The sequence below is a fragment of the Pyrgilauda ruficollis genome, unplaced genomic scaffold (genome assembly GCF_017590135.1).
Source record: "Pyrgilauda ruficollis isolate IOZ18807 unplaced genomic scaffold, ASM1759013v1 scaffold8, whole genome shotgun sequence".
NCBI lineage: Eukaryota > Metazoa > Chordata > Aves > Passeriformes > Passeridae > Pyrgilauda > Pyrgilauda ruficollis.
In genome coordinates, this window is record NW_024529932.1 from 6,135,632 (window position 1) to 6,279,810 (window position 144,179).

Consider the following 144,179-nt stretch of genomic DNA (forward strand, 5'->3'; position numbering starts at 1 on the left):
AAACATTTCATGAAGATAGGAAGAGACTTCACCACTGTCACTGGCAAACAGGCTGAGCACAAACACTGAGAAGGAGCACTGGAAATTAGAGAAGATTGAATTCTTGCATTTCAAAGTGCAATAACCAAAGTCTAACTATTAAACCAAACTCATGCCAGGGCTCCAAAAACAAGCCATCTCAGTGGACTAGTTTTGCAAGTATTTATTAGGAAATTCTGAACACCTGACTAATATTTTTCATCTCCTCAAAGTGATTCCTACTACAGGAATTTAACAGGTCTCAATAACTTCAGATCAAACTTGTTCAGTTCATAAGCAAAATGGCAAGAAGTAGCTAACTTCTTCACCCATACTCAGCTGTGCAAAACTACCACTGTGTGGTCAGTGCCACAGTCTCCAACATAAGACTCAAAAGCTGCAATCTAATCAGCAATTCTGAACAAACTAGGCTGAAATCCTGACAACTCTAACCAGTCAAAATAAAAAACTAAAATAAGGACATTTTGCTGAAAGACTGCAAAATGGTCCTAGGTCATGTAAACGTAGGCTAAAATTAAGATACTTTCTTTGGTATCAGTGCAAAGTGATTTGCTGAATTGGGACCTTAAGGAAGACCAAGGTCATACTCAGCATTTTCAGGTCAGTTCACAGGACTGAAATAAATTCTGGCTCTGGATGAAGGATATAGGATTTTCAACCTTACAAGCATTGCTTTGAAGTATTCTGCATTGAAAGATGAAGTTTTAGAGGCTTTTCTGTTTAATATTATCATTGTATGTATCTCTGAAAGCAAAAGCTTTACACATTTGATACAGCTTGCAATGGGTTTGAGTACTTGTGTAGATTTTATGCATGAGTAAAATAACCTCACCATTATTTTTTTAATCAATCATAGAAAACACTGTAATTACAAATCCAAGTTTTTAACACAGGGTACCACATGTTCAAAGTATTTCACAAATAGTTTATAAAAATCCACTACAAAATCATTACGAATAAAAACTTTTTCAGCTAAAACTTTTAAAAGGATTATAAAAAGATGAGTGGCCCATATGCTATTCTGGAAGCAGATCCTCTCCTAGTTCTTCATCAGCAAAATCATCTTCCTCCATTCTTTTTCTTGCTGCTGTTTTTGGTCTTTCAGGTTGTGGGCCAAGTGGATCTGCGTAGGAGGCATCTAGGATTTAAATAAATACATGTGAAACGTACAAACTATTTTAGCTTTAACTTTAGCTGGTTTTAAACATACAAAATCAAATACAAGATTAGGATTCAGCACTACACGTCTGTGTCTTTGAAATGTAGACCAGAAAGAGCATATGAACACTGAAGGAGAACAAAGCATCGCATCCAGGAACTGAGGCAGGGCATAAGAGCAAAGTTCCAGAGTTCTACAGATGGAAGCCTCTTGGGTTTTTTATAAAATAAATTTCTCTTTTTATACTGCAGTGAGAAAAAGACTTTGGATACATGCAAGGAACAGCAAGACTGATGACTTGTTTGAGGAATGGCTTTTTAGGAAGTACCACATTCCACATGAATTTCGGTTTTTAAACCCTTTCAAAATTCAGTCTTATTGAAGAACCTATGACTGCAGAATGGCAAGAACTGACTTAAAGGATGCAGCAGACAGATATTGAAAGCAATATTAACATGGGCCACATTTCTTAATATTTACAATTACTTTATAGTGAGCTCTAAACAATGAAGCAAAAGCCTCATTTGCATGGGAAAATGTTTCCTCAGTTATCTAATTTTACATACTCTTGCAACAACTTAATATTTTTTCCTCTCTCCTTGTTTTTCCTCTCCCTGAGGACCATGAAATCAAAAAAGGTATAAGATGTCTACTTGCCTATTTCTTTACTGCTGCTACTTTCATAGGGTTCACTTGTTCCAGGCAGAGCTTTTAGTTTGGCACTCAGTCTTTCCCCTCTGGTACCACCACTATCTGGGGAACAGGAAAAAAAAAAAAAAGACAACATGCTGTTATGTTCTGTGAAACCACGATACAAGAATAACATCAATTCAGCTACTACTATCTGTCAAACTGGACTTGGATGAAACCATCTTTTCATGACAGACACAGTACTCATTTGTAGTAGTGGTCTTTAAAACACAGTGGACACTGTGTCCACACATGTGTGTGTTAACATTTTTTAAAAAATATATACAACCTTATGACTTTGGAGTAAACACATTAAAATATTTCTGCTTCGAATGCTGACATTTCAGTTGCTTATAAATTACAGTCACATTTTGGAGTTAAAACAAGCATGATAAAGATAAACAGTGTCACGACGTACACTGGACATTTCCTATGTTTGTGTTCTTACTAACACATCAGTGTGATCCACCTGCTCAGTATTGTCAAGGTTAAATGCAACACTTAAGTTTGCTTTTAATTAGAAGAGCACATTTGCCATGTGCTGTCTGCGTGGCAGGCAGGCTCAGTTCATGTGTACAGAGCACGCTGGCCCTGCAGCTCGCTGTAAACACTGCGCTGGCAGCTCAGTTTGCAGCAGGGCCCCAAGGAATGTGTCGGCTCCAAGGGCTGCCTCCTGCCCGGACAACATCAGATTAACATTCCCCTGCCACAGCAGTATTCCAGACACTTTAAATATTCTGTTCACCTCTGAATCTCTTTTTCACATTCATGGCAAGCTTTCAATCTCATCTGCTACAACAAATTTTTATGCAATATTTTTTCTCCTGGGAGAAAACATTTTGACTTTGACTTGGTATATTTACAAGGCAGGATGTGCAGCCAAATAGAGACATATTCATTTACAACACCAAACAATGTGGGTATTAAAAGTCTTCCATCATAAGGAGGAAAAATGAGTTTCACTCAGCAAACATTAATTGCAAAGCCTGGACTTGGCAACATATTTCCATTGTCTTATTTACTACAAATGTTATTTTAATAGATATTGTTATAATTGAAAGAAAAAGAAACCCAACTCCTCCCCAAACGTCTACAAAGATGACAAACATTTATCTTTCTATAAATACCATCACAGACTTCCGTTTGCTCAACCCTAAACTGGAAGATGTCTTTGCTCCAAGAAAGATCTAATATATGCAGTCACATGTCAAACAGTTAATAAGTTCACAAGACACATATTGCAGTTGAAATTTCAAAGCAAGGAATACATATTTTAATGTACATCCACTTCCCTTGGATGAATTCTCACTGACAGGTTTCATGAAAGAAGTAATATTCAAAGAATTTGAAGAAATGGGGGGAAAAAAATGGGTTTTCCTGGAGAGAAACTCAACTAAAGGGCTGTGAAATTACAGAAGGGCCTGCCTTTGATTTCAGTGGTCTCTGCACAGGCCTGTGCAACACAGAGGTGAGAGCTGGCCTTCAGAGATGGCGTGGATGAAAATGTTTTGAGGGAAATACAAATAATCAATGAGAAAAAAAGTAGGATAGAAGTAAGCACAGTCTTGCATAATGGAAAACAAGTAATTTTTAAAATGATAAATAAAGTTGTAGGGAGCAGTAAAGAGATGTAAAGACAGGAGCAATACAGCAGACTACACGAGGGGAAGACTGAACTGGTTGAAGAAACTCCATAGGTTTAATTGGTTGGTCCCAGAAAGGAAGACCTACATGTAATGAAAATAAAAGAGGAGGAAAATGGCATAACAAATGTTTTTGAAGGAGGAAAACACATGGGTGCTAGCGATGCTACCAGAAGAAGGTGAAAGACTTTATATTAAGTAAAAGAAGGAAGAAAAAGATGGTAGACAAACCAAACTGGGTGGGATTAGCAGAATACCCACTAGTTATCTGCACATCTTACTGCCCTAAAAAAATACAATTGAACACAGAGGCTCCTTTAGATGTTCTAGGATCCTTAAGTTTTACTAGGTACATTTAAAAGTAACCTAATGAAAACCTTTTCTCAGGTAGATCAGCAAAGTAACACTGATCACCTTCTGTATGAGCATTATATCTAGCAAGAGTGAAGGAAAACAACCCTTCTGGTTAGTTCTTCACATTTAGTTTAAATTAAGCTAATATGCAAAACCACATCAAGTCTCTGTGGACTGCAGTATGTTCTGAGCATACCTGAAAACGAGGAAGAGGAGCACCTTTCATTTTAAAGTGCACCCAGAAGAAAGTAAGAGGTGCTTGACACCATCTGCACTACATGGAGATGTCAGGCAGCAGCTCAGAAGTGAGACGTCTGGCTCAATGCTTTCTTTCACCTGAGGGAGTTCAAACCCACAGCTCCAGCTTTCACATGGAATATCCTAGCTGTTGAGCCATTTGGGGTAAGCTTTTCTTGACACTTGCCATGGGATACAGGATTTGGCTGCCAACATGGCAGCTATTAAAAATTCTGTTGACCATATAAAAAGATCTGCCAGAAGTCTAAATCACATTTCAAAAATTTTGTAGTTCTGTTTGCAGAATCATCTACATGTTTTTCTTCAGTATACATTCACACATAATTTGGCAATGTTAAGGAATATAAGCTTGCAATATAGACTTCAGGATTTTGGTATCCTACAGTGAAGAGAACTTCAGGGAAGGAGTTGTTTTTAAAGCATTTTTTCACAGACATGCATACTTTTGGGAGGCAAGTTTTACAATTTCTACTCATCATTCTCTGCTGCTCTCACCCCATCTAGAAAAAAGATTTTATATACATTTACACACATTTTGAATTATGGGAATGAAACCAACTTTCACTAAAGTAATACACAGAAGAAAACAAAGTTTACAGTGTGACTCTGGATGAAAAGCTTAATTTGTAGTTTTTCTCTACTAAGAACACAGCATTGAGTGTTAACATCTGTCTGATTGCACCTACAATAAGACGACTACAGGTAGATATTTCTGAAACTGCAAATTAATTCTCTCTCTATTACTGTATTAACTGTACAAACACCTGCACCTAATTCAAAGTAGCTTTTGACTAATAGAAGACCACTGCTGAACTAAATCACTTTCTGTATCTAAGGAAACTTCACTGCAATGATTACCCAGTCCTTATTTATTAACTTATTGGGCTTTTATTACATCCCCACTGTACTCATTTTGGGGTTACCATGTGGACACCTACACATGAGCTGACTGCAGGAACACAGCTCTAGTGTTCAGCTGAAAAAGCAATGGGAACCGATTAAGCAGAGCTAGTCAATATATTTTTTAAATCTGATTTATAAATACATTTAGTCTGTAAAATTATTATACTTGAGATTTGGATTATCACGCTGATATTACCTTCCCCTCCCAGTCTGTGTTAAACAGCCTTAACTGAGGACTATGAATACAAAGACATAAATAATACACTCTGCATGCTGATATCTTTTACAGTGCATTCCTTCCTCTCATCTGTTTAAAAGTCATGGCCATATTACTATATTTAGGATGTTTAAATTATTCTAGTGGAATTGTTTCATTCATTTAGATTTGTTCAGTGTTTTACAAAAATTGATTTGAACAAATCCCTTCACATAGAATTTGGATGGGAATAAAAAAGAATCAAAATGTAAAATCTAATTTTAAAAGATAACCAATTTTATATGGCAGAACAATGAATAATGCAACATACTGCAAAAATACTCCTATTTTGTAATTGTCATATTTCAAGTAGTGACACCCAGCAAAAAAGATTCTCAATCTTTTAATGTATCTGTACTTCCTGTGTCACATGATACCTGTGTGTACTTCAAACCAAAAAATCCATTGTGTTTATATTTATTTTTTAGAGGAATCTAACTAGTTGTAATTACAGTGATGACACTATTGCATTGGAAATTCCTCCAGTACCACAAAGGACAAAAATTAGAATTTTTAGTACTATCTTACTCATCAAGAAAAGACATCAAAGGGTAAGATTGTTTGGTAATCTACCTCCTCTGTAAAATGTTTATGTAACAAAGAGCACAGTGGGCTAACTCTCCACTAAGTCCAGAACATGTTTTAAGTGCAGCTCTGTGTATCCTTCATATTTGGGATGAAGGCACCATGCTTGGAGAAGAATGGGCATTGGTTTGACCAAAGAGAAGAGTAAGTTCAGTGCAGAATGGAGAAAAATATATTAAAACTGTGAAACAGCATGGGAAGTAGATGCAATTTATAACTTTGCTGCTGTTCATTTTGATTTGAAATTCTGTTGAATGAAAATTGTTTGTGGTGTGTCAGTTCAACTAACTCCTTAGGTGAGTTCAGAGCAGAAAACAGATTAATGTGTTCTTTTCATTTCAACAGATTTCCCCTTCTCCATTAATTAAGAAAATTTTCTTCTATTCTTCACACACAGCCAATGGAACCATCCCAAAATGACTTGTAATTAATGAGGCATCAGCAGGCACACAAAGCCTAGCAAATATAAATGATTGTCATGTCCTGGCTGCAGGGTAACAACAAAATCTCTTGTCTTTGTCACAGTCAGGATTATCTGGGATGCCTACAGCTCTAACATCTAAAACATACTTCCATAATATATAAGGAGATCCCTCTGGGATGATAAATGGTGTTTGAATACAGGAAATCTTTGGGGATGACAAACTGACACAGTCACCAGTGAAATGAAAAAGGGAAAAGACACCTAAATTATTCCCATGTGGTTTATTTTCCAAATCCATCCTGACAGGCCTAGGTAACAAGGAGAATGCAAAGTACTCAGCCTTTCATCTTCTGAATTCAACACTGCTTCTTTGGGCTCCTGTCCGAGACTGCATGGCTCCTCTCATCCAGCACAAAAGTCCCCATTCAGAGAGCTGGGCAAATGCAGAGAGCAAGTAAACACTGCCACAGGAATGGATTCCTTAATGTCATACTTTGCATTATCTACACTTATAAAGGCATTATGCTATCAAACAGGAAAAATCCCTTATGGTGGTAAAAACCACAGTGCACCAACTGCTAAGTTCTGGATATTACAATCATGTATCTGCAAAACACAAAAAAAGTGAGTATGCAAACAAGAAAATATTATTGGAAAGAAAATCGTCGAGCACTGTCTAAACTCAGATGTTACTGCTAGCTCCCTTCAAGTTTTCATGGTATTGTGGTTTTGGTTGGTTTTTTTTTTCTCCTCTTTAAAATTAAAAATAATAATTTTAACAGGACTGTATCAATGCAATTTTCTTCCAACATAATCCAAGTAAAATTGAAAACTTTAAATCTGATAATTGCGGGGAGAAGAAAATTTCCCTTTTTGTAGTGAGCGACAAATGTGTTCAATTTTGGATAGGGATTTTAGATTAAATGCTTATCTCTCTCTCTCTCAAGACAAGAGCAGACTTTAACTGACATTGATATAGATGTCAATTTTCTTGATCTCTCTGCTTCCATTCTGTCTATCATTCACGGGGACAAAATACTCGGGGGGAAAAAATCTAATAGGAACGCTAACAAATAGGAGGACAGTGAGCTGGTAAGAAGAAAGAAAGAAAACAGGCATCATACCTAAAATATTTGGAATGCGTAAGACTTCAGTTAGCTAGTAAGTTCTTCAATTTAGCTAGCAGGTACTAAACTAAGGAGGAGTCCATGCTTTGCGGGGTTCACTAATGACGGCAAATCCCTCACACAGTGTAGGAAAATTACTCCTTTTGGTCTTGGCAACACCACTGGAAAAGACTAACCTTAAAATGTATACAAATATTTCTTTTTTTCCCCCTCTCCTTTTGAAGTCATTAATTCATGAAAAGCATACTAATATTATGAAATAAAATAACCCATGTTTGTATTTCACATGTATCTTCACACAGGCCATGCACAGGAATTTATAAAACTGCAAATTACAGCTCATAACCCAGGTGAACAAAGCCAAGCTTTGGACAAAATAAAACGTTTGGGTGTTCAGGTTTCTATTAGTCATCCTCAGTACAATGTGGACAAAATACAACACAGTCCTTAACATCTGGTGCTGTGAGTGTCCAGGTTCTTCACTGATAAGGCTCCCCAGAGCCAACATTACCAGGTAAAATGTGCCCAGTGCCTTTGACTCATTCTAAAAATACATGTAAGCAGTACAGCTCACCACAACTTTTAATTAAGAATCCCAGCAGGAAGTTAACTCTAGGCTCAGTACAGGACCTTCTTTGTACCTTTGCTTGTTTGCCAAGTCATTTCCAGAAAGGCTGGATCTCTGGCACTGAATTTGTATAATGAAGACTTCTCAAACATGCTCTTACACAGACTTGTTCCCAAACTATGGGTTTTTTCCACTCTTTCATATATTTGACATACTATCTTAAACTCAACAATCTAAGAATTACTGATAGGGCAAATTCTAGGTCAACACTTATCCTTCTTAACCCCTCATCCTCTTTCTCATTGTTTTAAAATTGAAAAAAAAAAAAAAAAAGGAAAAAGGAAAAAAAGAAGAAGACAACTTTCCATAGATACTTCTAAAAATTTTAAAAGAAATACTGACAAACTGGTAGTTTGTGGGATTTATGTTGTCTTAGCATCCTTTCAGCATGAGCATTGGGTATACCTTCTTTTGCTAAATTACTGACTCTCTCCCTCCTGAAACATGCCCCTTTTTCGTTAATGAGAGTGGCAATAATTACAAAATAGAGCTGGAAGAAAAGAGATCCTTTGTGCCATTTCCCTACGCACCTGATGCAAAGTTTTGCACAGCTGTAAATACCCTTGCCTGCTACCAATGCTCTTCATTTCTACTTACTGTATGCTGAAATGGATTCCACTTTATGACAGAGAACAGGGACCAATCCTGTCTCACAGCGCTGTTTTGTTGGCACCTCCAGCTGGCAGCCTGATCACAGGGTTCATGTAACAAAGGAGAGCCCAGAAACTCTCCATCCTCTTCCAGCCCGCTCTGCTACTTAAATAAAGAATTACTTTGGCCTGAAGCCCAGAACAGGTAAAATTCAGTCCTAGGTGAATGGTTGTTTCTTCCACACATCAAGAAATTATTTAAAAGCTTCTGTAGGAAACTACTGAGTTGGAAAAGGAATAAGATCTCTCTCAAGCACCTAACACTCACTCTTAACCCTCAGAAAATCCAGGGAAGCAGTCTTCATAAATGTAACCAAGCATTCTAAGGTCATCTTCAGATTACATTAGTAATTGCCATGACTTTTCATGACCCTATAGAATTTGATAATTATAGTAAAATATCTGCTATGTAGGTGGAGAAATAAGATTACCAAATAAGGAAAAAATCATAAAATATTTCTCTGTAAAAGGAAGGGAAGAGAGGCAAGAATTTACTGGGGACATCTTCTAATGAAACCCACTGATATCAAGATAAACCAAAAGCAGGATACAAAGAAACCATTTCCTTTTAGGGTTAAAATATGGGGTTTTGTTTTTGTTTTCCAGGTGGCTGAAGTAGCCTGAAATTTTCTAGTTTCCTTAGAGCAGCAGTGGGGGACTGTTAGGTTTATATTACTAATTTCATGGATTTAATAATGGGAGGGAAAAATCATTAGCCCTGCAATCTACAGGCTACCTAGTGCAGAAAAGACAATACAGGGCAGTTTCCTGACTTACATTGCAGGAATTTTACATTTATGGAAATCAGGACTGCAAATTTATAGAAGCAGGGAGACTGAGTGGCCAGAGAGGAAGCTTTCTTCTAGGGAAGACTCCAGAACTTCAGTACTGCTATACAGAGATAAGGGGAAGGATGAGCTCAAAGATAGTAAAGGGTGTGTTATTCTTATTACAGAGTTGGCTGCACAGAACAATCTGCTGAACTTGTAACAAACACCTATCATAGCAGATTACACAGTGGCCACAAAATTCCCTTCCTTCATGTTAAATAAACAATGAATTCCTCTTTTCCATGGTTTATGTGTTCTGTTTTATTATAATAAATGATTCCTTTTAGTAAATATTCCAAAGTTAGAAATGTTCAAATATCAAGTTAATGGGATAAAAACATTCATGTCCACAGTACTGAAAACAATCAGAAATTTGCTTTAGGAATACAATAAGGTCTGTATATAAAAATCAAATGTGGGACCAAATCCATGCTACTGTACCAGTTGTGATTTTATACAGCAATGAGAAAATCAAAAAGTATTCTGAAGTACTTACATATTACTCAGTGCATATTTGTGCGCATTTCAGGATGAAAGGAGGCTTTACAAACACTTTCAGAAAATCTGTTTTCTCGGGATCCTGTCAAAACTGATATTTAAGCAGAGGCCTCAAGTACTCACCACCACTTCCGTCTTTGCGGCTCCGTGCACTGCCCTCTCTGCCAGATTTAATGCGCTGCACAACAGTGGAAAAGGTTTGAAAAGAACAGAACAAAAAAACCCATTTAGTAATATATGTTAGAGAAAATTATTGAAAATTAAACTCAGCTTGTTAATAAAACAGTAGAAGAATGTTAAACTAGACTTATTATACTGTAGCTACTAAAGCTTGTTTTTCAACACACGAAATTGTCCTTAAAATCAGGGTTAAAGCCAGTGTTTATATAAAACAAGAGTTCTGTGAAATTCAAATAGAATATCTCAATAAATTATTTTTCTCCAGATAAAATTTATACAAGGAATGTGCATAAAAATAGCTCAGATGTTCCTTTGTAAAGTACAGCTGAAAAAACAGGCAACACAGCCCTCCTTGCATGAGTTCAAAGTAGCCTCTGCCTATTAACATCTTGTAAATCCCACAAGCATTTTATTATTGTAAAGACTCAAAAGGTAGAAGTGGGGGAATCTATAAAAAGAACTATTCACCCTGTGGATCTTGGATTTTGAATTTTTGGCACAGAACTGTATTTCACAGCAAAATTTAATTTGCTGTTGAGTGTTAAATGCAAGATAAAGGTGAAGGTAAATACTTTAAAAGCTGTGTTTAAAAAGTCAGCTCTCTTGCATAGGGGAAGGTACCATAAACATCTCCCAGCTGTGTTTTTTGGAGTGTTATTTGAAAATTTTAACAGTTTATCAAAGCAATACCTTTGTATGACATGGCAGACTTAGATATTCTGGCAAAACACCAAATTTCTTATGCATACATCTTGTCAATTATAAGACAGGACACCTCAGCAAGGAACTTTTTGATAGGTAGGTACAAAAACTTGATGTTTAAAGCACTCAGCTATTAACAAAGTATCTCTGCATCTTACTTCAAAATATGAATTCAGGATCTGATTAAAACACACATCATGTCTTCAGGTCAATTACTATAAATTCTTCACTCATTTTTCACCAGAAAAATATCATGAAGTCTGGCAAAATTGGAATGATACCAAAGAAGTGAAAAACTTTCAATGTTCATGCCAACAGAAAAAGGAAGAACTCTTAAATCAAAACCCACAGGAGTCAGACAGGAAAGCATTGAACCTAGTGTGAAACTAGGACTGGTCTTGGAGCAATTCAGTCTGGGACCAGAATTTCTCACACTTTTTTATTTGCTTTGGGAAAGCCTCAAGCCTAAAATATGTTCTCTGAATTTTGGATTAAATGTCCTTTTCACAGCCCAGTGAAGTAGCATATATCAATCCTTCAGGAAGCCTGTCCAGACTCTCCCAACTGTTGAATGACTGACAGCAAGTCTGACAGCAGCTCAAGCTTCTGTATACCCAAGGGAAGCAGTCCCTGTGTGATAGTGCCCTCTTGGCATTTACATCCTAGGACCTTCTTCCCAAAATATAACATAAGAACTACAGCTAAAACATATGATTAACTTCTGTAAAATTCCAAGTGAGTAGTTTGTAAGTAATCCCACACTAAAAGCAGACATTCAAATTAGGTTTCCACCCTAAAATGCCTATTTCTCCCATGACTGCAAAAGACATTTAGAATGGCTAGCCCAGATGTGGATGCCTGAAGGCAAAGGCAGTAAGGTCCCTCCAGCATTTGCACCTCTCATCACTGCTTCTCACCACAGCCCATCAGCCCCGTTCTCAGTCATTAAGCTCACTTCACGGAAATAAACAGTAATGTGTGTACACGGCAGTGCCAAGGAGGCTCTGTGAACTTTTACACTATTACCTGTCTTTTTCAGAGTGAAATGAAAAAGGAAGACTAATGCAGTAAAAAACCCCAGTCAAACAAACAAAAACAAAAATTCCCAGCCCCCCTCCCACCCCCACCCCCACAAATGTTCCAACATATGAAGGTTGCAGTAAAAATTAAATGCTGTGAGAAGCAGAGAGAAAAATTTCTACAGGGAATGAACTCCACAGATGTTCCCAGACTCTTGGCTGGAAGTATTTAACAACTTGTCCATATTTGAGAACTGAGGGAAATAAGTGCTCCAGAATATTTATTTTGGTATAAACTCCATGTGGATATACTTATTCTAGAAAAACAATGCCAAAATAGAAAATTTTGATAAATTTCTACAGGAAGACAAACTCTGTATGCAGACTGTGAAATGGAGGTATACCACTCTAGCATTTTACCTCTTTTGTCTTTACTGGGTGCAATTGAGAATTCAAGGGTTAGTCTAAAATTGGGAGCAGGAATTGAACTGTATCTGGTACTGCTAACTGAAACCAGTATTCCTATTGGAAACTTAGGTGGTGAAATATTAAAAATTGGTAATATTAGAACTAGAAAGTATAGTTTATTACTGTATGGTCATGGATGACAGAAGGAACTTAGGAAAAAAACCCCAGTAATTTCCAAAGCCAGATGGCAGAGAGAAAACTAAAAATCACACACACAACCACCCCCAACCAAGAAACAAACAAAAGAACCTTCCCAAACCCAAAACTAGAGGATGGGAACCCAGATGTAACACCAATAGCAAAAGAAGGAACTGCAGGGCTATTGTTTTCAAGACAGCACTGATGCAGAGATTGTCACATAAAGATACTTCACTACTAATGCAGGACAGCTGCATACTGAATCACAGTGTGTCCCGAAACATCTTTCTTTGGGAGTCTTTGCTCCTTTACCAACTACAATAGTGTTCATTTTTAAGAAAACTGTGTCAGTGGGTTCCTTGGGAGCAGAAGAAGTTGTTCCTTTCCTTTGGGAGGAACTTGGAAAGTTTTCAGAGTGTGGTAGAGGAGAAAGGCAGAAGAAGGAGATGGGAGCATGTCCTGTCAAGACAAGGTGCAGCAAGAAGGAGCAGAAAGCAACTGATCAGACCTTCAGAGGTTCTGAAGAGAGTGTACTTGGAACCACAGGGGCAGAATTTTGCTCCCATTCAGAGCTTACTCAGGCCGGAAACACTGGCCTGTCTGCAGGAATGAAGCTGACAGAACTGACAAGAAACCTGCTTTATTTTTATTATTGGCTGTGGTTTTTAGGGGTCACAAAGGCAAGAGGCACGTTTGTCTGGGGTTTGTTTGGGCTTTTTAAACTTACTGCATTTCATTTTATCTGCTTAAATGAAAATTAGTTTAATTTAAATTACAGTACTATCAGGCTTATTCAAAAGGCTGAATTAATTTTTTTTCTTTTCTGGGTAACACATGAGAGGAAATATTTAAGCAGATCTACCTTAAAGATTTGACTACTTAAAAGTGCCATCATAGACACTTTATCAGTTCTAAACAGATCTGCTCTACTCTATTCTCCTGAGACCCCAGAATTGCGTGTCCAGTTCTGGGGCATCCAGGGTAAGGACATGGACCTGTTGGAGAGGGCCCAGAGGAGGGCCATGACTATGAAAAGAAAGCTGAAGCACTTCTCCAGTGAAGACAGGCTGAGAGGGTTGAATTTGTTCGCTACTCTATTCTCCTGAGACCCCAGAATTGCGTGTCCAGTTCTGGGGCATCCAGGGTAAGGACATGGACCTGTTGGAGAGGGCCCAGAGGAGGGCCATGACTATGAAAAGAAAGCTGAAGCACTTCTCCAGTGAAGACAGGCTGAGAGTGTTGAAGTTGTTCAGCCTGGAGAAGAGAAGACTCTGGGGAAATGTTGTTGTGGCCTTTCAATACTTTAAGGGGTCTTAAAAGAAACATGGGGACAGGCTTTTTACTAAGGCCTGTGGTGGCAGGACAAGGAATAATGGCTTTAAACTGAGAAAGGGTAGAGAAGGAGAAAAACATACATCGAGGATGTTGGGACACTGGAACAGGTTGCCCAGAGAAGCCGTAGATGACCATCCCTGGAAATGTTCAAAGTCAGATTTCATGGGGCTCTGAGCAACCTGATAGTTGGGGGTTGAAACTAGATTCTCTTTAAATGTTCCTTTCAATCCAAACCATTCTGTGATCCTACTTTGCAAGGTTAGTGTAACAGGATAGCATCGACACACTCTTAAACAGGAATACTGAAATGCAAGACACAGAGGGAGCTGCCCACATCATGGCTGAATTATGGTCACTGCTAAAGCCTGAACAGCCTAAACCAAGTGTGCAATAACTCGTGCAACCACGAGTCTGTGTTGGATCCCACTGACACTTCTGTCATTCAGGTATGACTTACTGAATTCCCTTAACACAAAGAAGTCAGGATGAAAAAAACCCCATAATTTAAACATAATTTTTATGTTACTAAAATCTTAAGTTATTTAGAGAATTTAAACTTTTAAATATTCTGTCAGTAGCTTTTTCCTCACCACAAAGTAATGTGTTTGGGAAAGCTCTTGTTTCCCATATGAAATAAACAGAAAGAGACATGACAATTTTTAGATTTTTTTTAAAATTGTGTTCAAATATTAACTTTCTTAAAGAAAAAAACGTGTTTCCTTTAAAGACCTTGACATTGCCCATCTACAATTAACACCTTTAGTGTAGAAAAAAGCCCAGAATTACATTCAAAGAAATTGCCTTTCCATCTCCAGGGACCTCTCTCTCTCTAATCAACTGTAAAATAAACCAGTTTAAACTGTTTTTGTTGGTGAGCTTTCTCAAGTAAAGCACTGAAGTACTGAAAGTTAGTGCAACAAACTATGTATATCACTGGCACTGAAGTGATCAGAAACCAAGCAAAGTGTTCAACACACTTCAGTGGATCTCTTAACTGTGAGTTCTGCAGATTAGGTACATTATACCTGGTCATCTGTTTTGCTTACTGATACAATTATGGGGAGACATGGAGGAATATTAATCCCACTACCTCTGTGGACTGCTTTCTTTTGTCCATGTTCCCAAGTGCTTTGAATTTTACAGTTACTGAAAAACCCAGTCAGTACACTTCAGCTAGCCCTCAAAGTGCGGCTGTAGCATGAAGCTGCAATCCTTCAGTCAGTGTTTCCCCTCATGAGTTTCATTTCTAAAGTGTCCTCATGTTCACATGCATACTCAGGCTCCCTGGAACTTAAGCACAAGTAGCCAAGAATGCATGTGCATATGATCTGTCATCAAAGGGATCAATAAGTGTTACTAAGAGCACAGTAAATTAGTTAAGACTTAATGTATACTAATGTGACTACGTAGATTTGAGGCAATTCTCTGGATAGGCAAACCAAGCTTGAATACTTTGCTGCTCAACAGCATGGACAATGCTTTTCAAACAAGCAGCTGCTTTTAATTTTAAAATCTTATTTTATCACCAGATTAGCAAAAAAACAATGCATGAGTGCACACAAACACAAATGTGAGCTCACTCTTCTGAACAGAACACAAGTTATGATCTCATAGCTTTCACAGCCTGTTACTTTTCCACGGAATTCTCTTTTTTTTGGTTTAAAAATTGGCACTCACATGAATAGTTTACTTCTACCTATATAATATGTCAATGCTGCAGTTTTGTATATAACAAAAAAGGAGTTCTTTTACATGGACAAATTCTTAGGCTTCCCATCTCTCCCTGTAGTTGCATTATTACTTGGCTCATAAATACACTGAAGTATTAAATAAAATCTGGCAAGTGAGTAGGAAAGACAACATTCCACAGACATTGAATTATGCGAGTGGCTCTGGCATTCCCTCATGTCCACATAGTCCATCTTTCACTGGTATTTAAAAATCACAGAAAATCTGGTGCTCAGAAACTATTCAGACAGATGTAAGACTGATCAGTAACTTAAAACCAAGGCTCCCAAGCCCCCAAAATATCAGCCTCTGTAAACCAGGAAGTTAACAATGCATTTTGTCTTGAAGTATCATAAACATTACTTTAGCTTCTTCTACATCTGTAGCAATACTGTATGATACACAGAGAAACAAACTTACCTGCTCTCTGATTTCTTTTAATTTTTCTGCTTTCTTGAGCTTTGTTATATATTCCTGGACTTCTTTCAGCCCCATGTCTGTGCAGAGACGAACTAAAAACCGGAGGCCTAATTGGAAAGCAAAGCATTTTAGAAATATACTTAAGCAGGTCAAATTACAAGTGCACCCTGACAGAACTGGACATGCAGAATGGCAAACAGTGCAAATACCTATAAACAAGGTGACTCCAGTACAGTATCACTATACAAATTGTGATATTTTGCAAGTAATTCAACATTTTCTCTGTGTCTGTATCCATTAACAGTACAAACAGCATTGGTATATGTGGAAGGCAAAAGGCATACTAACTATTTTGGCTCAGAACTCTTGACATTTGCAAAATCTTTTGGAAGCTGGAAAGCACAGAAATGATACTACGATATTACTAAGGAGCTGCTATCAAGAGAATTTTGCTGAAAACAATTTTGCAAATGCCAAGTGAATCAAAATGTTTTTTTCCTCTGTCTGTGGTTGATCGTTAAAGAGTAATATCTATAGAATTAAGAAACCCCAACAAAGCTGACATAAAAATCAAATGTAACGGTATGACTGAACTGAAAGAATCCTTAAAATACAACCTACAATCTCCTAAGACACTCCTACCAAACTCTGAAAACACTGTTGGTACTCCTATGTGTTTATCAACATTCATTTCAAAGAACAGAAGCAGAAACAAGCAGGACATGATCCATTCTCTCCAGACTGCTTTCACAAACATGTTATTTCATTTTGTGCTAAGTTAGTTTTCTGATGGTTTAGGAAGCCCATGATCAGGGACAGATGAGGGAAGAACCATTGTTACAGCAATAGAAAACTTAAATCAGTTAAATTTTCTTGCCTAACTCCTCCTTCCATTTGTGAAATTTGTAGAAACTACCTTCAGAAACATATTTGCATTCTAAAAGGTTTACTAAATGCCCCTCTGAAATATGTGTGAGCAACACAAACAGGATATTTTGCTTATAACTTGGAGGAGTTACAGTACTGAATTTCACTTGTACAACAGAACTGTGATTCCTCTTTTAAAAGCAATAAATTTGTTAAAGCAGAACGATACAATTTTAAAATAAAATACAATTAATGTTCTTCCCACATTGCATCTGAAAGCACAGACTTGTTGGCGACAACCTTGTAGTTTGGAATTTGTGAGGCACAGTGTGGGATGGAAGAGAATGTTTACACAACCACTGACAACCCTTATTTTCTACAGGGCTTTTTTATTTAGAGTACAGGTGTGACTGATTTTGCAAAGTGTCTTACTCTTCAAAGCTGTGTTTCCCATAGAGTAGTTTGAAATCCTCTATGGATTTTCCAGAGACTGGGTGACCAGCTATAGTTAAAAACCCAGCAACAAAATCTCACCCTCAATGTTTTTTCTGGAAACCCTAACTTTGATAAAACTTAGCAATAAGATTTTCTTGAATCTAGAAATTTACAGCAGGAATTTCAACTAGCAAGAACGAGAAGTACAAATATGTATATTTTTCATAAGAAAGATTAAATAAAATAGTTATAAAAGTTAAGACATATGTACGAGAAAGAACTCATCCAATGGAACTCAGATAAAGTTTATTTTCATTGCTCTTCTTCAGCATTACCCTCGTATTTCTTAAATCACCAGTCAGTGTTGTCACAAAAACCACGCAGCATTAGCATGAATAAAAGTATTAGATAATGAAGTCTTTTAATACGAAAAATACATCATATGATTATTAACACACCTATTCAATGTAACAAAGTTTCCTTTGATAGTTACACCACAGAATGAAACAACTTACACTCAACATTCTCTGGGAATTTTCTGTGAATGACTTTGTATTTCTCCAGAGCTTTCTGGTAGTTGCCTGCAAACAAAACAAACATCTCCTATCCACACATTCAAACATAAAAAGGAATATTTGATGAGAAATTGGAACACCTTAACATCAATTCATCTTTATAGTTAGAGTAAATTATTTAATATTGGAGGACCAAATTTGATAAGACCAAACTTAATATTCTTTATTAATGGATAGTAAAAATTAAGAGCATCTGAAAACAGTCCAAATTACTCTGTAAATAACAGAATTGATGAGGAGGAGGTTCCTGATTTTTGTGGGGTTTTTTTTTGACCTTTCTCTATGACACCACTGTTCCAGTGTCTCACCATGCTCATAATAAAGAATTTCTCCCTTATGCCCAGTGTAAGTCAACTCTTACTCAGTTTAAAACTGTTGCTCCATGACCTGGAACTGCAGACCCCAGTCTGCCTCCATCCTTCCTATGAAACCTTCTCATTATTCTCCCAGCTGAACAACCTCAATGAATTACAAAAAATGTTACAAACCTGAAGACAATAACAAAAAAGTTACAGAACTTACCACTTCTTCTGTAGCAACTGGCAACCATCAGCTGCCACTTCACTTGTGTTGGCCTGCATATAAATAAAACAAAATCATGTACACTGCCAAACAATGAATGAGCAAAATAATCTGCATAGCACTGGTAAAGATGACTATTTACCTACTAATCAATTTTTCACCTAGCATGTTGCCTTCCTAGAAAGAATGTATCCTGCTCAGCTCACACACCGCTGCATCACACACCTGTTTCCAGGACTCCATGTCACACATTTTCAGTCCCATGTTAGAGTTTTTCTCAGGTTCATGATTCTGTGCCCAGACACAATTAGTAGAGCTGACATGTGAACCACCAATCTTTGTCAGAGATACAGAACCATGCCATGGGGGAGGAACAAAATGCTAAATTGTATTCTGAGGAGGTCCCATCACTAGAGTCTCACACATGCCCAAGGGATTCCTGCCAGGAAACAGTCCCTACTCACAGCTTTGAACTCTGGCTCCTCCTCTGAGCTATCACCTTGATGTCCTAGCTGCTGCCTGTCCTTCTCTTTTTAGCACATAATGGTGACAGTACAGCCAGAGAAAATATTTGAGATGCTTGAGCATGTACAATAAAATTGTTGGACTCTTTCATCTTTTTACCAAGACAATGTGAAAATTAGGAAATTTTCATGTTAACAGTACAAGCACGTAACAGTTTTCATGTTAACAGTATAAGCCAAAGCACTTTGCTATGTGGCTTATAACTGAATAGTAGCATATCCAAAGGGTACTGTAAGTTAACATTTTCAGAATAATTTTGTACTTATCCTCTTCAGTTTTCCTCTCTAATCACAGCACAGGCCATTTTTAACTCTAAGCACTCTGTTCACCTGGTAGCTGCCAAGCAAGTTCATGAAATACAAATGTTGCACATTTTTAGATTCAGATGAATGTGTCTCCTGCAAACACAGGCAGCCAAACACACACCATATAGAATTTATTACTCAGTTCAGTATGAAAACTCTAGAGAGAATAAATTGTCAGCAGCAAGTACTAACTACACCAACTCCTTTTATTAAGGATAGACTTCAGCATGCTAGGAAAAATAAAATTCAGTCTTCATAAGTACTTTACAATCCACATACTTCATGCATGGAGTGAATGCGACATGAAGCACAAAATATTTAAATCTTTGCCAAAACAAGATTATGAAATAATTCCTGTCATTCTCAGCTTATTCTCAGTTTCTTTCCAAATTTTCTAAGAAGGCCATGAATACCAGCATATGAAATCTCATAGCTTTACTAAAATGATTTTTTAAGGTGGCCAGTATTCGTAGGGAAAAGAACACTGGCAAACATGTGAACTGTGATTTCTGTCAGCTCTCCTGTGTATTTCTGTCTAATCTACTTCTCTGTTTCTTTATAAATATACCACCATTTGAGTGAAGCCTATTTTTCTCTATTTTTTTTCATTTTTTAATCCTTAATTAAACCTTAGATTTTCTCATGTGTAATTAATGTCTACTCTAACCCAAGCATCTCAAAGTCAGAATTAGGATTTTTTACTGAACTTCTTACAACCTATATGCAGAATCATTTTTCCTTGAATTATACTGTACAAAGTTTTTTGTTCTCATGTTGTTTTGTACATACATGTCATTCAGATTCACAGAACAAAAAGAATGTAAAATTTTAGATCATCACAAGAGAAGCAATAACAGAGTTTTGCATAATTTTTCATAGTTTTCCTAAAACACAAAATAAATTTACACTTATTGGGAGTGAATTTTAGTTCATCTATTAACACAAAATTCTTCATGAACCTATAGACATATATTTGTTTCCACATAAAAAGACTGTGTGTGTGTATTTTTAGAATTCTCTTTGAACTCTGGATTACAAATTTAAATTTGATGAAATTTTATTTATAAACCATTCTCCAGTAAGGTCCCTTTCTGAACTAAAATAAAGCGTATGGCCTATATACTTACTCAAGTGCATCATATTCTGCTAAAGAACAATTTCAGCAATTAAGTTGTTGAACTAAACTCAGTATAATTCAAATATCTTTATCAGGATCAGTTTAGCCTGTCAATTTATTTTCACTGATTACTGGCAGTACGGCACTGCACATTTTTGCTTACTTATATGCCTTATTTGATGGAAGTAGAAGTCACGTGAAAAGAGGAAATGCAGTAAGATCAGCCAAAACATGCACTTATCTGAACCACCAAATCCTCACCGCATAATAAAACAACAGAAAGGAAATATTTCACATGAAGCCACAGAGAAAGAGGTCTTGATGGCTTTGGAGAACTGTTCTCCACTTCATAGTTGTGTTTAATGGCAGATAATAGAGAAAAAGAAGTTCTAATACCTAACTCTCTTGGGCCCAATGGAGGATTTTATTTAGCACTGAAAATGCACAGTAAGAGCAAAAACACACTGCAAATGAACAGAAAGTTGAGAAAATTAAAAAATATCACAAATATTCTTAACCCTGCTGTTTGTTTATAGTATTAAAGTCATCCAGCTGATTTATCTCTATCTGATATCTGATTTATCATCCCTGAAATCTGAGTAGGCATAAAATAATAACTACTTACAGGATAAGTGCTGCTCTTTCAAAGTACTCAATGGCTTTTTCACAGAACTGGGTGTCAATGTAATACGCTCCAAGCCATTCAATGACCTCAATGTTGGAAGGGAAATACCGGTATGACTGACAAAATAGGAAAGGTGAAAAATACCACACAACTTTAGTGATAAACAACATCTTTATGTTGCTTCTGGAATATCTTACTCAAGTGCTTAATTCTCCAGATGCCCAAAACATGTAATATAAATGAATGAAAGTAGTGTGCTACACTAAGTGATCCTGGTGGGGGATAAAAAAAAAAGCATGCTAAGTTTTCTAATTGCAGAATGCTTTTTAGAAGTTACCCAAGATAAGTCTGTCACATTTTCCATCTAGCCTTATTTGAAATACTATTTTAAATAGCTTGCAACAGCAAAAACATTTACTGAAATCACATCTACGTATGAGTAACTTACCTAAAACATTTAACAATGCCAACTAATAAGCGTACAATTCCATGCTCATATCAGTCTGCTGGAAAACTCACCCCAAAGCATTCCTTTCTGTACATAACTACGTGAATAGCATTTTCAGCTTTTTAGACATTCTCTCTGAAATAGGCAGCAAAATTATCATCTAGCACAACTCAAGTGGTAATTCAGACTGCAACACAGCCTTTGGTCATCCTCACTTTGCACAGATAAAGAAAGAGAACTCTCAGATTGCACCAGACACTTCCTGTCTTATTCTCGTTTCTAACACAGAAGAACCTCTACAAACCATGGACAGTAGTACAGCTGGTTTGAAATGAAAGAGGCTGCCTATCTTTAGGCAACTGCGTATCCATAATGTATAGCTATACAGTCAAAATATATATAAATCTTCCAAACATAAACAAAACACAATCTATAGGTATCTGCGTTTTATACAGACACAGTTTCCAATTAACTCAGTCACATTACACACCTCTAAAATTACTTCTATTATATTCTGATTTTATTTTGCCCCAGGTTGCACTTTAAATTAACATTACTACAGGTCAGTAAACAACTACATAAAAGAAAATGGAAAGTCTGAGGCCAATATCCACATGGAAACATAGGCTATGTATTTCCTTAGGATGTGACTTCAAAAACCAGATTTTGTTAACTCTCACCCAGTATCTCTTTTTTAGCCTCTTTTTGGATGACATTTTATAAGGTTTAAATTAATCAATTATTAATTTGATATAGGACCCCATGGCAAAATTTTCTTTACTTAGAATAAAGTGCATTGAAAAAGCAAAATTACCTCACAGTAATAATGAAAAGCCTGGGACTTATCACCTTCAGTATCATATAAATTCCCTAGCTTTGAAAGTACATGTGGATCAGTTGGTACTACACTGATCAACTGCAGCAGCCACTCTATGGCTTGATTGGGATCTTCCATGATCTGGTATCTGAGTTTTCCTCAGTCAAGGACTGATGCCAATGGTACTTTGACTCAGAATCCCTACCACTTTACCTAATGCAATCCATATGCTGAACACTCCACCAGTCACTGTAGTGTGGAGACACAATGACTTTTTTTTCCACACTGTATTCATAATTTCGTTTGTATCAGAAAGTATTTTTGTTATGCTAGAAGAAGAAAAGTATTTACAGACTTTGTCTACTCTTTCACCTTAGAACCACACTGGACTCAGCTGTCCCCACCTCTCTCTCTGACACTAATCTTACTTTGACCTCCTCATTTATAAGAACAAAGTGTGAGAGCCAGGCCATTTATTTGCAGCCTTTACAACCTGGCTAGTTTCTGTACTAGCAGCATTTTGTTCTAAAGTGATTAGGTAAAACTGCTATTCCCAAGAACAGCCTTTTGGCAGCAGGGGGGTTTTCTGCTGTATGTCTAAGGAGCACAGACAATTCTACTCCAGAGAACAGCAGTTTTAGCTGTAACTCAGCCTGCTGCTCTTTCCTCCTGAATGGCACATTGCCTCAGAGCTCTGCAGCAGTGTCAGCTGGAGCTACTGCCCAACCTGATTTTTCAGTTTCTGCTCCACCCTACCTGACACTGAAGAAGCTTATGAGAATTGGTGGTAAGCAGTTTTACACAGCAGTGGAGCAGAGAAGCTCTTCCCCAGATGGACACTCGGGCCATTTGTGGTGATGTAAAGGGGCGATACATGGAATAGAGATCAGAGCCCTTTCATATATTTGGAGGTTACTTATTTTACTGACTAGAATATATTTTTATTACCTACACTATTCTTAAAAGTGTAGTACATCAGCTGGAATCTGTTCTGCCTTGGGGAGGATTATTTTACAGTTTGGCCATCCTCAGAAGCATTGTTAAAGAAGTTCATAGTTTAGGGCATCACTGGTGACGTGCAAAGCCAATCTCTTCCCTCAGCTTTTCAATCTGTTGAGCTTTCGCAGTGCTGGGAGACAATTATTTTCTTACACATACACTAATCTGAAAACAGCTTTTAGAACAGAGCTTCCCATTTATTAGCTATATAATTTTTTCTTAAATATTTCTCTTAATTGTGCTCGCATCTGCCACATTTGTTTCACAGCAAAACCAGCAGCATTTTAAATATTCCATGACACAATTTAATGCTGAGTGTAAATCTAACCCCTGCAATGTGAGCAGTCTTACTGTTCTTCACTTGCTTCACTGGAAATATTCAATAAGGGTTACGTTCTGGTCTCATTTTTCTCACAGACACCAGATAATAAATCATTCTTACTATAATGGACACCATAGTAAATTTCTAAATCACCTTGACATGATTGAAACACGTATTTCGGATTAAATGAGTTTACTAAAACCACCATTCCTTATAATAACCCAGAAAAAGATACATGCTTGCTAGCTGGTAAAGGACTTGGGCACTATTTGGAAGGATTGCATGGAGTTTCAGAAAACAATCCAAAGCTTCATCTATCCTGTTTAACTTCTTGTAAGTTAAACCTAAAAAATAAAGGTTACAGTATTAATATAATGAAAAACAGATTACTTCAGTATATTAACTGAAAGGATAGCCAAGAAAAGCAAAAGAGGAACACAGTACTTGGAGGCAGCCTACCTGCCTTGACTTTGAAGGACTCTCTATTTGTGAGAGCCATGCACAGAGCTGTTATCAGCCAGCATGACCTACCAAACTGATAAATACAAGGAATGTGAACCCAATCAAAGACCAAGAACTTATGTAATCTCATTTTTTGAACAAGATGAATGAGGGAAAGGCAAGGCTTTTAAAGGAGAATGACTGATAGTTTAATAATGCTGAAACTGGTATCCTTTCAGCAGGTAGTATGAATTTCTTAATCTTCAAAGTAACGTATTAATCTGCAATTACTAATTGATGTTGTTAGCACTGGGAATTTTTTTTGCAGAACAGACAGGTAGTATAAGTTAATATGCTGCCATAATATAAATTACTCAATAAAGTAATAATAATTCACACATATTTCTATAAGAAAACTTTCAAAGACAGATTCTCAGAAACACTAGTTTACCTAGTGTTACCTTCAGTCAAAACTAAATCACAACAGCACCTGTTACTTACCAAGATTATAAAGTGCTTCAGTGCATAAAGAATCATTCCTGAGAGCTTCCTTATAAAATTCAGCTGCTTTTTCACAGTCTCCATTTGCAAAAACAGTATTTCCTTTGTTAGTTAGAGCTGCTGGATTGTACCTATCAGAATTTACTGCTAAATCTGCATAGTTAGTTGCTTGTTCCAATTCATTCCCCTACATGAACAAAGCAAACATTGTATTAGTCATTTGTCAGCTAATTTTCTTGCAGTTGCAGCTTCTTCCAGGAATTTCAGGAGATTGGGGATGAAAAACTACCCCACTACTCAGTCCTAAAATACTTGTAATATATTTGCATAAGGTACATAATCTCTTTCAAGTTGCCACTCTGTCCCATTCAGTCTGCAAGCTTTCTCTGTTGCAATAAAGTAGCATTTTTTTTTTAATTTAAAAATCCATACCCTACAAGCTTCATACACAAACACACCTGCCTAAGCTGCCTATTTCACATGTTCCTGAAATTCAGCCAGGGTTCCCAGGGCCAATGTTTTAAATCCAGCCACTGAGCTTCTGCACAAATCCAACTGCAAGCATGTTTCTGTGGCCCGGGGCTCAATCTCACTCTTCTTCCCACCAACAGTATACAAAGGGACCAGATCCAAATTTCAATTGGTGTACCAGAATAACTACTCTGAGGCGCAGTTTCTTCTTGTTTACAGAGATTATTTAGGCAGACACAGAAATTGGTACAAAAATACAGAGGTTGCTACATAAACCTCAGTTCTTAATTGGTTTTGTTGAAGCAAACACTCACCAAATAATAAAGGAATGAAAGGTTTGTTGCAGCTGCACTCTTTACTCTGCTATCCTTTTTTTCAAACATTTTCAAAGTCTCCAGTGCCTAGAAATAATGTGGAAACAACTTACTTCACGCTGAAGTGAACTTATTCCAAAATCCTTCAGAAAGCATTGACAAACTTCACAGTAACAAACAGCTAAAATTATCAACTCATATACTCACATATGTGATAATTACTAGAGCTTGTAACACACACTTCTGAGCATGTACACACAAAATTGTATCTGCATTTATACAATATTAATTTTCATCATAGTATTTCAATAATATTGGCTATTTATTACCTATCCAAAATTTAGATTAAATAAGGCTACTGTGAATTACAGGTATCTGACAATTCTGTATGTACAAAACACAGTATTAGATGATTTGCTTTTAATCTAGTCAACTAATGAAAATTCTCATGCCTATTTTTCTAGTTCTTTAAGTGAACACAAATGAATTTACATAAAATCTTTATTAAAAAGCTGAAAATACATATATAAAAAAATACACACCACAAGGTAGGACTGGATTTCAAAGTGCCTTTGTTTTGTGTAATAAGATGATGACAACTGTCTAAGTTTAGGAAGTACTCAAATGTGAAGCTTGAGGCCAGAAGATTTTTTTTTAAACTTTAACATGAAAACTGAATTTTATAAACTTCACAATAAACATGTTTATAGACAAAAAAAAGAGCATATTTATAGCAAATAAACTACAAAAACCCCCCGATATAAAAGGCAGCTTTTTCTTTTCATTGACTATGGAATACATTTGTAACTGCAGACTAAATTATTAAATAAACCTGTCTCCCTTATGCTAAATATTTATATTAACAACACAAACTGTTAGAATATCACAGTGAGCCCAGTTCCATCATCTATTACAACACAGATGTGGCAACCACAATTTAACTATCAACATTAGCAATTCAAAAGTTTCCTTCCTCCTTTGCATGACATCTTTAAGCTGCTGTTTACATATCAAAGCAAAGGCATGACACTATATGTCAAATGCCAAAACAAACATAAAGAGAAGTTTTAATTGTATGTCATACATAGTTTTCACAGTTACTCTACACAAAACCACAACTGTATTAATGATGTGCAAAATGACAAAATATATACAGCTAAATGTAGTTCATAGATTCAGTCAACTACATTCTACCCAAGAACTATGAACTATTAATGATCCTAATATTCTTCTAATAGAAATTTCTTTAAAAATACACCAATTTCAATCAAAAAAAGCATTATAAAAGTTAGGCTCCAGATTTTGTGGTCTCAGAAATGTAAGAATTGTAACTATGATACTTTTAAACTTCATATATATTCGTGACTTTCTCTAAGAAGGGAATAATCCCAAATATTTCCAGATGTAACACTACTATATCTGAGGTACTCTATTCTTAAGCTAAGATTTGCTTCTTCATGGAATTAACTTCTGGATAATTTAGAGCTTTACAGCTCAAAGTTACTTTCTGAAAATCCATTTCTGATTGTATCTGATTTATTTACTTTTGCTTGTACTGCTAAATGGCACCTTGGATGGTAAAGACCTGATAGAAATGCCCTTTTCATGTATAACAAAAAGGTCACACGACTCTAAACTCAATTTATTTACTGGTAAATTATGTTGTGGGTCTCTTGAACCATTTCAGCAATTATGAGCCTTAGGATGAAAATCCAGAAGCAATATTCCATTTGTTCTTGTAAAGTAGTACTGCATCATCAGTTATATTTAAAGATTTCTAAAGAAATTCTAACTTTTTAATCTCAACAATAACAATTACTTAGGTTCAACAACCAAAACACAGGCTATCCAAACTATTCTTTGTGAGTTGCTTCCAGTGTATCTAAATTATTTGCTTGTAGAAGTTAAACTTCAAAGTGGTTTCTCTGACTCCAGCAGGGTGTGCCAGAGATGTTAAAAGATGCATGGTTAATGTGCAGAATTTTGTTTTTAAATTAATTTTCAAAGTTTTTCTTTGATATTAAAAACAATTAAAAGTATTTTTATACACACAACTAAACATAATATGGTAATTTTCCCTTGAATTTTATTTTATATTTTATATGCAAGGACTGCTTTAAAATAATATATTCATTATGATGAACCCATACAGCCCATTGTTGTAACAGGAGAAATATATTTCAGTATGTTTTGGGTTTTTTGTTTTTTTTGTTTGTTTGTTTGTTTGTTTTTTGGTGGTTTTTTTTGGGTTTTTGTTTTGTTTTGGTTTTTTTTTTTTTTTAAAGGATGCAATAAAACTTCAGCCTTGGAACGGAGTATTTCAGAAAGTTTCCATTCTTGTTAGTCAGCCAAAGGTGTGTTGAGCAGTTGGTGAGTTAGGAAGCATATGAACAACAGACAGGCAGGATGAATGTAAATGTTAGCTGCAGTTTTATTAGAAAAAAACAAATATAAAGATGCTCAGCAATCACCATTTTGCAGTCTCACTCTACTGTTAAGTGGTTCCAGTGCAGGTTACAGGTCTTCTGTCACAAAATCCAAGCAAAAAGGTTCTTCTCCCCTTACTCCTAACTTCCAACAGACTTCCCTCTCCCACCACTGAAGTACTCCACAAAACACCAACAATCACTGTACTTCATTTTATCTCTGAGAACTGATTTTAGGTTTTTTTTAACTTATACTGAACACTAACTGGAGATCACAAAAAATTACCATTGAAACAATAAATTCTTGAGATCATGAGACTTTTTACCTTCCTGTAACATTCTCACCCTTCAAAAGCTATCATCAGTAAAGCTACCAGATTTGCCCAAATCTTACAAACTCTCAAACTGCTTCCTGATCTCAGAAAAGGTTTCAATGTGCTGGTTTTGGCTGGGATAGTTAATTCTTTTCATAAAAACTTGTATAGGGCTCTGTTTTGGGTTTGTGCTGGAAACTGCTGATAACACAGGTTTAGCTAAGCAGGGCTCACACAAAGCCAAGGCCTTTTCTGCTCCTCACCCCACTCCACCAGTGAGTGGACTGGGGGTGCACAAGGAACTGGGACAGGACACAGCCATGACAGCTGGCCCCAGCTGACCAAAGGGAGGTCCCAGACCGCAAAGTGTCATACCCAGCACGTAAAGCTGGGGGAAGAAGGAGGAAGAGGGGATGTTTAGAGCAATGCTGCTTGTCTCCCCAAGTCACCATTATGCATGGTGCAGTGCTGCTCTCCTGGGGATGGCTGAACAAACCTGCCTGCCCATGGGAAGTGGTGAATGATTCCTTGGTTTTGCTTGTGTGCATGGCTTTTGCTTTACCTATCACACCGTCTTTATCTTAGCCCATGAGTTTTCTCCCCTTTACTCTTCTGATTCTATCCCCCATCCCAGCAGAGCAGGGAGTGAGTGAGTGACCGTGTTTTTTAACTTATACTGAACACTAACTGGAGATCACAAAAAATTACCATTGAAACAATAAATTCTTGAGATCATGAGACTTTTTACCTTCCTGTAACATTCTCACCCTTCAAAAGCTATCATCAGTAAAGCTACCAGATTTGCCCAAATCTTACAAACTCTCAAACTGCTTCCTGATCTCAGAAAAGGTTTCCATGTGCTGGTTTTGGCTGGGATAGTTAATTCTTTTCATAAAAACTTGTATAGGGCTCTGTTTTGGGTTTGTGCTGGAAACTGCTGATAACACAGGTTTAGCTAAGCAGGGCTCACACAAAGCCAAGGCCTTTTCTGCTCCTCACCCCACTCCACCAGTGAGTGGACTGGGGGTGCACAAGGAACTGGGACAGGACACAGCCATGACAGCTGGCCCCAGCTGACCAAAGGGAGGTCCCAGACCGCAAAGTGTCATACCCAGCACATAAAGCTGGGGGAAGAAGGAGGAAGAGGGGATGTTTAGAGCAATGCTGCTTGTCTCCCCAAGTCACCATTATGCATGGTGCAGTGCTGCTCTCCTGGGGATGGCTGAACAAACCTGCCTGCCCATGGGAAGTGGTGAATGATTCCTTGGTTTTGCTTGTGTGCATGGCTTTTGCTTTACCTATCACACCGTCTTTATCTTAGCCCATGAGTTTTCTCCCTTTTACTCTTCTGATTCTATCCCCCATCCCAGCAGAGCAGGGAGTGAGTGAGTGACCGTGTGGGGTTTAGTTGCCAGCTGGGGTTAAACCACAATAGTCAGACATGCAGGATAATACAGGATAACTCTCTTGCTGGGAAGAGAAGAGGACAAGACAGACAGGAAGAGCAAGAGCTGCTCAGAAAAGTAGAAAAGCTTAAATATGAGAAGTAAAAGCAGGTTGAAGTTAACCATGTGGCCCTGTGTGCATCCCTCCAAGATGTGGGAATGTGAATGACCTTAGAAGTTGACAGGTATCCACAGCTTCAGCTCTAATTTTGCTGTATATGAACTACTGTAATTCTTGCCACTCATGAACAGCTGGGGATTGCTCTATTCCTTCTTATTTATGGAGCATTCCTATCACTGAATTTACTGGCCAGTGCATGTTAGAAGAAAATCCATAAAATCCTGTCAGATATCTGAGTTTTTGTTCAGATGAAGCTTTTTTCTAGCTACTCATATTCCAAACCAAGCCTTGTATGTATGGAATGACAAAAGAGCCAACTAAAGTGTAAGAACAATTTACAGTATTTTAGGGAATGCTGTAGTACGTGTGGAGCAGCAAGAATACCAGAGCATAAACAGTAACTATACATAGCAGGTGCAGCTGCATTTATTCTGGTACTATAGCCAGCCTAATTGAGAGAAAGATTCAGCTCATATTAATGAAAACACCCCCAGGCTGATTAGCACAGGCTTTCTAGGCTCTATAGCCTGTACTGACCTGAGTTCCATTAACTGCAATGACAGCTGGGACACCCAGTGAAGAAAACTACACTTAGGTTTTGATTTTAAAATGCACTGTATTCACTCTAACTTCCATGGCACAAATTTCATTCAGATAAAATCTGTCTCTTGCCAGTGTTTTTATAAAGTTATTTTACTCATCAGCACCAAAATAATTATTATTTGCATAAATCACAACTTCCCTTGCCAAAATATATGCTGTGGCTAACAAAGGTATCTTTGCAAATACAGTATTGAAAAGTACTAATGTGAAAAGTTACTATACCTGGTTAAAATTCTGCTGCCTCAAGTAAGTAGTGGCTTTATTTATTTCCAGATCATTGGCTAATTCTACATAGTGGGAAGCTTTCACTGCATCAACACACCTGCAAGAGAAAGCAAGCCATGAAGATAAACAAAATGCATCTATGCAAATACCTCCAAGTTACATATTTTTTTCAGCTAATTTGCTTTCCAAACTGAATTTTCTTAGCTCATCTTTCCTCACAGTGGCAAAGAGCACTGTGATTAAAATTACTTATAAGAATATTTCAGTCCTATAACCTACCCTAATTATAGTATCTCTGCTGACTCTTGTTTAAGTCAGCTGCCTAAATATCACTTTATTTTCTATCACTGAGCAATACTTGATGTCAAAAACTGACTAAAAGAATTTTTCAAGCCATTTTCTTTGGCTACATTCTATAATGTGGTTTTTCAAATTTCATCTCTGGATGCATATATTATCTAACTTATAAAAAATATCAGTGAATAAAGCCAGAGACTACAGACTGTGTCCCTGAACTACATCATAATACTAATCAAGTCATAGTAAGTTTCTTTCTGGTCATTCCCCAGTAATTTGTGGCTTAGGGTCTTCTGCAAAAAGAGTGCAGAACAGAAGGCAGCAGACAGTTAGGATGTTCACTCACAGCCACCATCTTCCATGGCTTGGTGTCATCTGCTTTCAGCTGCCTGATCATTTAAGTAAGACCTTTATTTATTGTACGCATATCCTGTTCTCTCAAACATTTGGAAAATAGGCACAGTAAATGAACAACTTGTGGGATGCCTCCTTAACATCTTCCACTATTTTTTTAACTGGTGGAAAGCCACCTTCTTTCCTTTTAATAATTGGCTACTTTGTCAACAGAAGTTTAATTCAACAAACTGCCTGCTGTTATAATTGGCTTGGCACATGGACAGTCTTTAGACAAATGCCTTTTATGTTAGAGAAAAAATTGAAATAAAATCAGTATTTTCTTCTTTTATTACAGATGTCTTTGCAACATCAAAAAAGCATTTTCAACTGTCAATTTAAACATCTTTTAACCAAAAAATTCAATGAGATCTAACTATCCAAGTTGTCTTTATGAAATATGACAGAATAGTCCCAATATTATGTCACATTTTAAGTAAGGAGTTATGAACTTTAAAGAATATTTATCCCCACTGTATTTCTCTAAATAAAATGAATTTGATTGAAAGTACATTTAATACTCAGAAGACCCATAATAAAGTTAATTATCAGAAAAACTAAGCTCAAGCTGCTGGTTAAACTTCTTCATTGGGCTTGAATATCTCAGCTTAAAATAACAAAGAGTAAATCTGTCCTGATACACAGAATCCTACAGATCTCAGCAAAAGCAGTTCCATTAGCCAGAACACATTTGAGAGTGTGTTACTCTATGACAAGTATCCTGTGGATACCACTGAGAAAACTGAGTATCTGACAACCTTTTCCAGTTTTTCTGAACAATAAACAAGATATAGAGCAAACAAATTTGACTTGCTCATGCTAACAAATTAGAAAACAACAACCTATTTTTTCACAAGACATATTACTTAAATCCTGATAATTCAGAATGGCAGAAGTAGAAAATGATATAATTATTATTAAACCATCAAACACCACCTTGTGGACTCTAGCAGACAATACATGTCTATGTGTGAGGCTGTATCCTGTTAGTATGAACAGATTCCTTAGTGAATTACAATTATAGGACCTGCAAAATTTGAGAATAATCCTAACAGGCCATAAATGTCAAGTCAAGGACAGTTCTCTTTTCCCATCAAAAATTATTCATTGCCCAAAGACTAACATATATGTTAGTAATATTGTGCCTGCAACACACAACATTCATTTGCATGCATACTATTCTCCAATGCTATTAAAACATAAAAAAATCAAAGCAAGCCCTTATAACAAAAAACTAAAAAATAAATTTTGAAAAACTTATGCTATTAATTTTTACACTGTCATTACAGGAAGTGTATCTAATTGATTTGTTTTAAACAAAAGAGTATTCTGCTGTAGAAAATACCACAGAAAGCAAAAGTTAAGCTGTTCATTGAAAAATAAAGTCCAAATGATGAACCGTATCAGCAGCCTATCACTTTGTACACTTGTATAACTGTTTAAGAAATGGTAGATTAAGTTTATATTTATAAGCATTAAGTTCATAAATTAAATTCAAACAAATCTTTCTTAAAATTTAGATTCCAGTATTTTATATAACGACTCTATGGAGTGATCAAAATTCTTAAGCACCCCAAGTCTTCATTATGCCATCTTCAACCTTAAAGACTAGCAATCACTGCCTTCCATATAGCATTTGTCTGCTGAGACTTTCAAAAGCTTTTTAGTTTTGAAATGGAACTTTTTGTGTGAGTTCAGAACACTGCAAAACGTGTTGACGTGTGATGATAAATTACTTTTTAAGACAGAACACACTCTAATGCTTTGTTATGTTAGGAGGCAAACTGGAAATAGCCTGGTTGCTGTTTGAGATGCACAGAGAACTGTGTTTCCCAGGCTGTTTCCATCTCTGAAGTGGTTTAATAACCAACACAAGAGTTGATACAGTTTAGACAAAAAGAAGTCCCACTTGACTCTTACCAGTCATAACCTACTGCAAAAGATGTCTCAATTGCTGGTGCAATGAGTTTAGCAGCTGTCATGATGTATTCCTCTGCCAAGGACTTCCTAAAGGAAACAAAACCACAAAACATAAAAATAGGAAAGAAATTTTTCATTGCCAGGGTGGTGCAGCTCTGGAACAGGCTGCCCAGAGAAGCTGTGGGTGTCTCATTCCTGGAAGTGTTCAAGGCCAGGTTGGATGGGGCTCTGAGCAACCTGACCTGGTGGGAGGTGTCCCTGTCCATGGCAGGGGGGCTGGAACCAGATCATCTCTGAAGTCCCTTCCAAACCAAACCATTCTATATCTGCATACAATTCTCTGTCACCATTTCAAAAACATGTATAGAAAAAAAAACCAAAACAAAATGTGTTCTGGCTTCTTCCTGCACTCAGTACAAATCTCAGAAGTCAATGCAACCAGTTCCCTGTTACCACTATTCCCCTGTATCTTGATTAAGCTCTTAGTTTTTTCTGTTTTTCTTTCACTGCACACTAGCTGTATTTTTTAAAAATCTCAAACGCTGCAAGTTTTAAGCAGTATACCCTGTAACATTTGGGGTGGATACTCTACTTTAGGGCAGTACACTGAACTGAGTGATCCAACTGGTTCTCCTGAGCATGTTCTTTCCTCAGAATTGGGAGGACACATTTGTAACAATAGCTGTGGACAGGTGACAAGACTGATAATCCTTCCAGGAGCTAAAATTCAAGGCATCACAGTCAAGAAAGGAGTCCACCATTACCTCTCACGTTCTATTTGACTTAAACTGTCATTTTTAATGGCTTCAATCAGTAGATTTGTATGTAGATCATCCTGGAGGGGGACAAAACAACTGCAAATTATATCAGTATACAAAAATTTTATTTACTTTATAGACAATATGACTGCAAACACAAATTGATGTAAAATAAAGTCTATAATTTCACTTACTTTCCACATTTGAAAAAGTTAGCTTCAGTTCAAAGTAGTTTTCTAACCATATACTCTGAAATTTGGCTTTACAACTACTTCAATACTGCTCATGTGTGTTGTCACAGCTCACATTAAGGTTGTTAACAGATGTAGTTCATGTCACATGCATCAGACCAGGAAGGCTGAGATCACAGTGAGAATATTCTCATGCTTAAAAATAAGCATTTGCTGAACCACTTATATACACATCAATTTCCATATTCAGTACAGTCCAAGCATTCAGTATCTCTCCCTCTTTCTCCTGATTCACTATATAAAGACACAGTTTATTTTTTTTCAAACTTACATTTAATGAAATGTATTTGTCTTCATAATCCACTTCCAAGGGAACTTCGATGAGGTTTTTGAAGGCTTTCTTCATTTGCTCACCATTTCCAATAGCAAAGTAACATAGGATCAGGTTGAAGCCTGCCTTCAGGTTTGGGGATATGCTCATTATTTCTTCAAATGAAGAAATGGCATCAACATATTGGCCCGTTTTAATAAATGCAACTCCAATATTTTCCATTATTTTTATCCTAAATAAGAAACCAGGTTTAGGTTATATTTTTAACTACTAAATCATACTGTATCCAAAACTTGTATTCCATAACCATGCCTCCTAGAAGAAACTCACCTCATCTGTTTGTGGGAACTAGTAATCTGGTCTAGAGCCATACGGTAGAATTTGATAGCTTTAGAATAGTTCCGTTGTTTTAAATATATGTTTCCCATATTTACCTTCAGTATACCTATCAAAAGGAGTCAATGAGTTACAACGTTTTAAAAGTTTTCAAAGTGACAGAGTACAACAACTTCCTAGTAAATCTGTCTTCATTACAGAATAGCAGTGTCCCTTTAAAACAGCACTGCACAGAACTGCCTTGTGTGAGCTTAACTCAAGATGAGAGAGAAGATAAAGTAATGATGAAAACTAGAATAGAACTATCATGTAAGATATATTCTGATTCTGAATTGAGGGATTAAATGGAGATTATTTATAGTGCTTTCCAGAAAGACAGATGCAAATAAGCATCTCTGAATAAAAAACCACAGTTGGAGTCTCAGAGATATGCAAAATACTAAAAGAAGCTTTCAGGAGAGAAAGGCCAAATCAAAAGAGAAAAAAATAGTACTAGAGAAGACCACATAGCATGTGTGGCATGATAAAATTATGTATTTGTCTTTATGTTAAGCTTAGTCTCTGGAAAGAAGAGACTTCATAAGACAGAATAACTTAATGTGGTTTGGCTCTCTGAGTCAGAGATTATGAATATCTGTCACCCACTCTGTGTGGCAGACATGAGGGCTGAGTTCTCTGAGTATCAGCACCATGAAGATGCAGTCCTCACTTTGAATGCCTCACTACCAGTTTTAATCCACTTTGGGATACAACCTACCTCCATTGCTGAACATCTTATTCTTCACTATAACTTGGTAAGTAGTCAGCGCTTCAGCATACATTTCGTTAGCAACATACTGACTGGCCAGATTGAGTAGAACCTATAAAAAATTGGAATTACAGATTTCAAGTTAATTTTAACTTGGAACTACTGTCTTTACCACTTGCAAGCTTCCCATTTTTAATGTTCCTTTGTTCTTGCAAATTGATATAGATGAAACAAGTTTAAAAACTACTTATTCTAGATAATTCTTTTATTTTTGTTCATAAATTATTAGCATTCAAAGTTATGCTACATGGGCCTTAGACCTAAGTAAACACAGTGCTATAATGCAAGGTTATTAAAAAATATTTATACAAGATAATTCTCAGGAACTGTGTGTAATTTATGACTCCCAACATAAGCAAAATGGTCCTAATGCCTGTGGTCACTCAGTTTAGAAGGGGAGAATTTTTCCAAACTGCTGTTTCACAACAGAAGTTCTGTTGGTGTCAGGTAAAATAGCTCTGCATTTTTTCTACAGCTTTACTCTGACCTTGATGGTAAAATAAATTACCAGGTCTGCCTAATTCAATATATTAATTGTTAATAATTTTCTCCACAGCACTACTTGGAGTATGAATTTAAATATCTATCAAGCATTTTTATGCATGTTGCATGCTTTTAAAAAAAAAAAAGTTTACTACTTGAAAACCAGAGTGTAAATCTGGATACCTGCCTTAAGATTCAGAGATACTACTATATCCTATTTCATGTAACACATTCTCAGTCACTTTATGGTTCAATTCAAAGGCAGCATCTTATCTTTCCTGTTTTGTTTTCTCCTCTTGGCATATTACACTCTCTAGGCTATTTATTTCTGAAATACAGGATCTGCATCTGCTGTATTTTGATATGCAGGTTTTACATGTGAATAAATAAATAGAATATATATTCATGGAAATTCTTCTCCACTTAACACAAGACTACGTGGTTTCTTCTGCATCTGCTGTATTTTGATATGCAGGTTTTACATGTGAATAAATAAATGGAATATATATTCCTGGAAATTCTTCTCCACTTAACACAGACTACGTGGTTTCGCTGGCATTTGAGATTGCATGGGAATGGACTTGATGACATTAATGGATCCCCTCTGTACATTGCCAGGAGCATTACAACACAGACACACACACTTCAGGAAACACTGACATTTCTCCTCAGGTGGTTTTTTAGCAACATTTCAGTCACTGAAGATTTCTAAGCACTTACTGTGTAAGTGAGGTCTAAGTTGATGCTTTCTGGAGGAGCAATTTGTTCACGCTGCCTCAACAATTCTCTTTCTTGTCTTCCAGCTTCTTTTGCTTTCTCCAGAGCCTTAAACAAAATACTAGAATTTAACAGGGCCTTGAATCTTACAGACTCAAGGTGATGAAAAGACATTCAAAACAAGTATGAAGAGAATACACTCATGTCTATTTTCTTTGGTTTACAGACTGCACCAAATGCCTGCAAAAAGCACTACAACTCACTGAGAGGTTTTAATCAGCACTAAGCAGACATCCAGTTATCTAAGTCTGCTTAGCTGTGCAATTATGTACCCAATTATAATTCTCTGCAGATTGGTGTCAATATTCTTTGTACAAGTAACACTTTGGGTCTAGCAAGTGCCATGAGCAGTCCTGTGTGCCTCCACAAGGATACAGTGATTAAGAACAGTCTGGTTACTACTCAAGGTGGCTATTTGGAAGCCAGTGGTAGGTACTTCAAGACATAATTTGATTCCTAGTCCTTACGATTGGAGGCAAATCCAACTTGGTTATTTTACAGATGAGTTCACAACTTTGATGACATTTTCAGGAAAACTGATATTCTGCTGGACTTGTCAGACACAAACATCCTATAGGATGAGAAACAACCCTTCGACATCAAGAGCATTCTTGACCATACATGCAAAAGGCTCAGGAAAAACTAAAAAAATAGATTGGTTAATTAGCCACTACTCAGTGGCACAACAATGCTCTAGTATCCTCTATAACAGAACAAATGCATTCAAACTGTCCAGTGGAAATAGTTCCTTATCCATGGTAACCTTTGATCATACACAGGAACCATCAAATGCCAGCTAGCCTGGGCCAGAGCTGTGCCAGTACAACTAATCCATCAGACCCATCTGAAGAGGTCAATGGACACAGGCAGAAGGGAATTTTTGTAACACTGAAATCTTAACAAATATATATGCTACTTTTTTCAGCAAAGCAAGGTATCACTAGACTACAGGAGTCATAATAAATTTAGAACTAAAATTATTTTAATAATTTTAAACATTTGATTACAAGTCATTTTGAAATATCTATCTATACAAATTACAGCAGAAATGAAGTAAAATTCAGAAAAACTACCAATTTCAAATCTCCACAGCTATTGGCAACACAGCTTTCTTCAACCAGTTCATTCACTTTTTTTTCCAACTGCCTCATCTTCTCTTCTAAACTAAAATAAAAATAATAACAAAAGGATTAACACTAAAGTTAAAGCAATGTAACTGCAAGCACTAAGCTTTTATGCATTATATTCTCAATAAAACAACACAATGACATATCACATGTCACAACTAACTGGTTTTCCCATCAAAGAAACATTGTGTGAAACTATGCCTAGAGAAGGTAGTCCAAAGATATCACATTCACACCTTAATTTGAGGACAGAGACCTAAGAAAACATAAATCCTGTTACAAGAACAGTACAGACAGGCAGATTTCACAAACCAAATTTGTTCAGGAGAAGTAACTACAAAACAATAGATGAGCTTTCACATCAAACACTAATGAAATGAAATATCACATTAAAAGCAATTAATTGAACCTTTATTTGCACATATAATTCTAAAGCACTGCTTGCAAATACAGATTAAAACAAAAAGTTGTGGTTCTTCTCGACTTTTTCCACTGCTAAATAACCAAACATTTCAGTAAGATTCCCTATTCCTGTACAGCTACATTTGGGGTACAGAACTTTGCTTGGAAAGTTCAACGATTTCTGAGCAAAATCCCCAACACTGGCACCAGCCTGCAAGTTTCAGCTCAAGTGCTAATCTCAGAGTGAACAGGAAGAAAGAGCAGGCAACTTCCCCCAAGTTCTTCCCAAAGAGCTGCAAGAATCATGGTGTTCCTTGCCTGTCACACACACTTTCATGGTCCTGCACAATTCTGTGTAAGTATCACAGCATTTGTGCGGCAACAGCTACACCCAGGCTGCTGAGCGACTCAGAACCAGAAATCACTGAAATCAGATGCTCCTGAAAGTCAGCCAAACACAAATGTTTGTGGCATTATTTCACCAACTTCAGAGTTTGGCCCCTCAAGGTTTTTGTAACTGCCTGGATGTTTTCAAACTCTACACATGGCTGGTCTTCTCTTGCTGTTAATGCTTTGAAAGAATGGAATGCAGAACTGAACAAACCTGTCTGAAGTTTTCTTTTCCAGAGGTGAAGCAGGACCTCTTGCTTGGCCAAGAGGGTCAAATGAAGAACCTGTAAAATTCACAGAGTACTGAAAACTGTAAAATAACATGTCCCTGTGGCAGCTGGTGATTTCTACAAACCATACCTCTCACAGCTGCTTTAGTGTAACCTGCAGCTTGCACTGCTGTCATTGGTCGAGAAACCCCATCCTCAAATAAAGAAGAAGATAGATTAAAATAAAATCTCACTAAAAATTATGTTGTAGACAATACAGACATAATTATATATTTTATATATAATTTTATATAGTCTACATATATTATTTTAATGACAAATTGTTCATTCCATGTTAGTAAGTGCCAGAAAATACTATATTGTTATTGCTTCCAAATCTGAGTTCAAATAAAACACACATCACTACACTCATGCTTTTTGACAGTACTACGTTCAAAAAAGGACAAATTAAAAGTGTAGCAATTTGTATTAATTCAATGAACTTCTAAATACTTGTATCTAACACTTATCAGAAAAATTCATTGTTGCAAATGGATATAAAATGTAAATATTGGAACTTGTACCTGTATAGTTCCTGTCATAGGTCTTCCCATAGATGAAGTTAAAGTTGCCTTTGACTACAAAAATAAGTTGTTTGAAATTGTCATTCACAAAGCAGAAGAAGCCTACATACAGTCTTCTCAACACTAAATTTTAAAAGCTGAGCTAACTCTCACATAAGTTCAAAGCAAACTTCCCATTTATGTTACTCACATGCAATATACTGCCAATTCCTGGCAGACTTAAAGATGTTGAATACTTCAGTTAGCACAAATTCACAACAAAGGTTTTTTATGTACTTGGATACTTCTATCAGCTCTTTTAAAATCTGTCACTGTATTAATCACTTAAGCTACATTTCCATACAGATTTATTTTATCAATACATCTAAGAACACAACCAACTTTTTCTGATTCAACTAGAGATGTTTCAGAGCCCATATTCTGCAAGACTTGATTTCACCTTAACTTCCAGAAAACTTTCACAAGCCCAAGTAACAAGCTATTCAGTTTCCCCTGCAAGTGAACCCAATAAATACAATGGACTCTAATGCCTTATGCGGCACAGAAGATTTGCAGCATGGCTCAGGAGAAAAGAAAAACAACCAGTAACCATGCCTTGACCAAGTGCAAAATTGTGAATTAAAACCAATGAACAGATGCAGTTCACTGGAATGAAAATCTTAATTTAGAAGGGCTCACTTTGTGCATGGAATTAAACAGTACATTTATATTTTGTAAATGACATTTTCATTAAGAATAAAACAGAACAAAAACCTGCCCCAAATCCAGTAGCTAGAGGTCTTGGACTTGATGTACCAGGAATTTTGGCAGTCACCTGGGTGGGAAAAAAAAAAGAACCAACAAAAAAAACCTGCCAATTAAAACCTGTATGTGTCAATTATTAGTGTTTCTACATAGTAAGAGCTACACTAATGCTCAGTGTTTTAAAAGGTACTTACAGGGGGTCTTCTTCCATGACTTGTTTTTGCTGCCTGTTGAAAAGCTACATCATTTTCTAAATCCTAGAAAAGATAAAAATATTAATCCTTTTAAAACCACAATTCACAGTTCCACAACCCATACTCACAATTCCACAACCTTCAGACTACTGAAAGCACATTGGTAAAAAATAAAAAATTCTTCACAAAATCTTGAAGACAACTAAACAACAGGGTTTACTGACAATAAATTACAATTATATTATTTGTCTATCTTTTTTGGTATTTTAGATTAGGAAATGTAAAAACTCATTACTTTCTAAAACCAGGAAAGAGCTGAAGTCATAAAATATAACAAGAATTTCTTTTTCCATCCAAACGCTCTTAGCAAATACTTACACTCTGAATTTTGACATTACCAACTGCAATGCAAGACATGAAAGCATCTCATGTCTCTCAGGTCCTGCAGCAACTCCCATGAACTGGGTACTGGGATTTCACACAAGATGCCAAGTCTTGCTAGTAGGTTTGGACCAAATGACATCACTGGAGTGTCCCAACTACTCCAAACCAGCAGCTATCCAAAAGTGGTCTGCAGGGCTACTTTAAGACATTCCAGATGCTCTACCCAGTTGCACAGAGACCTGCAAGATTCCATTTTACTGTGAGCTCCTCCAGCAGCAGCACAGTAGGAAACTAATGACCTACTGACCACTCAGGAGCCTCTTTTGTCAGAAAACTTGCTGCTGCTGCACACAGCATGGGAAACACCACATTGAATGTACCTACAAATAATTATGATTTTATACTTCAAAAATGCTAACCATTACAGCATCTTAGATCTGTTGAGATCTTCACAAGTGCTTAGCTGGAATAGAAAGCTACCAAAAAATTAACTATTCAAGAAGATCCCTGAGAAACTTCAGATGTTTCTTGCTAAATAAAGTAAATTTCACTTCAAAGCAGTTGTAAACTTGTATGTTATTGTACCCATAAATTCTTATCTTATACTTGTAAGTTAAAATTCTATGTATGGGAAAGGTGGGAAACAGCACATATTTTACCTCTGTGTCAAACATGGGATTATAATCATTGTAGCCAGAATAGAGATCATCTTCATTACTCTCAGGAGCCGGATGCACATTTTGCATCATTTTTCTGTGAAACATTTAACATGGCAAAAGTTATCTCGGTGGTTTTATATAAATATTTAAAAATGCAAAATATAAACAGTAATAGTTTGATTAGTCATAAAAACTAGGACTTGTCTATAAACAATATTAAATGGCACCATTTCATGGATTTATATTTTTTATACTTATACCAGTTATGAAAATTGTTTTAAAGGTATTTATCATTAAAACTAAATTATAGTAACAAGTAATTGCATTAATTACAAGTAATTAGTTAACAACAAGTAATTACATCTAGAACGGTATCTTTCCACTGTCAGCTAACTCATGTTTGAGACAACTCATATTCTAAAGTTAGTCTTTATAGGCCAAACCATAACAGTTAGTCTAATGAAAAGTTATTTAATCTTGCTTTGAGCTTTCCCTTCCGCCTTCTGAGATCAACATAGCTACAGTTATGAAGCCATTTCAATTAAAACGGGCTTTAAAAGCTAGCATTAAAGAAGCCCGGATTCTAAGTCTTTCTGCACCAGTATTTCCCTAATACCGTGCGTTCCCCTGGTGGCCTTTTGCTCACGGAGGGCACACACTAAGGTGTCTCACTTCGCCTGGCTGTTTCCATAAAAACCTCAAGAAGGCAACGTTTGCTTTCATCGATAACATGAAGTACATGCCCTTCAGCAAGCAAGCCTCAGCCAGCACGAAGCGCACGATTCCTGTGCAGCGGCACGATGAGGAGGATGTTCCCCGTCGCTTCCCCGCCGTGCGCGCTGCCCCGCGGCCGAGCCTCTCCCGGCGCGGGTTCCTCCAGCGGGGACCCGGCGATGAGCCCCGCAGCGCGGGCGGCTCCGGGCACGGGCGGGACTCGCCCTCCGCTCGCCCGCGGCCCGCTCGGCGCTCGGGGCCCGGCGTTGCCCCGAGCCGCGGGCGGGGCCGGGCGCTGCCGGAGCCGCTGCCCCGGGCGGGCGGTGCTGCCGTGAGGGGCGGGCGGTGCTGCCGTGAGGGGCGGGCTGGGCCTCGGCATGCGGGGACTCGGAGTGCGGCCCCTCGCTCCTGCCAGGTAAACGGCAGGAAAAGTCCGTGAAACGCCTGAACGCGTGGTTCATTTCCAATCCAGCCGCAGTGCAAAACGCCACCTTTTCATACAATGAGCTGAGAAATGTGCTGTTGAAACGGAAAGGCTCAGTTAAAAAATAAAAGGAAGCTGTTAAAATTGTTAAAGCTTCCTGTATGCCACAGCCTAAATTAAAAAAAAATTAAAATCCCTAATGTCTTATAAAAAGATGATTCTCCCTGCCATCTTTATGACTTTCTCTTGGTATTCTGGAAACCCTGACAAGTGTCAGTTGGTTTTCCCACGGCAAATCATTATACTCTGGAGAAAGTTTCCTATGCCTAAATGGGAAACAGAATAGAGAAGGGATCTCTGAACGTACCTACAGTGTTTTTGAGAGGGAAAACATTTTATGAGGCAAACTGTAACCCCTACTGCCTTATGCCAATAGCATAGGAAAGCTGCAAAGACAATATACAGTACAGTCAGAACAGCTTTTTTATGGTCAGGGATTGTGCACATTATGCAATGTCAGGGTGTTCTGCTGCTCACCTTTCAGCCTCAAAGTCCTTTCTGAAGAGATAAGTGCAGAAAACAAGTGAAAGGTCTTTCTACTCTGGCTCCCAACAAGAGAAATAAAGATAACATAAAGAATTATTAAGACATTATCACATTTTGCATTAACCTGTTCACATTCCATGCATGAACCACTTTCACACAGAAACTTGAGACTTGTGACCTTTGGACATGAGAATCTTTATACCTGAATTTTCTGGAGTACAAGTAGTGTACAAAATAACAGACTTAGTGTGGGAAAAGTTTTCAGCTTCATTACTTGCCACAAATCATAAACTTCAGTTTTTAAAAGCTGTATCAGTCGACAGGGTTTTGTTGTTGGCTTTTTTTTTTTTTTTTTTTTTCCTGGTGCTATGAAGTATAAATACATCTTAATACATGAAGATTTCACACAAGCCCTCAAAATCTCAGGATCCTTCATGGCAATACAGGGCCTTACTCATGGGTTGTGATCATACGACATCATCTAACAAGATGATGCTACAGTAAGAAAGCCTGTTATGGTGTAAGATGATGTAATTGTCTTTATTGGCTAAATCCAGAGGGCAACCTAGAAAGTGAAATTGCCAAAAAAAATATCTACTCTAGTCCAAGTAGCATTGTATGCTTTAAATTCCTGATCATTTTAAGTTGGATTACACCACGACTGTCACTAAATGCCCCACGTCAGTCCTCTGACTGGCATCATACTTGTGCAGCTTACATACTTGTGCAGCTAAAGCAAACTGCTAATCTGATGAGGTTTTCCTTCAGTCACTATTCAAGACATCAAGTACCTTATCCAGTGAATTCACTGAAAATTTAGGACAGATTAAAGAAACCATGAAGCTATATTCTTAAATAGGAATTTCTTTGCCTTTCAATATATGGTGTATCTGTCTTTTTCCAGTAGTAACTTTGCAAACAAGGACTCAGACAAACTATTCCAGGATCTACTAATTTGGGTTCAGGGGTTACTGGCCACAGTCTGCCTGTTATAATTGCTGTTAGTGTGTACCTTTTATAATTGCTGTTAGTTTGTACCTTACCCTTGCACTGCCAGTTGAACTGCTCATCTGATCAAGCACTGATTGGTGTTTTTCTGAATTGAAAATGTAATTCTCCCACTGTAATCTTTAAAAAAGTAATTTTCTAGTACTGAATTCTGGACTGACCAGGTCTTTGGGATTTCCTGCTGTCATGCAGAAACCATTCAAGTAGATCGACTGTCACAGTCAAGCTGCATTTAACTGCTCCTCAGGGAACTAATGCATCTAATCAAAATACAATTTGAAAATAAAATGAATGGAAGAACCTCATTACAAATATTACATATGTTACAAATAATGCATATAGAACTGTAGACTATGTGAATTGGAAGGGATCCACAAGAATCATCAGAGTCCAGCTCCTGGCCCTGCACAGGACAAGCCAAGGATCACACCATGTGCCCTTCTTTGTTGTACCATATGTTGTAGTTTGGGTTTAAAATGCATTTTCAACAGGAAAATCATCTTCTTAAGAGGTATCTTTACTACTGAACTTCTATCTAGTTTTGCTGAATTGTGCTTTAGTAGTATCTACTTTGCTACTATTTACTTTCTTATTCCTTCAGATTGCCTCTTTAAGAATCAGGATTTTGACAATATTGGTAGTATTTGCATCAGGCCATCTGCACTTTGAAAGATCACCCAAATTAACAGCACAACCTATGAACAATAATTAAAAATATAGTTTTAATTTTAACATCATTTCAATACAACCACTAGTTATAACACAGTGTGCAAACCATTAGTTAGAACTCTACAGAACAGCAAAAAAAGTTATTAATTAAAGTTATCTTTTTAAGTCATTATACTTCACAAACCATTAGGAACGTAGTAGCAACGGATCATAGTCCATTACCAAATAAATGTACTTACTGGTTGCTCTAGTGAACCAGTGATATATTAAACAGATCTAATACTTAACAAATGTGAACTATGCCTCTGTTTTTATTCCACACTAAAAGCTTAGGCTAGCACTCTGTGTATTTTAAAAGCATACCATTCCTTTATTTTCTGCAAGGGGGAATTCACATCTTGTTCATATTACACGTCCCCAAGGCTCAGAGTTAGTGAGAGTTATTTCCCCTTGCTTATTACACGACCCTTTTATACCATCCTGCTTCTCCCCTGCAGTAAATCCACCCCTCTGTGGCCAGTAGCAGATTTCAGCTCTGCCTGTGGGGCAGCAGAGGAGCACGCTCCATAGAAAAAGACTAAAAACATAGAGGGATCAACTGTGCAGCTCCCAACACAGCTCAAACCTGCCTCTACACCTATTTGACTTTGAAGAAAGAATACATATGCTGGTGAGTGCATGCCTGCTGCCAGTACAAGCCCTACTTTTCATTCCCTAATGGAGCCCAAGGCCTTTCACCATGTTATTGGTTGGTTATGGTTTTTGATGTTTCTGGGCTTACAGCACCTTCTGTCCTTTGCATGGGAATTGCAATAGAAGACGAGAATCACTGTGCCTAACTTGTGGAGGCTGCAAGAACTGGGCTTAAAACTCTTCTGCTACTACACAAAAATTAAACTTGTACTTTGTTTTTCAGTCATATTTTCTTCCCTTGACTTACACTTCTGAGAATTTAATTATCTGTATTTTCTTTTCTTCTTGCAAACTTCTCTCTCCTCTTTTGATCGAGTTTCAAGTTACCAGTGTGTCTGATCACTGCAGATCCTGGGGGATATGGCTGCAGTCATACCCTAATTTCGATTAAGTAATGCAGAGCTATGGGGCTTGGTCACTAATATATAGATAACAACAACAACAACAACAATAATATAGTTCACATTTCATTGCCATAGACTTGTTTTGTTCACCCCCAGAACTAAAAGGTCCTGTAATTGTTTTTATCACAGCTGTGATTAGCTCTCAAACCCTTGCAGTAACACTCCGAACTGAGCTTTTAATTCTCTGAATCCACCTGTAGATCTGCAATGGCTTTTGTCTCTTAATCTATTGCTGATGACAAGTAAGGTATAAATACACATCTCAGGAGGTCAAAGAGTATTAAAAGAATAGATAAGAACTTCTAAATGGAAGTGATGGTAAAATTGTTCTGAAGACCATTTTTCTCAAGCCCAGGTGACATTACTTTTATGTTCTAGGAACTTAGCATTTTTTCTTTGAAGTAAAAACCTGAGTTCACAAAATAAGTATGCATTGTGTGCTTCAGTTATGCTCTGCCTATACAAAGGTCTTTGTGTTTGGAACATGTGCCAAGTCATGCCATTTTGAATTAGTCTTCAAAGGAGCAAAATTGGTACTTGCTGAAACCTTAAAATGGTTTTCTACACCAGCCTATATAAGCCCTGAGCAGCAGAACTGGCACAGTGTGCTGCACTCTTCTGTCCCACTGCCTTAAATGTTCCCATGGCCCAGTTTACTGCCACTTTGCTCCACTAACGCTTCCCAGCTACTGGCATATCTCAGGTTCATGGGTGGTGTTAAGGCCAGGAAGCCAAGGACATAATAGTTTGGTTTTCCACCTGCTGTCTGTTGAGCAGTCTCCATGAAGCCGTTAGGAATATGCAATTTTGACTTCTCCATCTCGTTGTTGAATGTGATTGGAATTAACAAAGTGCCAGTGAGCGGGCAGATGTACCAAATCATTATGTTAGCCTTATTTATTTTTCTTGGAAAGTAGAAGAAATGATAAGCTGAACAAACTTTCAAATGATAGCCAAACAAAGGTTCACCGAACTTCATCAGTAACTATCAAACCTTTCTTCTGGGATCGAATGTATTACTTTTCGACTGTTTGGCTTTTTAATAGAAAGCAAGAAAAAAGTATTTATTGCATACATTAAGAGTACATTAATATAATCTTCGATATTATAATCAAGCATTTAAAATGTTACGTTTTCCCTCCGTGCCCGGGGAGCGGGGGGGGGCGGGACCCGGGGGCCGCGGCCATGGGAGCCGCCCCCGGCCCCGGCCGTGGCCCCGGCCCCCGGCAGGCTCAGGCTCGGCCGGGGCCCCGGGCAGGCTCAGCCCCGTCCCGGGCCCGCCCCGGGCCCGCCCCGGCCCCGGTCAGGCTCGGCCCCCGGGGAGGGGGCGGCCGCGGAGCCAATGGGCGGCCGTGACATGGCGGGAGCGGCGGGCGGGGCGTGCCGGGCCCGCACGGGGCAGAGGTGGCTCGTCCCACTGCCCATCCCGCATCTCCCGGCGCGGCGGTCGCAGGCATGGAGCCCTCGCAGGTTACCATTATCGGCAGGTAAAGCCTCTCGTCGCCCGCGGCCGGGGGCAGCGCCCCAGGGAGGAGGTTCCGGCGCGGCGCCTGTAGGACGGATGCCCGCGGCGTGCCAAGGGGCTTGGGCGCGTCTCCCGGCTCGGTCCGGCCTGCGGGGAGGGGGTTTGGGGACTCGGTGTCGGGTACGGTCCTGCCTCAGCTGTCCCCAGTGCTGCAGCTGTCGGATGTGTCAGCGAGGTGCTGGCTCGGGGCAGGCGGTGGGTTTTGCCCAGCCGCGGGTCCCGCTGCTGCTGGATCTCGGGAAATGGGGGGATGCACCTGCTTACCTCTACTTGGAGTGCCTTTGTTTAAGCCCCTGACAGCTCTATGCTACTGTAAAACAAGCAGCAAACAAACATCTTTACCGAAGTAAGTCACCCTTTACGTCTGAAAGACTGCTGTCCCTTTTCATTGCAATGCCCTGTGTGTAAGTGCAAGAGGAGAAATCCAAGCACAGCTTAACGTCCCAATTGTCAGCTATGTCGGGAAACTCCTAAGTTGGTTTTAGACACTCCTGAAGTAATATTGACTTGCCAGAAAAGTCAGCAGTATTTCTGGCTTCTGTGGGAATGCATTGTTTCATCCTCTCATTGAGCTGAACCTAAAGTTCTTGAACAAGAGTCAGGAGGGGAGAGAAAATAGGCGCGGGATAGTAACCGTGCCCTGTGCACCACTGTACCTGGGTGCTACAAGTGTGGGCTGGAGCCAACTTCATCAGCAAGACCACTTGAAGCCTCAGGATAGGAGTTTGGGTGTTGCTGTGTGACACTGACCAAACTGGCTCCTACTGGTACTCCGGGAAATTTGTTCAATTACTGTAGGTGTGTCGGAAGGGTCAGGAGAGCTGTGGCTCCTGTGGCACTACTGCAAGTTTCGGTAGTACGTGTGAAGTTGTGTGAGCGGATTTGGTTGTTAATACTTTATCTATCATTGGGCCCCAAATGACAGTGCTTAAAAGTGTCAGAAAGCACTGTCTTGGGGTGAAATGTGCTAACATCAGGTTATGATGATGCTGTCATGTACAATGCAGTAATGGTGCAGGCCTGATACCTACCATTGACTTACTTTGTGTGCCCTGCGGTTCAAAAGAAAAACCCCACAATCCTAGGAACCTGTATTAAAGTGGAAGAATTTTCTTTTTGTGCTTTAAGGAAATTTAATTTAAAAGTGCAATTTAGAGAGGTTATGCTACTTTGCAAAGATGCTGGTAGCTCAGATATGCTTATGTCAGGTTGAAGTGATTAAAATGTTTTTATTTTATAAATACTCATTAGTCAGGAGGCTACAGTAGCTAACAAACCTTGACCATGCCTGTTCTGTAAGTTTGTTCTGTTGCTTGCCTCAGAATTTATCAACTCTGGGCTTACTACAGAGAAGTTGTTTATTTTTACTTTTAAATGGTAAGTTTTGAGAGAGACCTCACTGTCTGCTTAGCAGCAGTAAATGCAAAACTTCACTTTTTTTGTCCCAGTTATTTCCACTGATTCCTACTATTTCCTGAAACTTCCTGTTTTGATCCTTTCTTAAAAGACATAGTTAAACCTAAGGCTGAGTATGTTCCTGTTTTTTCTTCCTTCTTTTCTCATCTGCCCTATTACTTTATCTCTGACTTTTGCTCCCCTTTTAATCTTTTATTGATGCCCTAATGGCATTGAATTTTTCAGTTGCCAGACATCACTAAAGTTTAATGCTGCAAATACAGTGATCTTGGAAGTGAGAGGAAATTATCAAAACCCCCACTATAATAGTCATGGATGTTGTGTTCTGATCTTGTCTCTGTTATGGATTTTTTTCCTAATTTTTTGTGATTTCAGGTTACTTAAGCTTGTGACACTGTGCCTTGGTGCTTCCATTTGAAAAGACTGCTGCCTGCTACACATCTAATGAAGTTAGAACCTGCATTGCTTTAAGAGAGATAATAAATTTGTCAGTTACTACAGATTTCTTCCATGTGTTGCTCAGAAATATGATTCACCAAAAGATGTAGGCAGACTGTTCCTATGTGTATCCAGCATGATAAAGTGTTTAATCTAAAAATAAAGGTCGTGCTAGAGGTGGCTATGTGGAAAAATAGTATCAAACTCATGCTCAGTTGGGACTTTTTTTCCCCCTTTTCATGTGCTTGTGGTACTTTCTGAATTGCTAAAGACCTGTGACTTCAGTAGCTGGGCCTTGTATTTTCTGATCACCTCTGAAGCAGGATCCTGCACTCTGGCATCAGTGGACTGCTGTCTGTGTTCAGTCTATGAGCTGAATTTATTCATTTATTTATTTATTTATTTTTGATCTCTTTAATGTAAATGCATTAACCAAGTCCAGGTTAAGATTGTGGCTGACAAAAGTGTTGGTGATTTAGTCCAGTATCCCAAAGTACTGGTTCCTCCAATTTGAATTCTGATCTCCTTTTTCTGTTTTGTTTTGGGTTTTTTCTTTTCCATTATTTTTGTTCCAGCTTTCAGAGAACCTGCTATACACAGCCAGCAAAGGGTATTTCTCTGTTAGAGAGATTTGTTTCTCATCAGTATGCAACTGATCTTTTTATCAAATATCAAAGAGTCCAAACTCTGGTTTGATTTTTGCAATGCTTTCAAGATCTCCTTCCCCCTATTAAATGCTGGTTTATTAATTGCCTGATATTTCTTTTTTTTTCCAGTGGACTCATCGGTTGCAGCTGGGCCATGGTGTTTGCTGCTGGAGGCTTCAAAGTGAAACTTTATGATATTGCACAAGAGCAGCTAACAACTGCACTGGAAAATATTCGGTAGGTAACCTGACTTGAAATAACCAGGGTTGGAATGAAACTGTGGGATTTTTGTAATTTTGAATGAATAGCCATATCCTGTTATTTCAGGGAGCATAGATTTTAAGCTTTGAAGAAGGCTTTAACTTAGAAGTACAGGTTAAGATCAGATCTGTGCTTCCAAATGTCACTGACACTTCTGAAGAGAAATTTCATTTTTAAGTTATTCAGGATCTTAGGTTTAAATACAATTTTTAAAAATAATGCTTACCACCATTAGTTATTTATAGGTTAGGTTTAAAATATATGAACGTAAGAATTTTTCCACAGAAAGGCAGTAACAACCCTTTCAGAGTGGAGGTAGGTTAAGATGGGTTGTTGAGGAGCCCTGCTACAGTTATCAGCATTTTATAAATAGTTTTTAAACTCTTAAATTGGTGTTTTTGAGTCCTAGAAAAAGAAGTTGCTAGTGTCATTGCTCAGTTACAGTTGAAGTAGGAAGTGTCTTCAGAAGGTGTGCCAGTTTGAGGGTGTGAACGTGATGTCGCTCACACCAGCTGACTCCAGGAGGCCTCCAGCCCTCTTCTGTTGCCCATGGCACTGTGGCTAAATTTAGCCACGTGCTTTTGGTACTACAAGAGCTGCAAGTTCAAGTCTTGCCTGGCTGCTCCCCTCCCCCAACCTTCAATGCCAACAAGTTCATTATCTATTCAGTCACTCTTAACTGGATTTCTTCCAAGTATTTCTCTAACCTTCCCTTGAACTGATATAAATCCTTCTGTGACCTCCTTACCAAAGGACTTTGTGTTCTGCACATTTACTGCTCACTGCATGGGGAGCTGTTCCCTTGGTTTGTTTTGAACCTGGCACCTAAATTACTTTGATTGACCCCTAGTTCTTGTGTTAGAAGAACTTGGTCCTGTGCACCCTCTTCTTGCTGGGCCTGAAAATACAGTTTTTATCTGCCTGTGAGTGAGGGTGAAAGTATATTTATAAAGTGGTTATGTGCACAACCTTATTTTGTTGTTTTATCAGCATTTAATGCTGGACTTCAGATGACTTCACAATTAGCATCAGCCCAAATGCATCAGCTCTCCCTTCGTGATGCCTTGGAGTGACATGGTGTCAGCTTGTGTGTCAGCTGTATGGGGTGTAAGGTGCACCTGAAAAAAGGTTGTGGTGTGTTGCGTCCTAATTGCTTTCTGTAACAAGCCTTAAAGCAAACTGGATTGACTTCAGGAACCCCTTGTAGATCAGGTCAGTTGTTAGAGTTCAGAAGTTAAGTAGTATGTGATGTCTAGTGAGATCTGCTAAAAAAGGCTTGATAACAGAAGAGTGGGAAAATCCATCTCCTCTTTTTTTTTCTTTCCAGGTAGATGTTAGACCAAACATCTCTGTTGCATCACCTAGGTGACACAAACTTTTTGGGTTTTTTCAGAGTTGCTGTCATAGTTGTAGCCACAATGAGATTCTGGATTATTAGGTGGCAGCTTTGTGGTGTTCATTACTAAAGCCAGTATTTGCCCCATATTTTTTCTTTTTCTAATAGCAGCATGAAGATGTTAGCCTTCCAAGGTTTTCAGCTTGGAAACATGAAGCATAGAATGTCAGGTGTAATGGGATAGAGTGCTATTTAAGTGGGTCTGTACTGTTGTGTGCCTGTGTGTGTTCTCCTGTAGGAATTCATAGAATCACCAAATGGGTCGTGTTGGAAGGGAGTACTGAAGGTCATCTAGTCCAGCCTCCCTGCTCAAGCAGGGTTTTCTGAAGTTCCTTGTATCCAGACAGCTTTTCAATAGCTCCAGGAAAGAGACCCTACAATCTTTCTGGGCAAGCTGTTCCAGTGTTTAGTTACCCTCACAGTAAAGGAGTCCTTCCTCTTGTTCAGGTGGAGCTTCCTGTATTCCAGTTTCTGCCTGTTGCCTGTTGTTGTACTGCTTGGCACCACTGAGAAGAGCCTGGATCCATTTCTTGACACCCCCCTTTCAGATGCTTATAGACATTGTTGAGGTCCTCTCTGTTGTCTCTTCTCAAGGCTGAACAGGCCCAACTCCATCAGCCTTTCCTTATAGGAGAGGAGCAGGATCTCCTCCCTCGACCTGCTGGCACTGCTCTTCCTAATGCACTCCAGGATCCCAATGGCCATCTTGGCCACGAGGACACTGCTGGCTCATGGACAGCTTGTTGTCCACCAGGTCACCCAGGTCCTTCTCTGCAGAGCTGCTTTCCAGCAGGTCACCCCCAGCCTGTACTGGTGCCTGGGGTTATTCCTCCCCGGGTGCAGAACTCTGTGTTTTCCTTTGTTGAATTCCAGACAGTTCCTCTCTGCCCATCTCTCCAACCTGTCAAAGTCCTTCTAAAGGGCTGCACAGCCCTCTGGGGTATTGGCCACTCCTCCCAGTTCAATGTCATGGGTGAACTTGCTGAGGAGGCACCTGCCCCTTCATCCAAGTCAACTTCATAAGTTCAAAGCAAGTTCACTTGAGTTCAAGGCAGGATTTGCCTTTTACATAAGATGATCTTAACTTATAATTAACTCGTGTATTTTGGCTATTGGAACACTCCAGTTAAAAAACCTAGTTTCAGGAAAACATAGTTTTCGTGACAAGAATACAAAGCTACACAATTTCTTCAACCACTATTTTAATGATTGTATCTATCAAGATATGGTCAAACTTCTTTGCACTCATTTCATAGCACACAACCTGCAGTAAATCACAGTGATTTACTGGTGTGATACTTCTGTAAGAGTTGGAGCTTGGGCAGGTAATATGTGCTCACAGGAGAGCAGCAAGGGAATGTCTGTCTGATAGAGCCAGCTGGTGACTGGTTCTCTGAACTTGATGTAATTTGCTTTCCTTTTTCTCTCCAAATAGCAAATACTTTTAGGGAAGTTTTAGGCTTAGGGGTTTTGTGGTTTGTTTTGTTTTAGTATTGGAACATATTTATTCCACTTCAGTCTGCAGTCCACAAACTTCTGGTGTGTGGAGGTGTGACTTATTGGGAAGAAACTGAAGTGTACAGATGACTATTTGCAGTTTCCCTTTTCCAAATAAAACAGGGTTTGAGTAGTAAGCAACACTCACTTCTAAAAGGAGATGATACTTCTTTGATGGCAGAAGTGATACTTAATTATTTTATGTTGTTGCCTTTTAGTCTGTTGGCCCAGAAGTCATTGCCTGTTATACAAATTCAGAACATCTCAGGGTCTGCTCTAATGGACCAACCTTTGGTTCTGATGAAGAAACAAACTAATGGACACCCTAATACCACACTGGACCTACTGAATACATGCTATAGTAGCCTGCCTTGGGAAATGTAATTTTTCATATCCAGCATGCTTTTTTCTGCATCGGTGTGATTCTGGTTTGAATGCAAGATTGCTAAATTTTGAAATAATGAGAATTAGAAAAACAAGTAGTATTCCTGAAAGTAGTCCTAAAACATAGGATGCAAAAATGCTGTAGTGCATGCCCCTCTGCCAAAAATAAATTTATGATTCTTGTAATACAGCAACTTTTCTAAGTAGTTACTGTGCTATTGTTTTAAACATAATTATTCTGCTGATAAAGATTGATTAATTACCAGGCTTACTGGCTTAGTCTTCCAGTCTGTCTTATGTATTGCTTTGTTGTGTTGGTACTGTATATATCAAGGGCAAAATGCAGCTTGGCTTAGGTCTTCTTTGATAGTTTTATATATCTCTTTTGAGGGGAGAACTTCTAACTAGGTGATTCTTTTCAGAACACAGTTTGATTTTGAGTGCCTGATGCTGGCACATCAAGCTTGTGCTAAATCGTAGGCTTGATTTTACCTTTTGATTTTATCTCTTCCCACCCACCACGCCCAAAAGTGGAATTAACTAGATAGGCAAAACTGCTTCACTTGCAGAACTCACTAGAGAACATATTGATAGGCTTTGGAAGGGGATAGATTTCATCTTTACAAAGGTTCTGTCTGACTGTTCTGTCTGACTGAGTTGAAAATACCTCCAAAGGAAATGTTTTTTTCACCTCATTCCTATGTGGTAGCCAGTGCCCATGGCAGCTGGAACAAATTATTTCAGTAAGGATGATTTGTGTAATTATTAAAATTGTGTTTTGAGAACAGTTACGGTGCTCACATTTGCCTGGTATGCAGAGTAACAGGTTGTCCAAGGAGTCAGTGAAATCTCCTTTCCTGAAAGCTTTCCAGCTTGGTTACACAAAACCTACTTGGTCTGTTCTGTCTCGGGCTAGATATGAGTGATGTTTTGGTGTGTCCTCACCATGCCAACTACCCTCTCATTTATCAGACAGTGCTAGATGGTAGTGCTTTGACTGCTGAATATTTCTAGTCTTTGGGCAACAGCAGCTGGCTGAACTTGCCACTATTTGCTGGTTGCAACCGTGTGTGCTGAATACAACTGCTCAGTAGTGGCTGTGGATAAAGGTGAGGCAAATGGGGTGTGAACAAGGTGAGTTAAGTGTTAGCGTTGCTTTCAGGGTCCTTCTGTAAAGACTTTTAGAACAGGATTTGTAACCAGAAGCATCCCAGGCAATTCATGTGATTGGGAGTGTTCCTATAGATTGGATGCCTTATCCTGAAGCAAATACTAGCCCAGTTCCCAAAATAATGGGATGTGGGCAGACAGGTACAACGGTAAAACTCTGGAGATAGATGAAGCATAAGCTCAGAAAGGAAGTAGTATTTTCTTATTGATAAGAATTCTTCATTCTTCAAAGACCTTAGAAGTATTGACCGAAACTCTGAGCTGCACATACAATAATACATCTGCAGAGTGAAGCTGTGGATATGGCTGCAATGATTGCAGTCTAGGGTCATCCGAGGGATGATCCCCTAAAAATTTAGGCTGTCTTCATTAGAAAGTCATCCAGTAGAGGTCAGTGGTGCACTGCTCTATGTACAAACCTTTGTGTCTTAATCTATGCCAAGTATCAGGGAACACTGGTTTCCCATAGTTCTTCAGCAATCTCATACCCCATGGAAATATAAAGATGGTTTGGTGCTTGAAAGACTAAAATTTGTTTGTGGAAGAAAACAGCCTGAGTGGCAATAACTAGATTGGAAAAGGTTGCAAGAAATTAAAATTTCCCAGGAGAGAAAGCCAAAATTGAAGTAATGCACATATTTCCTACTCGATGTTTTAACTGACTTAAATGCATGGCTAACATGAAGATTGGTTATGTTAAAAAGAATGCTTTTTGTTTAGGAATAAAAAAAAAAATCAGTCCAGCCTCAAATTCCAAAGATGAAGATGGTAGTTTTGAAGGTTAACTAAGAAATGGTATTCTGAGTGCACAGTGTATTGTTAGTGGCTTATGACAGAAAAGCAGAAATGTAGAATGGTTATCACTGGCACAGAAGGAAAGATATGAAACAGGAGATGGGTGCTGCAGGCTTGGGGAAGAAAAATAGAAGCTGGATCATTAGTCTATGACTCTAGCTTTTTTGAATCCCTCAGTCACCAGTCATGTACTGTAATTTTGGAGAACCTGGGAGGATAAGACAAACGTAATGTTGCAATGAGAGTGAACAAGAACTTCACCCTCTTCTTCAAAGAAGGAAGTAATTCTGATATGATATTTTCAAATGTAACTTGTTTTGTGTTTGTGTTTGGTTTGAGGATTTTTTAAGCATGTGAGCAAGAGTATGCTGGATTTGGTCAAGAGCACCTGGAAAATGAACTTCTCATGAATGGATAGTAAAGACCTTTTGAATTATTCATCTTGCTTCACAAGGGGTGAGGGAGCCAGAAGTTTGGATTCTGTAGCTTAGGGCACCTGTTTCATTCCAGATGAAGCACTGGCATCTTTAGTGCTAGAAACTTTTAAGTGTTGGATGAAGTTTCTGTCCAGCATGCTGTATATTCCCTGTGACCTTGGGAAAGGGAGCTGGAGATCCCTGTTTACTATTCTTTGCCATAAATTGCTTAAGAAGTAGAAGTCTGTGCTTTTCAGCCATCCATTTGCCATGTCCTTAATTAAGTTGGTAGGAAGAATAAAGGACTTTTTTTCCTGCTGCTATTCATTAGGTCAATTTCCTCATGTCTTCATGAGGATGAGCAGTTTTTGCTGAATAATAACCAAAGGCTCAGAGGAGTTCTGTCTTGATGAAACTGATGAAAACAACTGATTTAACCATGATAAAGACTACATCAAAGAGCTTTAGGTTGATTGTGATCAGACAGATTAATCCCACCTAATTTCTGGCCATTGTTCCTCTTAGCAGTTTATAATGGTTTTGAAAAATGGCTTGCTTGTTCTGGATGTTTGAGGGCTTCAAACTGTAGAGACCTTTTCTGAAGAAGTGACATGTCCAGTCTCAGCCAAGGGTGTGTACTTGAGCATTCATTTCAAGTTTAGTAACTATTTACATTTTTTGACACTTGTTCGGTAGTCATTAAAAAAGCCCTCAAAATGTAGTGGCATGGTTTTTATGAAGGACTCTTGCCTGTATCAAATGTATTTATTTATTTCTATACTAGTAAAGAGATGTCCCTACAGTGAGGCTTTGTAGCAAAAGAGCTGTTTGTAAAACTAGATGAAGTTTATTAAAGGGACCTTGCTTCCCATTAAATATGAGCCAAAAAAACCTCTTGCTGATTGTGCACCAGTTAAAACAAATTTGAAGTGGTGACCATCTTACATCTAGGTGTAGATCTTGGAGCTGTCTGTGCTTGAAGAGAAGAAAAACCTTTGATAAGATGGGGGAGGAAGGAGAAATGACTGAAATGCACCTTTATATTTTTGAATAGAGATGTGTGCAGTGGCATGACAAATAGTGTAGTACATGGTTTGTTAAGAAGGTTTTTTTTTTTTAAATTGATGGTGGCTGAACAATGATAAAGTGTTTAAATGTGTCTATGTTGTTTCTGTCAGCAAACAAATGAAAGAGATGGAGAAGTCGGGAGTCCTGAAAGGAGCTTTGAGTGCGGAGCAGCAGTTGGCTCTCATTAGCGTTTGTACAGACCTGAAGGCAGCAGTAGAGGGTGCTACTTTCATTCAGGTAAGCAAAGATTTGCCAAATCCCAGCAAACGGTTCAGAAAGATGATTAAAAGCTATGCTACGCAGTATGTGGGCACTGGAGAGTTCAACATCATGACCCCATAAGGATCTAGTCATGCTTGTTAAAGTTCTTTCTAGCCTGGTATCCTGATGTGGGAGATCATGCCTCTTTGCAGAATTTCTTACACTAGAGTCCTTGCAAGTTCATTCTGAATTATGGGGGGAGAGGCTGGCAGCTAAGCTGAGAGGAAACTGCTGTCCTCCATGTATAATAATGACTCTACCTGTTAAAAAGATGAATGTAAAAAAGGTTGGTAGGAGATTTTTGGCGGACAGATTATCACCCAGAGAATGCCACACATTCTAGAGCTGGGTCTAAAATGTGTGTTTTCCTCTCCAGGTACCTAGTGAAGGCAGGGAGTATGACATATGGGATGACTGTTCTGACTGTGAGGTAGTGCTGCAGCCAAGCACAACTATCCCAGAATGCTAGAGTATTAAAACCAGGGTTGATACATAGGTTTGAAATCTGTGCTGCTAAGTAAAATTGGAATGGGGAACAAGCTGAACTGCTGGGACTGGTAGCTTGTGGCTACTTAATTATTAATAGTGGATTGGACATAGTGCAGAGAATAGGATAATCTGGGATCATTTCTGGGATAAAGTATGAATGGGTTTTCATTAGGATTGGCATGTTATACCCTATATGGCTCCCCTGTATTATTCCAGTGTTGTACCCTTAGCTGTCTGTACGTGTATGTGTGCTGCACTCTCGTTTACAACTTACACTGTTTCAGGCTGTAAATTCCCAGTCTGATCAGCTGCAACACAACCCGAATAGCAAACTGAACTGAAAAGAGCACAGGCTTCCAGACCTTTTATTCCTCCCAGTTTGGTGAACTAAGGAGGACAGAATGGGAGGCAGGGCAAAGCCTCACACTGAGAGAAGTCAAGGTGTGGAGTCAAGGAGTCAAGGTACTCTAGCTTTTTACGGTGGTACACTGTTTTGTGTTCACTCCTTTTCTTCATAGCATGAAACTATGTATTCAGCCCTTACTCTTAAGAGTGTCTTACTCTTTCATCACTAATGAGCTCAGAACTTGTTAGTTCGTAGTATTGTCTTCATGCATTTATTGCCTACTGGTCCTGAGTTTAATTTGCAAATTTATAGTCTAATCACTCAGTCTTGTAAAGTCCTTCTGCAAATGCTTGTGGTTGTAATAATGATGGCCAACTTAAATTTTATGAGCTAACTTTCAGGTCATTTATGAATGGATGTAACAAAGGGCACAGCTTTCTGTGAAACAGCATTGGCCAGTCTGTTTCAGTAAGAACTGACTGTTCTTCCTGCCTTCTGCTTATGAAGGCTGTCTTCTCATTTCCAGTATTCTCATAGTTCTTCTTGTTTTCTTTTGCTGTTTCAAGCATTTCTTGCTACCTGGTATATCCATATAGTGTCCTTACTTTCTCCTGTATGCTACCTGTAAGGGTCTGATCCTTCTTAGTGCCAACCTTGTATCTCTTTAGCATTCTGACTTCTATTTTACCATCTGCTTTTGAAGTTGAACCTAGCTGTGATGGAGTTCTTGGCTCTTGTTGCTTTGACAGGGATGTTGAGTTTTGGTATGCTACTGGTCCCATGAGAGAGGGTCTTTGACAAAATCTTAAGGTTTTTGAACAAGGTCTTGCATGCAATGTCATATTAAATCAAGGTTCCACCACTATCAGTTCATTTGCAAAATGGGCATTGGGAAAATGTTGCAAAATCAAAGTAATTTTCTCTTAGAAGAAACCTGTGGAACTCATTTGGCCCAACCCATTGCAGGACCAACTTGCATCAACTTGTGCAGTTGAGTTTTGGGTAAGCACTTCTGGTCTCTCTGGGTAACGTGTTACAATGTTTGATTGCTGTCACTGCAACTTCTCCCTAATATCTAATTGAGGTCTCATCTTGCAACTTCAGTCTCTTGCCTGCTGTCCTACCAGCCTGCACCTCAGAGAACTTGTGTGTTCCTTTCAGGTAGCTGAAGACAGCGGTGTTGTGTTGGTAGTCTCCAAACAGCAACAGTGTACCTGGGGTAACTGCAGCTTTCTGGCACTATTTTATGTTTCCCTGGCCCTCTTGATGTCTCCAAACATGTAGTTGTTTAGTGTATCAATAAAAAGAAAGGAAATAGCTGCAGTATGCCCATGGATAACAACTCATATGTGTGAAACATGGTTGGCACTATCTTTATCAGCTCTCCAAACTATAGCATTAAAGTTTAGTTTTATTCAAAGTCTTAACAAATGCACAATGGAAGCGGGCAGGCAACTTACTTGAAATAGACTTTAATTTTCTCTTGAAGGAGGGTGGTGGAATAGAATGAAACAATCACAGCCTTATTTCAGCAGTGAGCAGACTATACTTTATGACTGAACATGTTAAATTTAAGAAATGCTGCTTAGTGCAGCTTTAAATGTGGAAGGACAAAATGTACTAATTGTAACTTATGAGCTCAAGTGTTCTGACTTTTAGTTACTTAAAAAATTAAATATTGGTTGCATTAATCTTAGTCGAATATAGAGGACTCAATTTTCATGCTTAGTAATATAACCTGCTCATTAGCTTATTTCAAAATTTTCATGAGAACTCCATTTCTTTATCCTGGATTTCAGTTGGTTAAATCTTAACTTCTTTTCAAATCTGGCCTTTGTAGAATAAGTCCACTTAAAGCTTTAAAAAATTTCATTATGTTTGCCCTCCATCAGTAAATCCTTTAGACAATTGCCTTCTAAGTAGTTTTCATAGGACATAACTTAAAACAGAAGGGATAAAATAGTAAAAAAATGGAACTTCCTAAGTTATATCATTGAAGATACAAATGGGAAAAAGATGCAACAGATAATTAGGACTGAGAAGAAAATTTATAACAGTGATGTCTTGAACATTTTAAAAGGTTATATATTTTCTCTCCTGAGCATTTTCATGAAGTAACTTGTCTTGCTTAGTGTGCTTTACATCAACTTCAGAAGGAAATTAGTCTGTGTTTTGCTCTCAACCTGAGTATTCACACAAGTTCACTTCTCAGAACTTTCCTATGCTACTTGGAATAAGTGCATCACCTATAGCATGTAGTAAGTGTTTATATCACTTAAAAGCTTTAATTCTGAAATAACTTTTCCATTAGCTGAAAACTCCATGGACATAAATTAATTGATAAATTAATGAATAAATTAATGGATAATGTTCCTGGTGTGGGACTATCATGGGTGAGTTAAATGATTCTTATTTTTGTACTCTTAGCTTTCCTGCGTAAATATATGATTACTTTTGTTTTCTGTCTTTATGTGACTAATTTCTGTCTTTATGTGACATCTTAGTTCTCCTTTGAGTATTAAAACCAGATTTTAGTGGATATGTGTCTAGTTCATAAATAAGATAAATTGAAAGAAGTGCAGCACTTGTATGATCTCTCACCACAACACTAGTAAAACAAAACCAAAGGTTTTAAATTGAACAATTTACTAACTGAACAATAAAGTTTGCTAGCTGTTAGAGGAAGATTAGATGGCTAACTATTGCTAAGATCTTACTCTTGACACCTGAGCTGCTGTGTATTTTGGTGGCTTGTGAGGGCTGGCTGGGCTGGTTGAAGATGAGCACAAAAGGTCACTGAGAGATGATCTCTGAACCCGTCTGTTGTGCTGTGGCATTGAATACAGCAGACTGGGCAAGGGGATGAATTAAGCTTTTAACTTACATCTTGTGTTCTTGAAGTATTTATCCTTTTTACTTGTAAAAGAACTCTGCCTAAAAGCCTTAGAACAATATCTTCATTTCCTGCCCACCCCTTTAAAAAGAGAGTGTGTTCTGCCCCCTCTCTTCTTCCCCCCCATTACACCTGCACAGGCTGTTGAGCTGGTGGAAATGACACTTATAGATTTGCAACCTGGTTTCTTTCAGATCTTGCTGGCTCTTTCATCTTTTCCAGTTAGACATATTTTAAAAAACAGTGTTAACAACTTTCAAAAAGTCTGGTGGTGCCTTCAGGGCGCAAAATCAGCATTGACTTTGGAGCTTTGACAACAGGTGTCTTATGTCTCTGGTCATAAAAGTTAGTTTTTGACTGTCTGTTACCAGTTTCTACTTGCAGCTTTTGTTTGGCTTTCCTGATGTCTTTCAAGAACCTTTTTACTTCTGGGGATGAGGGAATGTCTGCAGACAGTAGGTGAAGATATCTTCAGCTGCCCTGAGCTCATAGGCTGGAAGAACATACCATTTTGGAAACTCTGTTAGTCACAGATCTCTGTAAAAACAAAACTGCTGGCAGGCAGAGTGTGCAAGCATTGCAGTAACATGGCTTCTTCTGAACTGAGCCCTGGACAGACAAACATGGGTCTGTTTGCTCTCAGCTAGGCAAATATAACCTTAGGCCTGGTTTTACTCTACAGAGCTTAAACACTGGCCTGGGGCACCAGAAGTTGTGTTTTGGCTTTTGAGGGAATAGGTTTTATGCATGGGACCTGACCTGCTGTCTTTGTAGAACTTTTGAGAACACTCTTTCTAATTTTAAAGGTTTAAATGATCAGATCTTAAAGACTTGCTGTAAAACATTTTATGAAGTCAGTGTCGGAAACAGCCTGCCAGTGTCACTGTAGTGGTGCTGCTGCTGAAAGGACTTACATCCTTCCAAATTTTCTCACATTTATTTTCCATCTATTCTGTGCATGTAACAGCTGGTGTCATCTACCATTACAGTCTTGAATATGGTTTTGGTCCTTGTTTCAGGAGGTTGTCATTGCCAAAACTGTCCTCCTGCCTGACAACTAATCTTGCTCTTTGGGATCTCTTCCAGTGCTCCCTGGTCCCTTTTCTGGGTGGTGTTGTGTTTCCATTGCCTTTCCTAGATCACTTTCCCTATTTTTCAGGGTGGATGAGATCAGGGTAGGGAAAACCAGAGAAAATCTAGTACTTTGAGAGAAGATGTAGGGAGGAGGATGTCAGTCAACTACTTTGAGATCTTATTGCCCTTTCCTGAGGGAGCAAAAAGGATCTTCGTCTGTCACAGCCTGATTCACTTGTCTGTCTTTTGAAAGTTTTGTTGGACATGTGACCATCATGGAAAATGATAGATCTTTTCATGCCATGATACTAACAGGAGAAGAAGCAAACTTGTCTTCATTTGCTGTATTTGCTTTAAACAAAAAAAACAGCCAAAAAGCCTCTCACAGAAATCCCTCAAACCCTCCCAAATTTGTCTGATTTTAGAGTATGTAGTTCTGAAAACTAGTACCTCCACAAATCCTTTTTTTTTCTTCTAAAGGTTGAAAGGACACTTGTAATTCAGTTATTTATTCTGAACAGTATAAAATGTCAGTGACTTGATATTTTTCTTGGTCAGATTCTTTAACAGAGTATATTTATGAAATGTAGGAAAGTACAAAATGTTTCCATCCAAGTGCTGGATTTCACCTCAATGTTATTTACTTGCACAGTATCTTGCAGTCAACAGTCTTTCATGTCACTCAAGAGGTAGTGATTCATGAAGCATCAGATTTCACATTTGTATGAGCTCATATGTTCAAGACAAATAAGAAGTTATCGCTCTAGATCTAAAGTGATTTATAACCCTAAATTATTTTTTTATATTAGGTTAGCATTAAAGTGCTGGTGCCTTTACCTGATCTTTTATGACTGCTTTTACAATAAGTTTCTTTATGTAGTGATGAGACCAAAGGCAGGCAGGATCAGTCATACCTAGACAACTGTCTGTCAAAAATGTGTTAACCTGTTCTTAAAATTCTCTTGTTGTATGATTCCTTCTCTTCCCATGTTCAGCATTTTGCTCCAGTGCATACATAACCCATAGAAAGTCTCTAACTGAAGCTCTGGGATGTGAAACTTGCATGCCTGTGCTTTATTCATATTTTCTATAATTGTGTCACATGGTGATAATGTGGCACTCCCGTGCCTAGCAAACAGCCAGTCTGCTTTTCAGTTAAAGGAACTGCTGCCCTTATGACGCCTTCGTACCCTTGGCTTACAGGGTGGCAGTAGTTAGTAAGATAGTTCAGGTTCAAAATAAAAGTCTAGGTTACCAAGGTGTGTGGCTCGGTTTGGACTAACTAGAGTTGGTTTACACCTAAGGAGGCTTTTGTTGCAAATGATACTTTTGTTAATGATTTGGTTTTTGTTCATGAGCTTGAAACCATCTTGGAGGAACTTGTGTACCCACTTAGTGGAATGAGTATCTGCTGTGGGAAAGGGGCAGACAGGCAGATGAGCTCCTGTCCCCCTCTGTGTATCCCACTGGGTTGGGTTTCTGCCTCACATCCAGTTTCAGGGTTTTTGTGGTGGTTTGTTTTGGTTTTTTTTTCCCCTCCTTCTACCTTACTTTAACTGATCAAAATCCTAACCTTGCACTGAAAGGTGTGCAACAACCTGCGGCCTCCTTTGACATCAGCTGTGTGTGTGTCTCATCCCAAAGCCATGCAGAAGTGTGTGTGCCTCCTACCCAGCTGCTGGCCCTGCCTTTATCCTCAAGGAGGGTAGCAACACTTTACAAAAGGAGACTGAAGTAAATATGATATCCTATTACCGTCTTTGAAATAACGAATTTTTGTTAGTCACCTTGTCTTAATAATGTCTTGGTATACTGTTAGATGCACATACTGTCCATCTCTAAAGCACCTCAAAATATGCATCTAAAACTATTTTTCAGGAGAGTATGATGGAAAAGTCCAAAATACTTGAAGTCGAGTATTTGCATTTGAAATATGTAATGATTTTGAATTTTGTGACGTTACCAAACCTATTCAATGTATTAAAAATATATATATTTTTGAGCTAAGTTCTATTAGCTAACAGTTATATCAGAAGCAAAGTTGATACTTCTATTTAATAATTTGTTCTGATATTAAAAATACAGTTTTATGTCTCTGCTTGTTTCACTAGCTGAACTCCCAGCCTCTGCGGTCAAAATGTGATGTTTTTTAATTGCCAGTGGTGTAGTTCCCCAGGTTCACGTGTGTGACTCTTGTTTACTGACTGGAGTGCACTTTAGTGTCTGACATGGAATACAATAACAAAAGCACTCAAGTTTCCTGAACAGAAGGTGCATCTTCACTCTTCCAGAATAGAGATACACACCTAAACCCTGCAGGAACAGAACAAACCAGTATATCAACACAAAAATCTAAACAGAAATTATAATAATTAGGACTGAAATACTAATGATGGTAGTGAATGTTTGAAACACTCTTTTGCTTAAAATATAATTTGATGTGGATTCAATAAAATGGTGACTGAAACACAGCAATCTATATGCAAGATGAAACAAATAGATGGAATTTTTCTTTGGTAACTTCAGTAACCCCAACTTTGCCAGAGATGTTGGAGGAAACAGAACTGGCTGTCAAATGACAAGGTTTAATTTGTAGAGAGCTTATTCAGCATATGTACTTTTTTCAAAGAAGCTTTTACAAGAATCCTTTATTATTTAGCTACGGTAAAATTATATGGAATAATTGTATTTGACTGTACAGGTGCTATCTATAGATAGTAATTTGAAATCTCTCTTTAATTTAATTACATTTGCAGGTCTCCTTTTGAGGTATTTTTAATGTCTGTCTTAAATAGCATTCAGGTTATGTGTATAAAAATCCACAGGCCAAAGCTTTTTGTCGGTTTATATTAATCAGACTTTGTTTTAGAAATAAAACATTCACAAGTAACTTGTTAGATGAAAGTAAAACAATTATGCCTGTCTTTTCTGTGAAAGTGTTTTTCTAGTGAATTATAACTATAGAAGATAATGGAAGTATTTGTAGAAATGTATTAGGCACCAAGCTTTCAGAAAAGCTCCTTTTCTGAGATGCAGAACTCTTTGTCTCCTAATCCTGTGAAGTTCTTTATATTCCCGCAAAAAGCTGGATATAATGTGGTTCCTGTTGCAGGAGTGCTGACAGTCTGGGTCCAGCTTGTGGGATAGTTCGGTGCTTTGAAAGCTGCTGCTGTGGCCTCATTCTGTGAGAGGAGAAGGTTTCTGTCACTTGACTCTGGGAACTGTTTTACAGGAGTGCCTTAAAAATGTCAGCTAAATCACTGTCAGCACTGACAAGCTGAGGCTTCTTAAAATGCTGTAAGCTTTATATGTGTCTAAACAGAGCAGGGGCTTGTGGCGTGTTTGGAGATCCTCACTTAACTGCAGAAGATGAGGAGGATTCTTGTTGCAGTCAAAGTGGTCATGGCTTCTAAACAATTTACCTGCTGCTTAAAACCTTACTGAATTTACTGGAAAAGGGGAAGTTGCAGAACTCTAGAAAATAACTTTCTACCTCAGTTGGCAGCTGTGGTATGGCAGTGAAATGCAGCCCTTGGGGGTTAGGTGGTACAAGACAAACGTGAACAGCTGTAGGAGGGCGATAGCTGTGGGAGAGGAATAGGGTGTTTCTTGCTCTCCCTTGGTTTGATTGAGGAGCCAGTTGAGAACTTTTGGGTCAATATTAGCAGCACCACCAGTATGGGAGATTTTGTGGTAGACGTCTGCTATGGACCACTTGATCAGGAAGAAGAGGCCTTCTTCAGAAGCCTCACATTCATAGGCCCATGTCTTTATGGTGGGGCTTCAACCACGTCAGTATCTGCTGGAGGGACAGCACAGGAGAGCACAAAGAATTCAGAAGGATTGTGGAATGCATTCATGGTAACTTTAACACAGGTGGCTGGGGACTAGAAGAGAGGACATGTTGTGCTGGACCTCACAAACAATGAAGAACAGGTTGGAGATGTGAAGTTCATGGGGAAGTCTTGACTGTAGTGACCATGAGATGGTGAAGTTGAGGATCCTTGAGAGAAGCAAGATGAAAACTGGAATTACAGCCCTAGAGTTTGGGAGGACAACTTTGGCCTGTTGGGCCAAAATCTACTTGGAAGAGTCCTGTGGTATGGGATAGATTCCTGCAATGAAGGTGGGTCTAGGAGAGCTCAAGACAGATCTATCTTCACTTGCAGGAATGTATATATTATCATAAACTTTCATATTAAGATTGCCAGGGAAGAAAGACTTTCTTATGTTTTGAATTTGCACCAGACAGCATCTAGTCAGGAGGTAGGAATTCATTGTTATGCAGCAGTAGCTTTCAGACTTCTTTATTCAGCGATTCCTAATGCTGGTGACTACCATCAGACTCGTTATTGGGAAGGCTTGATGCTGCTCCCTGTGACGGGATCTCCAGATGATCTTACAGAAAGTGCCTTGCTTGTTGCTGAGTGGCTGCTAATATTTGACCTTCTGCATGCTAGTTTAAATATCTGCCTTCCATCTTATACTGCTTGTGTAGGATGTCTACTTATTTTAGGACCATACCACTGTGTTGCAGGGCTTTGCTTCAGGCCCTATTTTGTTTCTTTTGCCTCCCACTACTAATAAATTGCTCAGCAGCAATTCTCACTGATAGTCTAAGGAAAAGGTATTTTGCAAGATAGTGTTTTGGGGAGTGTTTTTCTAGAAGTTACAGAGGAGTTGCTACCTTGATTTATTTGAGAATGGATGGGAAGAACCTGGGAGATGCCAGCATTTAAATATAGGAAAATGAAGTTGTGCATTTAGATGAGCATGGATACATGTGGGAGCACAGATGGTGGGTGGCATGGTGAGAAAGCAGAAACACAGAGACACTGGATTTAAACAGATAAAACTCACTGGCTTTCCATGTACTGGGATTTCAGGGGTTGTGTCATGTGAGTGCACCTTCGTATTTAGGGGCAACTAGACCTCAATCACCATGTGGAGTATCAGTTAGCTGGGGAGGGAGTCTAGCCTGTGTTTATCTTTGTGTAGTTCTTTACTGGTTCACGTAGCTGCTGTGTATTCTCTGAACATGTGTTTGAATAGTGTAATTCCTGTTACATCTAAGCTTTTAATTCAATACAACACTTTTGGGAGATCGGTTTTAAAAATTAACAGCTGTCATGTTCTGATCAGACTCTTAAGAGATGTTTAATAAAGTTTAAATTAGAAGCCACATTTGTAGCAACCTTGTTTAGGTGACCAGGCCTTGGAATAAAGGTTTACTGTTCTCTGAAAGTGAGAATTATGATCTTCCCTAAGAAAAGGGCACAGAAATATACAGTGTCACTTAAAATGCATAGTGGAGCATGCTAACCTTTCTGCACTGATGCTTTGAGAGAAACTGTGTTACCTTTAAACCCATATCTTACCTGCTCTGTGTTTGATCTTCCCTTTCTCATGGTAAACAGAAGAGCTTCAGACCTCTCCAGGCTCCATAACTGACTGCAAGTGAGGTTCCTGTTTAATGGATTGTTTAGAGCTTAATTTTCCCCCTGTTCTTCAGGGAATTGGTGTCTCTGAGAAAATAATTGCATGCTTGAGAACAGAAGCTTTATTGCAGTGGTCCAACAACCTGAATACAATTGTGACACTATACAAGAAACTCCAAGCAAATGGCCCATTCAGAAACCTTACGTAACCATGGCAGGTTTGAGTTTCCAGCAGATTTGAATTTACCTTTTTGATTATCATCTGATGTGAGAGCAGGCTTAGAGTTTCAAGTTCACAAACCTATTCAAAGCAGCTCTTTTATTAGCTTGAACAGTATCTGCAGAGTTCTCATCATCTTTGGCTTCACTAAAAGAAACTATTTAAACTTAACCACAAGCGGGATTCTGGAACTATGAGCAGAGTATCATTTTGTTTTGATAAGGCTGTCTAATACTTTGGGCTCTATCTGGAGTTCTTAAATGACCCTGTTTATCTCTTCTGCATCATGGAACCTTTAGTACTGTTCCATGCAACTTATTTTTTAAGACTTCAAATTACTTTTAACCCATTTTTTGGTTTAAAAACTCTGGCCCTGGGCATTCTTGCCACAGAGTCTGTCTGAAGCAGCAGATATTAAATGTAAATTTTGGATTACATCAAATGTGTAGCCTTTTCCCCTAACCTTGCTGTGTGTAGTTCAACATAACAGAAAAGACAGAATGAAGTACTAGCAGGTGGGAGAAGGTTAGAGTTGGAAAAGAGCAGGTATTTTCTGTGTGTTTTAAAGGGAAGGCTGAGGTTTTGCAACTCTGGGATCCTGTTTGGATTTTTTTGAACTCTTCCAAAACCCCTTGAACACAGGCTGGCCTTCTTCCTCCATTTTCTTCTCATAGGCTGAAGACTTCTGTTGCTTGTGGGATCCACTGTAGTTATTATCCCATATCCTTCTGCTCCCAGACTAGTGGATCTTTGCATGCTCTCCCTCAGACATCTCCCGGAGATAACTTTGGAAATTTAGTGATTGTAGGTTGTGGCTCTTGGCTCACACTTGTAAAATTTCACACAGTGATGTAGAGCTGAATGTGCTGAGTAGCTTTGGTAGAAGTTTTGATAGCATTCATTCTACTTCAGGTGGTCTTCAGAAGTCTTTCTCAGTGACCCTCATACTTGAAATGCATACGTATCTTCATTAATTTCCACTCTAGGAGTTGTTTAAGCACAGGTTGCAGAGATGTTCCTTGGAATATCCTGCCATAGTTCTGGAGTTTTTAAGTTTGTCTTCTTTTGAGATACACCTGTTCATTTCCATCGTGTCTTGGAGAGAATACTGACTTCTATCATGTGAGATACTCTTAAAAAAAACAAAAAGGAATACCAAGTCTTAATCCTCTATATTGTGTTATCTCCCTGTGTGAGTTAAAGTCTGTATTTTAGACAAAGCAGAATATTTTCTTTTGCATTAAATTCTCCTGTAGGGTGTGGTGGTCCATCTTCTGCTGTACATAAACTCTTGGGCTTTCCATTTCTTTAACTATGGGAAGGTATTTTTTTTGTTACTGGCTCACTGGTAATATCTAGGCCGATTAAAACAGATGGTTTGTGCTGAATTCCTAGGTGTCAATCTAGGATGGGATCAGTGAAGTCTGAGATGTATGGATAGATACTATTGAACTACATGACTTCTAATACTGTTTTTTGGTTTTATTCCAGGAATGTACTCCAGAGAATCTGGAACTGAAAAGGAAGATTTTTGGTCAGTTGGATCTTATTGTGGGTGACAGTGTTACCTTGAGCAGCTCGACCTCTTGTCTCTTACCCAGCAAATTGTTCACTGGCCTTAAGCATGTTAAGCAGTGCATTGTGTCACATCCTGTAAGTATGATGGCATGTTTCCTTTTTGTGTAAACTGCATCCCGAACTCTTTCCTGCAGTCTGAAAGACTCAGAAGGGTATTTGGGGCTCTTGTGTGCCATTGTTAATGTGCAGGGCCAATTTTTCAGAAAAGCTGTAGTTCAGTTATTCTGTGGGGAGCAGCACTAATCTACAAAACTGAAAGGATGTTGCATGCTGTTGGATCAAGATATGTTCAGTGTGAGCTGTTGTGCTCATATTGGTGTGTGTTTCTCAAACTACTGGCTTTCGAAATGTAGGAATCCTATGTTTTGGGTACAAGCTCATAACATTGCTACTTTATTCTTGTGTCATTGTTAGTCTTTTCTAGTATCCTTTCTTAGCTTCTGTAGGGTAACAGTAAGAATCCAAACACTGAGCTGCATGTGCTGGTCAGGCTATATTGATAAAAGATGGGAAATTTAGACTCCAGTTTCTTCAGACTTGTGATGCAGAAGCAATATTCCTTAATTTCTGAAAGAAGAATTAAGGAATGATGAAATGGAACAAATTGGACTTGGAGCTGAATTTGCATGCTTCATAACCTGTTGAGATCCCACAATAACCAACTGAGACAGTGCAGTGATGCAAAAATGGAATGACTAGAGGTTGCAGCAGAACCTCAGAATGGTCAAAGGCACTTGTGGGCTTCTGTAGAGGTCTGTTTGGAGCTGCCAGACAGCAGTTTATCACATCTCTCCTCAGCATGGAAGAGCATTTTATCTTGATCATCACTGAGGTCCTTACTGCTTCTGTTTTCCACTATTCAAGAAGCTAATGAATTTGTTAACCCAGTGTTAGTCGGGTGGTCAGCTGGTCAGTTAAAGAGAACTGTTGTCATGAAGAGAGGCGCTGCCCTGGTCTCTGCAGTTTGGTAACTACATGATGTCTCTCCAGGGCATCCCTCAGAGTGTAAAGTAAATGTCAATTCCCTGGGCATCCACAAGAGTACAGAAATACAGCACTACTTTACTGTAGTGTCTCTACAGCTACCTGTAGCCTCCTGCTGTAGTGTCAAAGCATTTGATCAGTGCCTTTCTGATACCCCTCCACCACCACTGTGCCTTGGGGTGCCTGCGTGGCAAGGGGAACAAAAGGCTTGGTTTGGTTTGTTTCTGTATAACAAGTTTTCAATTTTTTTAATTATAAAAAAGGTCAAATTTCAAAATGTGTATCTGTGCCTAGATCTAGCCTTTCTCCAGTCTAAAATTCAATCGTTCCTTATCTCTTATTTCCAGAGTTGTAGTTTTCTCTAGTGCAAGAGAAGAGATTATGTCTCTTTAACATTTCTATATTAAGTAACTCTATATTAAGCAATACTGTTTCTTTTTTTTAACCAGCTCCTAGCTGCGTGACTGTCAATCTTTGATTTTACTGTACTCTTTCTTACTGTTTTCTCAAGCTGGTCTGTACCAGTTGACTTTGTTTAGTCTGAACTGCAGTCTTCGTAGGAGCCACTCCTGAAACCAGGTTTTATCAGATCTGGAAAGGTGGTCTCTGCATAAACATTTTCTACATTTCTGTTGTAAGGATATGTATTTTGTCAAAACGAACACTCTGGAGCACCTTAAAATGTCTAATTGTTCCCAAATGGTTTTGCTGTCCAACTGAGACTGGTTTTTTAGTAATCTCAGCTTCACTCAGCTGTACTGAGTGTATCAAAGAAGCTGTAAACCAATGTACTCTTCCAGGGGTCTTTCTGCATCTGCATCAGGAAACTTGCTTGCTTTGTAGTAGTTGCTGGCTTTGGGTGGGTTTTTTTTGTTTGGGTTTTCTTTTTAATTTTTTACTAAGATCTTGAACACAATAGTAGGATTTGGTGGCTGCAGGAAGCAAGCAGCTCTGCAAGACACTGAAAACAAGTCTGGAATTTGATACACCAGAAGAATTAAAAGCTAAAGTTGTAGAGCCTCTGGCGTGGGTGAGGGTGTTGAGATAAAATGAAAGGAAGTGCCCAAAGGGCAGAAGCAGCTCATCCCTTTGCTTAACATGGTTCAGTAATTAGAAAAAAAAAATCTCACAGCACAGCTGTATGATAGAAATGGACACAATACTTATGTTATGGTACAAAACAGGTACAGGTGTTCTCTGAAAGCAGTTTCAGGCAGTGGATCAATAGATGTCTGCTGCAGGGTGGTTCTCTTCTCATGTACTGTATATGTCTGCTAGATCACACAACTAGAAATATGGGGCTAGAGGAGACTGTGCCACTGAGTGAAGTCCCCTGTTGTACAGGAAACCCTGCAATCAAATAACTTTAAAACTGCATTAAACTCTCTCAGATTATTTTTTTAACTCCACTACTCCTGTTAGAAATTGTTTGTGTCTTCTAATTTTTGTTCCAATCTTCTCACTGGTCTATTAAAATTAATATTTATGTTTGTTGACAGCTTTTCTGTAACTTAATTCTTTTCGGCGTTTTCTTTGTCATCTCCTTTCTTAGCTGTGACTTGGTTATGCTAAGGTGACCTTCTGTTCCCTGAAATACTTCTCATTTTTAGAAACTTTCCCCCATTCCCTATTTCATCAATGTTCTACCACTTTCAGTTTTTACCAATATCTATTATCTCACTGCTGAAAAATTGTCTTCCTGTGTCTCCTCAGTGTGCTCATGAACACACCCATATGCTCCCTGTGCCAAGTTCATGAAATGGAATATTTCAATAAGATCACTGTCATCAGTAATCTTCGAAGAAATTTTTAATAGCCTTAGTCTCTCTCAACAATTAACTTGTCCTCTGACTGGAACCTGTGCTATACTTAAGGGTTAGAAAAGCCTCAGAGAATGTCTTGGTGCTTGCAGTGTTTTGGGTCTTGCTCAATTGCCTGGCACCACGGGATGGTGTCCACCCACTACACCGTTCTCAGCATTGCTGGTGGCACTGCCAAAGATACTGGTGTGAGAGGGGCTGTGTTGGGACACAAGGCCCTCTAAAAGGAATGAAGTATGTTACATCAGTAGTTAGAGCACATGTCAGACCCTGCAGGAAAGGGAACCATGTGAATACTGAAAAGAAAGAACATGCAGAGAGGAAAGGCTACTTGCACATTCCTGTGACTAATTCCTGTCCTTGCGTTTACAGGAGCACGGTTAAGAATAGTTGACTATAAGGGAGCATGATGAAAGAATCAGTAGTTAATTACCATCCTTCAAATGTCAGTGTTATTCCTGGTAGTAATTTATTATATGTTAGCCCCTTCTATTGCCTGGAGCTAGATGGAGAGCTGAATTTAACACCTTTAAGAGTACAGCTGAAGGACTGCTGCTTTGGAAAGAGAATGCATGCAGCTTAACTGTCTGTAACACTATGACCTGAAGAACTTTTAGCTGTTTCCAGGATGTACTTTAGGATTTTTTGGTTTTTACTTCAAAAATACATAACACAAAGCTCTTGACTTGATGAGAAATTACACTTGGGAAGAGTCAGGGAGAGGTAATTTATTTTTTTCTAAGTACAGTGTTTGAAGGCAACCTGTTCAACCAGTGTTGAAGGCAACATTTTCAAAGTATTTTTTATGTGATGTCTGTTACTGTATTTAGCATATATTTACAGGCTTGGGCCAGTAGCTGCTTATCTGTTAAGTGTTGCATCTTACAGGTGGTGTTTAGCAATACTTCTGTTATAAAGTTCCTGACTGTCTAAAAGGAAATGCCTTACTTAATTCGGAAAGACAGGTGGTGACCATACATCTTACAACAACAAACAGCCTAATATTGAGCAAACAGTTCCTCAAGTCAGAATAAAGTCTTCTAGTACTGTTTGAGTGCTGTCATCTCTGGTGTAGCTCCATGAATTTTGCTGGGGTTAAACAGAGTTTGATTTACTGCAAGTTTAATTGTTTCTTTTAATTTGAGTTAATGCACAAGCTTTTATTGGATTAGTAAAGTCTTTCAAGGTCTGAATATCAGGCTTGCTGTCTTCTCTGGAAATTATCCAAGCTAGTGCCAGCTATAAAGATGCTTTATATTAACTTGTTCTGTTCATGGCTGATGTTCTTCTTTTGTCTTTTTTCTCGAGGTAAATCCACCTTACTTTGTGCCATTGGTTGAAATTGTTCCTCATCCAGAAACAGATCCTTCTACGACAGAGAGAACATATGCCCTGATGAAGAAGATTGGTCAGTCTCCTGTCAAACTAAACAGAGAAATTGAGGGGTTTGTTCTGAATCGACTGCAGTATGCAGTGATAAGTGAAGCTTGGAGACTTGTAGATGTATGTATATTTTTTTTTCAGTACTTGGTCAGTTTTGTAGAAGTGATAAGTGAGATTGTATATTTAAACACCCTTTAAATTTGTGTCATCTTTGTTCAGCTGTCCCTTATGAACATAAAATGTTTATTTAAATGTAAATTAAGCCCAGTAAGAAGTGATATCAGTTATAAAAAGCAAAGACTGACAAAAACGAGGTGATATGCAGTGGTAAAAATTATTCTTTATCCTGCTTTCTTTTTTCAGAATACTGTTATTTTCAGGGCAATTAAAAGAATTATTTTAAAAGCACAGGAATCAAAATACCAATTTTTCTTTTTGTAGGCATCTCATCATTTCATGTTTGTTTTTTTCTAGTGTTGTTGGCCTACTGTACAGTGGTCATTAAAGTATTTTAAATGGTTTTCTCTTTGGCCTTTCAGGAACTGCACTCATAGGTTTAACTGTTACTTGATACTTGTAGGTAAAGACAGATTTCTCCTCCTCCTGCCCATTCAGACTTCTAGCTGAGAATCATTTATTTGTGTGCCTTCAGCTTTTCCCACAGTTAGCTGCTCTGTGCTGAAGCCTGATCTCTCAGCAGGAGCTGAGTTATGAGTCTGTTGCTATTCTCTTGAGAAGAGTTTCAACCGAACTTTAATAGGACTTACTTTCTTGTTGTGGAGTGTTTTGATTTTTCAAGCTGTTTAAAACAACCATGCGCACAAATGCAGGTAAAAATCTTAAAACTAAGGTAATATTTCTGTAAACAAAGCAACTCTCTTTGCAAAGAAGAGACATAGTTGCTGAACTGAACTGATTTTGCTTACCTGTAGCTGACTTTCACTAGCAACACAATACAACAATACAAAGGAGGTGGTGAATAATAATAAGTAAAACAATGTTGTAAGGAAGGCACTGATCTACTACTGGAGATGTTTATTTAAATTTTTTAAATGGCTTCTGTTGTTAAACTTTTAATACAAAGTCTCAAGTTTATGGTAAGAAAAACACCTTCAGAAAGCTGTGGCCATGTTGGAAAACATAGAATAGGAAAGACAGTAACATACAGTCACAGAATATTTTGGATTGGAAAGGGTCTCTGGAGATCTAGTCCCAACCCCTACTACAGCAGGGTGCACAGGATCACGTCTGGGTGGGTTTGGAATAACTTCAGAGGAGAACACTCATTCTTATGGGGAAGTCTGCTCCAGTGCTCTGTCAACCTCAAAGTAAAAATTTTTTTTCTTCCTATTCAGATGTAACACTCTGAATTTATAGTTTGTGCCTGTTGTCCCTCGTGGACCAGTCACCCATAGTCAGCACAGGCATTCAGGTAATGCCTCAAAAATCTAACAGGGTTCTTTTGCGTCTCTGAGAGGATAAACTCAATGGTGGAATCCACTGCCATAGTAACCTACGATGCTATAAATTTGAATGGATCCAGGGATCATTTAGACACATTCATGTTGGACTGTGCAGAAGCAACCTCTAGCTTCAAAGTCTCAAAAGATTGGACTGCTGGGAGCTGAGGCAGTACAGTACATATCCCTGAAAGTATTATTCTCTGTTTGGTCTTGTGGAAGGAATTTAAGAACACTTCATGGGCTGCTGTTGGAAAGGAACTACTGAGTTGAGGCAAACCTTTAGTATGAACCTGCTGTATGGATGCTTTTGTGGCAGTCGTGGTGATGTGAATAGTAATAAAATAGTGCTTGAAGGATTGACAGATATAGAAAGTTGCTTTTGTTGTAAATCAAAGTTTCCAAGTCGTTTTGTTCTTGTATAATTTTATTGTGTCTCAGCCAAATACACATTTAAACAGTAACAACTTTGGTGGCCGTATTGCCATTCCAGAAGCCTGAACAATAGCAGCTGTCAAAGGTGTATAGTTTCAGCTGTGTGACTTCAGGCTGCACAGTGCCTTTGATGGGAGGAGAATCACTGCATAGGTGAGAATTGCAGGCCTGGGCCAGTCTGTGTTTCTACTGTTGTGCTGCCAACTTAGTAATTTTTATTGCAAGTCATGTTCTTTTGGTGTATTCCACTTTCCAAATGGGGAAACATAATTCTTGCTTCTGATTGTGAAGTCACTTTCCAGTTCTTACTGTTGAAAACATCAATCTCCCCAACTCTTGTCTTTGAGAGACTCCTAAAAATCAAGTTTTACTCACATTGGTTACATTTCAAACAAATGTTTTCATTACTCTGAGAAGCACTGGGGGATTGTTTTGTTGTTTTGTTGGGGTATTTTGTTGGTTGGTTGATTGGTTGGGGTATTTTTTGGGTTTTTTTCAGTCAGTTGAGCTTATTTCATTAAAGAAACTAGTGGAAGTTTCTCCAGTAGAGCTACTAATGTCCTGTTATAGTCATTGGTGGTAGGACCGACATGCAGTACAGCTGTTCTTACAACATTTATCTTGAAAACATTATAATAAATAGGCTGATTAGCTTGCAGAATATGTTTTAGTTCCCATATCTATCTGGGAAACTGACAACCTATCAGTCTTTCTCTTTTCATTAGCAGTGCTGTGTTGGGATGGATGAGACATGGGCGAGGACTCATGTTATGGGAGAAAGACTCTGATACAGAGCATGACAGTGAGGATGCCGCTGTGTAGAAGGAAATGTGTGGGACTGTGTGGGGCTCACTGACTTCTGCCATGTGGGTCCAGGAGTATGACACACTTTTAACACAGCTAGAAATCTGAGGTAAGGCTCTGCCAGCACAGAAATCTGGGTGCAGGCTCAAGACTCCACATGGTGCTCAAGTTGCATGTGGCATGGATGCTGGAGCACAGAGAGGAGCATAATTCAGGGCAAAGAGATTAAAGTACCAGTGAGCAACCTGAATATTGGGATACAGTTTGTCTTTGCTGAAGGTGCTGGGATTCCCAGCTGCACACACAGGGAGGCTGGCATTTTACAGCTGGGCACAAAACGAGTGCTTTGAATGCATGACTGGTCTGAATGTGGGAGTGGGAAGTGTGGTGGTAATTAAAAAATTAATAGGCTTGAGAGTTGAGATCCAATTTGTTGGAAAGTAGGAGAAGGAAAACTCATTTGGAGATGTACTGTTGAATGCTGAGAACTTTGTTTATATGGATAATTAGGAATGTAGATTACAGAATGCAGAAATTTGACTTTACAAGAACTTAGAAGCAAAGACCGTGGATTCTTTATGGGTCTAAAAGATGTAATTCAAGCAAGTGCTTCTCTTTGAAGTAAGAGTGCTACAAAAAGATATTTCATTTTGGGTCTGAGTTAGTCTTTTAGTGACAAGATGTCTTTTCAAAGATTGCTTTGACTTGCAAGTCACAAGCATTTGGGCAGTGCAGGTGTTTGTGGCAGGAGATTTTTGTATCAGTAATCTCTGTCTCCTCATGCTCCACATTTATTCCATGATAAAGCAGATAGTGAGAGCACTCCCTTCCATTTCTTTAAGGTCATGTGTCTGAAAACGTTTTGTAAGACCTCATAGCCTATCTGAGACTGGCATTCATGTAGGTTTCTTATTTATGTATTCAGTTGTTAGGGCTCTGGTAGAAATGTTGCAAAGCTGATAAAAATGAGAGTAAAAGAAGTTCTGTGAGATGTTGAGACTGAAGATCCTTATTCCTCTCTTATCAACCCTAAATTTTTATATTACCAGTTTGGAACCATTAGAATAACCTTTAGCCAGTAACATGAAAAATACCTCAAACTGCTTTTTCTGTTATTCTCTGTTACCATTTATTTGCTTTCTCACATCTCCATTGAAAGTGGTCACTGGTGTGTCTGATTTTGTTCATAACTCTTGGAGCAGAAGCTTACTGCCTTTATTTTCCTGGGAAGCACACTGTGCACTGTAGACATCATTACTTTTGTACTTTTACCAGTACATTTTAGAGTAGTTTAGGATTATATTGCAAGGGCTGTTAATAAAATAGCTTGACTTTATTTTGTTCTGATGGTAAAATTTTGGTTAACATAATCCAGAAAATAACAACCAAACAGTTTCACCAGCACTTCAGTTCAGGAGTCTCAAGCCTTACTGTGAGTAGCTATGGTTGTCATTTAACTGTGGATCACCGAGTGAAATCTTTTTGAAATATTTTCCTGACTATCACCTGCAGTTTGCAGGGAGGTCATAAAATACAGCAGTAGAGATAGCAGGTGGAGCATAACAGTTTTTTGATATGATTTAGAAGTTTCAGCTGCTTTTAGGAACATGCTAAAACTCTTACAGGATGGACTGTGTAAGTACTCTACTTATCTCTGCATAAGATTTTAATACTGTTTTAATGTGTTTTTTTTTCTTTAAAGTGAATTTTCTATTATGTTTTAGTCATTGTAAAATATGAGAAGAACAGGCAGCTCTTCAATTTTTGTTAATCTTTTGGAAAATAAAGTAATGGTTTGGCTATGTGTCCATTTTAGTTTGTTTTTTGTGGCAATCAGGTGCATTGGCTTCAATCAGTAATTTATGTACCTCTCTTTTTTCAAATGACTAGCTCACCAGACTTTAAATGTTGGCAAGATTTTAAAGTCCAAATTCCTTACTATTAATTATACTACAGTGTTATTCAGACACTTTTTCCAAAAGATTGAAGATAAGGTATAGGATTAAACATTTAGTTACAGTGCCTCATGAAAGGGGATATATCATAAAAAGGAAGTTTAAAGGGACAGGAAGAGAAATAGTGTTGATACTAAGTGTTTCTTACAGGGTGAGGTGCGTGAGGGTGCCATGGAAGAAGGAAGATAAAGGCCAGCAAAGCAAGGAGGTGTGATGTGTGTAGGACAACAAGTTTCTTAAACATTATGAAATGGAAAGATGTAGAGGGATATAGGAGAAAAGTCATCTGCTCAAAATGACAGGACTGGAAAAAGATCTCATCAGGGTGTGGATGGAAGGGACTTGATTGAAGTGATAGTGAAGAGGAGGGTGTAACAAGTACTGTTGAGACACAATGGATATATTAGTGGTAATCAGAGAGAAAAAAAAATACTCAATTTGGGAAAGAGAAAGGATGAAGTGGCAGATTTGGAAACAGAAAATATGTGGTCCAGGAGACAGTGAAGTCCAAAATAACTCTTTAACAGACTGAAGTGAGTAGGAGAACATGATAAATTGGTAGAATCATAAAAAAGTAAGATTGTGATGTTTTTGGCCATTACATTTGGTATGATCACAAACCAAGTCCATGACAGAAGTTGCGATGTGGGTGTGACTCAGAGATGAAAAGAGAGATTGCTGATTAAAACCAAGCAGGTTGGGTCAGAGCCTAATGCTGGAGACTGCAGAACCACCACAGGTTTCTGGAAAGGTGAAAAGGGTCCCTGCATAGGGAGAAGGACTAATAAAGTACCACAGGTTCATTAGGATAATCTTGTGGTATCCCTGGAGGTTAGAATCGTTAGGAAAATGAGATTGTGGTACATAAGTGTTGTCATAAGAGGTGTGGAGGATTCTGAGATAGTCTAGATTTTGAAATTTGACTGGCCATTGGGATCACTGAGGATTTTGGTGGAATTTGTTTTAAATCTTAATTCTATAGCTGTATGAGCTTCTAGTGAACTCCTACCATATTTCCTCTTCCCTCTGACAAGTGCTGGAGGCAGAGGCTTACCAGAAGGGTAATTCAGGATGAAAAATCCCCTTGGGAAGATTAATTCACACCTACACTTAGTGAAACCAGATAGGAACTCTTTCTTGTTTAGTTCTTAGCATAAACATCAATCCTTGTGGAAGACACCTTGCTGACCTTGCAGCCTGGTGAATCATTCCATCAACTGATGGTCTCCTTACCATAAATGGGAGTAGGATTATTGCCTAGGGTAGAAAGGTCTAACTTGTTTATCATTTATGTGTTCTAGTTTATGAAGAGAAGTAAAAAACTTTTCTTTAGAAGGGTCTTTTTGACAAGAAGAAGTTGAGCTCATTTGTATAGAACACTGTATTCCTCAACTGAAGGGATCTGTCATGCTTTCCTTCTGGTAGCAACAATTTTTGCCTTTTAGCAGCTGCAAACATCAACTTGCACTATAGTCAAAAGGCCAAGAACAAAGCACTCATGATTCTGAAGGCACCTGGTCTTCAAATATATGAGGACTATGGTATCCAAAGAAAGTAAGTTATTAATTTGAAAATATATTTGAAATTATTCTGAAGTGCTTCAAGAACCTGTTAACTCTTTTAACATCATGTTTACAGTTTTTAACTGCTGCTGTGGTTCAAATGCTTGTCTGGAATTTGTGGTTAGTCTTTTGTCCACAAATCCATGTCAGCCAGGGGGGGCAGGGGGGAACCACTCATCAAGCACAGCTTTAGTAGCACAACTCATTGTTTGGATGAAGCACTCCCCACAGAAGAACACTTTTGTTGGCTTTGCTGACGTTGTTCAGAGAAGTTGCGTTGCCATGTCAGGGGAAAAAGCTTTCAGAGAATCTATGGTGCCTGTGTTAGTTATCCTGATGCTGGTCTGTAATCTGAATTCTCTCTGAGGTTTTTGTTTAGTCCTGTCTTTATGCAGACCTTTCTGTCTGCCTCTAGATGAGTTACCTTACCATGTCTATGCTTTACCTTTAATTTGAAGATAATATTGCTTTCTTATCCCTGCCATTTTATGGCTAATAGTTAGGAGAACTGTGTGTTCCATATATGGTACATAGGTCTTAATAATTATGTCAGTGTTTCCTTTTCAAAGTAGTTCTGCAACAGGGATTCACACCGGCTTGGTTGACGGGAACAAAGCCTACTAACAGGCTGAGTCTTGAGGTTGTCTTACAGAAGTCTCAGTTTAGGCCTGAGATGATGAAACTTGATGTCTGTGGCCAGTAGTAGAAGTTATGTTGATTTGTGGCTTTTAAGTTTCTTTCAAAGTAGCAGTAGATTATGTAAATTGTGGACACAGGAAGACACTGTGGGTGAGATTCAGCTCATTTAAGATGGGATCTTGAAAATGTAGACAGTGATATTTAGGCTTCTTACTCATCTTTCAGTTGTGAGGAGAATTAGGCCCTTTTAGGACACAACTCATCTTACCTACTCTAGATGCCTGCTTTAGGATGCTGATTTCCTTTTTCCCCTGGTGATTATAAAGAGAGTCTAGATGTCTAGCTCAGATGCCAATGTCTACTACAGATCAGAAGAGTTGTCCTGCGTTCCCGTAACTCTAGCCTATGACTGCATGATACAAAGAGGCATTCAGACAGGGCCTTGCAAGAGAGAAACTTAACAGAAAATGATGTGGTTTTGTTTTGTCCAAGCAGATGAGTAAATGAGTATGAGTATTCTGAAGCTTAAAGGGCCTTGTTAAGGAAGAGGCACTGAGTAGGCTGAGCACCTCAGAGTAGGGTAAAAAAATAAATTAGAAGCATTTCAGCATCTCTTTCACCTTCCTACCCAGAAGGAAATATTTTCATGTCTCTGGGAATAAAGAGAACAAGTTCTCAAAACCTGATGAAAGTGGTTAGAACAAGTCTTCATTAATTCATATATTTCTAGAAGGTGGAAAACAACCTCATGTAATAAACAGTATTCTTCTCAAGTAAATCACTTTTTACAAGCCTTTCTGTGCTTGCCCCAGCCTGATGGAGGCATTGGCTTTCTTGTAAGTGCTGCATGTGGGTGGAATAGCAATGCTCCACTTTTAACACGAGAAGAGCTTCATTTTTCTTGCCAGCTTTTATATCCATATCCTGCCAGCTTTTGGGATGTGGGGCTGTCAATGAACTCAAGAACCCTGGGCAGGTTGAGGCTGAGTAGGTTGAATGTTGGGTGAGTTTTGTGAAGGGAGTGGCAATTGCATTGTCTGAGTGTTTGGACCCAGCCTTTTTTGCAGGTGGCCTCAGGAGCAGTACCAACTGGTGCACCACCATTCTGCTAACTGGGACTCTGCCCAAAAATCCAGAACTAAGAGAATATGAAGGGAGGTGTAACATTTAGCCAAAATTCCTGTATTTAAAGGGTTGGTATAGTACTTGGATTTGATATAAACTCTTTAGGCCGTGTGCTATTAAGAGTGTTATGCTTGCTTTCTTCTCTGATTCTCAGTTTCAGGGACTATGAAGTCCTAGAGATATGAATGAATGCTTATGCTGAACCGTAGGAGGGCTTGCATAGTAGATGGACATTTCTGGCAAACAGTTGTGTTTTTCTCTTTGAAATCTTAATTGCTATTTCTAGCCTTAGTTTTTATTACTTCCCTAATTTTTAAATTATATATTAAAAAATGGGAAATTTTATGTTAAAAGCAAACATTCACCAGTCTTCCTTCCTGTTATACTTTTGCTGCTTAGGAAGGAGTAATATCTCCTACTGATCTAGACCTTGTGATGTCTGATGGATTGGGAATGCGATACGCGTTTATTGGACCTCTGGAAACCATGCACCTTAATGCAGAAGGTAGGTAGTGTAAAATGTTCTGAATATGAAGGGAAGGCTTGCTTTGCACAAGACACTGGAAATGTTACGTAACAAACCAGGTTAGGATTGCTGTGACTATGACTTGTCTCTTTTTTTAATGTAATGGTAAGGAAAACTTATTTAAATTGTGACGTCAGTGGAAGGAAATGGATATTGATTATCCTGTTACAGATGATCAGATTAAAGATAACAACCTATTAAAACACTAGCTGTGTAATAAATTTTTTCCAAGATTCATCCCATCATACTTTGACAACATTGCTGTAGCCATAGTTCAGAACCATCTGAGTGTCAGGTAAAAAAAATAATGAAAACGTTTAGCTGATAATCCAGTGTCAACAGATGAATACTCCCCTGCTGCTGAATTTGTAAATATCCCTAGAGCTGCTGTGCTTTAAGCTTATATCCTGAGTAAAATAAAATTACTCTTGTCAGCAAAATCCTGTGCATACAAAGCTGACTTGACAAAATAGTCAAGTAACAGTTTGACATCTGTATTGCATAATTAATACTTTTAGATGTTTTTGGATAGTATATGTGAATCCCAGGTAAATAAAAAGTGAATTGTGTAAAATGAAATAAAAATTATGGATCAGCATCACAAAGGTTTGAGCAAAGACTTCAACAAAACACGAAAACTTCAAAAAGTTAAGATCAAGTAAATACTAGCTCTTTATATTAAGGGCAGTGTGTTTATTTTGCTTTTGTATGGTCCCTGACATGGTAGGCTCCTGCTCTGCTGCTGGATCTTCTAGGCAGTGCTGCAGTACACTTGTGCACTGAAACATTTCCCCAACAGCCCCTTGTTGGCTGGCTCAGTAACTTGGGTTATGAGAAGTATTGCTTCACTCCTGCACTTGCAGATACATTGTCTCTGAGTCTAGAGCTGCTCCGGTTTATGTGCTCACAGAGTGACTCAGGCTCTTGCACTCATCAGTTTAAATGAAAATTGCTGATGGCTTATGTTCATCGTTCTGTGTCAGTGCCAACTTCTCTTTGGTTGCCCAGTATTGCTTCACATAATCTGGAATAATATGGACCTCCTCTTCATTGCCAAGGATTTGCTTGACTAACCTGATCTCCTTCTAAAGCAAGATGATCTGCTTAGTGGATGAGGAGAAAGACATTATCTACCTGGATTTTAGTAAAGCCTTTGACACCATTTTCCACAGCATTCTCCTGGAGAAACTGGCTGCTCACTGGGTAAAAAGACTGTCTGGATGGCTGGGCCTAGAGAGTGTTGGGGAGTGGAATTACATTCAGCTAGGGGCTGGTCACAAAGTGGTGTTCCCCAGGGTTCAGTGCTGGGCCAGTCCTGTTTAATATCTTCACTGATGATCAAGTGTGCCCTTAGTAAATTTGCAGATGACACCATGTTGGGTGGGAGTGTTGATTTGCTGGATGGCAGGAAGGCCCTGCAGAGTGACCTGGACATGCTGGATGTCAAGACCAAACAGGCTGCCCAGGGAAGTGGTTGTGTCACCATCCCTGGAGGTATTGAAGAGACATGTAGATGTGGCAGTAAGGGACATGGTTTGCTGGTGAACTTAGCAGTGCTGGGTTAACAGTTGGACTTTATCTTAGAAGTCTTTTCCAACCTAAACAATTTTATGATTCTATGAAAGGCTTCTCTGATGCTTTGTACTGTCTTTTTATTATTAGTGGAAGGAAGTGGAGGTAGATACAAGAAACTGCCTCTGTCCTTTCCATTAGCCTGTCAGCTTCACAGCTTCACAGCAGCTGCCTTTTTTTACAGCTATAAGATATTAGTTGCCCACAGTCTTAAACTCTTTCATCAGTGAGGAAGGATGAAGGAAGCATGTGAGAGAAAATAGTGTTATTTGTAGAGGGAGAGTCCCTCTTTTTTTGTTTTGTTTTGTTATGGTGATGTGATATTGTTGTTTGGGTTTGAATAAATTTATTCCAATTATTTTTTTCTGAGATCAGTGTTTCTTCTTTCCCTGTGGCATGCATACATCAAGATCCTCCCTTGAACTTCCTGTGGGCTAATGTCACTTTTTGCCTCTGTTAGTTCTTACATCCTTTCCTGCATATTCATAAATGATCCTATCAAACCTATAATCTAGGCCACTTTAGGTTACCATTTAATCAATGCATGAATATTAGGAATGCTGACTATATGGCAGTGAGCCAACAGCCTTGAACATGGAATAAAATGACAGCGTCAAGTCATTAAAAGGAGCAGAGACAGCAACAACAGTTTGGGGACTGAATTGCAACAGACAGGAAGGAAACTGCTTTGGGGAGGAATAAAGCATACCCAAACTGCATAACAATGTAAAGTTGATGGTTGATTTCATCAAATAAAATTAATGTTGGTATCTGTTTCAGATTTTGAGTTTGTCCTCTTATGATTTCACATGCCAGCATCACAACAAATGCTGTTATGTCTTTTACAAGGAAGATCAGTAGACTTCACTACAGTCAGTTTGCCTGTTCACTGTTGTGGGATTATGTTAGCAGACACAACATCCCACCTGTACATGTACTGGGCAATCTGTGAAGATGGTCCACCCTCAGTGAGATTGCATCTCCTAATCTCCTGTTTCTTGAAAAATCTGGTTTCTTTTTTTTTTCTTTTTTTTTTTTTTAAGCCCTTGCAAGCAATCATCTATAGAAGCAGAGGCTATACTATAATATCCTGTGTTTTACAGGTTTGCAGCAAAAGTTCTTTATATGTATGTAACAATTGGCTTAGATGAGTTCTTTTCTTAGTAGGTTAATTAGTGAACTATAGTTGGAACTTGATCTAAACTGCCAATATTAGCAGAAGAGCAGGATGGGGGAGGTTGAAGGATCTTTGTTGCTGTTTTCTCTCCTGAATTTATATAAACACCGTTCCAGGATTATATTCTACCTGTCACTCACTGAGGTATTCATACAAGTGTCTATGGGAGTTATGTGGAAATTTGGTCTGATATATGGTCCCCACAAGGAAAGTATAAATATCCAGTAAGCTAGAAATGAGTCTTCATGATCAAAATTGTGTTTCTCTTACAGAAAGTGGGAATACTTGCTCATCTTAGAAGCACCTGCCAGGTGAACTGGTTTTGGGTGATAGGGGCAGAATGATTGTGCTGTGTGAAGAGCACAAAATATGAAAAGGAAAGAGTGGGGAATCATAAGTCATAGTTCAAAGGGAGGAAATTTTACTTGTTGTGTTTGGCAAGACATAGCCAAGTGTGGTCTCTAAGAATTATTCTAAACAGATATGCTGGCTGGTTCAAGAGCAGATATTATTTCCATTGCTATGGCCACTACTTCAATGCTGCTGTACACGGAGCAAACCAAGCCTTAACCCAGTTCAGGAGCTTTTATACTGCAAGCTGGTCAGCAGGTGTGAGAACATCTAAGTTAGTAACATCTAAGAAAAGGAAGACTGCCTTCTTTTCTGTCCAGTCTATGTGTTATGTTTTAGGATAATAAAATACCTCAACCCAATTCAGGATACTTATAGAGGGTACCACTGAGATGGAATATCACAGGGGGTATATAATCATACAAACCCTTTTAATTTTCATAAGCCCACCATATATTTCATACATCTTTACATGCATTCAATTCCCTTCCCATTAGGCTGAAGAAAGCAGTTTTTAGCCCTTCTAGAACTGCTGTTTGCCTCTGTGGAGCTGCAGGGCTTTTCTGTATGAAAGAGTTTATATGCAGTAAGTCAAGATGTGAATTTTTCAGAATACTGGCTGCTGTGCACCAGTTTCCTTCTATGGGCTCTTAGGTGTAAAGTAGTTCCCTCTGCTTTCTGAAAGGAACACATGGCTTTGCACAGGAATTCTTTGTGCTTTATTCCTCAAGTCATTACAGATGGTTCCCAAAGAACACGTCTTGATGCATTAATGAAAGAGTATGAAGTGATCACCAAGTGAAGTGATCAGAAGGAGGAATTCATCCTAAGTTTGAATCTGATCTAAGAATAAGCAGTTCATAATGACTCCGTTTAATTCCTTGATCCAGCTCACAGCAGGCCTGCAGAAATACTTGTGCATTGCTGTTGAGGTGATAACATTAGCACAACAAGAATAAAACTTTTTTTTTGTGCTGCCACTTTTTCAGTGCAGTTCCAAGTATTTGTGCTACTAGAGCCCTAAGTGAACTCATATGGCAATTAATGCAGTGTACAAAACGTCCTGTGAATTCACACCCTAGCTCAGAGCATGCATCTGTGTTCAGACACACCCTTGATGAAGATAGGATTACATTTAGAAAGTTGCCCTTGGAGGTGTAATGTCTAGAAATGTAATCCCTCTATCATCAAAAAATTTAGGGACTTTTGTTCTCTGAACATAATATAACCATGTCGGATTCCTCCATGATGTTCCCTTTTTTTGTTAAAATACATCTTTTTTTTTCTGTTATCATCCATACTCATCTTTCCCTGCAGCCTCTTCTTAGATTTTATGTGCCAAAGTTAACCCCACCCCAGTCTTTTCAAATTGTTGATGCTATTGCATCAGTGGCTTGACCATCATGCCTCCTCTCTTTGAGTCATTACAGTATATGCTGCTCATCAGGTTGAAAGTCATCAAGTTAATACTCAGTATGGTGGAGCACCCTGTCTTGTCTTTGGCATGTTCTCTGTCCATGCCAGTGGCCCTTGCTCCTGCCTCTCATTCTCTCTCACAAGTGTCTCAGTGCTTGCTAGGCTGGTTTACCGAGTTTGCTTGCTTGTATCCTTCAGCCCTCATGCCTGTTGCCTTTCTTGTGAAGAGAAAGGAATGAGACAGCATACAAGAAGCTGATACTTTAAGGTGCTTACAAACTACAATGCATGAACATACTACATTTTATACTGTTGTGTTTTCACTTCACTTTCCTCCTGCTACAGTCATTGTCCTCTTTATGAACTTCACTTGTGTCTTCTCTTAGGGCAGTGAAGCACTTTATGCATGTTTCTAAGCCAAATATCTGTCCTGAGTTCCTTTTCCTTCATCAATACTGTGTTCATCTTGGTGATGCAACTAGAGGCATTGCAGCAGTAACCATGTTTGTACCACACCAGTGCAAGTTCTCAGGTAAGGATCTGCAAACCTTAAATGTGGTTATTAGAACAAATTATTGTGGGATAGTTCATTAGCCATTTCGGAAACTGCCTGGACTCTTATCGAAACTGAATAAGCAGCAGCTTATTCCATTATTGGAGCCTTGTGTGTCCTAGATACATATGGGCAGCTGAAGAGCCTTGAATCAATGCCTTTGTCTTCTTTGTGGTAACATATTCTTGTAACTAGACTGTAGAACTCAGAAATACTGAGAGAGTTTGGGATTTTCAAGGAAAATAGAGTATTCCCCTTTTCATCTCTATAATCCTGCATATGCTGCCCCCTTAGAACTTTCTGTAACTCATTCTTTTTCTTTCACCCCCTGCCATAGCTGTGACTAACTGGTGGGAGGAAGATTCAGGAAACTTCTACCTTCACTAGAGGTATTTCTGTTTTGTGTTCATAGTTCTCAGTTGCCTGCTGCAACATCTGCCTCCTCCCATGGCCGCTTTCCTCCAACATTGACTAGGTGAGCGTGTGCAGGAAAGGGGAAGGTTTAGACAGGGAGCCAGCAAACCACACAGACAAGAGGAAGCTATCATCCTCTTCTTCTGTCCCAGATGCATCTTGTGTCATTCTGTGTGCGTTCATAGTGACGCACAGCATGGGCACAGCAGTGGCCCACAAAGAGAGATGGTTGTTTTAATGAACCCCATATACCATCTTGCTGTTTTTCCATCTCCCAGGTGCTCCTGTCTGTTTCACACTCTTTGCCAATGCTAATTCTTCCAGCTTAAGCTGCTCCCTGGGTAGTATCAACAAGGATTAAAGAGATTCTGACATATTTGTTTTCCTCTCTGTCCCTGTGGTCCAGCCAAGGGCTCTTCTTATCCACCTTTGCAATAACCCTGACCCTTGAACCAAAGGACTCCCAAGTCTAAAGGCCTGGAGTCAATTATTTGCTAGGAGTTTGCAGTTGAAAAACAAAGTGATTTTTTCAGCAATATTCCCCGTTGCTCAAGTACCAGCTTCAAGAAGGCATTCAGTCAGTTGATACCGATTACTGGAATCAAATTAAAATTGCATTTCATGCTGGGAGAACTGTCTTGAGTTATTAATTTGAACTACTGATTTTTTTAATCCTTGAGTGAGACTGTGTGTGTATTCTAACTTTTGATCTACTGACTTCACTTGAGACTTGAAAGATTTTGCAGTGCCCACCCCCTGCTTGGCATGCAGCATATGTGCCTGCACATTACCATGTGAGCCACAATGTTGATATCAGCTGTACTGATGCTGCTGTTCTTCTCTAGACCCCTAAATTTTTTCTCATTTTTTCCTCTTTTGCTGATGTTGCGTAAGGTTTCTTTTCATTCCTACATTACACACAGTGGGTGAATTGTGCTACCCAGCCTGCATTAGGCACGTCTCTGCTGCATTGATGGGCTACACCCACCCCGAAATTGTTCTGATTCATTCAAGCAGTAGGTGAACTGCCAGTAGGAGCTTGATTTCCAGGTCTAGCTGGCTGAGTGAGCTTTAAAGGCCGTTTCCAGCTCAGGAGTTCGTACTCAGCAGGTATGGTTCAGCTATATCCAAGCATTCAGCTTTCCCAAGATACTAGTGTGTTTGAGGCTTGTGAAAAAGATTTCCGGTGCAGTCTTCTAGTCTACCTTCTCATTACTACCACAGTCAGAACTACTCAGATCTGTGGTATTATTGCACAAGTTTACCAGATGTTTGAAAGGTTCCCGTTGACTTTTGGAAAAGTACCAAACTATTCGGTCTTAAGTGTCATAGACCGGTGTGAGCTGGGTAAACACCAGAATAACTGGTAACTGACACTGCTCAGTTTACCATTCCTTCTGTTGCCAGTTGCTCATGGGGATTTGCTTGAATTGTAATATTTGACTGAGTTGCCTTTTGTTTATTTTGTCATTGTCCATCTGGCAACAGCTGCTGGCAGAATAAATCTGCACTCTTCTGCATCAGTCATTTCTACTTCTGCATCTGGGAAGATTCTGTGATGTTGTGTGATGTGGGAACATTTTTGCTCAGACTCCTCACTGTTAGAAGACAAAGCTCACATGAGCAAGTTGCATGTAACTATCTTTGTCTTGTGGCTGGTGCATGAGTCTTGTAAAGCATTGTCTTGGGTTCCCAGGATTGCTCACGTGGATAGCATACCCCTGGTAGGTCAGTCTGGGTTGGCTTCAGGTGCTGAAGTCTGTGAGCCCAGCTGTTAAAATGTAATAGGCAAACACTTATGCTAATAGCAGGATATGGTCAGAAAACCCTGATACCCAGTGGTCCTTTCCGTAGTGCTTGTGGAAGTGGATGGTGGTCTCTGCTTCTTCCCCCAGTGAAGAGATAGGATGATATCACAGCCTGTTCCACATCCCACAGTAATGCTTCTCTTCCTGAAGCTCACTTCCTGCCAGGGATGTTTTGAAACCCACTAGGCAATCTGGAGGTTTCTGGCTGTATGTAAATCAAGAAAATGGAGCAAAAACCAACGTACCTGTGTGATTAGCTGGCATTCCTTCTTGTGTTGGGGAAAGCCAGAACGTGCCAGATTGTATTCTAGGAATGCATGTGCTCCATGGGTAGATAACAAAAGGACACAGACTAACTGATTGCTGATTGTCACACTCTTGGCACCAAATATAGGTTCAAGCTATTTAACAAGGCTGTGGTTTTTCTCAGAGCCTCCTCCTTCCTTCCGATACTGGAGATTGTTTCTAGTCCATTTTTAAAGGAGTGGAATACTCTCAAATCTCTTTACGTTGCTCTTACGCAATGGACATATTATCCTGTTCTGTCCTTTCAGTTGTTTAGCTGATGGTCATCATGACTTCAGAGTGCTGAAGGAAATTTAGTACTTCCTTGAGGCTTTGTTCTTTGAAAGTTCTTCTTTGGCCCAGAAACAAGAGTGTTCTCTGTCCTCCTGCTGACCTCAGAGGCCTTTCAGAAACTCTGTACTTCAGCAATTTCAGATGTGTTGAGCAATCTAAGTGGTGTAGCTTATGATACATAGTTGGCAGCAGTCAGAGGCTTCTATTCATTCATTCCAACCTCAGCCATTTTAGGGTTAGACAGATGTGACTTCTAAGGTATTGATATCATACAGTAGTGTATTCCAGGGAACTGTTAAAGAAAGAGATCACTTAATGACTCATGACCTGATTTGCATTCTTTAGTGTGATAGTCAGGCCTGCCCACTTATATTTCCTGCATTTTGTGGTTTGATAAGACCATGAACAGTTCTTGTTCATGCTTTTCAGTCTGTACAATGTCCTGAGTCTTCATGGAAGAGTTGGGAACTGTAACTGCTAGCCTTTGTCTTTTGCATGTTCCTCCTCTTTGCTTTGATAACTAGCTAATAAAAATAGAATTAAGTATGCAAATTCTTCAGTCTCTGTGGTTCTCAGAAGCCTTTAGTGGATGTCCAGAACTTCTCAGATCTAGGGTGATCATCAGGATAATCCATAGAGTTGTAATAGTTTGAACTCAATGATCTCAGTCTTTTCTAGCCTAGTTGATTCTGTGATTTTATCAGTGTCAGCTTGCTTACTGCCAGACAAGCAGTGCTCATTTATTGTTGTGATGCAGTTTCTGATGTCCTGATTGAGAAAGGCCTATCCTTATCCTTTCTTGATTATGTGGTAGTTAACAGCACTAAAAAGTCTGCTAGATCTGTATGTCTGCCTAAGTGACAGATTTCTCTTTTTGGTGCATGTATGATTTCATACTCTCTAGTGCCTCAACAATAATTGTTTAGAGATTCCTACTGGAGCTGATGGAACCCGGGTCTTTCTGTAATTTAGCCAAGGTCTACTTGGCTGCCATTTTACCCATCATTACCAGTTAGCTAGTTCTCAGGTTCTCTGACCGTGTGTTTTAAGAGCTTCATAGATCCTCTGTGAAGGTCCTGAGGTCAGACCAAGCTCTCAGGGTTTTATAGAGTCTTGAAAAACCCCAGAAGTGGAGACTGCACAACCTCTATGGGCAGACTGTGCCAGTGCATGAGTGTCCAGTCGGAACCCCTCATATCAAATTGTGCCTGTCACCTCTTGCCTTTCTGCTGCCCACAAATGTAAAGAGCCTGGCTCCTTGTGCTTGCTGACCTCCCCACAGGCTCTGCTGCAGCACTGCAAACTGCTGGTGGGTTCCCCCACAGCCATCTCTCCTGCAGGCTGAACAAACCCAGATCCCTCAGCCTTTCCTCACAGGACAAGTGCTCAAGCCCCCACCATTTTGCTGGCTTCTGCTGAAGTTGCTCTGTTTTGTCAGTGGTTTCTTGTACTGGGGAGTCCCAAACTGAATGCAGTATTCTGGATGCAGTCTAATGAGTGCTGAGTAAAGGGTGTTAATCGCTTCCTTCAGTCTACAGTTAATTAACTTCAATCTGTTAATACAGCCTAGGCTGCTGGCCCCCTTTGCTGGCAGGTCACACTGTTGGTTCCTGTGCAGCTTGCTGCCTGCCACTACCAGGAATTCTTGGAGTTCACAAGCCTGTGTTGTTGCAACGAGCTCTTCCTTCTGAGATGCAGGATCTTGCATATGTCCTTGTTAAAGTTTTATATTGGCTTATTCCTCCAACCTTTCTAGGAGCAGTCCTGCCCTTCAATGTATCAGCTGGTCCATACCCCTCTAGCTCCCACTCCTACCCAATTTGATGCTATTCACAAACCCTATGAGCATGTTTTGTTAAGCAGTATGGGTCTCAGCACAGGTTCCTGCAATACTCCATTTTTGCTGGCCTACAGGTGGAGTGCAATCCATTAACCACTGCCTCTGAGCCTACATGTCCAACCCATTCTTTGTCCATCTAGTTGTCCAGACAGACAGACAGACTCTAATGTCCTAACTTTGATACAAGAATATAATGAAAGACCATGTCAAATGCCTTTCTAAAGTTGACGTAAATGATATCCACTACTTTCCTATTTTTCACAAACAGTTATTTAACCACAGAAGGCAATGAGCTCAGTTAGACATGATTTACACCATTGGAGACTACGTGCTGATTGTCACAATCACACTCCCATTCTTGTGTCCAGGAATTTCTTTCAAGAGGACTTGCTCCTTGATTTTCTTAGGGACAGAAGAGAGATTGATTGGCGTGTGATTTTCTTTGTACCTTTTTTGAAGATGGGTGCAATATTTGCCTTCAGTCATCTGAAGATCTCGTGATGACATTGGTGCATTGACTGACTTAATGTTTAAAATATGGTAGAAAGCAGACTTGCAAGGGCATGCTAGTAACAATAAGGGCTGTTACTAACTGTAGAAGTCCATCTTGTTGCACTTGACATCTTTGCAAGTTTCAGCTGGAGCTGATCTTTGGCTTTCCTGACACCTTTCTACATGCCCAGGTGGTGTCTTTCAACTTCTTCTTTACAGCCTATCCCTGCTTCCACCTGCTGTATGACACCTTTTTGCACTGGAGCTCATCCAAGCAAATCTCTTGATACATGTACTTGCCTTCCTGAATATCAGGATGGACTGTTCCTGCTCTTGGAGCAGTGCTTTACTGGTCTGTCCACAGGCTCTCACTCAGCCAGTCGTCCTTCCCATGGAATAGCTCCAGAGATCTGAGCTGCCACATTACAGACGTAGCACACCTCTCCTTGTCTTTCCTGCAGTGTGTATCTCTCCAGTTGTGTGAGCCATCCCCACACACCTCAGTTGCCTTTGATATAAGGTTTTTCTCACTAGATGGGACAGGGTTTTGGGAAAGATGCCTTTTCTCCACTTTGTCGGGTGAACCCTGTCTCCCCCTAGAAGTCCTCAGTCATCAGAGAGGGTTAAAAAAGCCAAATTCCTGTCTCTAACCCCAGTTAGGGGCTGAAAGATATTGATCTGCAAGATCCATCTGTTCCTCCTTTAGCCTTTTTCCTTCACTGGAGGCTACCTGTATCTCCATACCTTTGACGCTTTCCCCCTGAGCAGTGTTGTCCTTGATACACTCCAGGTTAATAAATGGAAGTAATGACAGGACTGCTTCAAGAGCCGACACACACTGACCAGGAGGAGAGGTGAGAGCATTCTCCTCATGGTCCCTAGTCAGGGAAGCTTTCTGGTCACAAGTAACAAAGCACAGGTATATTTATGGCCATGCACTACACCCTCACACAGCATTTTCTGCTGGTGTGTGACATTCATTGGTTTTGCAATGCAGCCATGTCCTAAATAATTTTTCTGTGAACCTTAATGGAAATGGGGTGGATAGAATCCATTTTTCCTTGATGACAATTAGGAGTCTTAATCATAAGAGCAGACCATTTTTTGGGTCTCTGATTTAAGACAGTGCTTAAGCACAGGCAGCCTTACTGACTTTAACTAAGAATTTCTGTTATAATGTAACTTTTCACTCTTATTTTCAGGTGTTTCAAGTTATTGTGAAAGATATGCTGAAGGAATGAAACTTGTTCTGAACACCTTTGGGCCAGTTCCAGAATTTTCAGGTGAAACTGTGCAGAAAGTCAATCAGGTAAATATGGAGCTGATAAAAACAGTGACATTCAGAACAAAGAACATTAGTTTTTATTTTAACATATGTGCTATTTCAGTTTACTGCTGGAGGTATCTATAGTCTGTATTTATTGTGTGAACATGTACTTTAAGGGAAGAGATCAGTACAGCATGCATGTGAGTCCCTTTTGAAAGCACTTGGACAATACATCATGGGAGAGATGGGAGAGTGACCTAGCAGTCACATTATTACCAGTAGCATTATTACTAGACAGAGGAGTCAGCTGCTAACAGCTGTGGGTTATTGACATTTTAATCCTCCATGCTATTCCTTACCACTTCCCTCCTCTTATCATATTATTCTCAGCCTCCTTTCCTACATGAATATTCATCCTGTGTCTTCCTCCAGCTCCATCTTCCTGCATAAACCTGTAGCATTTCTTCTTCTGGGTGTTCTTTTTATACTTCACAAACCAGAGTTCCAGTTTGTCATGTGTGCAAATACATGTTTAAGAGAAGCACGTGAGCAGTCTGGTAAGGTTACTTGTATGTTTGAAGATAAAATGTGTTTAAGTGCTGTTCTGGATTGGGATCTAGTTTATGTATTAACATTTCTAAGCCCACAGTTTGTTTATAGTCACTACATAGTCATTTTGAACGACCACAGGAATCAATTGAAGTATTGTCATTTCCTAATTCTGCCTTTTCAAAACGTGCCTTTTTTTAATGATTCACTAAAGAATATGTATATGGGTTGAATAATTTCTGTTCAGCTGTCAGAGATTAATTGCAAATATGGAGGCACCCTGTCTGGAAGATAGCATTTTGTGTTCCTATTTATGTTAATGCATTTGAGGAAAGACATTCTTTTATGCTTAAATAACATAGACTGCTTATAATAACAACCAGGAATAATTTTGGCATCATTCACAATCAGAAGCTTTTAAATGGTATGAAACAGTTTGGCTTTCTTTACAGAAGGCTGGATTCCACTTCAACGTCTGCTTCTGTGTCATTATTATCCTCAGTCTTCAGTGCCAAAGAGGAGCTTGCAGAGATCCTCTCTTAGATCTTACTTAAATCCTCTGCATTTCTTACCTTACTGCTCTGTCCCTCCCTCTGATTTTTTTCTGGAGTGACTGCAGCTTGCCAGTCATTGGTAGCAAGTCCACATTTTACCCAGTTTCTCAACACTTGCCTTTTAAGCCTAAGACCTCAGGTCCTATTTTGGCAAAGATGACCTTGTGGTCTCTATCTGCACTTTCAAAACAACTTTTTTTTCCTTGTCACTTCTAAGACTGTGCACTCAAAAATACTTTTTTTCCCCTGTCTTCCTCTGTCATTTTTATAATAACTGGTATTCTTAAGACAAAATGTTTTTATAAACATGATGTCCCTCACTGAGTTTGTGGGGAACCACACACAGGAATCTGGTTCAGAACACATTTTCAGCAACCATAAGTGGCCAGGTTGTTTCCTTTGTACTTAATAAAAGATTATCATCAAAGAGACTAGACAGTGACTGTGTGGAGCAAACTGAGGGAAGAGGCTGATGCTTTGTTGTTTCTGTACTCATCTACATTGCCACATTCAGGATAACCTTATCCAAGTGGGAGCATTTTTATTCCCATACAGGTTGGTTCCTTTCCAGTCACTCATGGAAAGAATTAGTGACCTATTTCTTGTGATAGCCTAAATTATAATTTGTGTGGATGGTGACTTGGTCTGACACAGGGAAAGCAGGAGAAAAATGCTGGTTGAAAAACCTTTCACTCAGAATGTGAAATCTAATTATCTTAAATTTTCTCTTCCAGGCACTGTCTGAAAAAATTCCAGTTGTTCCAAAAGTCCTGGATGCCAGGAGAAAATGGAGAGATGAATGTCTCACCAGTCTTGCCAAACTGAAAAGACAAATGAAATCTGACTGAGATGTACCTTGTCTAACAGGAAAGACCAAATGAAGAGCAGATCTTCATGAAAAGGAGAAATTTTTAGTCATGCAGAAGAGGAGGCTGAATGGGCAACAAATGATATATGCACATGGAGACCAACAAAACATTTGGTCCAAATTTGCCAAATTCATGAATGACTAGAAACACTTATTATAAAGTTCAGTTAAAATTTATCAAATTGCTATATAAATGCATTAGATGTGTAAGCATTAAGTAGCTTTAGCAACATTAATATTGTGCAATGCAGAAACACAATCACGTTTTAAATAATGCATTTTTCAACTTGCTTAGGAATTCAGCACTTGAACAATATTTGCTAATGCAGGGATCTGAAACAGGCAAACATCAGCTGTTTGTCACTGGAGAAAATAAACCCTCCCCCGCCAATCACTGTGACAGTGAGGTTAATTTGTAAAGCAGTGACTGCAGATAGGATAAGGTTGTATTGAGCAAAGTGGATTCACTGGATCGTGAGCTGAGACCTCAGCAGCAGTTAAGGGTCACTTCAGTTCGTGTCTATTACTGTTTCACAATGTAGGGGAAAGAGCTGCTCCTCCTTTCCCCCCCACCTTGGCACTTCTGTACCTGTATGGTGATGTAAATTTGAGTAAATACAGCAGAATTCGCCCTTCATCCCCTCCCCCTGGTTCTGTAAGACTTACCAGAGACCTACTTGGTCTTCAAGACCACGCACTTGAGAGCCCATGGCTTTGCTCACTGATGTTTGATGCTTGCTGTTGGCATTGCTGCATAAGTCTGTGCCCGATTTTATGACTTGTCTGCAAGAAATGAGAGATCTGGATTTAGTAGCTGGTTTGGGAGACAGTGTGGTGTAGTAGCGCATCTGTCTGGGCTTTCTCCATGACCTTCCAAATGATCTTGGGAAACCAGTTCACTCTCTGTTGCCACATCTGTTTTATACATTGGTTTGAAGCAAGATCCGCTTCTTTAGGACTCAGCTGTAGTGAATGTAACAGCTGTAGCTGAAGGAACCCAGATATCTGAGCTGGAACTAGATGATCTTTAAGATCCCTTCCAACCCAAGACATTTGATGATTCTATGATCTGCCTGTCTGGTCCCCTACAGAGGGAAAGATCCAGTGGCTTAGATGTAGCATTTATGCTTTACTGCTGCCCTTCCCTCAGGAGATACATCTCCACGTAGAAAAACACAGGATACACCTGGAAGTAGGATCAACCTGAGGTGCTGCAGTGGCATGTTTTGGTCCCCTGCAAAGTGCTATTATGAACATCTGTACTCTGTAATATAGTTGGACTTCGATCTTAGCTGGTACCTTGGGGCACTACTGTTAATGCAGATAGTAGGAATAACTTGAAACAGTGCATTGCACCCACCCTGCTTGAGTTATGCAATTCTGAATTTGTGCTGAATTTGTACTCATCATGTAACTTCACAGTACAGATGCAGAAGTTTTAAGCTGTCATTCTGCTAATTCTCATTTGTTTTTTATAGAGGATGCAGTACACAAACAAGCTGTTGTTTATTAAAGCTGTAACTTTACTAGTTACCATTTTGAGCTTAGCAGAAATGTCTGCATGAACACACCAAACCCACTTATTTGTGCTTAGGACACAGTAAAAGAGATGTAAGATAATTTGTATTGCTCGACACAAGTGGTGGGCCAGGAACACATCTCTGGATGTAAAACATAGGATGGGAGGCATAGTGCAGAGTTTGTCCTGTGCTTCTTTATAATTAGTGAACAGGAAATTTGTAAGCTCAAATTGTTACTTTATCGCAATAGAGACTTAAAATGTTCATGTTTCTTCTCTTGTTTTTTATTGACTGGCTCAACCTGCATTTAGATATCTGAGAAGTCAGTCCTCACTCCTGAGGCCTTGCTAGGCAATAGTAAATTAATTATGAGGTTGATTTCCTCATTTTGTGTATGGTTTTGCATTTCAGACAAGGCTGAAGAAGATTCTGATTACTTTCAAGATTTGACCTGTTTTTCTTGTGGGCATATGACATTGTCATAACTAATTAGCTTGCAGTGCTTCTGTTTACTCTGAGATTTTTTAAAACCTGATCATGTCATGAAATATTTGCTGCTGTTTTTATTATTTGCTTATTAATAAAATATTTTAATGACGAAGGTATTAACTTGTGTGCTCCAGTGTGATTGATGCTTGAGAGACAGAGCATTTCTGCAGCGAGAGCAGCTGCTCCACAGGGTTACAGCAGATCTCACCTTGGAGCATCAGCTCCCACACAGGTTTACAGCTATAAGTTGAGGAAGGGGAAGGTGCTTGACAAAAAGTATTTTAACTGACACTTGCATGGGAGTTCCAGCCTTCAGGAGGTATTTTTGCCCCTTGAAGATTAGTCAGGCAGAGGCACAGGGTATCCACAGAGGAGGTACAGTCTTCCAACCTGGAGGTTTTCAAGTCCTGGATGAAGCCCTGAACAGCCTGGTCTGACCTCAAAGCTGACTTGCTGTGAGCAGGAGGTTACAGCAGAGACCTCCTAAGCTTCCTCCTGATTTGCATTTCCTGATTTCAAATTGTATTTGATTCTGGATAATTTTGCATCAGAAATGTTGCTTCAGTCAAATATTTAATTTGATTGTCAACAGAATGAGCAGTAGTTAAATGATCAAGTAAATATTTTATGGTAAACTATGAGATATTTTGAAATAATTTATCTTGTGGTTTCTTTTTTACACAATTGCATATTTTAAATTCCTGTATTTTTTTTTATTCAGGTTACACCTATAGAATTTTCTAAGGCGTCTTTGTTGCACTGTGTTTTTCTCTGTTTCAGCAATTTAATATTTGTTGTTTTCCTTACTGTCTCCGTCTCTCTGGGTGCCTCCCAGTGAACCCCGGCCAGCCCCGGGTCGGCAAACAGTGGGAGGGCAGCCCCGAAGTGACCGACAGCGGGGGGACACTCTCTGGTGCCCCGAGGGTACTGAGGGCAGCTAGGCTTGTTGCCTTTGCAGCAGAAGAGACAAAGGAGACATCGGTGGAGGGTAAAAGGCCGACTCTGGGCAGGGGGCCAGTCCAAGGTTTATTCGGAGCTCCCCAGGGGGCCCCTCACCTCAGTGGACGCCTTGCTCAGAGTGGAACAAAGGAATCTCAAGGTTACATTTAAAGGGGGGGAGGAAACCGAGGGTAGATACATTTGCTGACCAATAAAGACCCTCCAGGGATGCAGCCTTAGGGGATGGACATTTGGGATAGCGTATAACATCACCCTTGGGGGGCTGACCCCTGGCTTTGGGCAAATCACTCGACGGCTTTGACCGAAAGATCTAGATAGAGGGGATGGGATGCTGAGTGACTGACAGAGAGCCAGGGCGGGGATTTGGGGGATGATCTCAACACAGGAGAATGGTTACACAGGTAGAGGAAGGGGGTACAAAAAAGGGGTACATCATCTGGGGAGAATAAGGGGATACAAAATCAAAACTACTACAAAGTATTACAAAGTATAAAAGCACACTACAACACCTTACTGCATGTATTTTACTCAAGGTTACTGCTGCAGATTGGAAGCAGTGTCCAATATGTTCATACCAAACCCTTTGATTTAATGCCATTAAAAAGAAACCATCTATGATGTGTGAGATAGAAAGAAAGGACAGATGTAGAGAAACACTCAATTGCTTCACTGAGGGACATCTCCAATACCTCTGTTTCCCAAATCTCTGAGTGTAACAGTGTAGCTTGCAGCTTGCAAAACAGCTATATTAGTTTACTTTCCCCATTCTGTAGTTGTATCCCTATTCTTCTGTTAAGTCATGATAAGTTTGAAAGTTAAAATGTGAGCATTTTTCTGATTGCACTATTATCTAATTGGAATGGTATTAAACTGTGTTATCCTTTGTATACCATCTTTTAGGCAAAGAGTGAACTGTGCTTCATTAGGGAAGCAGAAGTGCTTGTGGTGCTTGTATAAAAACAGAAAAAAATCATTTTGAGACAAAGTGATGTCATTGTCAGTTCTCGAAACAGGAGATCTGCTGACAGTGCCTGTACAGTTCCATGTCAGGATTGCATTGCTATAGTATGGAGCTACAAAAAGGGGTTTGAGAATCTGTAACTGTGGTGCTGTTGCAGGGATGGAGATGTGGAGGACAGGAGCTCTCTGTGAGAAGAAGAGCCCAGCAGATGAGAACCTTACAATTACTTGTAGTATCAGGAGGAAAACCAAATGGTCTTCTGCTTTCAGCAGCCTACCAGGCCCCAAGGGAGTGTTTTACAAATTAAGGTGTATCTAGTTAGAGCAAACAAGTGTAAATGAATATGTTTGTTCTAGCTGCCTGCTCATCTGCTCTGTCCCCTCAAGCTTCACTGTGTGTGTGTGTGCATGCACATGTGGGTGCTGTCACAGAGTGGAAAGACAAAAACTGACCCCAGGGGAAAACTCACATTCACTTTGGTAAGGATTTGTATGTACCAAGCCAACAGCCAAGGATTTCTTTCTGTTCTTTTCTGTGATTTCAAAAAGAGAAAGGAGTTCCTTCCTTCAGCATGTTATTCAGAGCTAAGCAGGGGTGCAGCTTAGAGCACATCACTTAGAGGAAGTTACCTATGGACTAGTATCTGTTATAGTTCATATTTGGGGTAGAACCTTCTCTAAAAAGGCTACACAAACCTCTTGGCTCTATTATAAATGGGAGATCATAAGAAACTAGCAGTGTTCTAGTTTTCTATGGAGTGGTACAACTAATTTTCTTAACATATTCAAAGAAATGCTCCACGGGATTTTAAGGATGGCTTGCTCTTCACCGGACATTTAAATGGAGAGATGCTTGGAATAAAAGAGCACTCAGTGTGCATGAGATTTCTTCTTGAATGTGGGCGTGAAATGGAGATTTTAACATGTGTCTTGGTACACTCCTTCCAGCTACTTGCATTTCACACCTGTTTTCACAAGAAGCAGAGATGTGTAAGATGAAGGATCATTCAGAAACTTGTTTCCTTTTATCTATGGATAGAATATAGTCTAACATGGAAAAGTTAACTGAAGAGTCCATAGTTTCATGTGGATACAGGAAAGCTGTATGCTGAACTTAGTTCTTAGAAGATTCTATACAATAAGAGCTGTAAATTTGCCCTAAATTGAATGTTTGATCTGCTTAGCTTAAGCCTAGATGATGACACTGTTGTAGTTTTAACAGACTGCTCAAGGCCTCCACAAGGGTCCAACACCTCTATGTCATCACAATGGAGAGGTTTTCCAATAGAAAACATTTAAAAGGCTCTGTAATTTAAAGCACTATGAAAACCCTTCTTTCCATTTGCAATGTGTTTAAACTTTAACATCAGGTCTTTCACTAATTTTTCCAATACCATAATGGTACTTACTTTCCACATCAAGCCACAGTTGCTTGTTCGTGGTCTGCTTAAACAGATAATGCTCCTAAGGAATACAATGGAGGCATTTTTTGGCAGCCCAAGGAGAAAATGATGAGGCTGGAAAATCCTCACTGTGACTCTGATATTACTGAAAAAATGAGGTTGTGTTTATGAGTCAGCTTTACCACAAGCTGTGTTGATGTGGAGCTTGTTGTTTGGTTTTTTTAATAAACCCTACTTAATTGGGTGAAATCTGCATAATAAATCCTTAGTAGTAATATAGAAAGCATTTCTGTGCAGTTAAAAACATATTTCTGGAATTTCCAGGCACAAAGCCAGCAGTCATAGAAGTGTGTCGTTTTCCACATTTCAGAACACCTTGCAACCACAAAACCAGATTTTCTGATACTACTCAGCAATGGCATTTCAAAGCCGTGCAGTAATGGAAAGATGTAATTGTGCCATTTCAAACCCACGGGCTACTGGAGACAGCAAATTGCAGAGCCAGGTGATTTCATGAAATGAGCATGCCTGTTGTCCATGTTATACTGAATTTTATGGAGTAGCATGAAGTCACAGTTTGTACTTCTAAAAACCAGAAATGTTTCCATTTGCTTTTGATTTTCCTTCTTTAGAAAGAAAAGTTAACTACAAAGATAATCTCCCCTCTATCAGTGTCTGTATCAGTGCACAGTAAAGGGTGATTACAGAAGTCTGAATATAGCTTCAGTTGCTGAGACATCTCATACTACTCCGGTGTGTTGTTTACAAAACAAAAACTATTAAAAATAAGGATATGACTGCAGAGAAAAATAGAATACAATTTTTCTTAGGTAGATGCAGGTATTATTTATATTATGACAAATAAAATCAGATTTAATCTGATTTTAGTGTCCTAATAGTTTATTATAAGGGAAAACCAGTAGGTAGGGATTAATGCAAACATATTTAATCATCAGTAAAAAGGAGGTAGGTGCATGTTTGTTGCACTGTGTAAACAGTGCTTACTGCATCTGAATATAGCTTTTGGTTTCAAGTCTCTTCTTAAAAAAGTACAGTCCAGACTCCTGGACTGCTGCCATAAAACGTGCTGTAACAACTGTCCAGACAGTGTCCCTGTCTGTAGCCTTGGGAAGCTACTGCCATGTCCACCCTGTTGGCATTCCTGTCCCCATGCCTGTGAAGAGCAAAACAAGCTGCCACCTCTCCTGTGAGCTGCAGGTGAATTTCTCGTCTGTTGCCAAAAGGACTTTGCTCCGGCACTGGCTGTGAGTGCACAGCTTTGCTTTGCTGCTGCTGGCCGTGCTGGTGCAGGTCAGTAAACAGGCGATGTGGGCAGCCCACAGGCCTGGGGTTTGTTCTGTTTCTTAGGCCAGGTCAGTCTGTGCTGGCCTCCAGCATGGCTTGCTGCCTTGTTTCTGTAGCAAAGGGCTTTTGGCTGTACTGCCTGTATAGGCCAGTCTGCCCAGCTCCTGGGAAGCCAGCCACAGCCTGTTGCAGAGCTGGCAATGGTTGTTGACAGCTCATCCTCATTTACCCATTTTCCAGGCTAACAAACTTGGACTATTCACCTATAAAATAAATTTTTTCCTTCCAAGATAATTTGCCTGTGATAGCTGATATCCATCTGCCCTGGTGCTGTGTTGGTCCTAGCTCTTTTCTGTGATCCCTGCTGCAGCTTTTCTGATTTTCGCTGATGTGGGTTACTGCCAGCTGCCATCTACCTGATGGCATGACTTGGTTCTGAGGAAAGCTGGAGAACTTTCCATGACATAAATATTCATCTCTCAGCAGCATGGGAGCTCTTTTTCCAGGATGTGTGTGGTTGCAGGACCTTCCTCTGGTGGTCATGTCAAAGGTTCTGAAATTTTTGTTAAAAGGTAGAGGTGATCACCACTGGATAGAGCCTACAAGGAGGACTTTAACATGACCATGCTCATGATTTATGAGTAATTTAAAAACCAGATAATTTGTGAGCTGCCTAATTAAAGCAATGTTGAGACACTTCTAGAACAACACACAATCACCTTGTTTGTAGCAGGAAAGCACAAAGACCAGAACTGAATAAAACCCAGCTACCATGGGAAGACTGGTTTGTTTAGCATTAACACCGCAGCTGTCCCTTACTTTTGGCAAAACTCAGTGGGCTTGTTTTCAATAGTGGCACTGAAACTGTGTTATTCTGGTTGCTTCTCATCCTCTTAGTGTGCATTTCCTCAAGAAGTTTCTCTGAGAGAAGCAAAACCTTGTATTTAGCAGCAATTTTTTAAAAATTTATGATTCTTTACATGATTTCCAAGCTCATGTGGCCATATGATTATATTCTATACTTTGTTGTATTTCTTCTTTTTCCTTTTTTTAAGCTTTCATTTGACTTGTCCATTCACCATTCACCTCTCTTTCCACATTAGTTTCTTGTGGTGACCCTCCATTACTGATGTTTCTCAGCTGCTGATAGGATCATCTTTCAAAGCTACATGTGGGGATTAACTGCTACCCAGATACTGTACCAACCTCCCAGTCCAGCCTCCACAAGCAAACTCTTTGTGGTAAATACTGATTATTTTCACTCAGTAGATTGGATCCAAACTCTGGATTTGGCCATCTGGATCCTGCTTCATCATGGCTGGTGTCTCAAGGGTGTGTTTTGGTCATTCCCATTGCAGTTCCCCGGGCACAACGCAGCAGCCCACTGGCAGAAACTCATCTGACTCACATTTCTCCCAGGACTGTGCTGTGTGCTGCAGGTGCAGGAGTGCCAAACGCAGCCTTTTCCTTATCCTCCCTGTTGACAGCAATGTTTGACTTCTCCAATTTAATCTCACGATAGGTTCCTCGATGAAGCTGCTCCCTATTTAATGTCTGACTCAGTATTTATCTGTCAACTTGGTGCTTGCTGAGATCATTGGTGATCAACTGCTCTGTGAGCCTTAAAACAAAGTTTTTGGCAGAAGGCCTTTTTAGACCACAGGGATTTTATGTTTGGGTCTGGAAGGCACAGGGCAATAGAAGCAGGACCCTTGTGGTCAGCACAGTCCCTGTAAAGTGGGACATTATATTCCTTTTTTAGCCTCACAGGGCAGCTCTCCCAACCCCTGGCTCCTGCCTGATGCTTTTTCAACTCCTTGCATACTCCCTGAGAAGCAGAGACCCCACACAGGTGATGTGTGTTGGATGTACCAGTGCTCACTGATGTAGCTTTTCTGAACCCTCGTTCCCTCCAGTTCTCACTTCATATTCTTTCTTTCTATTGCCCAGCTTTGGGATATATTTTTGCTTGCTTCTAGGCCTGTTTGGGCAAATGCTGTCCTTCCAGTCATGGTTTTCTCCAGGAGACCTTTCTATTTTTGTTGCTTGAACTATTATTTTCACGTGTTTTTTAGTGGTATATCCAACAATTTTACTCAGAGAAAGCTCTTATGGCAAATCTGCGACAGCTCTTCCTCTTTTTTTATTTTAATAAGTCTTCCTAAGTGTAAGTTAAGCAGCTGAACAAGTTATTTAGAGCAGTTGGAGAGGTCTTTGAGTTTAGGAAAGGATTGATACACACCTCTTGGAGATTACACAGATATTGTTAGTACAAATCAGAGATCCTTGATCCCTATAAACATGCAAATTAGAAACAATTAAAATATATAACATGGCCTAATGCTTAATATAAGCATACACCCATGCTCCCATGTTCATGCAGCCACAAATTAGTTTATCTAAAGAAACCAAGAGGAAGATGAAGAAAAAGGTGGGGTGACACTTGATCACAATAAGTAAAGTGTAGCTCTGAGAAGGTGGTTTCCAAAGGGATATTTTGGAAGCATTTTAGGTCATTGTACAAACTAAAAAAAAAAACCACAAAAAAACAAACAAACAAAAAAAAACACAACAAAACAGCAACAACCAAAAAAAAAAAAAAACCAAAAAAAAAAAAAAAAAAAAAAAAAAAAAACCAACAAAAAAACCCCACAAAAAACAACAAAACCCAAAAACAAAACAAACAAAAAAAAACCAAACCAAAACTAAAAAAACCCAAATCCAAACTTACTGTAAGCAAGACAAATATTAAAGGAAGCAATACAAGACAGAGTGGTGGTGGGAATTTTGGAAACATGGTAGAGCTACACAAACAATACATAATATAATTTCCAGAAGGGTATGAGCAAGCCAGGGCTGCTGGGACATCCCCATTGCACAAACTAATGAACAAATCACAAGAGCAGATAGAAAGGGGAAGCTGTGAAGGAAATAGGAAATATAGTCAAGACACAGGCGTGTTGAAATAACCAGGGAAGGATGAATCACTGTCAACGCTGAGGCTATGACAGATGAGACAACTGAAGAGGGAGACAGGACATGGATGTGAAACTAGTGGAGAAAGGCTGCTGGAACATCAGAAAAAATCTGCAAAACCAGAAGAGTGTAAATAGGTACCAACTAGCAGGTTTTACTGCCCTTCCCTGATTTTATGGAAGGTCACCTCCTTAGAGGTATGATGGGAGTCAGTATTGGAAGCAGCCTTGGTGAAAGTTGCTGCCAGTGGGTTCACATCACTTTAAAGGCAACGGTGAACAAGGAGGAGCCACTTAACCCCAACAGTGGGGCAGGGAGCTGGGGATGCCATGGGCTGGTCATGCCCATTCCTTGTATGAGGCATCTGGTTCAGGAGGCAGCATTTTACAGGATTAAACAATGTCATGCAGACACTAAAATGACAAGACTGTGATAAAACAAAACTAAGTTTTCAACAAGATTGCAGTTTTTCAAAAATTAACAAACCTTCAGGCCATTGTCTGAGGTAAGTATTAATGGGGCCAAGGAGTTGTGGAGCTCCTGTACTTCTCATTTCCATGAACAGCAATTTGGCTTAGGGGCTGGGAGAGATATTCCCATGGAAGATCTGACTGCTGTTCCTTGGTCACTGCATGTAAGACAGTATAAATAGCAGACTAATATTTAAATAGTGACAACACTCTTCATTGTCCTGCAACCGTCAGTCCTTTCACCTTAGATTTACAGCCTCTCATCTCCAGTGTCTTCATCTAAGGCAAAGGGCAGAATGTTGTTGTGCAGGAATTAATAAATAACAGATAGATGCTATGTTTGCAGATGGACTCTGCACCACTAACTCCTCCGTGGGTGATGACAAATGGAGATTTGCTCAGCCACACGTGTTGGACAGTACACTGGTGCTGGAACCATTGTTTGAACCTCTTTGGTGTCCAAGTGCAAATGTCTCTGATCCTGTGTGCGACGGGTCCATGGGTGTCATTGCATGGAGTGAGGATGGCTACAGCAGGCAAAAGGCTGGGTAAATAAAATATGTGGATTTGAAAAGACTGGGCAGATTAAAAGGATTGGTTGTAAAACAAAGTGAATATGCTGCGAGATAAGGGTACGTAATGGGCTGCAGCTGAAAAGATTATAGTAGTGATATATAAAGAATGTCCTGAATTAATCACTTCCTTTGTGTAAGTATTTATGTTTTTCAAATCACTATCACTTAGCAACCTACACTGTCATTTTTAATTTTTACAGACTTAAACTGTTTCCTGGGGGTATTATCTCTGCCTGGCTCAGCAAAATTAAAACAGTAGCTCACTTAACACTGTCTATAAGTAGATGGAAATAGTTGGCTCCAGGTGTGTTATGAATTGTGCTTAGAGAATTAACATGGTTTAGATCATAGAAAGCGGGGAATATTTGCTGTTCAACACTTTCTTATAGAGCAGTAATCTGTGTTTAGCTTTATGGATCTTATCAAATGCTTGTTCAAGCCAAGTCACAACTCTTGCCAAGAATACTTAATGCCACGTTTGAGGTGATGAAATGTAAGCCAGGAGGAGACCTGGCAGGATTGCTGGGTTCCCTCTCTGCACTGAGACACCCAGGAGCCCTACTGGACCCCCACCACAGGCACTCAGTGCAGCAAAACATCACACCCAGGTTTGTCTAAGGACTCCTGAAAAATATTTCTGGAAAGGGGTTCTCCAGCCTCTCCCCACACTCCACGCCTTGTACATCTTGGAAATGTTCCCTAGTGGATTGTCAAAGGACTCTTTGTTGCAGAAGGAAAATTGATTTCTTCATGTCTTTGTCTACAGAAAATATAAAATAATCATTTTCTCAAGAATGCTGAATGTGTTAGAGGATTGTTTCCATGTCTGTTCTGGAAATATTCTTTCCTCGGACTAAATGAGCCATATTTTTCATTTTGAACCCCTTGGTGTATAATTCTCTTGATTCTTGTGCTCCTTGAATGCTTCTCACTTTCTCCAGGTCTGAAAGAACCATGTCCAGACCAGGACCTCACACTCCAGTTAATTCATGCAAACATATTTAGCCTCTATTAAATCACATCATATCAATGCTCACTTCTGTTTTAAGAGGAGTGAAGATAATGTGTGTCTTTTCCCAGTCCTCAGACTGATTTGCTGCCATGCCAGAGTGGCCCACACCATGCTCAGTGGTGATCCCAGCCAAACTCTGGCATGCTCAGACCTCCCACCTGGGCTGCCTGCACCTCTTGCCCTTCCTTTTGCATGCTGTTATTTTCAGCCCTGTCCAGATGAGCAAAGAGTGAATCAGTGGAGAACACAGGAGTGGATGATGAGTGGCTTTGTCCTTTTCTTCCTCTCTGAAATCTACTGCCCAGCACTTGTGGCTGGCAGGGAGGGAGGACTGGGCTGGGCTGTGAGTCATCCTCCATTCCCTGCTCTCCTCCTAAGCCAGGAGCTGCTTGTTCCCTGTCAGCTGCAAGCTATGGCCAAGGCCCTGGCCCCATGCTTGCAAGGAAAAAAATCTTCCCTCCCTGTGCATATCTGCTGCTGTGGCACAAACATGGCCTCATTTAGAGCAGCGCTTCCTTCCCTTTGCTCTGATGGATGAGCCCTGCACTCCTCTGTGTCACTGCTGCCAGCAGATACCTGCTGCTGTCCTGCTGCATAGCCCAATCAGTGGCCTCACCATAAAGAATTTCAGCATAAAAATGGGTCCAAAAGTCTGCAAAAACCCAGCACTTGTCCCATGACATCTTAACATCTGATGGAGAGTGAGATATTATGGATCCACAATGTGAGTGTTTTCAGTTCCTGAGCTGATTGATAACAAAGAAAGTTTAAACACATGAACAATATCTGCACTAATGCTAGAGGTACAGACCTGAAGGGAGAGGTGAGCTGAGGAATTAAACATTAAATAGTTTTCAGCTGTTAAAAATAGCATGTCTATGGCCATAACTTCCCACTGAGAGTTCCCTTTGACACCTGAGCCTCTCAAACTCACAAGATATCCACACAGAGATGCTCTCCATCAGCACCTGTCCACACTCCAGCTGTGGTGGGGCAGAACATAACCTGACTGGGCTAGGCTGGAGGAGCCATGAGATGGGAAAGTGGGTACACACACCTGGCACTGCTCCAGTACTGCCAGCATCTGAGAGTCAGAGGTCTGAGGTAAAACCATGTGAGCTTTCATTGTCAAGAACACTTTCTATTTGTTGTTAATAGTTTGGGAGGGTTTTTTAATTAGTTCTTTATATTAGAGCATTTGGCTTCTTTAAGATGACTTTTTATTTCCACTACACGCAATCTGCAGGATTAATAATGCACTGTGGGAGCTGGGTTTGATTTGACCTCTTCTGCTTGCCTGTGCTGTTTGCAGAGACCTTTGCACTCACCAGGTGACACAAGCAGCCTTGACTTTTCAAAGAGAGTATCTATCATCAGTCAGCACTCATAAAATCCTGCAAACCGATGATCAGCATTGCATGGCTGTGCCTTCAACTTTGCTTGGTATTTGTAAATAATTTCTAAGAAGATTCTATATGAAGGTATTGAGGAAGAAGCGCAAGAAATGTTGGATTGCATGCTGCAGCAGTATTTTCTGATTATCTTTTTCTTGTGAAATCTAAGCCCTCCTCACGTATGAACGGGTGAACCCTGCTCAGCATCTTTGAGTGAGGAGAGGCTTTTTCACCTGCCCTCCACTCCAGAAAGAGGTCGTCCTTCTCCCCTGCCCATCGGTGTTGTGGGGACCCACCAGAGCAGCAGGTATCGAAGCCACCCCGGCACTAAGTAGGCCAGTGTGGGGGTATTAGTCATCCACTCACCACATGCCTCACTGCCTGTGCCCGGAGCAGACGTGTTCCACTGCCTTTATGTAACCCCCTAGAGGGCTGGCTGCTGCCAGGGGCAGCCACCACCCACACTGCCACCAGCGCCCAGCAGTGACCTTGAGCTGCAGGTGACACTGAAGCCTGCCAGGAAGAGGCAGAGGTGCCTGTGAGCCTGGGGCAGGAGGACCTGCTGCAACAGTGCCAGCCCTGAGCTGAAAAGCCCACCTGGGGCAAATGATATTTTAGCTATGATAATGATATGTAGCTATGATATTTTATTAAAAATCCTTTCCTAGGATTTTTTCCCTCCTGAGGAGCTGGGAGCCTCAGGAGAGAAATGTAAACAACAACTACCTGTTGCTGTGGAATGCAACAGGTGCATCTTCCATTGGTCCATGTAGATGGTTTTCAACTGATGACCAATCACAGCCACCTGTGCCGAGGCTGTGAGCAGTCACAGGATTTTTATTATTCATTCTATTCTATTCTTGTTCTTTGTAGCCTTCTAATAATCTTTTCTCTCTGTTCTTTTAGTATAGTTTTCATGTAGTATTTTAATATAATATATAATATAATAAATCAACCTTCTGAAATGGAGTCAAGCCTTGTGTCTCCACACATAGGGTGTTCGCCTCAACACCCCTGATCCTGGCTGGTAGGGCTAACTCTCTGTTCCCACTCTCCCAGCTGGGAGTGCACCACTGGGTCACCATCATATTTTGTGTCAAAAGACACGAGTCTCCCCTTCGCCCCCCAACCTACAGGCTCAGCTCCATCTCAAGCCAACAGTCCTGGTGGATTTTTAACAAGCATGAAGGATTGGTTTTGTCCAATCCTGTGTGTGCAACCATCAGGCAAGTTCTTATCTTGACTTAACGTACAGGTAGAACGACTCTGGTCATACTGCCAGCATATTTCAGGGGTTTATGTCCACACCCCTGTGGTGTGTGCACTCCGATATCCCTCAGGTCATCTTTCATCATCGGTTATGCTTCAAGTCTCTGCAATCAGATATGGTTATCTGAGCAACAAGGAGAAATATTTACCAAAATGAAATTAAGATGGGAAAATGGGGAAGAAAGAATAAAGGGAGGAGAAAAGAACTAAAGATGAAAACTCAATGTTGTTTGAAATTTGCACTGATGTTTGTTAGAAAATGAATTGGTTTCACTTTTACACATTGTTCCATACAAGATTTATCTCGTAACATATATTCTTTGCCTTCTAGTCGGCATGGCAATTTGATTCTTGAGATACTTTGTTTTTTTCTTTCCCACACATTTTGCTCCTGCTAATGCTGAGAGAGGTTGTTGGTGAGGATCTCAAGGAAACTTGGATTGTGATGAGCCAGGGATGTTGAAAGTCCAGTTCTAGATAATGTTTCTACATTTCTACTGTTCTTTTGTACATCCATTAATTTCTTCCCAGAGTTTCTTCTTATGGAATGCTGTCTTTGCTACGATCAACAGGGGATGGCTGAGATCTGGGTAGAGATTGCTGAGCTGAGGTGTTGCAGCACCTGCAACCCAAGTACCATTCACCTGCCAAAGCAACCCATTGGGCCAAGGAACACCCCTGCCCTGGGACGCTTCAGTCCTTGTATGAGAGAACAACCTTAACTACTCCTGTGGCCATGACTGCAGAGCAGCTCAGTGACCTTGTGTTCTTCCACCAAACTCTTTGGGGATGGCTGGCAATGTCACTTGCCCCTCTGGTATCCAGGTGGGAGGTTGTAGAGAAGATGCTAAAAACAACAGCTTCATTGACCATCACCATCTATTGCCATCTCTGCGTGTGAGCATTGGCAAGGAAATCAGGTGGGATAAACCCCACCTGATTTCCTGTGGTCTCCTGCAGCACACAGCTCTGGCAGGACAGACAGCAGCAGAATTGGTAGTTACATTTTTCTTGTAGCTGGGAAACAAATAAAAGGAATTGTGAGAAAACCAGAGTGGTCTTGTGGCAGAGGTGCCTTAAGTCTGTCTCCTTGTCCTGTGCTGACAGCTGCTTGATGTTAGGGCACTCAGGTTGACTTCTCCATGCTCCAAAACAGAAATTTCTGCCTCCTGATGGCAGATTTAGCTGGTTAATCACCATCAGCTTCTTTAAGTTCCAGAAATGGAAAACTGCATCTAAACTCAGTGCTGTTACCACAGGTACTGTCCACAGCCCTGTGGGGTTCAAATGGGATTCCTGATCTTTGCAGTTGCTCATTTGGCTGTTCTGAACACACACCCTGACTTGTGACTGCCATCTCAGCACTTAATTAAGGGGTTAATGGACATCTCCACCTGCTTCTTGCTCAATGTGGTTGTAATGCAGCCTGGACCCCTCTGGGAGGGAGAGCAGGAATGGGTCTCCTCTGGAATCATTACAACACTAAAATGTATTCCCATATCATGCTGTTGCCTTGTGAATGTCTGATGTGGTATGGGTTACAGAGACAGCTTTGTGGACATGAACAGTGTTAAAATGTACCTATTTACTCTGTTGCAAATGCCATGCATTGCAAACTTAGGAAAGTATCTTGGGCAGCATGAATTTTGCCCTCAAGCACTAAGTAATGTGTGAAACACTGCTTAAAATTAGTATCGCGTACTTGTTCGGATTTGTTTTCTTCAGTAAGTTCCTTTGCTCCCTCCTCACTATGTGTATGCCTGATGTGTGCCATTATTCCTTCAATTAGTGCAAACTTTCCACCAGGCCCACAGGGATCAGGGTGCTCTGTGCCAAGGTCTACCTTGGTAGATTGTGACCTGCAAGACAAGAGCTGTGGATGAGAACTTGGAATGCTCCAGAGCAGTCTGGAAGCCTGTAGGTACAAGCTGAGTGGCACCACCAGCCCCCAGCCAGCCAATGCCAAGGTTAAAGTATCACCCTGACTTGGATAGGGGGAAGAGGACAGATCAGGGTCACATGTAAGTAGCTCACATAAAGTTTTCTTTCTTAAAACTCCTTCCTGCCTCATGCCACAGGGTCCCCCCAAGGAAAAGTTCCAGGGAACACTTGTTCTCTGGGGTTAGGCTGGGAAACTGAGCAAGGAAGCCCAAGTGCACATGTGATTTCCCAAAAGAGTTTGGAAGACCCCTGCATTCCCAATGGGGCCAATACGTGGGAGGTGATCTGTGTCACCACAAAGCCACAGAGCCACGTGAAACAAAAGCTGGTCTGATTCCCTCTCTGAGCTCTGAGGGGGACTCAGAGCCCCAGTGCTTACCACAGGGAGGATCTGAATGTCTTCAAAGATGGGGGGGAAATCTGATGTTTCAGAGCTTGGGCTTTAGTTGGATTTATCCATTCCAGTAAGGCTGTTTTCAGCACAATTTTTTAATTTTGTTTTTTTTAATGGAAGAAAGGGAAGATAAAATAGGCTCCTTGAGGGAACAGCAGAAGTGGAAAGGTAGGTCTTGGCACTATTTGATAGAGCGTAACTCTAGGTAGCAAACCGTCAAGATAGGAAAATATTTTCTACTCCTGTGTAGCTTGTGGCAAGGGTTTTGGAGGCACAAATTTCAGTTCTTTTTCTGACCCAGCAGCTGCCCCAGAAGAAGGCAGAGTCTCTCCTGGAGGTGAGACTGTCAAGCGCTTGCAGAAGTCGGGTCTTGGGCTGCTGGGTAAGGATTGTCCTGGTAGGGTATGGGCCACACTGGGAAAAATCACAGAAGCATCTGACAACCCCAAATCCTCTGGATGTTTGTGCCTTGCATCTCTCCTTCCTGTTTACAGTTGGGATGTGGATTTTATGTGCAAGACTCATCTCTCATAAAAACAGGGAAAGAGCAGCTATTTAGCTCTGCTTTGTACTCTGGTTTTGCAAATTTACTATTGGTTTTATAGGTAGGCAATGACTTTTGTTTTCTTGTTGGTGTGGTTATTTCATGGCTGAAGAAAGAGGAGAGTTGTATATGAAGTACTGGGTAAAGAAGAAGTCACTCATGTTCAAGGCCCTATTGATATAAAATGTATGCAGAAAACTCCTCTGCTCACATAAAATACAAAAGGTTTAACAAAAAAGTCTCATGTTTCCCTTGTAAAAATTCACAATCTTTTAAACCAAGAAAAATGCATCTATGGGAAGGGAGTGCCAGTAATAACAGGCCTGTTCTCACATCCACTGGAAAAAGAGAAACAAGCAGCAGTTTCCCCTGAGGGAAGAGGGATTCTGGAAGTGAAACAGAAATGTTTATGCTTGTGAAGAGTTAAAAGGCTTCATAGGCACCCTGCTTCCCCCTCATACCCTGAGCACCTCAGAGCAATGCATCAGCCCTGCAGCACAGGGAAACAGCCCAGAAAAGAGCTTTCAGCAGCCCCTTCTGCAGGGAGACAACGAAACACCAGAACAGGGATGTGGCTAAGTGTCAGCAGATCTTGCCCTCCAAAATTCCCACTGGGGACTATCTGCATATTCTTTCTGTGCAGGAGACCACTGGTTTTTCAATAGCTGAAGCCTTCACCTGCCCAGGTTGAAAACTACTGTTAGAGGATTTTCTTTGTTAAATTTAAGGCGACTCACATAAAAAAGGAGTTAGATGTGTCTGAGTTGGATGTGAATCATCATTTACACACCAATCAACCTTCCTGTTCTCATTTCTGCATTTGAACAATTTTGTTAAGCTTGCATTTAAAACCTTTCCATAAGGTGGCTCTTGGCTTGGCATGAAATACAAATAATTATCTGCTGTATTAACATCTATATTCTATAAGAACTCGTCTGGCAAATGTGCCACGTAATCTACACAGGCATCGATCCTAAATTAAAAGACAGCATCAAAATCTGAGTCAGCTCTACACATTATTAAGTGTCCATTTTGGTTACACTGTTGATGGTTGCCAATCCAATTTCATACTTACCTGTCCGTTTTTTCTAGTCTTCCTATCCTGTGGCAGAAGACCACATAGATAACGAGAGCACAGCATAACATTTCTTTGTGTTTGCCTTTCACTCGGCTTTCATATGGATTTTGTCTCATGTTTTATGTCAGGAGCACTTTGGTGATTCCATTCAGTTGATGGTCTCTCCCCTCTCTCCTATCTCTCCAATCCCAGCCAAGATGAGTGGCAGAAAATCTTGTACAGAGAAGCTGAACTCCACAGTCCAAAACAAATTTCCTGACTGTTTTCACTAGGTGGAGAATAATCTACAAACAAAGCAAATCTGGTTTCATGGCTAAGAGGCAAATCTTTCCTCCCCTGCAGCCACAGCACATCTTGACCATGGTGGAAGGACAATTTTGCTGCATCGGGTGAGGCAAGGAAAAACAGAAGACAGTTTCCAAAGGGTGACCTCCCTTCTTTGCTCTACACAGCAAGGCAGAAAGATCCCCATCCCTGACATGGGGAGGACACCCATGAGGCTGGAGTTTTGCAGCCATAGGAGATCATAGTCAGGCTGTGTTATCTCGTCCACTAAAACCAATCCAAAACATCCAAACTGCTGAGTGCCAGAATTTCAGAGATGTTAGCCAGTGCACACGACAAAGGGGATGACTGTCAGGATGAGGTAAGCAGGAGTCCATTCATCGCTTGGCAGAAGGTTGGGATAAATGGGAAGAGTCCTTCCTTAGGAGAAAAACTGGTTTGCTTGATGGTGAAGAAAGAGGTTCTCCTGTAACCTAAACGTGTCTAGCACAGATCAGTGGGGACCTTTAAGTGTCATGGGACAAGGCTTCCCATGACCTGAGTCAGTTTGGTAATCCCCACACTGCAGATTACCACACAGACATGCACCCAAAGCAGCAGAAAAAATTGGAGACTGTGTCCCTCATGAACCACAGGTGCTCCCCAGATCTTCCTGTTGCCCCAGGAAATAATGTCATCATGCCAAACCAGGCAAAGCAGAGGGTATGACTGTCCTGCATTGCCCAACCTCTGCCCACTCAGCTGACTCTGTATCTCTCTGGCCACACCAGTGAGGAAGAGAGGAGGGCTGGATGGGCATCTGGACAGGGGGAGCATGTTGGCATGTTAGCCCATGGTTACCTAGGAACAGCTGTGGCCTGGGCTGGTTTTTGATGCAATAGGCCAACCCTAGGTGTAATCCTAACTGCAGCGTCTGATGGCAGAGCTGGCTAAGCAGAGACCATCCCATTCCACTGAGCAGGAGTTAGATGAGAGGCACTCACTGGCCACTGAAAGTCAATAGTGTTTGCTGAATGAAAACTCTTACATTATGTTAATGGGCTCAGCAGGGTGCTAAGAGTCGCTGGCTGATCTCTGCACCATGTCTCTCACAGCAGCCCACAAGCTTCAGGGGATAGAGGACACCCCATGGCATTACTGTAATTATGTCCTGTGGGGCAAAGGATATATTTCTTGCTTCTTCAGGTAGGATCTCATACAGGCCATGAGGCATGAGTTGTACCTGGCCAAATTAAAGAAAATGTAAAGCCAAATTAAAACTGGCTTGACTACTGTGACCTACCCATCTGGGGATTCTGGCACTAGAGGAAAGATTATCTCAGTGGCTTCAATTGATGGGAACTGAGAGTTAGCACAGGAGGGATGAAAGCTGGAAAAATCTTTTCTTCCTTTCTCTTTCTGCAGGGACTGGCAGCCTAACTTAGTGATTCTCTCCTGAAAGGAAGAGGGGAGGTTTGTCAAGACCTTCTTTGGTCACTCCATCTCCATAACTTAATTCTTTCAAAAGTTAGGCAAGTGCTGGGGCTGGGGACAGTGGTGCTTGAGCAGGAAAATGCTGCTAGCTTTCTGCTCATGTTGCAGAGTCCCATTTACTCAGCTTGCGTGAGGAGTGATTAAAGCATTCCGCATTGGAGATGCTCCTGTGGGCACGTGCTGGGAATGACTCCTGCTCTAATCCAGTAGCTGACATAGCAAAATCTTGCACTCCATTGTTGCAAATCATTAAATCAAAGTCACAATCCATTTGGAGTAACTCATGGAAACTCATTATTATTTTGCCACTGCTTGCTGAACTGCTTAGATAATCAAAATACTTGTGAGAACAGGGAAAAAAATCTCACTCTTGGCTTAGAAGGTGCAAAAAACAGTGACACACCCCAAGTGAGAAGCAGCAGGCTTCTCACTTGTGTGGGAGCAGAGAAAGAGGACTTGGGAGGATATGAGCCATGAGACCTCCTGGAGTTCCATGGACCTCATCACAATTAAACATAATGTTTTCAAGGCAAGCTCTTACGTGCTCTCTCATTTCATTGGTACGGTGCAAGGGAGGTAAGGAGGAAGGTAATGTGAATTATTTCTTCTAAACAGCCACTAGAGGAAAAGCCCTTGTCATGTTTTGGAAGCCAGCATCCCTCAAGATAGAGACAACATAGGATCCTTGGCCCAGGTGTCTGGGGAGACATGGGAAGTTCTGGGAAAGCCTGCTCCTTTTTCAACTTGGAAGTCTGGGAGTAGGCAGCAAATTAATGGAGAATATTTCCTTTAATTCATGAGGAAAAATGTGAATTACTGCTGAGGTTTCCATTCTGAACCAGCAGGAAGCATTTTTTCAATCTGGCCAAAGATATTAAGGAATATTTGGCACATGAGGACAGCATTGATACTGTGCTTTTCTATCACACGGGCTTGAGATTGATGGCATTTACTCATTAAGGCTTTTTCTGCAAACATGTAGGTAGGTTACCTGCTTATTCAATGGTCCCTGTGAATGATTTTGTGGATTTATGGAAACATCCATGTCAGACCCTCAGCGCCCCAGAGGCATCAAGGAAAATGTACACCTGGAGCTCTGAAGATTACCATTAGTTGTGACACTTCCAATAGGAAGGCAAATGACAGCATTTCTCAGACATGATCATTTACAAAGTGAAAATGTCAATGTAACCAATAATACTTGAAGCTATTTTCTCATGAGTAATTTGAAAGTGAATATGCAGCTGCAGTCACCAAGTGATGGGGCAGTCAAAGGCCCATAAATACACTTTAACCACAATCATCCTTTTTGACAATAGAAACCATGGCCTTCCACAGCTGAAGTATATAAAAAAAGCATAAAGAATATATGAGAGCAGCGACACTATGGAATTATGTGGTTCTAAGCAATCATAGAGAGCAAAACATTTGAAGGACAAAAATCATTTGAGAACTTAGCAGCTAATTCATTTTGACTCTTGCACTGCATTTCTTAAGTTCCCACACACGTTGTGTTTCTAAAACTAAATCTTGTAGGCCTTTATCAGCTCACATTTAAGGGTTAATTTACAGAGCCTCTGCCCAGTAGAACATGGTTCACTCTTCTTTGCACAGCTGCATAAAACATTGTAAATGCTTTTCAGAAAAAAAAAAAGTTACAGTAGAAAATAAAAGGCAAATCTTAGAGGAAGACCAGTTTTTTAGTGGTGAGTCTGGATCCTGTGACAGTGGAGTAGCTGAACTAGAGGGTTATATATATTTACTCTGCCTGACTGAGCCAGTAAGGCAAATGGACAACTTGTGTGTTTATATAGCTTTGTATTTATATATTCTTTCCCAAATTCATGTCTCTTACTGGCTGTAAAGTAGAAGCAGGTACAAATGGTTAAACTCATTTGTCCAAATTCTGCTGTTATCTATATTCATTCATTTTCTATGACCTATGCAGAAGCCCCTGACCTAGCCTCTGAAATGTGGCCTCTACAAGATGCCCCTTGTGAGGCCCCTCTTGCTTCTTGGAAGTTGACCTTCTTTCAGAAGAGTCTAACAAATACTTTCCAAATTAGGGCTATTCAACCACCCCTGCCCAGAGACACAGAACATAATTACCAACATGATTTATCTGGAGAATTTTCAACTCCTGAACATACTGTGGTGACATTTGCTGATGGTATTCTTAGCATGCATGGGAGGGACAGGGCTTTTTGTTAACATGTGTCTCTAAGGTTAGGTGTGTAGGACACTGACTTTTCAGCTCCCTGTACTAATGTTAGCTATGTGTTGGCATGTTAGAAGTTGTTCTGTGTCCTTCACCACAGTTCGGTAATTTGAAATGCAGAGGAAGGAAACCTACTGGATTAAAACAGAGGAAGACAGAAAATTCTTCAGATTTCCAAATGTGGAGAAAAGAGACTTCAGCTACCTCCCACTGCATAACCAGTTCTGCCTTTCATGACTGCATCACGACAAGCATCTCATAATGCACTGCAATTCTCCCCTGCATGCAAGCACATCAAAATGGCTACACATCTGATGTTGTGTTTGGTTCTCAGTTTCAGAGAAAACTACTTGCGTAAATAATCTTCTAAAACTTTTGGGGTTTTTATCTCTTGTATTTATTAGCGCATACTGACACCACGATAATTATATCACTGCAATGATACAATTGAAAATTCTGGTTAAATGACTTGCACAGATCCAGTTTCATTTCTGAAGGAAGTGTGCTTGATATCAGTGTTTTCCCAAAGGGCAGAATTATCTAAAGTGCAGGGTGGGGCTGAAAAAAGGAACAACTTCAGTCAGTCATTAACCTTTTAGTAAAAGACAATATGCTTCACACCAAATAATGGTAAAAGGACACACATAGTGTTTAGCCATCTATGCAGCACTGGTTTTGTCATGGGAGTGCTTTGCAATTACAAATGGAAAGGCAGACTGCGCATTGAAGGGCAGCCCTCAATTTTTCTTACATGTGCTCCACACTATGAAAAGCCTGGAGCATCCATATTTTGTATATATCAACTCAGTGAATGCAACCACTATCAGAAAAAGTCTTACCAAACACAGAAGATGGAAGATAACAAGAAGAGTCTGGCACCCACTAATTCTTTTTCTAATTTTAATGTTATTTTAATTGCCATCATGGAGAATGGAATGAAGATTCTGAGGCCCAGTACTGTTCTCATAACATTTTATGGGAGGTTTGGCACCAGCTTTCATGGGAACAAGACTGGGTGTCATACCTTCATATCCCAGTAATGTGAGAGGGATTGCCATATCTGTATCATCTGCAAAATCTGATGGCCTCTGTAAATTAGCACATGTGCAGAAGCCAACAGCAGGAAAGGAACTGCAAGGATGAATTCAAAGGGAATTGCCTCTAGAGGGGAGAGAATAGATGTTAGAGCAGCAGAAATAGGGCTGAGTTGCATTACCTAGGGTACAAAAAAGCTGATTATTCTGCCTAACATACTGGGAGAAACCTAAGAGAACTGCATTCAGTTTTAGGAGACTGTAAGAAAATGAAATAAACTGAAATGCGACTGAATTTAAAAAAAAAAAAAATCCCACCAATGAACCCATAACACACCAAAAAAAAAAAAAAAAAAAAACCAAGCCCCAAAACCCAAAGACTGAGCTCCCCTAAGACATCTTCCAAGGTTTTTAGGTATTTGAAATCAATGGAATCTGCCATATGAAACCCAGAAGGGTTTGAACACAAATGCCCTAGGAATACAGTGGTTTTACATGCATGAAAAAAGGCAGAGACAGATTAATTCACTGCAAGTGATGTGGAAGACCCTCAGCTATGCAGTGTAGGTTTCTTCACTGAAAGGGTGGTCAGTCACTGGAACAGGCTGCCTGAGGGGGTAGTGGAGTCACCATCCCTGGAAGTGCTCAAGAAACAACCGGACACGGCACATAGTGCTATGGTTTAGCTGACAAAGTGGTGCTCAGTCAAAGGTTGGACTCGATGACCTTGGAAGTCTTTCCCAACCTAAATGATTCTGTGATTCTATGAGTGAAGGTTCCTTAAAGACTTGAGGAGAAAAGAGGTGTCTTTGTAGACAATGAGATTCTTTCTTCAAGAAAACATTGACACACCAGTGAAAAAGAGAGAGCCAGAGGAAAAAGAGGAAACTTCCCAGAATACAGAAGCCAGATGTCAGCTGGCAACTGAATGATGGTGCTTACACTGGAGAGACAAGCACTCATTCCTGGACCTTCTTCCAATAAATGAAAATGAAAAATGGATACATAGAGACAGTGCAGATGAACAGGAAGTATGTCATGCCCAACAAGGCCTGGACAATGCAAAGCCAGGAGGGATATCTGCTCACACAAGATGTTGTGCATACTGGACTGACAGCACAGACAAAGCTGACCTCACCTCTATGCACTGAACTGGTCACGGAGAAGTCTGGACTCATGCTGATCATTAATATAAAATCAGACTTACACCTTGACACAATTACTTTGGAGAACAATAATTCTCTGCTTGAACAAGTGCATGCCTGCTCCCAGATTGACATCAGATGGAATGTGGAGCAGAACAGCAGAGAAAAGAGGACAAGATTTAGCTATATCTCATGTTTCTGCTGAATGGAGACAGTGAAACACAGAAAGATAAATGAAAGAGATCTAGGGAGATTGGGGAATGAAGTCAGGCCAGAAAGTGGAGAGTCAGCAAGAAACCTGAGCCACCATCAGAACATCTAAAGTGAAAACAACAGGCTAAAGAGAAGGAGCAATCGGGGAAGATACCCTTACAGTGGGTACAGAAATCTCAAAGCAAGTGAATGGATCTGGGGCAGGGAACAGATTAAAAAGGGCCAAGAGCCTAGAGGATGCTAGATAACATGCAACAAGAGGAGGGAGGGGCTTCTGGATGGTACCTTAAGGAAGAAAAAAATAATACATGCAAGTAGTGGAAATGAAGGAAAGAAAGAGAGCACTGGACAAGTGCTGATGCCTGCACAGGATTCCTGGGCAGAATAGGATACAAAAAATCCCACTATAGGAAGGGCAATCTGTCATGCATGAAACAAGTGAAATGCAAAGCCTTCAGGGGAACTCAAGAGCAGCTTTAGAGGAATCAAAGCAGGGATGGCTGCTGTGAGACACAGTGGTGAGAACTCCACGAGGAAAAGTGGAGGTAGTCCTAGGGCTAAAGACAGGAAAAGGCAGAGGAGAATGGAAAGGAGAATTAGAGGGTGAATTAGAGGACCTCCTTGTGTAGGGGACAAGCTACGGGAACAGAAAAGGGAAGGTAACAGAGGATGCGGCTAGAGTAGAACAGAGAGCAGGTCCCAGGAGAAGTGCAGGTTGGTATAGGACAAGGGCTGAGGTAGACAGCACGGATTAGGAGCCATGAGCCGTTCTGGCAGCTGGCAGCAGGAGCTTGCTTATTCAGCAAGTCAGGCAGTAATTAATTAAATCAAGTCAGGCAGCAATCAGTCAGTTAAATCGGGTAACAATGACTCAATTAAGTTGAACTGGGGAACAATGAATTTATTACATCAAACCAGGGAACAATGAACCAATTAAATCAGCTGGAAGCCTCCACTGGTCCATCCAGAGCCTGGGCTAGGTGCCACCGGGGTGGGGGACTTGCTGCAGACGCCTGCTCCAGGAGGAACATCACCACAGCAACTGAGCATCGCTGCTGACAGCCTTGCTTGTCCCCCCCTGCCCAGAGCGCAGAAGGACACGGCAGTCTACAGCCAGTCTGATGAAATGCTTGTAATAAACCAAAGGGGCGGGGAGATGGAAACTGTCAGCTTCCAAATTAGCAATAGTGTTGCAGAAATTACTGGGCTGCCTCAGGATGAAGAAAGCTCTGCCTTTCAAATCAGGCTGATGCTGGATATCCGGAGCTGTCAGCTTAAGGAATGGAGAGGCTTTGATGGGTGCCTGACAATGGGTTAGTCTATCCTAACTAGCACACAGGAGAGGTACATTTTCCAAGGGCATCTTGGAAGAACATGGCTAGGTATTAAAACAGCTGCCCATGCCCATTTTGACATTAAAAAGTGTAAATTATATGGATTGGTGTGAGTCAGGCTGGTCATGTACTGGCAATGCTAAGAACCATTTTCATCCCCTTTTGTTGGTTCCCTGTATCATTTGGGATTAAGGGGTTTTTGGGGTTTGATTTTTTTTTGTTCTCCCGTTCCTTCTTCTATCTCCACAAGTAGGGGATATCATTAAAATTGTCAAGTTACCTTAGCAGGAAAATAGCTGGTATGTTTCTCTCAGGACTTTTCATGCATATCAGTAAACTGAAAATAAAAAAGGGAAGGTCTCATTGATAAGGACAACCTGAGATCAGAAAGATGAGGGAGACAGCCATCTGCCCATTATTTAAGAGAAGTGCAATCATAATCATTCTCTTAGGCACCTGTAAGGCCCTTGCAGGTGAAAAAAACCTACTGCTTTTCAAGGCAGTACCAATGCTTGGTGTGCTGCAATAGTTAATGAACAGGGATATTGCATGGGCAATACCTTTATCATACTACATGTTGTCATTAAAGTAATTATATTGAAAAGGAAATGACTCTTCGGGTGTTTTTTCTGGCTAGGTGAGGTCCTGGGATTTGCCCAGAGAGTGTAAATCAGGGCTAACACAATCCCTGTAGAATGCTGACCAGTAAATTAAACTGAAAATAAAAGCTTAGGAGAAAAGCAGCTTCCTGAGCAGCATACAACAAAGATGGGCTTTGTCCAAGACTTAGTATATATTATCAGTATTATAGGTATCCCTGTAGTCTCCTAATAAATGTGCCACAGGACAGTGTGAACTTTGAGACACAGTGGCACAATAGTTTTCACACTGGACATAATTTTCTTTTCCCTGCTCTGAACTGCTAAATAGTCAGAAGGCAAAAAGAGTCTAATTAGAGATGTGAAGGTTTGGAAAGGAAACAGAAAATTTCAAGAAGAAAAACCTCCTGCTTCCAGTCTGCACCACAGCGTTTGAGCAGCCGTCTGCCATGGATAAATGGAAAAGAAACTTCCTGGGGGTTTGGGTTTTTTCCTCCTCTTTTATTCCTTCTGAATAATATTAAGACTGAGCAGTTGGACTTGTTCTTATACAAATCTTCAGTCTAATGAAGTACATAAAAATCAGGTTAAAATTTCAGTCAACAGTTCTACTAGTTTCAGACTCTGGTTTATAAGTGCTCAGAAGAAAAACTTGACCTATGCCAATATTTCAAAAAGCATAATTGAAATGCTCTACAGGACAGTCAGTGATTGTGATTATGACGTTGACTCTGATTATGACCTTCTAGATGATAACGTGCACTATCAAAGAGGCTGACCTTAGGCTGACCTAAATTTGGGCTTTATATCTAAAGCTACTTTTGGTCAATAGTATAGAGTTGTGACAACTCTATTTTCAAAAAAAAAATTATTTTCAAACAGCATTACGTTGTGAGGCATCCAGTGACACAAAATTTCTGAACCCTCTAACTTTTCCCTCTTTGTTTATTTGTCACTAATGAATGGGGTTTATGTTTATCCATTCCTTTCTTCTCACTTTTTACCTTAAAATCATGTCAGTTAAGAAAACATGTATTACAGTGCGCTGCAGGAGAAGGGGCCATCATAATTCAAAGTAATCAATTCACATGTATTTATTTCACAGTTTTATCAAACAGAAATTTTTATATGCTAGCTAAATAATTCACTATATTTTTATATGCTAGCTGAATAAAAGATTCCTCATCTGTAAAGGAATAAGTACAATTTAACTCTGTTTACTTACTAAGTGGTCAATTACTAAATATATTCCATTTTACCTTCATAAATAAAGGTGAAACACTGTGATTAAGACTAGGACTTCCAGTCCTTAAATTTCCAGCACTTATGTCCCATTCTCTCTTTTTTTTTTCTAGTGTCCCCTGAGTCATCATTCATAATCAAAGAGGGTGCTGATGCTACTGGGTAAGAGAAATATAATTCAACAAATGAGAGATGAAAGAATTACCCAATAGAGGAGAACCTGATCTATTTCTCCCTGTCACTCATTCACCTGGTGCTCCCCACTGTCTAGGGAATAGATAGTTTGATAATATCTAATCTTAGAAACACAGAATATCATTTAAGACTTTTCTTTGCTGTCAAAACTGGGTGCTTCTGGCTTGGGAGCAACTCCAGGTGTTGGCCTCCAACTGTGACACTCCTAAAGGCAGTGCAGTGAAGACCTGATATAAGGCAGCTCCAAGAGCTCCACACTCTGCCCATGGCTTACCTCCTTTAGGCAACTGTGAGACCCGTAGGGCCTTGTTTCCACTAGCTTTTCATGGAAAAGACCTTCAAGATCATTGAGTTCAACCTCTGACCAACACCATGTCAACTGAACCATATCACTAAGTGCCATGTCCAGTTGTTTCTTGAACACTTCCAGGGGTGGTGACTCCACCACCACCCTGGGCAGCCTCTTCCAATGTCTAGTCACCTTTTTAGTGAATAAATTCTTCCTGATGCCCAACCGCACTATCTCCCGGTGCAGCTTGAGGCTGTGTCCTCTTCTCCTGTTATTGGCTGTCTGGGAGAAGATGCCCCACCTCACAACAACCTCCCTTCAGGCAAGTGTAGAGAGCAAAAACGTCTCCTGGGAGCCTCCTGTCTCCAGGCTAAACACCCTCATCTCCCTCAAGCTACTCCTCATAAGACTTACATTTTTGATTTCTATTTTCACTGTATTTCTCTTACTGTAAAAAAAAAAAAAAATCGCTAAACCTCTTTTTGGTGGCAAGGATGGCACAAAATTTAAAATCCTCTGCTGCAGCTAAACAGAACCAATGTTTAAAGTATTTTACACCTTAAAAGGACACATTTCACTTTTTCAAGGTCACTGAATCAAGCTGGAAGGTGACTGGAGAGAGAACAACACATGAGTTCCAGACGTCTCTTCTAAAGCTTTTCTTCCATCAGGAGATGGGCTTTCCTTTTTGCAAAGTGCAGATGCATGACCGGGCCCAGAGCCACCTCCCTTCCTCACACACGTCATACACACGGACCTTGAACATCATCTGAACACACAACTCTCACAGAAGTCAGCGAGCACAGGTAAACTCAGCCCTCAGACATTTATTGCATGTCTAGCTCAGCACCACATCATATACCTTGGGCCTGGTCCTACAGCTGCTGCAGTGAACCAATTTCCCTGGGTTCCCCCTGGATGGGCTATAACTAATGAACAGTCCCAGAGTTGATCCAGCTTTGACCAATAGGTTGGATTACAAACCTTTTCAGATCTCTTCCAACCCAAATTTTTCTATGGTCCTAATGTACAGGTTCCATGGATCTAACTGCAAGGGTAAAAAGGGTGGAAGGAAAGATGCGGAGGACAGAGACAGAGGCTAATGTTTAAAGAACAGCTGATGACGATTTCTTATCTTTCAAGCATTAGATTGTTTGTGCTAGAAACTCCAACTTCTTCTTCCTGAATATGAGATCAAAATTAAGTAACTGATTTTTGCTAAAGACTTCCCCAGGGAATCTTCTTGTATTCTAGAAGGTGAAAAGACAAGGCAGTAGAACTTTGTTGGAAATAATTTATGATTTGAGTCCTTATACTCCAAACGCACACAAACACAAGAGTTTTTCATCTGAAGTCTGAGCAAATGTCCTGTTTGTCCAGTTGTGGTGTACGTTTTCTTTGGAAATTTAGTTAAGAGGTTTACAAACCATTTATTTAATTTGATGTGCCTGTGTGCAAGACAGGGTACACAGTTTTGGGCAGGGATTTTTGAACCTAAAGTGAATTGTTTCCTCAGCAACTGTATTCCTTGGAAACAGAAAACTTTCCAAAATAGGTCTTTGCACTGGCAAATATGCGCAGCTCCGTGAAAGCCTGAGAGTCTGCAGGGCACTGCTCTAGCATTTCAATCGCACTTGGAAAACAAACCTCAAAAAGCCAGAAACTACTGGCTCTTCCCTCTCTGTTTGGCCAGTAGCTCTTTTAATGATTTCCAGGAGAAAAGACCTGGCTTTTTTCTGTTCCAAAGCCCTTCTGAATACCTGGATTCCTCAAGATGGAAACACGACCCTGTTATCTTAAATAGATATGCGTTTCCCCTGAAAACCCCCATGTCATGTATCTGCTGTTACCTTGATCTCCTTTCCCCTCAGGGTCTCTCCCTGCAACCCCAGACCAGCCTTTTCGCGGCGGGAAGCCGCGGGGCGGACACGAGCCCTTCCCATCCCTTATTTCGGCTCTTTGCTCCTCACCTTGGAAGCCCCGCTGGGCGCAGCCCCCTCGGCGGGGCACAGCGGCGGGATGAGCTCCGAGCTCCGGGCCCCGCCCCGGGTTCCCACCGCCGCCTCCGCGGGCGGCCGGAGGAGCGGGGCGCGGGCGGGGGCGGGCGAGGGGCGGGTTAAAAGCGGCGGCAGGTGAACGGGGAGGGACCTTAAAGCTCCGAGGCGGCCAGGCCGGGACCGCCCGCTCCGCAGCCACCGGCGGAGCCACGTTGATCGGCGCAGCCCGGCGCGGCGCCGGGAGCTCCCGGCGGGGTGACCGCCCCTCAGCAGCGGGCGCCGCTGAGGCAGGTGAGGGGCGCGGCGGCGGCAGGAAGGGAAGGAGGAAAGGAAGAAAGGAGGCGGCAGGGAGGGAGGGAAGGAAGGAAGGAAGGGGCGCGCTGGGGCAGGTGCCCCTGGGTAGGTCCCACCGGGCAGCTGAGGCCGCACTTGTTGCGGGGCCGGGGCTGCGGCAGCGCCGCCGGGAGCTCTGCTGGCGCTGCCCGCCGGGCCGGGCGCGGAGCCGCCGTGCGCGCTGCCCACCCTGCCCCGGCAGGATTTACCCTGCTCGGCAGGATTTACCCTGCTCGGCATGGGCGCTCTCCGCTTCCCGTCCCCAGCTAGAGCGTCACGGGGAGTGCTCGAAGCCCGCGAGCAGTTTTGGTTGGGAATGCTCGCGTCTCTGTTGGTTACGCGTTTAACTTACGGCGAAATCTTTGTTCATTTCCCAGCAGCTCTCGGTAAGCGCGTTATGTGAAGTACGTACGACAGCTACGACACCAAGCAAAATCAAGGTTCCTGCAATTACAGGTAATTTGCGACACGCCTACAGATGTGAAGAGAGCTGCGGGAAGGTAAACAGCTTGCATCAGTAAAACTGACAGGTCCTGTGAGTGTCTGATCACACGCTGGAAACATTCCTTAGAATTACAGGGGGAGTAGGAAATGAGGTGTGAGTCAGAAATAAATGTATTTCTGAGTATCGGGGCTGCATAAGATCGCACAAAGAATGAATACTTACAGCCTTACATAAAACATGAAGGACGTGCTGGAGTAAGGACAGGAGTGCTTGCTTAGTGCCTGGCACTAGCTAGGAGCTGGGCATGTTTTGGGCATGACTGGCTTCTCCGTCATCGGACTTTCCTAGATTGGGTGTTACTTTCACAGTCTCTCATGTTGAAGAATATCTCCCCTGTTCTCAGCAGAGGAAATTATTTCCTTGTCTTGTACCCCATTAGTTTTCACCATGCGGCCTGAAAATACTCTTGAGACAACAGACAAAGGGTTGCAAGAAGGAAGTGGCCTTTTGTCTTAAGAATGTTCTTTTAAACCCAGGTTTTATAACTTTGATGATTAATTGATGTGTCCTGTATGAAATACTGAGGGTTTGGGTCCAGATTTGGTTTGGGATCACCACAGCGTATGTGTGTACACGGAGTCAAAGGCAGAATAAAATATATTTTCATCCTTAATTTTGTTAAAGGAGTTACGTAATTTTTAACGTTTCTTGGCCTCCACTGCTTAGCCTGGAAACCCTGCTTGGCAGACACATTCTTTGAGGAGCTCCAGAGAAAAGACAGTAGGCAGAAGGATGTGCATGTGATTGGGTTAGATCTGCCTTAGAGAGCAAGGCAATGGTGGGACAGGCTGCTCAGCCTGGAAGAAGGTGGTATCTCTGTGTGTCGGCTAGGCACTGCAATGTAAATTTCCAGGCGGGCTTTTCAGCACATTTCCAGAGCCATGAGGTTACATCTGTACTGCGTGTGTCAGTGTTTCTAGGCGACTTCCGATGGTCCCCAGAACTGTCAGTCTCATAACTGGTAAGATTACATATCTCAGAGCTTATAAATGGAACTGTAAAACCCCATGAATTAGCATACTTCTCTGGAGAAATTGATTCTCTCCTGACAGGGCCAGTTCTCTCAATTTGCTGAAGCTATGCCTCTGACAGTGTTGCTGTTTTGCATCCCTTGGTGCACAACCCAGGTAGATTATTTGGGCAGCCTCATTTATTTTGTGCAAAAAAAGTAATTGTACTTTGAAAAATGTATAGCAGGCTATCTTAGTAGCTGGCAAAATAGCAGCACTTTGAGTTATATGTGCAAGTTCATAACGGTCACTGCATAACCTTCGTGGGTACTTGTGAGTAAAGGACATGCTTTTACAAGTTGATTATTGTGAACACTTACAGTTAAATCAGTGGTCCCAGACACTGTGTAAAATAGGAGCATGGGTTGAAGCTGTTTTTTCTTTTGATGTTTTCCTTTGTTCTGTTCCTTGCTGATTTTAATTGCTACTTAATGATGACTGGTGAAGTATCTGGAAGGAAAACTGTGGCTCTTACCTGGCTAAATACCAGTTTGTGTAAGGAAAAGCTTAAGTGATGATATATGAGGTGAGATAATGTGCTGTCAAAACAACAGGAATGTAGAAAAAGAGAAACATGTCTCCTGTTAGTTAATAAAAGAATGTTGAAACTAATTCTATTCCTTATCGTATACCGGCATTTCTTCCTGTAATAGAGTTTTAAAAAGGAAAGAGTTACTTTGGTCTTTACTCTTGATGAATGAAATAACAAAATACATGTTCAAGGAAAGCTACAGTGCAGTGTAAAATGTTAGTGTTTATAAGCTTAATTAATGTTTCCAAAAGAGTTTGAGTTGTGTGTGAAAGAAGACAGGGGCTTGTTAGTTTTAGAAGAAAGGAGAGGCTTGCAGAGAGAATGTAGACACCTGCCTAGGTGTAGGGGGATAGAAATAGGAATTAGGTAACAGGCTTAAAAAAAAAAGGAAAAGTCACATTAAAAAGTCATAACTAAGAAGTTATTTTGGTGACCTGAAGCAGGGTGCAGTATCTCTAAAACTTTCTTTGAGATATATGGGAAATAGGACACTTGTATCAGCAGAGACCTAGCCCTCGGGAATTCAGCTTTCTTCTAAAGAACTGTAAGCACACTTTGAAGAAAAGGTTTGCAGGGGAAAATGGCTGAGAGAGGCTAAACTCCAATAGGACTTGTGCTGTCTTGTTATGCCTTCAAGTGTGACCTCTGAATTCCTGTTTTGTACGAGTGGAATGAATTTTGTGCAGAGATGTTCTGGAGGATAGGAATCTCTAGTTACACTTGCAGGCTGGTGAAATAGGTATGAATGTTTTTAAGCATCCTTGGAAAATGACTTAAAACATGTGAGGACATGACTATGGGACAGTCATAAGGGTGTTATTGTGGGCAGAAACTGAACCCTTAAATGCTCTTAAGTAGCATAATTTTTTAATAACAATAAACTACATACAAATTGGATCCTAATCTGTTGGATTTCTCTGGATTTCATGCTGGGTTTAATTAGAGCAAAGAATGCCTCCTGTTTTCCTAAACTTGAGTAGAAGGAAAGAACAATGCTTGCAGTGTTCAGACCTGCAACTGTCAGAGGTTTCCTGTTCCTGATTAGTCTTTGCCTGTTCTTGCGTCAAATCAGATATACTGAATCCCTCTGTCATGGCTCTTCTCCTCTCCAGTTTCCACTCTGATCTGGAGATAGGTGTTCTGAACAAAGTTTAAGAGCTACTAGAGAGAATTGCACAGGCTTTTGTGATTGTTAGGCTGCTCCTTTGATCTTTTTCAGCTTTTTAGGAAAGAAGTAGAATTGTTGATATTCCAGAGTCTTCCAGCTGCATACTCCTTGAAGTTTTTAATATACTGCTGTAAAATTCAAATAGCTGGAAGCTACCTGTTAAAGGATTTTAGTTGCCAAGGTCTACTTTCAAAGCTTTGTCTTACATTTTGAATTCTGCATTAAAGCTATAGCAATGTAGGGAGCTGCATTCTTTTTCAGGTGTCAGAAATATGCTGGATGATTGAATTCAAGCTTGGTGCTTCCAGCTTTGAACTGTTACTTATCTGTCTCGGTCCGTTCAGCCTGTGAAGCTTGTAATTGCAGTGGAGCATTTCAGGACAACAGCTCTGTGAAATGGTGAGGTTTTTGTTATCTCTAGTTTAATGCCTGGGAAACTGAGGCATGGGGCAGACTGACAAATTGGGTAGGAAGTCTGAGCAAGTTAGCAAGTGATTGCTGTAGCCTGTGTACCACCTTTCTTGGTGAAATGAAAGGATGCTGTCTTTTGGAAGATGTTAATCTGTATTTATTAGAAGCTTTGTTGCTTCAGCCTTGACAGTGCTGCTATTCTCGTAGTACAGCACCAAAACTAGCTCAGCAATAGGAATAACAAAATCTACACACTGGCAATTAAGTGCTTGCTGTAAACTAGATGCCAGGTTGGCAGGGTGGAGGCATCCTGATGCAAAACTGCTGAAACCCAGACTAGTGTGTTCTTCAAATCTGAGTAATGACACAGCATTAAGCAGCTCTGGGACACCTCGGTGCTGGTTATCACCTCCCCCTATGAGCCCCTGCTCCAGTGCAGCTGTTGAGATCAACACCTGAAGGGAAAGTTGTCTCAGCAGCACATTTGAATGCATGTTGGACCTCAACGTGCAGCAGTACGTCTTGTGTGAAGTTGGGTCATAAAATAATTTTGGTAATGATTTTACATCTGTTAGTTTAGATGTTCTGAAGCTTTTCTGTGGCAACAGTTCTGCATTAAACTGCTGTTCTTGGGCATGTGAGTTGCCTTTGTCCCCAGCTGGGGGGTGAGCAGGGACACTTGAGACCAGTGCTTTTTGGCTTAAAGATTATCTTGGTTAACACATTCCCACGTGGGATAAAGTGACTTTTTTCTTGGCAGCCTGCTGATCATTTTATCAGTAATCCAGAGGCACTGCTGAAAGTGGTGGAAAGTCACCCCGAACTGGTAACTCCTGGTACACTGTACACTAAAATTCTGATGGAAGTGGAGTCATTGTGAATACCCTCTAAATTTCTGTGTAGATTCAGTGCAGTAAATAAATTGGTAACCAAACTGAAGGTGAGATGGGTATAGTCATAGTCTGAATTTGTGCATAAATTAGGGGTCTGTGGACCTTTTCTTGAATGGGACTCCTAGATGTTCCTGTAGCATAAGCAGGTACTGTAATACTTGCTTGTGACCTTTTTTTTGCTTGATAATATCCTATAGCACAATCACCATATATGTATGTGATAGAGACATATCATCTGTTGCTTTTACACCTTCACTGTATTCCAGCTGTGGATTTAGCCACTGAGTAATGAATTTCCAGTATAACAGTCTTTAATAAAGGGAAAGGGTGTCTGTTAACAAGCCAGCTGTACTCATAAACAGGGGAGCTCAGTGATGATTGTCCTCAGTGTTGTGAATTGCAGGGATTTTCACTGGGTGTATGCACCATGCTGTGATTGCAGTTTAATGTAGGCTTACAGGAACTAACTTTAAAGTACAAGGCAGTCTAGCCATGGCAGCACAGAGCTCAAAATACTGCCCATAAGATGTAGAACTACAGAAGGAGTTAAGCTGTAGTTCTTCTTCTTGCTGCTGTCTAGCTTACTAGTGGGGAAAAAAAACCCACAAACCAACAACAACAACAAATGAAATGAAAATGAAAAACAAAGGCTTATGTGGCTATGTTGTGTGATCGTACAGAACTGTTTCCCTTGTAACTTAACTTTTCAATCAAGCATGGTGATCTTTTGTGATTGTTTTTAACTGTTAACTGTAACAACTATATCCCACTGAACTGCAAAAGCTTCTCTAATTGTTGAAATGAAACAGAAGGTGCTGCTAGTAGTAGAGCAGATATCTATGTGGAGACTTGGAAAAGCTTATTTTCATGCCCTGTTGCAATTTTTGTGAAGGAGCATTTAACATTTAATGCACTCCCCTGTTAGAAATTATTCTAAATGCTTAGTTACTCAACCTCGCTACTTTCAGCTGTCTTCTGTTCTTCCCAGTTTCTTCCTTTATAACCAATCCCTAGCCTCATTTCTGCTTTATATTTTCCCCCAAAATTCACCTAAGCTTTCATGTCTTTAATGTGTTCTTGTAGAGTCCTGTACCAGCAAACTAGGTAAGTCCTTGGCTGTCTACATACTCTTTATTTCTGTAACCATTTGGCAGGATTTGCTCGCATAGAAATAGTATCTGGACTGACCCTATAAAAATAGGACTTACCAACCCATTAAAGGGATGTAATGTTCCTGCTTTTTTCTCCTGTGGTCAGCAAGACAGTTAATATTTTACTTGCTAGTGAAAATGAAAGCAGGTATTTGAAAAAAAGATAACCTATGATCATGGTTCTAGCTTTTGAGTGAGTAAAGAGTAAATGAGCCATCACATCAGTACAGGTAGCCCTGATGGGGTGTTTAGTTGGAGTGATCTGCACTGGTGGCTTTAGTAGTGTGAAGGGCCATACTTGGCTAACTTAAATTCTGCTTGGATCACTGTGTCTGTTTGTTGGAGAGGGGAGGACACTTTGGCAGTGTCTGAATTGTCTTTACTGGATCCTCTAAGTTACATTGAGGGGAACTGTTTGAAGCCAGCTAGTAGGAAACATTGTGGCCAAAATATTTGGATGGCATTCAGGCTGCCTGGATATGGCACTACAATCTTTCAGGGAGAAGATGGTGAGACTTCACTGGTGTCTGATCATGCCTGTAGCACTCTGGAGTAGTCCAGAAGTCATATGACTCTACCAATGTCAAAACAAGCCTGAGAGGCTGTGAGCAAGGGGCAAAGGTTGGTGACTTGCTCAGCAAGCAGTGGGAAGAACAGTGGATGGTGGCAGGAGGAGCTGAAGAGATAGCTGGAAGATTTGGTAAGGTGTGTGGGAAGGGTGAAGGGGGAGGAGTGTTTGGGCGGATTGGAAAGACAAAGGCTTTTTAAGGGAGAGGAGATGTCACCAGGAGACTCTGGACAAAAGGCTGCCTCTTCAAAGTGTGATGGCTTTTTTCTTTCTTGATCCTGATACAGACATGACTTTGCTAGAATTGAAGCACAGATTTTTGGCTTAACAAGCACAATATACTCTCAGAGAATATGGAGCAAGTCAGATGAAGAGGATTGTTGCCAACCCCTCTTTCCTGCTGACTGTTCATTCTTACGTTCTCATGCTTTGCAATTTGCAGCCTGGGGTTTTTGTTGGTGGTGGTTGTTTTGTTTGTTTTATTTTTGGGGGTTGGTTAGTTGGTTTTTTGGGTTTGTTTGTTTGTTTTAATTTTGGTTGGGTGTTTGTTTTTTAATGTAGCTGTCCTTTTCAGATGATCTGTAGGTCTGTACTGTTAAGCAGATTGATGAAATGGTTCATGTTTAAAAAAAACCAAACCAAAACATACTAGTCCTGGGAAGAACTTATGGACAAGTTACCTGCTTTATAATGCACCTCCACAAAGTCACAGGACATGAGCTGTAGTGTGACCTTAGCAGAAAACAGAACTAGGGGAGCTTCTTGAGCTAACTACATGCTGGGGAACTTGTATTTTGAATCTCCTTCTGCACAGGAAGGAGGAAACAAATCCATGTGAAGTTATAACAAAATGGCAGCATTACTGGTGTGCAGCGAGATGTGAAGCTAAGAAATGGGGCTTATGAGGAGCAGATATGTAGGTTTCACTTCACAGCCTTTTCACTCTAAGAAGATGGAATGATTGATAAGAAAGTAAGGACTCTGGTGGAGTTACAGGATAGGTGGATAATGTGTGTAATAACACAGTTTGCTTGGTGCCAGTCTTCTAGAGGATTTATTTTCAAATATTCATAAGTATTTCTAGTTATAGTACTTAGTTGTAGTGTCATTTTATAAGTACTGTAATTGCCATATGTTTGTAATAGTAACAGAACACTTAAAAAGTTGTAACTGTCTGTCTGTTTAACAATGCAGTAATTGCAAAGGAAAACTCCGAAAGAATTTTCATCAATCAGATGACAGAAAAGTGGTGGAAACGGTTAAAAATCCAGCTGATATGTTTAGTAAGGATCTCTGGTATTAAGGATTTTTCCTGTATCCTCAGTGTCCTCATAGGGTTGTTAACCCTAGAGACTCTGTAACTGTATGCTAATGAAAAAAAAGAATCTTCTTGGAAAAAATAACCTAGTAGGGATAGCAAGGTAAATCTGTTTCTCTGTGGTTTCAGTCACATACAGAGGAAATAGCCCATGTAGATTGTGCATCCTGAAGGAGGCTCAGGAAAAGTTCTCTCCAGTCTGGAGGAGATCTTGGATCTCCCCCTTGGTTTTCACCTCCTGGAGTATAACCCCACACAGTCAACCAGCAGGATCTGAGGGAAATGCAATTTATGGAACTAGTGAAGGGAGATTTACATTTAAATCCCAGTAACTCAAGGAAAAGATACCATTGTGTTGTGTAACAATTCAGTGTCCTCATTTTCTCTGGGCTGTTGTGTACTTTGATACTCAGTCAAAGCATGTGGCCTACTGATTATATGTATCTCACTGTAAACCAGGAAGGTTTTTGACATTACTCAGGATGGGAGTGTGACGTGAAAGACAACTACAAAATAGTGTCATCATTTTCTTCCTCATGCGGTGTGATCCAGCTCAGAGTCAGGAAAATCTTGTGATTGATATGACCTTTTTGCCAGTAGCTGCTCTTTAAAGCAACTTTGAAAAGATAATTTTGCTTATTGGTGTCTTGTGCTGTAAATGCCAAAGAAATATGTGCTCTGAGATAGAAACAAATTAACCAAGTTGTGAAATAAAAACCTTCATGAGCAATTTCAGAATCAAGAGATCTGTGAGCACTCTTAGAGTGTCCTGGCTGATAGGCAAGAGGTGCTAGTTTCTTGAAGACACAGTAGTTTGCAAACTAATTTTCTGTAAATCCATCTGAAGTAGAGGGGTGTGGGAAGATGGGCTGAAATACCTCTGAATGCTCTCTGTGAAAAGCTGTTTGTGGAAGCTGCAAAAACTCAGACAGTTGTGGTGTTCCTGAGGAGACCAAAAGGTGAAATCCTTAATTCATTACAGTCATAGTACTTTGAAACTCACCTGCTGGAAACTATATTCTTCTGCTGAAAGTGTCTCTGAGCTACTGCTGGCCTGTCTGGACTCTTCAAATGTTGACTATAGCAATCTCCCAGCCTCTGAAATACCTCCCCTAACCTAGGACTAATGCAGGCTGTGTTATGAGAGGAAGAAAACTGCAACCTGACATGCATTCACAAAGGAGGAGTCCTTATCCAGTTACCCTAGGCCCTTTTTGTAGTTAATAGAAAGAAAAGCAATTTTGGTATGAATATTTAGCGTTGATTTTAAATGTCCAACTCGAGGTGGATAATGACCAGGATTTTACCTTCATTGTTTCAAACTAGTGTGAAGTTTGCTTTGACTAAGAATGCAGTCACACTTTAACTGGTGAATGCAGGTTATTTGGACCTTCTCCTGGAAGGTGCAGAGCATCAGCAGTAGTTACTCAAGGTCTGTCTTTATTGCTTGAATGTACTCCAATCATTATTTACACTCTAAAGATAAGGATAAACCAATTTGCTTTGATTTGTATAGGAATTCTCTCTGTCTAACATGTTATTTTTTAACATATCAGCCAAAAGTAAGGTAGATGTTATCTTCTATCATTTTGTTACTGTTATCAAGCTACTAGAAGTTGTATCTATTTAAGGCTGTGTTCATTTTCCCATCTGTCTTTCTTACTTAATGTGACATTGGCAAATACACCTAGGAGTCAAATGAATGTGGTGCCGTGTGTGTAATCCAGTATGAAATACTACCTGCTGATATGTGATTAGGTTATCATGTGTGACTAGTTGTAGGTAAGCCCAATGCGTCAACAAACGTTACCACAGCCAGTGGATGTGCTACAATTATGATATTGCCTTTATTTTAAACCACATGCTTGCTGGTATGTTTCCTGTCTTGGTTAATCTTAGTTTTGTTTCTTTGTCTTGTCTTAGGTCAGAGGATTGAAACAAAACAATGGATTGGGGAGCTCTGCATACCATTTTGGGAGGTGTAAATAAGCACTCCACCAGTATCGGGAAGATATGGCTCACAGTCCTCTTCATCTTCCGTATCATGATCCTGGTTGTGGCTGCAGAGAGAGTCTGGGGAGATGAACAAGATGACTTTGTCTGCAACACGCTTCAGCCTGGCTGCAGGAATGTTTGCTATGATCACTTTTTCCCCATCTCTCACATCAGACTCTGGGCCCTGCAGCTGATCTTTGTCTCCACACCTGCGCTGCTGGTGGCCATGCACGTGGCTTACAGGAGGCATGAGAAGAAAAGGCAGTTCAGAAAAGGAGACCAGAAATGTGAATTCAAGGACATCGAAGAAATTAGGAAACAGAGGTTTCGTATTGAGGGCTCCTTGTGGTGGACATACACCAGCAGCATCTTTTTCAGACTGATCTTTGAGGCCGTCTTCATGTACGCGTTTTATTTCATGTACGATGGGTTCCGAATGCCTCGCTTAATGAAGTGTAATGCCTGGCCCTGCCCCAACACTGTAGACTGCTTTGTTTCCCGACCTACTGAAAAGACGGTGTTCACTATTTTCATGATTGCTGTGTCCAGCATTTGCATTCTTTTAAATGTGGCTGAATTATGTTACTTACTGACAAAGTTCTTCCTCAGAAGGTCTAAAAAAGCTGGAAATTCGAAAGAGCAGCCCAACCATGAGAATAAGGAAGAAACCAAACAAAATGAAATGAATGAGTTAATATCTGATAGCTGCCAGAACACAGTTATAGGGTTTTCAAGTAGCTAAGGCGGTGTTAATGCTGATGTTCACTCTTTTTGGAGTGAATGTTTAATTTAAAGGCTGCAAATGAAATTTGTTGTATGAAACAAAGTTGGGTGAGGTTTTGATGCATAGTGTCAGATGTCGAGTAGGTACATGTCTGGGAAAAGTCAGGGCAGCCTAAACATGTGAAAATTGTGTGAGGATTAAATAGGAAGATACACTTTCCTGTGAGTACCCTTACAAGCTGACTATGACAAGTGGGAAGCCCACTGCTACCTTCATGCTGACACAGCTCCTGAAAACTAAATGCAACAGCAATAAGAACAAAACTCTTTCCAAGCTAGGTATTCTAGTATTACAAGATGTTTTGTAATAGCGATAGTTTTTACTTGTGAACTGATGATTAAAATATTTTTCTAAAATCTAAGATTCCATGTTACTTAAGGTGTTATAGTACACAACTGACTGTGTTTTATTTCTTAACCAGGCACATGCAGATGAACCCTATAATACCATATTCATAGGGAGGAGATGGCAATAGGCTACAGACATCTTCACAGTTTTGCAAGTGCTGCTTGAGTCTGGGAAGGTAGCTGGAGATGCTTGCATACACACTGCTGGCTGTAGGGGAATTGTATGAAAGCCCACCAGTGTGGATAATTGAGATACCTAGATTCTGAGTGCAAACTCATGTCTAAAAACAGCTCAAAAATATAGTTACAGCCTATGTAGACTTGTTTAAACAGCTAGCAGACCTGGTAATCTTACTGATCTCTTAATTGCATACTGTCAATTTTATAGCAACTTACATAAGTTTATGTAGATGTTTATTTCTCTAATGTATTAGCTGTATTTGTTTCTTTATACTGTATCACATCATGGAACTTTTGGGGTTTTGATTTGTTTGCTTTTTTGTAGTAGACTGATGGTGCTGTTATGAGACTAGAGTCTGTCTAGTTTCAAGGACATGGAAAAGTATTCCTGGAAATGGAGCAAGTCTTCTGAATAAAAGGCGAACACTTCAACCTTTCTTAGTGAAGTGAGAGTCTGTATGTGAATGCTAGGCAAGATTTTAAGTAGGAACTTATAAAAAGCTTTTTCAAGTTGAGACTACATCCAAAGTGCGCATAACCCCTAGGCACCCCTCATTCCCATCCAGGGCACTGATGCCCTAATTCTGTTGTCCATACTCTAATGGAGATAGACAGGAAACTCTGAGTGTATGGCAGTATGTGGATGTGGGAGGGTGTGCTTGTGAAAGCAGGGGAACCTGGAAGTGAGAGGTGGGTGCAATGCAAAGCCGCTATATTGTCATGTGTGCTTCCTGTTTTGGGCTACTTCTCACCATCATGGATACACTGACTTCGGTAGAGCTAAGTTTTGGGGGTTGGTTTGTTTGTTGTCATTTTACAAATGGATTGGCCTCACTATTTTTGTATAATGGAACTACTCTTCCAAAGTGCAGAACAAAGAGCAGGTATCCTTAGGAGCAGATAGTGCAGAGTGCCCTTTTCCTCCTGCTTTTGTATCACATTTCTCACAGGTGCTAGCACAGCTCTGTGTGTCCATGCTGTAAGAGGGCTTCAGTGGGTTGGTTGTTTTATTTATGACTAGTAAAACCCTAACAGGGAGCAGGCACAAGCAACAGGAGAGAGAAAATACCTAGAGTCAGCTCTGTCCCTGCATGAGGGCCTGAGCTGAGCCCTGCCATTTATCTATTCTCTTCCACTGGCAAACTCCTGATCTTTCCTGCCTTCGCAGCACATTTTCTTTTTCAATCACTGTTGTGAAAAGAAATTGCTGCTAGTCTTCTGAATGTGTCTACCAGCAAGCTCGAGGAAAAAGTATACACAGCTATGGTATACTAGAGTCTATTATTCTCTCTGAAAATTTAAGAAAGCTGATCCCTTAGGGTCAGGAAGGTGGGTGCTCAGGCTATACCTTGCTGGATCACTCCCCAGGTGCACAAGCAGAGTGGTGGTTCCAAGGTGTGAAGATACAGCTAATTCTCTTCCAGGACTGTGTTTCATGGAACAACTTGAGACTTGACTTTCATCTGGGACATCTATGGATCACATACCATGTCGTGAATATGAATGGAGATCAGTTAATAATTATGCTTGACTGTGTCTTACCTCCTTAGTGATCAATTTGAAATAGCCCTATGCTGAATGCCAACAAACCTGTGAAATACCTTGAGGCAGATATGTTTTCCTCAAATGGAGGAGGAGTAGTTTTTTTTGGTCTATGATAATATGCAGGCCTGCAGAACCCCAAATGGGGATATGATGATAGCTCTCTCTGTGGTTTTCTTTTTCCTGCTCACAAGTTTTCAAACAGTGAGTTCTATTCCAACAGTTAGTTTTTTCTAGAATGTCAGTTCCGTGACTGCTTTTCTTTTCATCATGGGTAAGTGGGCAAAGTTTCAATGAATAAATCGGTTGTCTGTGGTCCTTTGTAGGCCAGCACAAGTCTGTGTGTGGCCATGCTGTAAATGGATTTGGTTGGGATGTTTCCTGTGTGGTAGCAGGACGTGGTAAGGTGCAGTCTGGCAACACTGCCCTGTTGCTGCGGTGCCCTGGCAGCCAGATGGGTTGGGAACAAATGTGCCAGTCCCTGTCGAATCTGCACCAAGGGCAGCTGTAAATCAAAGAGCCAGAGCTGATCCAAGGCTTCACTAGCACTAAGCTATTGATCATCTCAGCAGGCAAGACCAGTTGTGACTGATGTGTTTGGCTGCAATATTTCTTCTCATTCTATGTACAGCCTTCATTATGAACACTCTCCTCTGAAATATCCCTAATTTCTGTTGCTGCCAAGGTAAAGTCCCTGACAGTTTCAGTGCTCTCTTTAAATTATTCCTAGTAGATGGCACCATGATGAAATGACAGCTTTAGTGACTTGTTTCTCCAAGTCAGCTTCCCCCTGCCTGCTGCATTTTGTGGCCTCAGTAGAGGAGGCAGCTGTGTTTAGTAGGGTCACAGTTAACCCTTTCTGCAGGGAAAAGCCGAGCTGCTTTTCTTGGCTTCCAACTTCCTGTGCCTTTCCCTACTGGCTGAGGCTGACTGGGACTGCTCTGAGCTGCAAAGCATGCCTGCGCCCAGACATTCTCGGTGTTTGTCCTTGCTCCTGCCCTGCAGCTATCCCTCTGGGAGAGGGTCTCCCTGGCCCTCTAAATCTCTGACCTACTGGTGCCTGGTTTATACTGTGCTGGCACCACCATCCTCCCATGGTAGTCCAGCCAGTTTTCTCTGATGGCAGCTGGCTCAACTGTCTCTGCCCATCCCTGCTGCTGTTCCCCACCCTGTGATTTCTCCTTTGCTATGCCTGGGGCAGAGATTGCTTAAATTGGTTTTGATGCCAAACAATTAATCAGAGCCTCTGGAAAAGCTCTCTTGCAAATTCCCTGCATCCCCTCCCACCTTCTTGTCTTGCTGTCCTTTCAATAGGCAGGAGCTCTGACTGCCTACAAGGGCAGCAGCACTGGCTGCTGGACTCTATTCCTGTTACGCTCCATGGCCCTTGATTCCAGCACCACTGCAAACCCTGCTCCATCCTTCTGTCTCCCTCTCAGCCCAGCCCCATTGCAACTTTTGACTCTGTTTTTCCACTGACCTAGGCCCATCCCGGCAACCCTGCGTGCCAAACATCTAAAAGCAAATGAGACCAGCTGTGGGATGGTCTGAACCCGCTCTCCTCCTTTTGCTCAGTCAGGCTGCCTCCCCTGCACCAGGTGCTGCAGCCATGAGCTCTTTGCTGCCAGGTTAGAGTCACTTTGGCTCCCCAGCCCTTTTTGTGGTGTGTGTTGTGTCAGCCCAGTGCCTCACCCACCCCTGCCCTGCAAGAACATGCTGGGAAGCACTGCCACAGCCAATATGAGGCAAATCTCTGCTCCTAACTGCCTGGAATGTTTTTCTATTGCCACTGTTATCTGTATTTCCTTTACCAAGCCAAAGCTGTATTACAATCCCGCTGAAATAAATCTATTTCATAGAATTATAGAATAGTTTGGGTTGGAAGAGACCTTGAGAGGTCATCTAATACAACCCCATTGCAATGAGCAAGGGTATCTTCATCTAGATCAGGTTGCTCAGAGTCCCACCCAACATGACCCTGAATCTTTCTAGTGATGGGGCATCTACTGTCTCTCTGAGCAACATGTTCCAGTGTTTCACCACCCTCATTGTAAAAAATGTCATCCTTATATCTAGTCTGAATCTGCCCTCCTTTATTTTAAAACCATTACTCTTGTCCTATTGTAAGGGGCCCTGCTAAAAAGTTCATAACCATCTTTCTTATAAGCCCCTTTTAAGTACTAAAAGGCTGCAAAAAGGTCTCCTTGGAGCCTTCCCTTCTCCAGGCTGAGCAATCTTAATTCTCTCAGCCTGTCTTCACAGGAAAGACCTTCCATTCCTCTGACCATTTTTGTGGCCCTCCTCTGGACCCACTCCAACAGGTCCACACCTTTGCTGTTCTAATGACTTCAGAGCTGAAGCAGCCCTGCAGGTGGGGTCTGGGCAGAGCAGAGGGGCAGAATCCCCTCCCTGGCCCTGCTCCCACGCTGCTCTGGATGCAGCCCAGGATACCATTGGCTTCTGGGCTGTGAGAGCACACTGACAGCTCATGTCCAGCCTCTCACCCTGCAGCACCCCCAAGTCCTCTGCAGGGCTGCTCTCACTCCCTTCATCCTATGGATACTTAGGGTTGCCCTGACCCAGGCTGGCTTTGTTGAACCTCGTGAGGTGCCCATGGGCCCAGTTCTTGAGCTTGTCCCGATCCCTCAGGTGTGTCACTTGAAAACGTGTTGAGGGGGAACTTGATCCCACTGTTTATGTCTCATGTCACTGATGGAGATACTACAGACTATTCTGAGTTGCAAGAGACCCACAAGGACCATGAAGTCCAACTCTTAAGTGAATGGCCCACATTCAGACAGACCACCTTGGTGTTACTAGCACTATGCTCTAACCAACTGAGATAATCTCAGTGGCTTAAATTAAAGGTCATATGGTTTTGAAACCGCCTGCCATGGCAGAGGAAAGGGGATATTAAACAGTGTGGTCCCAATATGGAGGTGGTTCCTGAAGGACACCACCTTTTACCAATTTCTTTTGGGACATTCAACCACTGACTGCTCCTTTTTGGATATGACCATCCCAACCTATTCCTCATCTAGTGAACAGCATAGCCATTAAATCTACCTCTCCATTTCAGAGAGAAGCATGTTGTGAGTGACTGTGCCAAAGGCCTTACAGAAATGCAGGTAAATTACACCTGTAGCCCTTCCCTAGTCCGCTGCTGTAGTCACCCCATCACAGAAGGCCTTTGGGTTGGTCATGCAGGACTTGCCCTTGGTGAAGCTGTGCTGGCTGTTTCAAATCACCTCCCTGTCCTCCATGTGCCTTAGCACAGCCGTGCTCTCAGAGAGCATGGCCTCTGAAGCCAGAGGGATTGTCAGGATGAGATCCTACCCCACAATGGCCACTGCTGTCCCCTCAGGTGGGCCCATAGGCAGAGACCGTCTCCACCGCAGCAAACTTCTTTGTAGGGACATTGCATGGGGCTGCAGTGAGAGCGTGCCTGGTGTGGCAGCCTTTCTCCTGCCAGAGGCAGTGTGTACACCTGTTTCCCTGAACAGCCCTGTATTGTCAGGCTTGTATTTCTCAGCTTAGGCAGGTAAAGGTGGATGGCCTCCTTTCAACTTTCACAGGAGCTGAAAATTGGCTTCACAAAAAAAGATGGGGGTAGGGTGCAAATAAGATTTCTGCAGGTTCCCACCCGCTTGTCCCTGCACCCCTGACACTGTTCTGGAGTACGACTGCTTCTCCAGCACACAAGCAGAGCCGGGTGGCTTGGGTGGACTTCTCCAGAAAGAAGCACCCAACACTGTGATTGACACACAAAGCAATGGACAGGTGGGTCCGTGGGAGGAAAAGACAGGGAGAGGTTCTTGCAGAGCCCTGACTCAGCCATCAAGTCCCAGCAAGGGCTCCAGTCAGCACCCTGTTTCATCCCTGGCAAGAGGCATGTGGACAGGAGTGCCTCTCCCTGTGCCTTGTCACCATGGCCACCACCTGCCTGAGCTGCTAGGACACCCATCAATGCCAGGATTACCCTTCAGCCTCCCCACACCCACCAATGCTCTGAACATCAGGTTGGCCCTTTCTGCAAGCTTGCAGATATTTCAGCTCCAAAGCTCCTCGCTGTCACTCAGCAAATCCCTGTTGATTCCAAGCAGGCTTGGGCCGGGCCCTTAGGAAGGGTGTAACTCCTTAAAAACACTGCAATACCACCCAGATGCTTTCTGCACTCCCCTTTTGCAACATCAATCCCATTTCACACAGCAGCTATTACCTCCTGGCAGCAGATCTCCACATTGGGTTCGTAATTCCCAGCGGAGGCCGTGCCCACCGACTGCCGGCAGGGATGGTGCCCTGGTGCTGGGCAGGCTGAAGAGCCTACACTTATGTGTGGTCATGCTCTCAGCCATTTCAGCCACTTCCAGTTTCTCTTGGTGGCTGCAGAAAAGAATTCATTACTTAGAGGAGGAGGGGGAGAAGTCCTTAGAATGTTCTGGCTTAACAAATCCAAGAGTCTTTTTTTCTCCTGCTGTGTGGGATGTTGGGTAGCCATTTATTTGTGTATGAGCCCATGAATCAGAGAAACTTGGGACAGCAAGATCAGTAAAGCAGGAAGGTTTTACACCCTGCTGGCTCCCAACCCAACAGAACTCTTAGTCCATGGCAGTCGGGTTATTTGACTTCCTTCAGACCCAGAGGCAGAGCTGGTTCTGCTCCTAACAATCCACAGCAGCATGGTGCAGCCTTTCTGTATTAGCAAAACCACAGTAGAGTCCTGGCTAATCTAATTTCTCCCAATATTTTACACTACCATCTTCTTGTTATAATTTACATGATGTGCCTCTCAGGCCAGTGGCCCATCTCAGTGATGCCTTTGGGACATCTGGGAAAGTTATTAAAGAGCATCTGGCAAGTATTAAACAATGATGACATCATATAAAGCATGATAATGCCTCAAGAAAGAATCCTTTGATGTCACCTAGGATATGTGAAAAGCCTGGAAAGAAAAGCAACTGGTGCACCCTATGGTCCAGGTAAAACTCCCAGTATGTCCCTGGGGCTAAAGTTCACAACAGTGAACCTGGAATGGCTCTTGCAGCTTTTAGCCAGATGTGGGTGACACAGGAGGCAGAATTTAATCCTGTTATTAGGAATGATGACTTGGGTTTAATTGAAATATTGCCCAGAGTGTGTGTTCAGTTGAGGGTAATTAAAAAACGTTTGAAAGCATCCAAGAGAGGCTGTCAGAAAAAATTGCCACACTCAGCTGTTTACTCAGTTTTCATTTTTTTAATCTGGTAAAAATTTAACTAGTTCACCAGTCTCTGCAAAGTTTCCCAGAGCAGATAAGGCTTGTGCAGTGAGCAAGAACACTCGTGTCTCCCACACCACAGCTGTTCAAATGGAGCTGAACCCAGCTCTGATCCCACAGTTCCAAATGGAGGCATAATGAAAATAATAGTTTGTATTGACACAGAATAAGTGTAGCAAAAAGTAGGATTCCCAGCAAATGTTTTGAAACCTGGGTTAAGGACTCAAGTTCTGTTTTGGTATCCCTTATAATTATTTATGTTTAAAGGGATATTTCCAGCAGAAGAGACTGATGAAGATAAAATCATTAGATAATGAAAGAGAATTAGTTTGGATCAGAAAAGAATTAAGGCACATTGAGGAAAGATCTTTTTACCAGTAGCAGATATGTGAAAAATAAAATTAATTTCAAGGAAAGACTTTAATTCCTCATCCAACTCCCTGGTTTCCAGTGGTTTGAACACCTTCAGGAACAAAAAGTGCCGAGGCAGGCACTTCAGTCAGCTCTGCTCTGTGCCCTGAGGTGAAAG

The 144,179-nt window shown here is 40.4% G+C and overlaps 3 protein-coding genes across 7 annotated transcripts; 2 read left to right on the forward strand and 1 right to left on the reverse strand.

Moving 5' to 3' along the window:
- Window positions 1–867: 867 nt before the first annotated feature.
- Window positions 868–42,416, reverse strand: IFT88 (intraflagellar transport 88). 4 transcript variants are annotated; one of them, XM_041487427.1, is made up of 26 exons: window positions 42,183–42,416; window positions 41,440–41,533; window positions 40,397–40,459; window positions 40,216–40,272; window positions 39,459–39,512; window positions 39,026–39,089; window positions 38,880–38,949; window positions 37,820–37,910; window positions 36,690–36,794; window positions 35,436–35,538; window positions 34,673–34,787; window positions 34,343–34,574; window positions 33,827–33,897; window positions 33,063–33,149; window positions 30,450–30,549; window positions 25,319–25,405; window positions 24,534–24,720; window positions 23,827–23,935; window positions 22,268–22,418; window positions 21,006–21,121; window positions 18,434–18,486; window positions 17,852–17,917; window positions 16,035–16,141; window positions 10,168–10,222; window positions 1,856–1,951; window positions 868–1,177 (listed from the first exon to the last, which is right to left on the reverse strand). In XM_041487427.1, exons 2-26 carry the CDS (start codon window positions 41,527–41,529, stop codon window positions 1,056–1,058), a joined length of 2,451 nt encoding a protein of 816 aa, XP_041343361.1. In that variant the 5' UTR covers window positions 41,530–41,533; window positions 42,183–42,416; the 3' UTR covers window positions 868–1,055. The 4 variants fall into 4 exon arrangements, with proteins under 4 accessions (XP_041343361.1, XP_041343363.1, XP_041343362.1 ...); XM_041487429.1 differs by lacking the exon at window positions 17,852–17,917; XM_041487428.1 differs by lacking the exons at window positions 41,440–41,533; window positions 42,183–42,416 and adding an exon at window positions 40,775–40,876.
- Window positions 42,417–47,231: 4,815 nt separating this feature from the next.
- Window positions 47,232–97,467, forward strand: CRYL1 (crystallin lambda 1). 2 transcript variants are annotated; one of them, XM_041487404.1, is made up of 8 exons: window positions 47,232–47,384; window positions 50,053–50,160; window positions 57,021–57,147; window positions 69,123–69,284; window positions 73,322–73,516; window positions 81,776–81,881; window positions 93,307–93,413; window positions 93,804–93,995. In XM_041487404.1, exons 1-8 carry the CDS (start codon window positions 47,353–47,355, stop codon window positions 93,819–93,821), a joined length of 855 nt encoding a protein of 284 aa, XP_041343338.1. In that variant the 5' UTR covers window positions 47,232–47,352; the 3' UTR covers window positions 93,822–93,995. The 2 variants fall into 2 exon arrangements, with proteins under 2 accessions (XP_041343338.1, XP_041343337.1); XM_041487403.1 differs by lacking the exon at window positions 93,804–93,995 and adding an exon at window positions 95,209–97,467 and having other exon boundaries at window positions 47,234–47,384.
- A 38,015-nt stretch (window positions 97,468–135,482) lies between these two features.
- LOC121364191 (gap junction beta-6 protein) lies at window positions 135,483–137,282 on the forward strand. Its single transcript, XM_041487267.1, has one exon. The coding sequence runs from the start codon at window positions 135,491–135,493 to the stop codon at window positions 136,280–136,282; it is 792 nt and encodes a 263-aa protein (XP_041343201.1). The 5' UTR covers window positions 135,483–135,490; the 3' UTR covers window positions 136,283–137,282.
- Window positions 137,283–144,179: the final 6,897 nt, after the last annotated feature.

Bases quoted from the DNA above. Each gene is read 5' to 3' on its own strand.
- CRYL1 (XM_041487403.1), top strand. From the start codon at position 47,353: ATGGAGCCCTCGCAGGTTACCATTATCGGCAG. The intron at 47,385-50,052 runs GTAAAGCCTCTC...TTTTTTTTCCAG, and splicing joins CAGGTTACCATTATCGGCAG to TGGACTCATCGGTTGCAGCT. The intron at 81,882-93,306 runs GTAGGTAGTGTA...TCTTATTTTCAG, and splicing joins CATGCACCTTAATGCAGAAG to GTGTTTCAAGTTATTGTGAA.
- IFT88 (XM_041487427.1), bottom strand. From the start codon at position 41,529: ATGATGCAAAATGTGCATCCGGCTCCTGAGAGTAATGAAGATGATCTC. The intron at 36,795-37,819 runs GTAGTTTTTCTG...ATTTTGTTTAAG, and splicing joins GCTGTGGAGATTTGAAATTG to GCTCTGGAGAAAGCAAAAGA. The intron at 1,178-1,855 runs GCAAGTAGACAT...TTTAAATCCTAG, and splicing joins TAGCAGCAGTAAAGAAATAG to ATGCCTCCTACGCAGATCCA.
- LOC121364191 (XM_041487267.1), top strand. From the start codon at position 135,491: ATGGATTGGGGAGCTCTGCATACCATTTTGGGAGGTGTAAATAAGCAC.